The sequence below is a fragment of the Pseudochaenichthys georgianus genome, chromosome 17 (assembly GCF_902827115.2).
Source record: "Pseudochaenichthys georgianus chromosome 17, fPseGeo1.2, whole genome shotgun sequence".
Classification (NCBI taxonomy): Eukaryota; Metazoa; Chordata; class Actinopteri; order Perciformes; family Channichthyidae; genus Pseudochaenichthys; species Pseudochaenichthys georgianus.
In genome coordinates, this window is record NC_047519.1 from 20,658,034 (window position 1) to 20,777,945 (window position 119,912).

The 119,912-nt window shown below is 42.1% G+C and overlaps 4 protein-coding genes and 1 long non-coding RNA gene across 14 annotated transcripts; all 5 read left to right on the forward strand.

Moving 5' to 3' along the window:
* Positions 1-6,772: 6,772 nt before the first annotated feature.
* On the forward strand, positions 6,773-10,091 carry LOC117462787 (C2 calcium-dependent domain-containing protein 4C-like). Of its 2 annotated transcripts, none has more exons than XM_034105106.1 (3): positions 6,773-6,825; positions 8,066-8,841; positions 8,983-10,091. In XM_034105106.1, exons 2-3 carry the CDS (start codon positions 8,098-8,100, stop codon positions 9,532-9,534), a joined length of 1,296 nt encoding a protein of 431 aa, XP_033960997.1. In that variant the 5' UTR covers positions 6,773-6,825; positions 8,066-8,097; the 3' UTR covers positions 9,535-10,091. The 2 variants fall into 2 exon arrangements, with proteins under 2 accessions (XP_033960997.1, XP_033960996.1); XM_034105105.2 differs by lacking the exon at positions 6,773-6,825 and adding an exon at positions 7,415-7,504.
* Positions 10,092-12,881: 2,790 nt separating this feature from the next.
* On the forward strand, positions 12,882-16,363 carry fem1a (fem-1 homolog a). The gene has a single exon (XM_034104674.1). It carries the CDS (start codon positions 13,062-13,064, stop codon positions 14,913-14,915), a length of 1,854 nt encoding a protein of 617 aa, XP_033960565.1. The 5' UTR covers positions 12,882-13,061; the 3' UTR covers positions 14,916-16,363.
* Positions 16,364-19,204: 2,841 nt separating this feature from the next.
* LOC117462008 (receptor-type tyrosine-protein phosphatase S-like) lies at positions 19,205-92,159 on the forward strand. 9 transcript variants are annotated; one of them, XM_071206431.1, is made up of 36 exons: positions 19,205-19,530; positions 32,673-32,886; positions 39,644-39,789; positions 40,960-41,101; positions 50,713-50,901; positions 58,421-58,531; positions 62,414-62,428; positions 63,761-64,030; positions 64,815-65,194; positions 68,028-68,229; positions 69,968-70,104; positions 70,307-70,451; positions 72,351-72,668; positions 72,778-72,971; positions 73,121-73,147; positions 73,366-73,483; positions 73,667-74,317; positions 75,080-75,174; positions 75,753-76,006; positions 76,239-76,326; positions 76,548-76,766; positions 77,544-77,701; positions 78,231-78,245; positions 78,477-78,595; positions 79,931-80,028; positions 80,268-80,391; positions 80,847-81,022; positions 83,041-83,160; positions 84,252-84,406; positions 84,917-85,202; positions 85,701-85,879; positions 86,757-86,883; positions 86,986-87,111; positions 87,838-87,992; positions 88,141-88,276; positions 89,557-92,159. In XM_071206431.1, the coding sequence occupies exons 2-36, from the start codon at positions 32,742-32,744 to the stop codon at positions 89,623-89,625; spliced, it is 5,889 nt and encodes a 1,962-aa protein (XP_071062532.1). In that variant the 5' UTR covers positions 19,205-19,530; positions 32,673-32,741; the 3' UTR covers positions 89,626-92,159. The 9 variants fall into 9 exon arrangements, with proteins under 9 accessions (XP_071062532.1, XP_071062529.1, XP_071062528.1 ...); XM_071206428.1 differs by lacking the exons at positions 72,351-72,668; positions 72,778-72,971; positions 73,121-73,147; positions 73,366-73,483; positions 73,667-74,317 and having other exon boundaries at positions 32,670-32,886; positions 86,757-86,889; XM_071206427.1 differs by lacking the exons at positions 72,351-72,668; positions 72,778-72,971; positions 73,121-73,147; positions 73,366-73,483; positions 73,667-74,317 and having other exon boundaries at positions 86,757-86,889.
* Positions 92,160-98,380: 6,221 nt separating this feature from the next.
* Positions 98,381-100,128, forward strand: LOC139435588 (uncharacterized). The gene is made up of 2 exons (XR_011644817.1): positions 98,381-99,068; positions 99,289-100,128. It is a non-coding gene; the product is annotated as an uncharacterized lncRNA (long non-coding RNA).
* Positions 100,129-107,982: 7,854 nt separating this feature from the next.
* LOC117461723 (GRAM domain-containing protein 2B-like) lies at positions 107,983-117,095 on the forward strand. The gene is made up of 13 exons (XM_034103611.2): positions 107,983-108,023; positions 108,769-108,915; positions 109,049-109,106; positions 109,544-109,616; positions 109,864-109,967; positions 110,273-110,362; positions 113,864-113,935; positions 114,043-114,105; positions 114,199-114,298; positions 114,491-114,544; positions 115,030-115,132; positions 115,931-116,023; positions 116,943-117,095. Exons 1-13 carry the CDS (start codon positions 107,983-107,985, stop codon positions 116,956-116,958), a joined length of 1,014 nt encoding a protein of 337 aa, XP_033959502.1. The 3' UTR covers positions 116,959-117,095.
* The last annotated feature ends 2,817 nt before the right edge of the window (positions 117,096-119,912 follow it).

Consider the following 119,912-nt stretch of genomic DNA (forward strand, 5'->3'; position numbering starts at 1 on the left):
GTAGCACGCCACAATATCAATAATTCTTCATAATATTACAAGTAATCTCAAAGATATTTGAATACTTTTTATTTTGTGGTAATACTGAAAAAATAGAATACTAATCTTATGCGCACAGTCTATTCATGAATAGACTCTGCAAGGCAAATTGTGAGGATGTTTTTTGAACATACTGTAATAGTGGTGTTGTGAATCTAAGAATAGCAACTTTTTCACTTCATTCTCATCCGTTCATTTTTTTATGGTATGTCATAAGCATCACATACTCACATTTTCTTATTGTTGCAGTTAATTAGTGTAGTTAGACCAGAGCAAAGGGGGTAGGCATTTCTCAATGGAATCGGTAAATAGTTGACCGATCGAATGTCTTAATGGTTGGTCGCCCAGTGGATGAATCATAGCCCTGATGCAGAAATCTAATGGCTCATTACTAATCTGTAATTGACTTCAGTGTATTTCAGAAGAATAGCATGAATGGTTTAATTTGCATAAGTATTCTGAGCCTTTATGTGGGTCTGTGTAGAATCGCCATTGACAGCAATTACAGCTAAAGGTCTTCTTGAGTATTTGTCTTCCAGGTTCATACACCTGTTTTGAGTCACTCAAACTCAATTAGGTTGGCTGTGTGAATTGGTATTTACAGGTTTTTATTAAAATGTAGGTTCTACTTTAGAGATGCAGTCACCTTCTCCTGTTTTTGTGGTCACATACTCAACTTTTTGGATAAGTTTTAGGTGGGGTTTCTAAGAAAAGGGAAAGAAAATGGAAAAAGTGTAACCAGCCAAGCAAGCTCTATCCGCAAGAACAAATAAACAAATAAGCAAATGTCAGAGTTGAGACCCACACAGAGGCCATATATTTGTGAATATAAACAACAGTGTTTAAATGATCCTGTCATATGTGTGAACATACAAACTGAATATTTCTGAATTGGAATAAATAATATTTAAAAAAAAGCTACAAATATGTAATTGGCAAGGTGTGGGGGATTATTGAGTTGAAATAATATCATAAAGGGACAGCATAAATTGGTCCAAGTGACTCCTACGAGATGGCTGTTCATACCATGACAGATCCACCTCCATGTTTAACACCTGGTAAAAGACACTGTGGGTTGTATACATTCTTCAGCTTTCTCCACACAGAAACTGGTCCAGACGGAAAATACTTTTTTTATGAAAAGTTATAGTTGCTCAGGGTTTATGATCCTACACAGCATTGTGCATCTCTGTTACATTGCATTTAAATGAATGGAAATAATGTGTTTGGTGTGTAATCATGATTCTTTAGTCTTCCCCCGTTACCATATTATGTAATTTTGGCGCTTTTTCATAAAAGATGCTGCCTGGGCTTGGCTTGTTTTGGCTTACTGAAATGAAAAATTAATAGTGACACTAGTGTTAGGTCTTCCTTCACACAAGGAATGCAGCCCTGGATGATTAATGTGAGTACAAACAACTTAATATTATCTGTAACACTTTTACACTTTGCTTTACACTACATCTGCTTACAACTACATATATGAATGTGTATATGCTGAAAAATGTTGCCAAAGAGTTTAATGCAGAGAACCAAAGGGATTGTATTTTTGGAATAATAATACCACTCGGGTTGCAACACACATATATATATTTCAACGTATCTGCTCACTAATTTCTTGATGAATCTTCTGGTCTATTAAACATCAGAAAATATTCAAAGATATTAAAGGGGACCTATCATGCAAAATGCACTTTTTGATGTCTTCTACACATAAACATGTGTCCCCTCTGTGTAAAGAGATTCTGAAATGTTCAGGAAAAAAGCTTTGCTCTCTTTTTGTCCTGATCCATTTATATGGACAGGCTCCACCTGTTGCTGCGATCTGCAATCTGCGATCTGCGATCTACGGAGGCCTGCTCCCACCTGTAGAATTCGGCTGTACTGGAGAGGTTTTTACCTCGGAGTCGTCGCGGAGAGACGGAGTGGATCCACGCTTCGGGCTTGGCCTGCTTCCACCGGGCGTGTGCTGCTGTACGGAGGAGGATTTTACCACCGCTGGGGCCTGCTTTCCACCTGTCCTGGTTCTGCTGTTGCAGAGGCCTGCTTTCACCCCGGGGATACCACGGAGGGACCGGAGCGCTTCCACACTGCTGTTTTCGCCTGTCCTTTGCTGCTGTGCTGATTTTGCTCCACGAACATCGCGGATACTGTGTGCTGGTCTGGGAAAATGGCCCATATCGGGATTCTACTGTGCCTGTTAACTGTTTTGGACTATGAGAAGATCTCTAGTCATTCTGAGAAGTCTACTGGATTCAGGTCTGTTCTGCCACCCGCAGTGGGCATCCCCTGCAAAGGTTCGGATGTGTTGCTCAAACAATTACCGGTTGCCTTGTCACAGACAATCTGCTCGACAAAATATGTTTGTCTTTTTTGTTTTCCTGCAATGATGGTTCTTCAGGACTGCTTCTTAAGCTCTAATCACACTCTCGCAGACTTTTCCGGTGTTTCTAAATTAGATGACAATGTATGTGTGTCGTTTAAGAGGAAAAGATGCCTGTTTTTGTTGTTGTTATTACTGTATAAATGTACAACCTAACCCTGGTCCGCCCAGTAGTAGTAGTCAGATCGCTACTTCTGCTGATTTTAAAGCTAGGTCTGGGTTGGGTTTCATCCACTTGAATGTGCGCAGTCTGTTAGGTAAACTAGATTTTGTCCATATCTGGGCGAGCTCGACTGACGCTGACGTCATTGTTTTATCAGAAACATGGCTAAATAAATCTATTTTGGCCTCTGGCATTGCCTTAAATGGTTTTAATGTGTATCGTACCGACCGGCCTAATAAAGGTGGTGGCGTTGCCATTTATGTTAAGAATAAGTTCAGTGTATCCACATTAGTTTCCAAATCCATCAGTAAGCAATTCGAATTTTTAGCCTTAAATATAGAAGTGGCAAAGGGTCAACAGGTCATGGTAGTGAGTCGTTACAGACCCCCCTCAGCTGGCAAGGACTCTGGCAAGTAGTGCTACTTGGAGATTTTAACTGGGACTGGTTAACTGCAGTGTCAGAGGATTTTAAAAACCTTTGTATCTCTTTAAATGTTACTCAGATTGTGGACAGTCCTACTCACCCTAACATTAACTCCCCTAATAAATCCTCCCTAATTGATCTCATTTTAACTAATGTTCCCCATAAATATTCATCTGTGGGAGTTTTTGCAAATGATCTGAGTGACCACTGTGTTGTAGCCACAATTAGGGACACTAAGGTCCAAAAGGTTAAACCTTGCATTATCATTAAGAGAGACAAAAAACATTTTGTGGAGCAGGGTTTTGTGCATGATCTGTTTGATTTTGATTGGGGTAAAATCGATCTGTGTGCTGATGTAGAAACCGCATGGTCTTATTTTTATCTTGGTTTTATGGAGATCATTGATAGACATGCACCCCTGCGTACATTTAGAGTAAAGGGACGAGACAATCCTTGGTTTTCTGCTAATCTGTCCAGTCTCCTTCATGAGAGAAACAAGGCCTGGGCAAAGGCTAGGAAATCAGGCTCAGAGGTAGAATGGCTGCGTTTTAGGCAAATCAATCGCAAATCAAAAGTGCTAAATCAAAGTACTATCTGTCAGTAACCACAAAGAATCTAAATAATCCTGGAAAATGTTGGAAAGCCATTAAATCGTTATCCACCGGCGATATCCGTAATGAGCTATCTCCGTGCATTACCACCAGTGCTACTATGCTAAATTGCTTTAATGAGCATTTTGTGTCCTGTGGTTCTCTATTTGTTTCTGTCACTAACTCTGCTTCTGTGAACACTACAGTATGTGACTCTGAAAAATGTGTGTTGGAAAACCCTTTTAGTTTTACCCCTTTTACTGTTGATGTTGTTCGTGAAGCTTTAACCAAGCTAGATCCTAAGAAACCGGCTGGCCCGGACAACGTAGAACCTTTCTTTTTAAAGATAGCTGCAGATTTTATTGCTCCACCTCTCACTACTCTTTTTAACCTCTCCCTCAGCACTAACACAATTCCAAAATTGTGGAAGTCAGCGTATGTCCTGCCTTTGCTAAAAGGAGGGGAGGCCACCTTATTAAATAACTATAGGCCAATCTCTAAGTTGTCAGTTCTGGCTACGGTTCTTGAACGCTTAGTGAGTGAACAGGTAAAGGTGTTTTTATGTACAAATGACATCCTGTCTAAACATCAGGCTTCAGAAAGCAACACAGCACCATCACTGCCACAATGAAAGTGGTGAATGATGTGGCGAGTATTTTAGATAATAGGCAGAGTTGTGCAGCTCTATTTATTGACCTTTCAAAAGCGTTTGACACCATCGATCATCACATTTTAAAGCAGAGGCTAGCCAGTATAGGCATGTCCAGCCATGCAGTGGGGTGGTTGGTAAACTACCTCTCTGAAAGGTCCCAATGTGTTCACTTTGATGGGCTGTCTTCTGAGTGGTTAAACATTGCTAATGGTGTTCCTCAAGGTTCTGTTTTAGGTCCACTTTTATTCTCCATCTACATCAACAGTTTAGGTGAAAATGTGGATGAAGCTACTTTACATTTTTATGCGGACGATACCGTGATGTACTGTGCAGGTCCCTCCATTAAGGAGGCTGGTGTTAAATTACAGGCTGTTTTTAACATTATTCAGACTCAGCTCTCTGAACTAAAGCTTCTTTTAAATGTTGAGAAAACCAAGGTAATGCTCTTTTCTAAAGCTAAAAAGGTGGTGGGTAGATCTGCAAACGGAACGCTCTGGGGGGCAAAACGGCTCAGTGTGTACGCCCTATACGATCATTTTCTAATAACGATGAAATAGCCCCGCCTCCTTCTCCCCAAGTCTCCCTCTCCCCACGTCTCCTGCTCAGAGATCTGCTGCTGGGCTATCAGAAGAGGGGGAGGAAAAGAGAGGCTCCGTCTATTATTATTATATAGGCTAGAGTCTTTATCGATTTGTTTTAAAGCTCAATAAATAACAAAGAAGACCTCTGACCGGCACTTTTCTAATTTTGTCCGGAAGATTTAAACTTTAACGGACATGTTGACCGGCGAAAAAAAATGTTAACGGAAACTCTGCCGCATGGTTCCCTCGTCCCTTGGAAGAGGCGGAGAGGTGGGTGTTTTTCATCTGCTGGTGACTACCAGAGAGATTTACAGCAGGAGCACTCGCCGTCCACCACGGAGAATAAACAGAAGGGCATGGCAACCATGCTCCGGGGTCTTCTTCGCTGCTTTTGGTGTATTTTGTGGCGGCAGCAGCGCCACTTACAGGCCCGGCATATGTACTACAGCGTTTCCAGCGGGTCAAGCGGTCTCGTGTGAACGGCCACGTTAATTGAGCCGAATGCGTGTGAACGGAAGACTTTTTTGAAAACGAATTCGGTTTGTAAACCTAAACGCAAACGTACCCGTTTCGTCCTCGTGTAAATGGGGCCAGAATCTCCTCCTAGAGCACCATTGTGTTCTTTTTAACCAGATATCTCTCAGAGGGGCGTGGGGAGTGGCTCCTTATTTTCATCTAAAGTAACAGACAGAGAATCAGCACTTTTGAAACACTGAAACAGAGGGGAATATGGGATGCTACAATGGGTGATCTGTTTGGTATTTCCAGCCAAACACTTCAGAGACATGTTTTGTATATATCTAAGACCTATAATATTACATTGCATTTAGCTGGCGCTTTTATCTAAAGCGACTTACAATAAGTGCATTCGACCAAGAAGATACAAACTTGAAGAAAACAGAATCATATAAGTACATCAGATTTCATAGAGCCAACACATTTCAAGTGCTACTCAACTGCTTTAGATAAACCAGTCCTTTATTAGTATATAGTGCTTTGTTAATAGTTCTATCGCTCGAAGTGGAGTCGAAAGAGATGAGTTTTCAGTCTCCCCCGGAAGATGTGTAAGCTATCTGCTGTCCTGATGTCAATGGGGAGCTCATTCCACCATTTTGGAGCCAGGATAGCAAACCGACGTGTTTTTCCTGATGGGAACTTGGGTCCCCCTTGCAGTGCGGGTGCAGCAAGCCGTTTGGCTGATGCAGAGTGGAGTGCACGTGCTGGGGTGTACGGTTTAACCATGTCCTGGATGTAGGAAGGGCCAGATCCATTCGCAGCATGGTAAGCAAGTACCATTGTCTTGAAGTGGATTCTAGCAGTTACTGGAAGCCAGTGAAGGGAGCGGAGGAGTGGCGTGGTGTGGGAGAATTTAGGAAGGTTGAAGACCAGACGAGCTGCTGCATTCTGGATGAGCTGCAGAGGTCGGATGGCACATGCAGGTAGACCAGCCAGGAGGTCTAATATATTGCTGAAAAACAGTATAATAGGGAACCTTTAAGCCCTTTAAATAATCTCTCCAAAACCCAGACATTAAGTTTACTTTCACATAATAGAAAGATAAGTAAAATAATATTAGAGAAGCTGGAACAGGGAATTGTAAAGAAAAATGTAAAAAGATAAACATTTCAATTAGGCCTACCAATAAACTTTAATATCAGCTAATAAGTTAATTTGTTACAAGATGACTTTTCAGTGGGAGTTTAAACACCTACTGTAATTGGATGCCAATGTCCTCAGATGAACAGGGAGTCTGTTCCAGAGACTGGGTCCAACTCTACAGACGGCAGCTTCCCTGCAGGTCTCTGGTCATTTTGGGTGTAGCAAGCAGCTGAGATTATTTGGATGTGACAGCTCAACAAAGGACAAATCCTGGTGTATCAAAGTCAGTGGCACGTCTATGACAAGATGTATGGACAAACACTACGATTTTAGGAAGCAATCCCAAAACCAACTGGAAGCAAGTGTGGGGACTTCGAATGCACAGCAGGCTGATGTGAGCTTTTTTTTCCTTTTTCCAGACTAGCTGTAATGATTTGATAGGCTTATTTACAGCTCAGAGTATTGCACTGCAGTAAAGGTTTTTTTTTTTTTAAACAGAGGCATTGGCTAGCAAGATAACTGCTTTATTTTCCAATGTGATACCACTTTCTTTGTCATGTGTATCACTTTACTCTGTTCACTGCCTGTACAGAATCCTCTCCTTCTAAGAGTAAAGACTAAAGATTTCTGCTGAACAAAGCATATTGTCACTCCACATCATTATCAGTTTGCCACCAGGAAATCAAATGAAGGTGCCTGTCTGTTTGCACCATCTGCAGATAACAACACGATAGAATAGTCACGTGAACGAATAATTAAATCACCATGACGCTCCCTCTAAAAATCAATGAGGCGTGAGATATGAAAACATAATTTGAAAGTATTTGTGGGTGTAACAACAGCCTTTAAATTAGTTGTTCTCCCGTGCCTATTTAATGGTAAATATCATGGGGAGCCTTTACAACCCTCTCATTGGCTCAGAAGTCAGAGACCCCGTCTTATAAAGCGCGCGTGCCTGATCTAGCAGCCTTTTACCGCTGGCAAGCGATTTGGAACAAACGGATAAATACCCTTTACGCACAGAGCACTTGGAGAAAAGCGCAGCGCGGCGATACATTTTCGGAGAAAAATAGGTTGGTATATTTCATGTTAGAAGTTAAACGCGAAGGAGGTTAGTGATGCTTTGTTTGATGAACAAAGTTATTCAGATTCGCCTTTGCTAATTTAATTGACGACTTTCAATTATCAATTGAAATTCCAACACGTTAAAGTGATTTAAATAACAATAAGATTGATTTGCTACAGAAGCTGACTTCGTTGAAGATGAAACATATCTTAATAACGATCGTGTAAATCGTTTAGAGGACACTTAGACGATTATTTATTTTGTATCTCATTGTGTTTGCGCATTGATTACACATTGGATTAAAGTGCTTTTTGGAGATGCTCAACTTCTTCATTATCTAAATTGTGAAATAATTGTTTGCACCTTTAACCTTCAGTCCTCTCTTTTGCTATAACCTGTTGCTGCATGTCTCAACATATTGTTTACTGCAACACGTATATGAACACATTTTCATTTTGAGTAGATATTTAGTAAACCTCAACACTAAGCTGTAATTCTCTTGAGTTTGTTTGTTTATTATCGTTTGATGTGCTTTTTTTCTCTTCACGCATCACTTTTCTTTCAACAGAGTTAACTGTGAGCGGAGGCGTCTGAGTGGGCATGTGGCTTCTGGAGAAGCTCCGCAGCTCTGTGGAGAGCAGTGGGACAAAATCGAAGTCCCCACACACAACACAGGCCATTCCTGTCTCTGTCTATGCTAACGTACTCACTCCAGGAAAGATCCCTGATTTCTTCATCCCCCCCAAACTTATTTGCTGCCCACCAGAGGAGTCTCTTATCCAAGAGTTTAAGAACTGCTCCACATTACGACCCTCTGTGTCTGACCATGCCATCTGCAGCCAGAGCCCCAAAGCTCGGAGCAGCAACAACCCCAGCAGCCCTGGCCTATTTTCACGCCTGGGAGGGGACACACGCAACCTCCAGAGGTCAGCCAACCGCCACATCATCCAAATAGAGAGTGCTGATGAGCCAGGTGCCGGATCTGGGGACAGAGCCAGTGTCAACACGAATGCTGATCCTCAGTCACAGACTGCAATGTCTCTGCCGTATGTGCCCAAAGCTCAGACTTCATATGGCTTCTCCACCCTGGTGGAGTCTCCTCACACCCGCCGCAAGGAGAGCCTGTTCCACAGCGACCCGGGCAGCCCTCTCACCTCCCCAAACTCCCAGAGGCGCACCCAAGGGGGGACCCTTCTGGCCCCATCTGACTGCAACCCCTACCGCTATTTTAGCAGTGGAGAAAGCGACACCTGCTCCTCAGCAGAGTCGTCCCCGTTTACCTCCCCTCTCCTGTCCCGCTCTGCCTCTCTCCTACGCTCCATCACCCAGGAGACACAAGCCAAGGTCAGGCCCTTTAAGCATAAGTGTGTATTGGGAATGGCTGCCATGAAGCTGAAATGTGTTACACAAGTGTTTTTCCTTGTTTGATTCACCATGAGGCTACTTTATGTGTCTTTACCAGTACCTTTTTGTCTCTCCCTCCAGGTGTCTCGTGCCAAGCGCTCTCTGGCACGCCACAGTTCTCTCTCCACTGATGAATGCAGTTCAGCAGACAATAGTCCCAACATGCAGCGCCGCCGGCTGCGCTGCCCCCCCTCTCCAGCTTTTCGTGGATGTAAAAGCCGCAGCTCAAGGGCTGCAGATTCAGACCTCCTGCAGCGCGAGCACACCATCAACCTCCACAAGGGGGGGTCACTGAGGCTGAGCACACACTATGAGCCAGAGGCATCTCGTCTGAGGGTGCGCGTGCTGACAGCCGAGGCCCTCTATGACAGGCAGACGGACCTTAAAAGCATCAACTGCTGTGTGGCACTCTACCTGAACCCTGGCAAGCAGCAAAAACAGAGAAGCACCATCATCAAGAATAGCAGGAATCCAGTTTTCAACGAGGACTTCTTTTTTGACGAGCTGTCCAAGGCACAAGTAAAGAGCCTGGCCATGAAGATTAAGGTAGTGAACAAAGGAACCAGTCTGAAGAGAAACGTGCTTCTAGGAGAAAGGGAAGTGCGGCTCAGTGAGCTGCTGGCAGGCCTCTAGGGAGCCACTGTCAAGACTGCGGGTGAAAACAAGTAGCTCCAAATCTTAAGGGGCCATTCCTCTCTCTTTGGCTACCCTTTTATCACACTGAACATAATTATGTGATAAATACTGGGCAGGGTAAAAGTTACCGATGACAAGGCAGTTGAATCTTGCACACTGTGTTATGTACTGTACATAAAGAGACAAACTCAAGCCCCCGTAGAATACAAATTCCCACTTTATCACTGTCCTGGTTCACTACCAAAATTACCAGTCAATCAGCAATGTAAAAAGTGGAGAAATTGTCCTTGTTTTTTTGTATTCTCTTGAAGTATTGAATTACATAATGTGTTGCGTTCTCTCATGAGCATTGTAATGCTGTGCCTCAATATCATGTCAGCTGTGATGCAGTGATGATCTTGTTAGGATTGGAGCTGTAGTTTTTGTAATAATGTAGTAATATTACGTGTGGGTTTTGCACGTTCCTGTGGAAGATAATAACGCCTCTGTGTAGTTGAAAGAGTTTATATTTGGAAAATGCATTTTGCTAGTGGGTGTTATGTTAATATGACTGTTCTTATGTGACATGCTTTTGAACGTAAGAATAAAAACACTAAACTCTCACTGATGTTTTTTTATCCTGCAGCTTTTTCTCAGTGCTTGTGTCCTATAACAATTTTTCTGGATCAAAATAAAGCCCTAGGAATATATTATAAAGCCTCCATGCTCCCTAACTTTTCCCTTCTGTAAACAAGTACGAGGCTTCATCCTCTGAGACAGACGAAGGCATGGGTGTCATATGTGAAGCTTTTAATCCTAGACCTCTGCACGCAATATTATCTATCTGTGCATTCAAACTCCCTGTTTAATTAAAAAAAAAACGTTTGCTACTCAGGCTCTCCTCCAGTGAGGTTTAAATAGTTATTAAAGATGACAATCGTGGTTGCTAAAATGAAAACGTTCCTGTTCTATAGTCATGTGTACAGTGAGGCTATGTATTGATTTATAAGTTCAATAATTTTGATGATAAATGTAAATGAATTTGGGCTGAGGGAAAACATGTACAAAACATATTGTCCACACAAATACATCTGTCAGGCAAAGATGGTCCCAATGAGTATTAGCCTAAACAAGCATTAGTGGACCTTATGCCTCCTCTACTGGTGAATCATCAGAATGACACCTCACAATAACCGTAGAAGCACTACAGTGCATTCAAAGCATCACAATACTCTCTTGGCAATTTCTTATTGACTGGTGAACTAACCTGGGTGTCTCCCATCTTCTGTCCATATGCAATAGGCGCGCTCATGACCCTGACAAAGAGAGAAAAATAGATTTAATATATCAATTGCTTGTACCACACGAAAACAAGTCACCACAATGTGGGATGGAATCATCTCTGGGCTTCATACATTTATTTAAATTGAATTTATCTCCCACCGTCTTGAATGCAACAAGAAAAAAATATTTTGTAATTAGTTTTGCCTCTGTGGACTTGGTGAGGCAATACAATTAAAATGAATAGTCTAATAATGTCTGAATTACACATAAAATCAGCCTATAATCATGATCAACTTTTTCCCCCACTGTTATTAAAGTCGCTGAAAACGTATTTTCTCAATTCTTACTTGTCCTTGGTTCAATTAACATCAAATATGTCTGTCTGTTCTGTTTTTCAGGTCACAGTTGGAAATATTGACGTTATGTTAAATCCAATATTCTATGGGTCAAACGGTAGACAAATCAGTAGCTTGATTTTCTCATGTTTCATACACTATCATTTAAGCAGTCAGGACAGCTCTCTGTGATATTGACAGATGTAATTGATACTTTGCTAAAGATAAACTTCAGGTGTTTCCCTGGCCTTTTAGAATTTAAATCAACTGACAATCACATCTGCTATTTTGACAAGGACATGTGTTCAGTTGATCAATATCACACATTCTTGCTTCCAGCAAAGCAATTATTTTAACCCTTCAGTATGATTTGATCTGAATTTCCACTGATACATTATTTGTACTCTATTTAAATTAAGCAGACTTAGTTTTAGCTTGACTTTGTATTTCAGAAATCTTTTTATATTATATAAATATTACACACACATTTTACATTTTTTGTATTTTGGTTTCCATCTCTTGCTTTAAGATATAACTGAACATTATTGCCATCCTGATCTTTGTGATGATGTTGGCCAGCATACTGAGATGCAGAAAAAAAGTCAATATACCCATTCAACTAAATATTAGTCTCGGCATCATACACATCAATATTCAGGTCAATATGCAAGTCAATATTCTGACAACTGGCTTTGCATAGTAATATAGATTAAGGTGATCTCCTCAAGATCAGCCATATATGTTCCCATCTTAATTCCACATAAACTTGCTTTATGTGTATTTGCTCTAAACTCCTCTCCTTTGTTATAGTGTTCTTAAGATGAGATAGTTATCAAGGTGCTATTGGAATTGCACAGTACATTAAAGGGAAACTAATTACTTCCCTATAGTCGCACAAACACAAAATAATCACCAAAATGCTGTGCTCTCTTTCAATTACATAATTACATTCAATCCACCACAGACAATGCTACCAAAACAGTATTTACGGTCCTGTCTTAATGAGGGAGTATGGTGCAGCCACCTTGTTATTCACTGCCCTATTCTTGTGACATGACTGCAGAAGCCTCTCGGCTGTTGCAAGCAGATTATTTGCAGATGATGAGGTCTCTGTGTCAGGTGACAGTGTTGATCATTGCAGCTGTTGTTTAGCCTGACTCATGACTGAAACTATATTAAGTATAGGGATTGTTTATAAATGTTGTTTTTTGGGTAATTTGAGATGAACAATAAAATGAGCATTTGTGTGAGTTTCTGCATTTTTCATCATCATGTAACTGGAAGAAATTATATTTTGTACAGCGAAAAAAAACTCCACAAAATGCATTTTTGAAATAAAATGTATCTGTTAATGTATCAGAAGCCTAATCACACATTATTGTATTGTTTGAATATCACTTGCAGGGATATCCATAGGAACCCCACTCTCTACGATCGAATGTCAATTGTTTTTATTGTGTTAGACAGTTTGTACATATCCTTGTTGATGGGAATCAATTAACGCCTAAATTGAGTACTTTCTGCGAGTTAGGATCAGTGAGCCGCGGATCAGCTGGCTCTCTGTCCATCTGAACAACCCATGGAACAACCATAACAAACGAACCCATCAGCTGTTAGGTCATTGAAGTCAAATGCATCATGGGAAATGAAGTTCTGTATGAAGGAAAACGCCTTCTGATTTAGAAAGAAGAAATTCCATCAAAACTACGTCACCCACAATGCCTCGCAGCAACCGTAAACATAGACCTGTCAAACAACACAAACGCCATCTTGACAGCACCCTCAAAATGGCAGAAAGATGTGAGCTGGAAACCGAGTCCAAACTAAGATTCCTGCTGTCTGTTATTTAAAACAGCACTCGCCAGTTTTTCCATAAACGAGTGGTTATGGGGTTGGTGCTCTACGTGGCAGTTTACAGCCAGTAAAATGGATATACCGACGGCGGTTTTCAACGCGGCGAAAGATGGTAAGCTGAAACTTATCCAGAAGTTGCTGAGCAACAAAACTCCTGAGGAGCTGGAGGCTTTAGCCGAGGAGAAAACCCAGGGAGGAACTCCTCTGCTGATAGCCTCTCGATACGGACACTTAGAAGTTGCAGACTATCTACTTGAACATTGTAAAGCAAATGTTGAACTCGGGGGGGCTGTTAACTTTGACGGCGAGACCATCGAGGGGGCTCCTCCGCTGTGGGCAGCCTCTGCCGCCGGTCACCTGCCTGTGGTGAAGACGCTACTGAAACACGGTGCCTCGGTGAACAACGCGACACTAACTAACTCAACGCCGCTCCGAGCTGCCTGCTTTGACGGCCACCTGGAGATCGTCCGCTACCTGGTGGAGCACAAAGCTGACATGGAGGTAGCCAACCGCCATGGCCATACCTGCCTCATGATCTCCTGTTACAAGGGCCACAAGGAGATAGCCAAGTTCCTCCTGGACCGCCGTGCAGATGTCAACCGCAAGAGTGTCAAAGGGAACACCGCCCTTCACGACTGTGCGGAGTCAGGCAGTCTGGACATAATGAAGATGCTGCTAAAGTGCAATGCTCGCATGGAGAGAGATGGATATGGAATGACCCCACTCCTCGCTGCAAGTGTTACAGGTCACACCAACATTGTAGAATATCTGGCCCACCAGCCTCGCACCTCCAGAGAGGAACGAATCGATGCACTCGAACTCCTTGGGGCTACTTTTGTGGACAAAAAACGGGATCTTTTGGGAGCGATGAGGTACTGGAGAAGGGCCATGGAGCTGAGACAACCAGGGGACAAATGTGGATCCCTAGCTAAGCCCCCACCTGGCCCTCCTATCCCGGCCTATGGCTGTGCACAGGAGGTGACCACTGCAGAGGAACTGGAAGCCTTGATCACAGATCCTGACGAAATGAGGATGCAGGCTTTGTTGGTAAGAGAACGCATCCTGGGCCCTTCCCACCCAGACACCTCATACTACATCCGCTACAGAGGAGCTGTGTATGCTGACTCCGGCAACTTTGAACGCTGCATCAGCCTGTGGAAATATGCTTTAGACATGCAGCAGAGCAACTTGGACCCTCTCAGTCCCATGACGGCCTCCAGCTTCCTATCCTTTGCAGAGCTTTTCTCTTTTGTACTTCAAGACCGGGCCAAAGGCACCCTGTCAACACGTGTCACTTTCCACGATCTCATGACAGTGCTGGTGAAAAGTGTGAGGGAAGTGGAGAGAGCGGTGGCCCAGAGGGACCACCCTCCAGAGGCTCCTCAGTTCACCAAAGCTCTCTCCATCATCCTGCACCTCATCTTTCTGCTTGAGAAGCTTGAGTGCACCCCGGAGCAGGAGCACCAGAAGAAGCACACAGTGTATCGCCTGCTGAAGCTGAACCCTCGAGGACGCAGCGGATTTACTCCTCTCCACATGGCTGTAGATAAAGAGACCACCTCTGTGGGCCGCTACCCTGTGGGCCGCTTCCCCTCCCAGGCGGTGGCAGCGCTGCTCCTGGAGTGTGGCGCAGATGTTGATTCACGTGACAGTGAAAACAACACGCCTGTGCACATTGCTGCTAACAACGGTTGTCCGGAGATTATGGCACTACTTATGAAAGCCGGGGCTCACTTTGACGCTACAAATGCACAGAGGAAGACAGCCTACGAGCTGCTGGACGAGCAGAGCAGCGGGCACCCGGCCCTCTACCCACTGAGCTACGTCACCCTTCAGTGCCTGGCGGCGCGTGCAATTGAAAAGCACAGACTGCCCTACCGGGGACTCATCTCTGAGGAGATGGAGGCTTTCATTGAACTGCACTGACTTGCACTACTGTCCCCTGATGAGAAACTCCTGCACTGTTCTTCCTGTTGTCCACTCTGACCTGGCACAAACTTCCCACTCCACACCAATCTCCCCATCTTTGTGTCCTTTTGGCCCCTGCTTTGCTCCTGGCCCCACCAACCTTGTGTCACACCAAACCATAGCAATACATATCTAGCCTGTGGTCAGTTATCACTCAATTGTAACACTTAAGTCACATGGACTTTACATTTTTGTAGTGCTATTTAAAGCTGGGTGAAACTTCAATTTGTTATAGGCTTTAATGCATTTCCCCTATTGTTTCCCTTAAAAGGAGACTGATGGTGCTGGTGTGTGGTAAGTGGTGCCTGGACTGTATGAAAGATGTTTAAATTGTACTGCATCTGATCAAACCAGCCAGATAACATGCATGAAGATGAATGGTGAATATGTTATCGCATTTGTGGTTTTGAAAATTCATTCAGAAAGGAAGTGTTTTGACAAAAATATTTTTTTGCTAGGTCATCTTATTTACATAAACCATCTGCTATTTTTCTTTGAAATTGGAAGGTGTTTGAATTTGCAGTGCCAAATGTCAGCCATGGAGCTATGTTCCGTTACAGACTGCAAAGTGATGGCAAAATGAAAAGCACCAAAGTTATTATCCTTATTATTTACGGGCAAAAGTAATGACATAAGAATCAGGAACTCAAGTTCGGAAAGGACAAAGAGCTTGTATTTATTGTTTGGCGAACACACATTTTTACCTATGCAGTTTGTTGATATTCCAGCCAATGTTTTTAAGCAAAGAAGTCACTACATTAACAGAATTTACATGGGATTGTTATCCAGTATTTGGCTCAAACCTGGGGCGGCCTCTTTGATGAGGAAATGTTATCTTTTTAATTTATGAATGTTTTCTTAAAACTTCTGCCTATGTCTGAATGAGCACTTTTTAAACTAAAGCCCAAAGATGTGCCTACATCTCTTCTGGGTTATTTCAACATCGCCAAAGATATTCAGTTCACTCAGTCAAAGAAGCATCTTCAGAACTAGGCCATTTTGTGAAGATAAAACAGCTTAAGCCCCTTTTTGTTTTATTTCTATGGGGTTAAAGCCACATGTTAACTGTCTGAGATCATGTGTAAATTCTGGTTTGGAGTGAATTTTCCCTTTAACCTCAGATGCAGTTCACAGAAATGGAACCGGCAGTTCCTGCATCTTAGTCTTATTGTTGTTCTTTTGTTCATCTTGTGTTATCATGAATGTTTTGTCAGTCATTCGTCTGTGCTAAGCACCACCAAGTTGAATACCACACCGAAAGGCTCTAAATCCAAAATGGACAACTCACATTCAGACTTTGAACTGATGCTGCCTTTTTCTTTCTCAACTGATTCGTTTAACTGATGGTAACTCGAGAACAAAAGTCAGTTGCAGATACTTGAATAAAATTCAGTCTCTCAACATAATCTGTGTGCTTCCGTGATGTGTGGGGGAACTCGGTTTTGCTGTGTCTTTTATACATGTGTAATATCTTTTTGATATGGGAAATTATCATTAAGTATCTGAAAACTGAAAATCAATCTCTCTTTTTGTGCCTCAGGGTTATCACTAGTTCTTCAGCTTGAGTGCTTTTGCTTAAAATGGCAGCATTTGTATTTAAGAGCATCATTTAAATATGTTTGGATGGATAGAAATGGGTGCAGTAGCAGAATATAACAACCCTAGGAACCCGACGGAGCAGCCAAGTCTATAACAATATCTAATTTAGAGTTAGTCTAGAGTTCATACAAAGTGTTACATTAACAAGATATTAAAAAAAAAATAATGGCAGCTCTTTAATTCAGATCTTTATACCAAACATGGGCTTTCCACTGCTCTGCAGACTTAAACTTGAGGGCACAGAAATAAAGCATAACAGAAACGTGATCTTTCTGAGTCCCGCACTCTGAAAATAGACTGCAATTAACGTCACTGCTGCAGGGCAGCGGTAGAGGCAGGACACTAACCCTGCTAATTTTAGGGATCTTTGCCCTAACTCTGGAAATGGGAATACTGTAACGCTATACAGTGAGACAGGTCACAGGGTGACTGGCAGAGATTGCACACAGACAACGGAGACAGGAAACAGACAAAATAAGATCTTGCTTATGTTATAGTTGAGGCTTTTGGGATAATAAGCTGCAACACAAATATATATAATGTAGTATTGTTACTGTACATGTGACTGGTGTCATGTTGTGAGTATGGGGGAAACAGCAGCTGGTAAGGAGGGGTTCAAGTCCCTGTGACATTCTGTACATCTACCCTCCTAAACAAGATCATACATATGAGAGCTCCCCTATAGCTGACCTCTGACCTTTCTGTAAAGGGTGCAAGTGGATTGAGGTAGACATTGGATGTAAATGAAAACGTTTCTATTAAAAGCAGGACAGGTGTTAACAGGTCAAAGACGGCTACAATTGTTTTTGTTTGGAAACTGGAGAGAAAATACTGTATGTCCAATCCTGCATACATTATAGACAAACTAATTATTTGTTGTAATTTCAGTGCTTGTCTTTAGTTTCATTCAGTTAAAACATATTTGTTCAGAGCAACAAAAGGAACTGTCTCACCTGATGGTAGATTATTTAACCTCCTGTAAAAATGCTTCCAATCTCAAGTAAATGCAACATCACATGATAGTAACCACTAGATGTCACTAGCAAGTTGCAACAAAGAAAGTCAAACAGGTGCAGCAGCCTTTGTGTCTTAAAGGCCATACACTCAAGAACTGTAGCTCCCAATTAGCCTCCCAAGTGAGGGCAGTGAATTAACTTCCCCGTCTCTTTCTCACACTTTCATGGTGTCAGAGAGCCACAAAGACAGAGAGCACGAGTTGTTACCAGTGATTTTGACTAAGCTGTTAGAGAGGGCTGAATACACATTTGTAATGTCTCTGGATGAACAGAAATTCAGGCAGGCAGATTTGCTGAGCCTTTTATTACAGAGCGCTGTTTGAGGATCAGCAAACAAGTTAGAATGAAGCCTCTTTCCTCCCCAGTCCCGAAGCAACATGCCAACTCCAACACCACACACAAACAACACCTTAGATGTTGGCCTTGTGGCGGCTGTGTCATGTTGTGTGACCTAAATAGGAGCCCATCTTAAAAAACAAAAGGCTTTGCTCCTCTATATACCATGCTTTAGAGCTAAAGAAAACGGCTTTGTGGTCTTTATGAGTTGTTTATTCATTTTTCAATTTAATCTATTATTTCGTAATAGATTCCATCTGGAAATAGGGTCGGTATTTGAACATGCTGTTCATATCATTAGGCAAAGGTCAGACACTCAATAACAATGTGTTTCTTGGCAATTACAGTCAGTCATCCTTTGTTTGCATACAGCCATTTCCGTTTAATGCATTCTCACTAGCTGCCAAAAATATTTTGGACATTTTGCCAAAATATAATGAGACAAAAGGACAAATATTGTAATTGGATCAACCCTGAACATCTATTTGTCATGTTTAGACACCATTCTGATCCACAGTTCTAGAAATATAATAAAAACACCTAAGAGGCTTTTTTAGGGGCAATTCACCATATGAGGATTCATAAAAAATGGTCTATACTTTCATTGATATAAGTGAGGTGCTCGAGAATAAGGCAGTAGGTAAAAAATGACCATGAAATTGAATCAACACATTTCTAAAACATGTTTTTAATCAAATTAAACTGCAGACCTCCTGTAATATACTGCATTAGTTTTGAGCAAACCTGATAAACGGACTACTACTGAGCACATCAAACGGTAAGGTTATCCTCATCTATTGTCCTCAAAAGAAGTAACCTTATCTTATCATATACTTGAATCTACCTCCTGTGTTTTTTATGTCCCACCGTGAGTGGTGTTCACCCTACATTTATAAAGTGTCCAGGTGAAATGTAGTTTGGAGTTGTGCTCTGCAGGAGCAGATATGGGCTCTGACTTCCTGCCAGCAGCTATAACTAGACACTATATTATGGGAATCTACGGGGTTTCAAGGTGCTTATCTTCATTTTGAACCCTGGGGAGCACAGTGTAAAAATCAGTCACCAACGCAAAGGTCCGGCCTACCTCAGCTCTACTTCTTTTGCAGCAGTCAGCATGCAGCGCCAGAGCTGGTTGGAAATGGGGGTAAATAAGGGTGATGGGGGATACGGTTGCTATTGGAGATCTTTCCTGCATCACGTCATGTGTTAGGGGGGGGGGGAGCTCCGGTGTGTGTTTGAGAGAGAGATAGATAGAGCGGGGAGGGGGAGGAGAGGACAGGAGGGAAGGAGGAGGGCATTAAGGAAGAAGGCAGGGAGTATCAATGACATCAACCAGCAGTATCTGAGGCCGCTCGTCCGGCAATGCTCTCCCGACAAAAAGGGCTGAGGAGCAGCCCGTGACCCGCTGCGTTTTCGAGAGCTCTGTCGACAGCCTGCACGGTGAGGGGAGAAACACCGGCGATGTGTGAATGCATCCCCCACAAAGGCAGACCTTTCTGTGACTGGAGCTCCGCTGCCGACGGATTACATTCATCCTTGCTGTTTCAGAGGAAGCTTCCAGCTGCAAATCCACCCACATGAATCTACCAGACAGTAAAGAAGACGGAGCACTTCCTACCCAGGTAACCAGCATCTTTCCTCCTCTGTTTAATGTTACCCCACCCAGGCGGGGTGTTTGCACTTGTCGAATATCCTTTTTGGAAACTATAAGGGGGTACTTGTATATCCCTGCCCGGGTGCAATTTCAACGTTAAGCCTCGCTAAGGGTGACCCGGATTCTTCTTTGTTTTAGTTTTTTTCACGTCAGGATCACTGGGGAGTTTTGGGTGATATCAGACCGAGGGGTTGTGCAGAGCAAGCTGCTTGGCATCAACGCTGTGAGTGCGCGCCCCCCCTCACCCCCCTCCTTATTGTTGGCTGGGCAGCATGAGGGACCGGGGCAGACTGGCAAAGCCTTTGTTCCTCGTCCACTGACGTTTAAAGTGGCTTATTTTCTAATTGCCCTTTTTAAAGCACTCTCCATGTATGAGTCTGGTTTTAAATCTGATTTAAGTTGAAAAAAAGACAATACAGATAAAAAGATTGTGGACCAAAACCCTCATGAATAAATAAATAAATACAGCACCTGCATCCTATAGATTGTCAAGGGTATTTAAAAAGCGGAAGTCCTGGTATTATTATTGTAAAGATGTTAAGATTAGTAGAAATCCCATTATGCTAATGTATTGTCACTTTTGAGGGAGCTATCAAAGGCATATTATTAATCCATAAAGGATATTATTCTAATTTAAGAGAGATTTTTCTTCTGGAAGGTGTCAGGTGGCAAAGCAAATGGATTTAATTAAACAAGACTGTTGACAATAGAGCTGCTGCATCTGCTACTCCCAGGCTTTACTTAAAACAATCCCATATAGGCAGATTTGTTTTGTAGTCCATAGACCTTTCATATGTCTATAATTATACGCATAGGATTTGCAGTTAAAGCAGCCACTCAAGCATACAGGCTGAGTGTAATTGAATGATACATCGATTCATCCTGACACATTTTCCGAGGGCTATTGCTTGTTGGGATTTAATCATGTACACTTCAAATGCCTGTTTAGGTTTTCTGTATTTCCGCTGCGTGGCCTGTAAACTGGAACATCGCACTGTCGTGGTGAATCGGAGGGAGGTCTTCCTCCTCACACACAGATGGGAGATTTTCCCTGGGGCACCATGCATTTGCTGGTTATTGTTCCAGACCATTTCGACATCCCTAATTATTTGAATCAGTCATTTTTACACTTGGATTCCTCTTTTTAGCAGTTTACATATTTTTTCCTCTGTATTTTCACATTCCCCCTGCCTAACCACCTTCATCTGAAGACCGGGGTCGGGGATAAAGGTATTTGGATTATTATGACAGGGAAACGTCACTATGTGGAGGTAATTCAACTGGAATATGTACTCTGTTAGTCTCTGAGAAACAGATCAAATAGGCTCTTTCCTGAGCCATGAGATGCTCGGCCCCACAGGTATTAGGCACTTTTAGGAGCAGTGGCTTATGAAATGTGTGATGCCATGTACTCTCTTAAATAGATTTTCACAGGGTTCAACCATGGGTCTCAATGGGTTCCAGTGCCTCTTAAACAGATACCACTGCTGAGATCCACCCAGAATTCAACATGCCAAAAGACGTGCGCTCCCAGTGGAGCAGCTTTGGTTTCACGTCAAAGGCCTTATTGAAGTCTTATTCCCTGATTCTCGCAGCAGCATTAGCCTTAACAGCTCTGCTCTTTACTTTCCTCTCTTGTGTTTCGTGTCATGCCCATCCATGGGTTTTGTCAGGATCTCTTATACACTCCCCATTAGCGATGTTGCACCAGTCAGCCAGCTTTGATGCGGCGAGCGTAGCCACCTGTATTACAAGCAGACAGAACGTTGTTGTTGTCTAGGCATTGATATTAATTGACCTTTTCAAAGCCTTCCAAACAGAGAGCTACTGTCTGCTGCGCTTCTGTACTTGTTTATTCAATGTTGTGCTGCTGAAAACAAGGCATAGCATGCAGAAGGAACCCATTAGCGCTGGGCAATACAGTTCATTATTAAAACAGCGGGTCAAAAAAGGAGAAATACTTGTGATACTGAAATATATATGTTTTGATTGCTTAAAACTTTGATCCAAATACAATTTGAACCAAAGGACTCTGGAGATTCATTATCCTTAATGAGGAAATACACCACCAGTAAATGTTTTTGGACTTTTAATGAAATTGTATTATATAAATAAACTTTTCTGTTTTATTGTTTTTCCAAATTCTGGTAGCTAAATGAATGATTCCGAGTATATTTATCGATGTTAAACAGGAACCAATCTATAATTTGATATGGGAAAACATACAGTCAATTTACAACAATTGCACAAAGCCATATCCATTAAAAATGGTGTAAATTCTAAATGTTCTTAACATTGAATTTCAGTTTGTTTGGCAAAGATAATAATAAAGATAACAACGTTTTTCAAAAGATACATTTAAGTTATGTGAAAATTATTCCAAATACCATGTTTGTAAAAGTCTACCGCATAGCCTATTTGTACTGGTTTGTTTTCCTTAGCTCTATATAGTTAATGTATATTTCCATTGAAATATTAAACTGATAACCTTGTTGTGCAGAGATCAATCCCAGTCTGTTGTTGACACTCTCAAGTCACAGGGAGGGTGTGTGTGTGTGTGTGTGTGTGTGTGTGTGTGTGTGTGTGTGTGTGTGTGTGTGTGTGTGTGTGTGTGTGTGTGTGTGTGTGTGTGTGTGTGTGTGTGTGTGTGTGTGTGTGTGTGTGTGTGTGTGTGTGTGTGGTGTGTGTGTGTGTGTGTGTGTGTGTGTGTGTGTGTGTGTGTGTGTGTGTGTGTGTGTGTGTGTGTGTGTGTGTGTGTGTGTGTGTGGATGGTGTGTCCGTGTTTCTGTGTGTGCATATGAGTGAAGGCAAAGCGTTGTGACTTGACTGATGCCCTTCTCCAGATGAATCAGAGATTCTGATGTGTCAGCAGGGCTGAATAATGCACACACCCCCCACCTCTTTCCTCTTCCTCTCTTCTCCACCTCTTGTCTTCAGTCGTTCGCCTCTCTTTTCATCACAACTGCCACATCCGAAGACATCTTCTCCTTCCTTCTCACCCCTCCCCCTCCTCCACCTCCTCCCTTATGCAAAAGAGGGCATAATTTCCCCATTGCTGCTGTTACTGCCTCGCTGTCCTCAGGTCAACCCTCCTCTCTACTTCAACTCCTTCTTCTCCTCCTGAATAAGAACCCAGTGTTGAATCCATTGTCATTTAAAGTTCTATAGAGTCCCTTTTGCTGAAATGTTATGCACAATGACACAGAAACATATTTTGTGAGCTTTTCATTCTGCTGACATTTGCACTGAAAATGGCTTAATGTGTTGATGCACACAGCTCATTATCAAATCATGGGAGTGGGAAGTGCAGCCATTGACTCGGTTTGACAGTTACATCCCTGACTGACAGCAGTCATTAGAAGGGAAGGTTCTGACTGACAAGATGGCTGACAAAGCAGAAGAAAAACTGCCTAATCAGAACTTGGAGTAAGAGCGGTCAACGTTTTCTTTTGAAGTATAGACTTAGCCGCTAATAGAAAAATATTTGCTTCAAGTGCTTGGCAAGTCCTCAACAATGTCCAACACTTGGAGTGAGTACTTCCTCCTTGGTGAATGCTTGGCTGGGTGGATTCATTTGGGCTTGATATTGTCAATATGTTGCAAAATATAAAATATAAATGTCATTTGGATTTGCTTTATCGGTTGGGATAGAGCCATATGAATTATATTGTAGGCAGTAACATTGTATGTCTGTGTCTAAAGTGTCTAAAGTCATGGCAATTATACCCCGTTGTGTAGTTATATGTTTTAAGCGGTAGAACACCAGTCAATAGAGTCTAGACACTGGTAGTAGCGATGGGAAGAAGGACATGTTGAAGATCCTGATGTCATGATGAATGGTCTTCTGATGAGCTCAACCTGAGCACTGTGTTTGATGGACTGGAGTTGAATGGGGTGGAGGACGCCTGCGACAATTTCGCCTGAATTGATGGCAGAGGGGAGATCCAATTTATAGTTTTGAAGCAGCAACATGGCTGATAGACATTGCAGAAAAAACGGTTTGGTTGAACTAAAACGTGAAACGTAATCTTTTGAACATTAATAGGAACAGTGAGAGAAAAATTCTTGTGAAGGAATGAAGCATAAAGACTAAGCTTCAAAAGTTGTTTTGCAAAGTACAGCAGATTACGTTAGCTTAGGTTTTTATAGCTCTTAGTAGGAATCTGTCTTTTAACCTTGCTATAGTGCAGCTCTAGGAATGTTGGTTAGCCCATTGGTCTATTGAATAGATTGCCATCGAGCATTTTACAGACATGCAGTTAAGAAATGTAAGCATTCACTTTCACTCATGTTTTTTTCCCCCCATGTTTCATGTTGTTTATCTGTTTGTCACACAAATGATGCAAGGCTTAATAGGTCAGTGAAGAACGTTGATAAGATTACATTATAAAGGGGATGATTTAGTTAAAGCTGCTGTTTAGAACCTAAGGTATCTAAATGTGTTCAATTACTTACAGAGCTTAATGATTACAACATCATTTTAAATTATCCTATCAAATACACCTGCTACCTGTGCCGCCTATACAAACAAAGTATTCGTGTTGCAGTCAGCTCTATAGATGCAAGAAAATAAGAGGTTTTGGCACGCCTCCGTATGCCAGTTAGTGAAAGAACATCTTTATTGCTCCAGTGAAACAGCTCTGCTCTACTGAAAGACCCTAACCATGCAGAATGGACACTGTCCAGGAAACTCACAGATCTGTTCAATCATCAGATAGAAAAACGAAAGCTAGAAGATTAGACTCTTTCATTCTTGTGTGTGTGTGTGTGTGTGTGTGTGTGTGTGTGTGTGTGTGTGTGTGTGTGTGTGTGTGTGTGTGTGTGTGTGTGTGTGTGTGTGTGTGTGTGTGTGTGTGTGTGTGTGTGTGTGTGTGTGTGTGTGTGTGTGTGTGTGTGTGTGTGTGTGTGTGTGTGTGTGTGTGTGTGTGTGTGTGTGTGTGTGTGTGTGTGTGTGTGTGTGTGTGTGTGTGTGTGTGTGTGTGGCTGACATGTCTCTTGAATGCAGTCCCACATTTGTTTGTGGCATTCCATGATTGCTCTGTCTGCGCGGTGCTGAAGGATGTCAGGTTGGATGAAGTATTTGTTGGATGGAAGTGAGAGTAATGGCCAGTCATTGGTGGAAAGCATGCGTGCGCAAGTCTGTTACCGTTGACAAGCATTTAATCTCTTCACTTCCCGAGACACAATCTCCGTCTGATTTCGGCAAAGAGAAGGAGGACAAATGCGTTTTTTCTACCCCATTACTCCGCTTTTCAATTCTATTCACAACTTTATCGTCCCTCAAGGAGAAATTCATTTGGCGTCACAAATCTCATCTCCATCAGGAAGCCATGCAATGGCTGGTTAGTGACAGAACTGCTAAGGCTGCTCGCCTGTGTAGCAAATAGGATTTGTTCAGCAGCACATGCAGCCTCAGAAATCAGTAACACATCTATTCAGCAGTGATTTCTTAAGGTTAATGATCATGTATGGTGTCAGTAAATCATGAAAACAATATTCACTTTCACCATTTAAACCACTTATCGTGAGCCTCCCAACCTCTAGTATTTCTTTAACTGTCAGAATGTCCACTTTATTTTTCATTTTAATCATAAATGTATCCAATAAATGATCTTCCCTAATTACAGAAGTCTATGGCTTTACATAACTGCTTTTATTTTCATCTAAATTATCCTACTTTATGAAAGGATTTCCCCTTATTGCAACGTTTTTTATGGTTTTTAGTCTTTTTTAATAGTACTGCTTCATTTTCTATGACTATATCTCTCTTTCGTTGCTTATCCCGGACTTAATCAGCCTTTTTCTGGCTCTATTTCTCTGAGATTAAATAGGTTTTTACTAAATACTGCATACCAAACAGTAAGGTGTGTGAAACATATGTGAATGTTCTATAGATGATTTCAGTGTATGATGATGATTTAAAGTGTTGTTGAAGAGCAGTGTTGCAGTTGTCAGATAATGAGCTCTCAGTGGACGACATATCATGTGACCAATCCAGACAGGTGATACCATGGCAGCGCAAATACACAGGAGAGAATTGGATCATGGGCAAACACAACAGTGTGTCTCCAGAAAATTAATAAGCAGCTCCCAAAGGGGGTGGAGGTATTTACATAAGCAAAGAATGAATAAAGTGTTGCCTCAAAATTGCAGCACCTGAGTGGGAACCAGTAGTGGTTCAGTTAAAGCTGTTTGGTGTTGAGTCTGCTGCGTGTTGGCATTTCAAATGTCTGTTGTGTTATTGCAAAGAAAGCTATTCATATGAATCCATAAAAGGATGAATCCATTTGAAGTGCATTTACTTAGCTTACATCCCACTGGATGATTCTATGTGAATGATCAGTCAATGTGAGGTTATTAAAACAGAACACTGTCTTTCTCAAGGCAACTGTTATCAGTCTCGAGACGAGCTTAACATAAGCCCCCAAATGTGCTATACACAACCCGACATGTCTCCCGACTGATGTGTAGGTTTTGCCAAACAGCTGAAATAGGTAGGGGGAAATTGCTGGCATGTCTTATTAATGAAGCGCAATTGAAATATGGTGATGATGACAATGACGTCCAGGAAGATGAAGGTGTTCTCCGTTGTCAGGGAGCCTTAGTCCTGCTCCAGAAGACACTCACTAATTGGCTGCGGTGTGTCGTGGCTGGCAAGACACATCACTTTCGGGTGTGTGTGAGTGTGTGTGCGCTGCTCCATGGAATGTTAATCATTCATTTCATTATGAAATGATGATGATGAAGCTTTGGGCGATGACAGCTGCATGTTAAAACAGGTGGTAGGTAGGTAGGTAGGTAACTTACTTACATACATAGTTCAGACATGAACAAAACTCAACCAGTGATAATTAATTAATTATCTTGACAGTGATTTTGATTCATGTAAAGAAGCAAAAGCGTTGCTTACATCGCAACATTTACACAATGCTCCCCTCTCATATGTCAGAGCTGTTTAACAATTAGGGATGTACATGCAAGTGCATAACTATGTGGACATCAGTATGGATCAGTTATCTCTTTCCTGCAAGGATAAGAGTCTGTGCCAGCCTTAGATATGCTAATTGGACAGTGAGTTGACAAGGACTCAACCATCAGCATGCGAAATGAGCCGCTGCAGAAAAGATCGGCTGCCTCTGAAGTGCGGGCAACAGGGAGAGAGGTTTCCGAAGGAATTACAGAATATGTTTGGGTGTTTGTGAGCTCTTTGTCGTCGTTTCAGTTGAATGAACGTTGCGTAGGTGTCTGCATGTGGACATGCTGTCAGGGGAAAACCTTGGCCTGTCAGGTGAAACTGTATCTGCAAAATGTCAATTTATTTTTCATCAAAGAAAACCCAGCCATGATTTAGCTGGATGACATTGCATTTTTTGCATTACCCAAAGGGGTTTAAAAGAGCTTTATGATAAGGGGGCTACAAAATTGACTCAGCTCCGGGAGGAGCAAGTAATCCTTCAACTTATTTCAAAGCGTAAAAATTGCCGTAATAGAGGCTGTGAGGTTTTTACCCAACAGGGTGACGCAGAGCTCCAACTCAAACCAAAATTGGGACATGTTTTGTCAGCACATTCACACTCACTCCTTCAGACCTTTATTTTCTCTCACCTAAAAAACTATAAATGCAACACACACCATTCAACTGTGTGTGGCCTGTTTTTACAAGCAAGACTTGAAATAGTATTTATAGCTGATACATTATATGCTGTTCTTAATCTATAAAACATTTAGTTTAGATTTAGTCTAAATGACTTCCTTTTATTGTGGTGTGCATAGCAGTTAGTGGCTGAATGTAGCAACTCAGAAAACAGGTGGCCCTACATTAGAGATAAATTAAAGGACCATTAGTTGTTTCAATAATGGTTAGAGAATAATTAATGTAATTTAAATGAATATTATAATATATTACCACCAATATGGCTAAATGTTTTCATGTGTGATATAACGGTGTCTAATTTAAATGAAGGGTTAAGATTTACTGAAGCTGATTCCTCATCGCAGCTCAAACTGTGACTTTCACTCAGCCTACAGCACTTTTACAACATTGCTTCTGTTCTGACCCCCTCTGATAATCTGCCTTACAGTATGTACTTTTATTTTGTAATACATTTCCTGCTTTGTAGGAGCCAGTCCATTTGTTGCTGTGCTCATCCGAAGCCAATGCACCCATTACTGGATGCCTCTTTCTATATGTGTTGGTTTGTTTGACCTTGGTGTGCCTTTAAGATGCGGGGGTGTATGTTTGCCGCACTATTGTTGGGCTGCAGCAGCTTTGCTATGTCCTAGACATGCAGAGATTGAGGTCAAATAGAAACTTGTTTTTTTTGGCAAATTATGACAAGGGAGAAGGTTTGAGTCGTGCTTCTTTCTCCAAAAATTCCTTTGTTCCTTAATCACGAATCAAAGTGTTGTTGTGATAAACAAAACTGTAAAGAAAGTTTTACTTAGTAATGTACTATTTGTCATGCTGGTGTCATTCTACTGAGGTGCTGATGTGCAGTGGGATTGCCAGATCAAAGTATATAGTTTAGAAAATCTCTCGCATCAGCAGAAATTAGGCATTTCAATGTATTTAAATGTTTACTGAACATGTGTTATACCCTGGTAGCTGCAGGTGTTTCGTTAATTAAAATATGGCCTCAAGAAATGCTCACACTCCCTGCCAGAGAGAGCCAGAGAGAGGACGTGGGTGGATAACATTTTTTACATTCCGTTTTCTCTTGATCGCAAGAAAGCTATTTTTGTGATTCGGATATCATTATTTCATGATAATAGGAACATCATGCTGGTTTTTCTGATGATCACATAATAAAGATTAAAAGGGAACGTCTCAGAGACACAGGGGACTATAAAGAGAGATTTGAAAGCCCTCATACAGAGGAGTGCACGCTCCACAATACCTGAATACCTACATTCTCATCAAAAAAGGAGATGGAAAGTGTGGAGAAGTAACATCCTCACAACATGGATTAAAAAAAAACGTTTAAATGCAACAAAACATTATAAACAACAAAGACTGAATGATTGTACCTAATACCAGACCCAGGAGACCAATAGAAGGAATTCAGATTACCAACAATGATTCTTTATTATAATTATATATGTTATAAATTAAGCGTAAGATAGTAAATGAAGAAGAAAGTAAGATAAGGATGTATCTGTTCAATTAGTAATTTCCTTTATGATTTAGTTTAGTAATTAAAAATGTAATGACATAAAAAGGCTTTCCTTCCGTACCCACAGGTCGGTGTGAGATTGCAATTTGCATGAGTCATATGTGATTGAAACTCCAGCGTCCCCCTATTTATAGTTTCAGACCAGTGATGAAAATAGTTGCCTCCGCTTGGGGTTGTTGATAGTGTCATTACTTCCCATGATAACATTGTTTGTATCGGTTTGGATATTTGCCAACTTTAGTCCTAATTTAAGCATCCTGCTGCATTAAGACTGATGGAGATTTAGTCGAAGCACCGAGCCTGCAGAGTCATTTATATTCAGGGAAAAGAATCGCACTATTTGAGTGACAGGTGTGTTCTCTTGTTAGAGCCGAGCCTTAGATAGTTTATTTTCACTGCTAAAAATGTAACCAGGGCGGTGCCGTAAGCCGTGTGTGTGTGTGTGTGTGTGTGTGTGTGTGTGTGTGTGTGTGTGTGTGTGTGTGTGTGTGTGTGTGTGTGTGTGTGTGTGTGTGTGTGTGTGTGTGTGTGTGTGTGTGTGTGTGTGTGTGTGTGTGTGTGTGTGTGTGTGTGTGTGTGTGTGTGTGTGTGTGTGTGTGTGTGTGGTGTGTGTGTGTGTGTGTGTGTGTGTGTGTGTGTGTGTGTGTGTGTGTGTGTGTGTGTGTGTGTGTGTGTGTGTGTTCGCTCATGCATCTGTAAATGTGTGTGTCTGTGGGCTGTGTGTTTAAGAGAGTGAGAAGGGAAGTGTGAGAGTGAGTGCCAATCTCCCCATGATGCTTTGCCATCTGCCGTGTGTGTGTCCACATTTTGTGAGCATTGTGTACCTCCAGGGTCATAACTAACGTGAGGTAATGTCAGTCCTAGCCCCTCCTTTAATAATATACGGTTACTGCTCCAAACTTCTTCCTCTCCATGGCTCAAAAAGCCATGCATAATTCAAGACGAGGTTATTTTACTCTGAATGATATATATATATAAGTCTATGTTATGGGTTCAGAATCATTTCCAAAAGTTTGATAGAGAACAAATGACCATGAATGTTATCTTATTTTTCAAACCCTTTGGTGCACTGCATTGCACAGATATTTATTTTCCCCTTTCCATCGTGTTTCCTTCAAATATAAATAAAAAAAGTTTTCTGATGTTTTTTTTTTTTTGCTGAGCTGGGTCCCTCAAGCATCACAACACACATACTGTAGGCTCTCAGCACTGGATCAGTATTAAAGCTTAAAGAAATAAAAAGAACACAAGCTTCCTATCAGGTGTACTATCTCACTGCTAGCATGGTGCCGCAGGAAACAGATCTGGTCTTTTCTATCATAGCTCGTAGTCATGGAGACAGGCCTTGTGAGACCATCTCAACCCACTTGTGGTGTAAAGCATCATGGGTAAAGGAGGGGGGGGGGGGTGAGGTGAGAAAAACAAAACATGTCATCTTCCCAGTGGAGCAGGGGCAGGCAAACAATGTTATTTCATCAGCGTGATGGAGCACAATAACCGGTGTACATTTCACCACCTGAGCTATGGTGTCATTATCAGCCTCCCCGTAATAAATAGCACATGTATCCCCCATCAATCTATCTGTCTGGCTGACCATCTGTGTTGTCATGCTGCAAAGGTAATAAGACCAACTCCTGCTGCCTTCTCTGTGGATGCTGAGCCAGATGATGGTGGAGAGCAGGTTGTCATAACTGTGAGGGGGCTGTAGGTAGGCGTGAGTCATAAGAATATTCTCACAGGATGTTTACACCTTTTTAATTCTGCTCCTGTGAAAAGCGAAGTGCATTGGCTGCTCTCTATCTTCTCGTCCAGAGAGAAGTAGCGTGGTTTGAAAGAGATAAATGCCATTAGCACAAAGCGCAGACGTGCCCAGACCGTCTGTGTCTCTGTCTTGGCTCGCTCTCTGAACATCCACAGCTGCAGGATGCTCTCTAAACCCTTTTGTTTGAACTGTGTCAATGGACCAACAACAGCTGGAGCAGGTCAGCTGGGGGGGGAGGAAGAGGATTCTGAAACAAGCAGGGGTTAGAGAGTCGGAAGAGAAGGAGATGAATGATAGGGAGCACTGGAGGAGATGACATAGAGAAGAGATTAACAGGGGGGGGCGAGAAGGAGAGGGGATGAGAGGATGAGACGGGAGAAGAGGAGATTTCAGGAATATGACGACTAACGCAGGAGTGAGACGTGGGTAAGATTAAGGATTAGTGGGCGACTTTAGTGGAGGTAGAGCAGTGAGGGCTTTGTCAGCAGGTGAGAGACAACAGGGAGGGTGGGGGGGATAAAGTGAGAATGAGAGATATGGTTAGACTGAGGTCACATAGAAATATAAAGGCCCCAGCTAATCCACAACACAGGACAGAGGAAGCACACACTGCAACATAGGAGCTGTACCTAATGTCTCAGAGACCATGTGGCTCCACGCAGAGCAGTCCTCCTAGTTAGATTAACGGTGGCAAATTGAGTTTCCGTAAGAGGAGAATTTACTTAACATGCTGCCAATAGTGCTTGAATGAGCCCTGATCTGATTTTTCTTATCACATTGTTCAATTGAAAAGGGGACGCTGAAAGCTTTTCTATTCAACGTCTATTACGCAGTGCTTGATAAGAAGAGGGCAAAGCGGCGCGAAAATGAGCCCGTATCAGATAGGCGGCCATGTTTTCAAATGAGCTATTTATAGTGTAGGAGCTGGCAGACAGTAATGTGTCTGAGCAGGTCATTAGCCCAATAAGTGTTTGGAGGAGTCTTTGAATATGGAACTCACCAGAAATGCCTCTTTCATTTAGTAAAGGCGAATCAAGGTCGGCCCCATCCCTGTTTCTCCATTTCTGCCCATGCATCGGGGGTGTCAGGGTGAAGGCGCCCTCATGGGTGTTTGCACATTTTTATGTGCCTTTCACAATGTGGCCTGTCACCTGTGAATGCATGTTATGTCTCCCCTAGAGCATATATGTTATCTTGCGCTGGTACTTAAGGGAGACATGTATTTATGTGATATATGACAGGTTAACAAAGGCTCCCTTCTCATTTGGCCTCCCCACCTGCGTTCTGACACATCGGGCAGAGGGGCGGGGCGGGGCGCGGGCGGTCGGGAGAGCTCGATAGGACTGTGAACTTATTGACTCCCAGACAGGGAGCTTCTACACAGCTTGTCTCAGTCTCTGTAAGCAGACAGAGCTGAATTATGTTCAGACTTCCAGATGCGTGCCTCCTCGTGTGAGTGTCTTTATGAGAGGAAAGAGAGAGGATACTGACGGAGATCCCCTTGAAGGCTCAGGATTAACAAGAGGGGCAATATCCAATAAAGCAGCAGTTTCTGATACATTTGGTGTGATTGAATTCTGCTGCATTGCTACTGACCCCTCAATCCTCTTTGTTTAAGTGTTTTCCATTACGGCAGAACAGTCCGGATGTATTATTGCATTAACACTTCTACGTGCCACCAGCGCAGTAAAATACTGAATGCTAAGAAGCTGAAGTTAAATGAAATTATTGGGTTGTCTCAGGGAGAAAAAAACAACTCTTAAAACGGTATCATTTCGGCTCATTTCACGGCTCACTAGAAAAGGAGACTTATTAATACAGAAGCAGTACGACGAAAACTATTTCAGTCTTCTCCTTGTTCTTAGTTGTTGAGCAGTGGCTCTATTGTTCTGGTATTAGTTCAGTCAGGGCTGGCCTGCTTGAGCTGTTAATCCCAAATCAGAAGTGCTCTGGCTAAATCGAAAGACCTAATCCTGAATTAGCATGAATTTGTCTTTCATTTTCTTCATGAGGATGCTTTTCTATATCTGTATGAAATATTGTATGTGTTTACTTTTCCTCTAGGTGCACTGACATTTCAGATGTCGCTCTAAAAGCAGTATGATGAATCAGAGGTGGAAGAGATGCCTTTCATTCATTTCAGCTGACCTTCATGTTTTTTTTCTGTTTCAGCAGAGTGCCTACCCTTGTTGAGTGAAGCCCTACCCGTATCTACGTCATCTCCAACCAACCCACGGTGGAGCCATGCCTCTGTCCAGGACAGGTGGAGCTCTTGCCCGATGCAGGAGGCCTATCCTGGGGCTCCGCTCTAGCCCCTCTCCCCTGGGTCTGCTGCTGCCTTTCATTATCCTGCTAACTGGCCCTTTGAGCAGTTTGTGTGGAGAACCAGGTATGACTATCCAACCATCCATGTTATTTTTAAATATTCTATTGATATTTTCCATTATACATTAATCTCCAGATAACTTTTCTCGTTTAGTCTGTTAAACATTTTTTTTAAATGTCCCTCCTAGGGCTGCTCGATTATGGCAAAAATCATAATCTCGATTATTTGGGTCAATAATTGATATCACGATTATTAAAAACGATTATCCATTTACTTTGAAAACTTCAATTTATTGGAGAAAGAAAATGTGAACAGTATGTTTTTAACAGTTGATTACCCTGAACTTGAAGTATAATTCAACTGAAGACTATTTCTTTTTTTAAATTTAATTTGAAGAAAAAACAAATTAAAAGTAATAATAATAAAAAAATCATCGTTTTATTTCGATTACGTTGTTTTCGTAATTGTTGCAAGCCATAATCGTAATTGCGATTAAAATATGATTAATTGAGCACCCCTACTCCCTCCCAGAAATAAAAACAGAGAAGGTCCGGAAATCTTCATATTGAGATGCTGAAAACTGTATTTTCTATTTCTGCAGAAAGCATTTTTATTTAATGATTACTCAATTGATTATCAAATTAGTTAGATAGTAAGATCATTTGTTGTCTCTCTTTCTCAAGTAGAGCTGCATATTTTAAAGCAGTATATGTGAGGTATAAAGGTATGAATTGTTTTAAGTGTGTGTATGCATGCACATCCTTTTGTATGTATGTGTGTGTGTGCCTGAGGATTGAAATCAGCTCTGGACTATGCCGTTGTTAATATGTTTTGATAAGCCGGGAGGTCCCATCAGCATGTTTCTCATCATCTCCTTGATTACAACATTTCCACACACACACACACACACACACACACACACACACACACACACACACACACACACACACACACACACACACACACACACACACATATATATATATATATATATATATATATATATATATATATATATATATATATATATAAATAAAAGATGGAGATAGCACTTCACACAGTTAGGAATGGGGACTGTCTAATCTATTTTTCATTTTCTATCCATATAAGCAATTTGAGGTCATGATCCTTTGAAACATTTTAATATTCAGTGGAGAGGTAGAATAACACAACAAATAACTTAAAAGGTTGTAGGATTGAATATCCCTGCTTCTAGACTACCTATGTGTATCCCTGCACAATAGATAGTGCTGTTAAAAGCTCCAACTCCCATATCTCCCTAGCGTACTCAATACAAGAAAACAACCCAACAATTCTTCCAATAACAACATTTTTTCCTGCAGAGCTTATAAATTAAAGTGCAGAAATATATAATTCCCTCAAAAAAAATGCTTTGCTCAAGCTCAATGTTGTTATTTCTTCCTGCAACTTTACCCTTTTGTGAATATTTGTTTACAGAATAAGAGCTTAGAGTCCTCAATTGTGAGATGTTCTTGTCTCTGTAAATTAAACGACTAAAATCAAATCTCTTCCACCTTTTTAGAAAATGAATTAATTCATTTCAGACATGATCCTTTAAGTGTGGGAAATGTATGCAAAACATTTCTAATATTTCCCTCATTAAAATTATCTATTACTTTAACTTTTCAACACAAACAATGTTAAAACCATGCAAATGAAGCAAGGAATAGTTCCTTTCAATTGTTTGGCTTATGTGTTCAAATTGCCATCCTTCAACGACACAGTCGTGTCCACTCCAACTGTCCTCATCATCTTTGAATCACAGCATTTGTTTTGTTGGACACATTTGGCTGTAAGATGCAAGCAGATTTGACAGCAAAGACACAAAAACAGGAAGGGATGCATTATTCAAAGCGGCTTAAAGGCTTGTCAGACCACAGCTGTGGTAACAGTATTGCTTCTTTAAGGCATTAGTTAATACAACATTTCAGCATAAGTTACAATAATATCCCTAAAATAACTTTTCCAAAATGACAAAGGAATCCTGTACCAAACACTTTTTTTGTTCAAACGGTATCCTAACTACGATATTACACATTGCCCTCCCCATGGGCGGATCTACGGGGGGCAAGGGGGGGCAGCTGCCCCCCCCACTGTCGAGCCTTGCCCCCCCAGCTGCCCCCCTAACTTTTGTTTCCCTAAAACTGTACTAAAACAAACCTACACTATTTCCACAAGCTTCTCAAGCAACGAAACAAGCATTACATTAGTCAAAAGTGAATAATTTTAAATATCATTTTAGGCCCGTTAAAAACGCAGCTACGGCCCTGCATTAAACTGCGGAGCGGCGTTCACACAGACCGCGGCTCACACAGCTGCAGAGAGGGAACGAGCTGTCCCAGCACCTAGGGTGTATCAGCTTCCCCTGGAAGCATTTCCCCTTCCACTAGTTTTGTTTTTACTAAGGACGAGAGTTTGAAACTAAATATTAATAAAACGCAGCCGTTTGAATCGATAGCGTTTAACAGACGGGCGCTGTTTGGGGCGTTACGTTACAAAATACTACGCAGACAGCGCTAGCTGGGAGATCGATCACTTTGCTAAACTATGCGGTAGGCATACTATTAAATCCACGTAAACTACACATCACAGCAATGAGGCCAGATCAATGAAACCAGGATACATCCTTTACCGTAAAAACTGGATGTGTGCGTTTGATAAATACTTTCTGATGTTATATTTATGATATGCTACTTATTAGATACATGGCCCTAACGTGTAAAGTTATACAAGCATTTGTACCAGTGTTTTTCACAAGTAGACTCTTGCAGGCCAGAGTAGCTGGAGTGATTCAACAACAACAAAAATATATATCTGAGAAGTGATCAGGACGAACAGAGAGAGGGAAAGGAAAAGAGAGTTCACTGAAGAGACCAGGAAGGTCAGAGCAGGAGGAAGAGGAGGAGATGAAGACATTAGTGAAGAAGAAGACATGTAGGCTGTGAGGATTGGAATAAAGATGAAGTGTCAGAAAGAGGGACGGAGGCAGTGATCAGGAGGCAGATGAGACTCCAGCTGGACCACATGGTATGTTCTTATTCTCCTTACATATTCCATCACAGCAGCACAATCTAGCAGCTCTTAGTATTGACAAATATTGCTTGAAATGTGTTGCTGCACAGGTCACCTGTAGCTCTCTGAAGAGATGGGTGATGTCATTTGTGTACTTAATTATAACTAGGTACTTTTACTGTAAGCAGAATTCTGAGTATTCTCTGAATCGGGTGCCTTTTGGGTCTTTACATCTTTGAAAAATGAAACCAAAATGTTTGGTCAACATCTGGTAGTGGACTACTTACATGTTCCCACCTCAGGCACACAATATAAATAATTACTTGGGATTTCCTTGAAAAAATGTAACAGGGTTGAAGTTGTTGACAAAAAGTAGGCCTGAGACCTTGTTTAGCTAAGATATGGCACCACATGGAAGTCAAGGACATTACAAAATTGTAATATTTTGCAAAACTATTGTTTATTTTGTAATAAACAATTATTTACTATTATTAATTCATATAACAGAGTTGAAATGTTGAGCATGTCAATCTTAATCTGAAAATACAAAAACTGAAATAAGAGAAGAAACTGACACATGCCTTTCTTTGCCATCTTTTCTTCAGAAGACTTTTGTGATGTAATTCCCTCAATGCAGATCACACATGGACTGATACATTATTTTAACTTAATAGGAGGGTAAATGGTATGGCTTGACGGGGTTGAAACAAACTGAGGGACGTGTGTCAATATTGCAATTTCATAGATAATTCAAGTATTTTTTCAGAATTTCTTTTTGATCAGTTAAAGTTGACAATCATATGATTATATTAGCAGCAACATTTTGGGATAATTGGCCATTTTGATTTGTTTAAAGGTCACATGTCATGGCCATTTCCACTGATCATAATTCCATTGTTGTGGTCTACTAGAATAGATTTATACTGTGCAATTTTCCAAACTCACATTGGTTTCGCATACAGCATCTCTGTAAAGTATGTGTATTCACTCTCTCCACTAAACGGCTCGTTGCAGCTCTTGCCCCCCCTCCCTGTGAGCCCAGTGTGCTCCGATTGGTCGGGACCAGTCGGGACGTTGTGAATCGCGCTAGGCTCCGTGGAGGTGTGATTTCCTTGTTTAGCGATACACAGCGAAACACAGCAAATCTCACCCTGAGCACACACAAAGTCACAGCCGAAGTAAAAACAATAAGTGTGGCTTGATATTGAGTAAGAAAAAGGTTGATAAACGCTGTGAGAATGGGTCTGCAGAGAGAATTTTACCGCGATCCCAACTGTCTGTTATCAGCCTGCAGCCAGGGAGCAGAAATCAGCAGAGCTGCATGCACTGAGTGTGTGAGGAAGTCCGTGGATTGATCAATTTGGACCAATCAGCGGGGGCTTAACGTAACGGCTCCGCAGACGTAACGTAACGGCTCCACGGATTGGTCCATTTCGTTCCGGGGACGACATGACATCATGATGTACCCGGAAGAATCAAATGGACAGTGACGTATCTCCAACGAGGCGTTTTGGGGAGGTATTTTCTGTTTTAGAGTTGTACTCCCTACATGGTGTACTTTGAGGGTTTTGACTCTGCAGACCGTTTACATGCATAAAAACCTTCATAACACACAAGGGGACGGGCAATAACCGGAAAAGCATGCCATGTCACCTTTAATATTAAATTAATATGTAATAATGCTTAGTGAGGACATGCAAATATGTCTGTCTACTACTAAGACAACCAATCTTTTAAAAACTAAATATATATATACATTTAGTTTTACATTGTAATGCAAAACAACCTGTTTCATTAATTCATTGCTTTAAAATACATTTTGTAGTTTCCTTTCATTTAAAATTGTTGAAGTAAGGTTGGGGGACTCAAAGGGCACCCGATTGTTTGTCTGAACACCTTGTTTCTCTTGTGCATTAAGAAGACTTGTGTTAGGGCATGAATTAACAATAAATAGGTTATATACAGTATAAAATACCACGTACTGTCCGCCCTCCCATGCCACCCTGGCATGACCTCTTGCCCCCCCTTTGCCACCCCATGTAAAATGTTCTAGAACCGCCACTGGCCTTCCTGTCCCAGTGTTATTCAGTCCGCCAGACAGATGATTACAGGTTACAAAGGTGATTCATTGGCAGACCAGTGATAGACCTGCCTGCTCCAGTTCAACAGAGTGAAACCTACTATTAAAGAGGCAGAGCTTTTCATTAGGCCCTCACTTTCCAGGCATTTTTCTAGAACCTGCCGATCATAACAGGTTTCAGTTCGGAGCAAATCCTTCCAGATCTGGTGCCTTGCAGTGCTTTCCTCCTGGCTTTTAGAAGAAGCTTAAGTGGTAACATTTCCAGTGGGGTCAGGTTTCTATGAGGATTGGTGTTGAAGCGCATTTAAGAGAACACACTTCTGGACACAAAGCCACTGAAACCCAAGTAGAAGCCGATTTCAGCCATGACATTTCCTTTAGCCTGTTGATAGTTAACATTCTCACATTGTTGGCAGGGGGAAAAGGCAATTCTCAATACCCTGTTAGCCTTTCTAAGAGTCTTACAGGCAGGAAATATCCCACTCTTGAGTTCTAAAATGTTGGGCATACATTTGTTCTGATTGACTATACGTTACCAGCTTCCTGTTGTGGATTATGGTAAGCATATAATGAAACGACTTTATTGCTGACATTCAGAGTAGGTCTTTAGAGGCACAGCACATTGTAGCAGGCACAGGAAAAGCCTTGGCACGGTGTTATTCCAGTTACTGTTAAGGCATTGCAGGGAAACTAAGGTAGTCTGCGTGCCGGTTAGCCACTAAAGTGAGCAGGGGCGGAAACATCGTGCAAACAGGCTTTTGAATCTGCTAGCGATTGCTTGATAGCGGGTTTTTGTTCCTGTCTTCAGAGTAGAAGTGAATCAACGCAGCAGGACCTCACCCACCCAGACACTGGGGGAGTGGGAGGAGGGATCCAGGTTGCTATGGTAAGGGTCATCCTGACTTCACCCTGATGGATAGCGGTGAATCTGTAGCTGAGGAGGAGTTAAGCTGGGCACCATGGCAACAGGCCACAGACGGATAGCAAGGGTGGGTGCATGAAGTTGTTTGATTGATCTGACTCAGCCACTGTGAAAAATATAGGTTCAGTCTGTTGACTCAATATCTGACTCGGAAACTGCTGTTTTCTTACTGCTGCGATTATTCAACCCACACCAGATTTATCATAACGGATCAGATGGTTCTCCTATCATCCCTCTCTAGAGCAAAGCTGGAAATTAATGAACTAAACACATTTTGGTGAATACATTGTATTTCCTAAAATCATCAGAATCTGAAGTTTAGATGTATACGTCTTAGACTGTGCAGGCACAAAATGACACCTCTGATATTAATACATTAAAACCAATTGCTGTGAATCTGCATCCAACACTTCGCCTACCTGTGAAACACTCATGTGTCATGACAGCCTGCTGCATGCGGTACGAGGGTAGCCCACCCTGGAGCAAAGCGAGAGGCAATGAGAGAGATAGGGAGGGAGAGAGAGATGTTCCTCTGAAGCCCAACCCCATCTTTTATTTATGACCCACAGGAAGCCCTTCAACATGTCCTCTAGATGATACCTAGGAAGTAAGCACAACACGCAGCCATAAGAGCACAAGTCAGCCTGACTGGCCACTGACAGTGAATTGGGGCGTGGTCCGCAGGGGGTTGTTGCCAGCTGTGGAGGCAGTTTGATGTAAGGGTATCAATTTTCATGCTTGTTTTTCTCTCCCTTCTCCTCTCCCTCCCTCTCTCCGACTCTCAGCTTCCCCAAAGTTCACCAAGATGCCCACAGACCAGATCGGCGTGTCAGGGGGTGTGGCATCATTTGTGTGCCAGGCCAGTGGCAGTCCAAAGCCTGTTGTCTACTGGAACAAGAAGGGCAAGAAGGTCAACTCCCAGCGTATCGAGGTGGTTGTCACAATGCACAATGGTCAACTCCTACTGTAGCAGCATGATGAATACAGAGCAGTTTATTCAGTAATCACGATGCTTTGATGTGGGAATGAAAACAGCTGTAATTACTTTGCCTAGATTATGATTCAGTAGATATTTTTGTATTCTGGATCTGCTATTGCTTTTGATATAATTGTTAGATTTCGGTTTTGCATTCTACCTTCTAAGTTTATGTGAAATAGGTTTATTGGATTCTTTGCTCCGTTTCATGAGATTGATATCCCTATATTGTCTGTAAACTGAGTATGTACCAATATACTGTATGTGTGTTGACTAGCTTAGCTTAGCATAGCATTACAGACGAATGGCTATGCTTCCAATAAACTGTTAAGCTAAGCCTTTGCTTATAGATTACATCAATTACATTACATGTCATTTGTTAGACGCTTTTATCCAAAGCGACTTACATACTCAGTACTGTGGACAATCCCCACATGAGCAATTTGGGGTAAAGTGTCTTGCCCAGGGACACAACGAGATGCTGACTGCAGTGGGACTCGAACTTGCTACCCCCTGATTCGAAGTTCAGTGCACTATCCACTGAGCCACAGCCTCCTAAAGATAAAGCACAGACACAACAGTGGTGTCAGTCTTTTTAGCACATTTTTGCCTTAAGAGCTAATCAGGGCAGTTTACAAAATGATAGTTATAAAAAAAATAATTCAATGATTGAAGATTATTCATTGCAAATGAGCTAAAGGGCACTTTTCAACATGGACATAAAAATATGAAGCAGATTGCATGATACTTTGCTCATATTGCTATCCCTGAGCTATATGCAATCAAGCAGGCTGTTCAACAATGCTCAATCTCATGAGAGGCCAAAAGTAAGTATCTACTTCGCTAAAGTGTATTTGTGAAGACACTGAATCTCCGGCAGCTCCAGGAACGCTAGCTGTGCTTGACCTCGTGAAGGGGAGGGCAAGTAAAAAAGAAAAGAAAAATAGTTTCCTTAAGGCAATCAATAGAATATTACACTATAATAATTAATATCACATTATTTTGGTAACAGAGTACTATGCTAAATTGATGAAACATTATACTAAACATTATAGTTATTATAATAATCCATCTGTTTACTCTGCCGTGACTAATGGCTTCTTCCTGTGCTTCTCTGGCTGTCAGACTGTAGAGTTTGATGAGGGAGCCGGTGCTGTGCTGAGGATCCAGCCTCTCAGAGCACCTCGAGACGAGAACATCTACGAGTGTGTGGCACGCAACAGTGAACGGGAGGTGTCTGTCACTGCAAAGCTGGCCATTATTAGAGGTGAGACACAAACCCTCACTCACACACACACACACACACACACACACACACACACACACACACACACACACACACACACACACACACACACACACACACCTCTCCATTGTTTTCTACTCGAGTGGCACTTTTATTTCCACGTCCACAAACCTGGTTTCATCCGTTCTCTCTGGTTCCCTGGGCTGTCAGCTGCAGATGGGACAATGGAGCCATGCCACACCCTGCCTTCACAGCAGGCTGCAGTGCACTGTTCTTTTTATAGTCCCTCTGAGTGCGACAGAGCGTGATCTGGCCACAGAGAGGGCTAGCTAGCGTGCTAGCTGACGGGCACTTCAGCATCTCTTTTTTTCTGTAATCACTGCACTTCCTGGGCAGAGTAAGGGTGTTAATCTAATGTGCTCTTGGATAAAAACGTTTCTAATGTGGTGTTCCAACATGCCATGAGGTAAAGTTTCAGCATGTGGCTGGCAGCCCAGGATCTGAGCACTTGGCTTCTGACCAGCACAGCTGGAAAGGAAGCAGAAATAGAAGGATGACGGCTTGGGCTGTTACTACATGAAGGAAAATCAGGGAATTAGGCCTCAGTTTGGCACATCGCCGATTACTGCAGGGGAAATTGAGGAAGAGAAATAAAGAGGGAGGAAGAGGTTGAAAAGAGGTGAGAAAAAGTACGATGGAGGATAAGGAGGTGGTGATAACACAACAGGATGGTGTGAAACAATAGAAATGAAATGGGATGTCGGAGGAGTGGTGGTGGAGGCAGTGTAGAAGTGCATGAGATGGATGAGGATTGTGGAGTTGGCAGAGCTGTGTGGTAAGCAGAAGGCTTGTAGCCCAGGGAATCGACTCCTGTCCATCTGTTACCTCGCCGTCATCTCTCCACACATAGCCCCAATCTAAAGCACATTACCACAAAGTACACCTCGAGGGCAAGCCTCTCAGTGTGTGTGGCCGTGTGGGCCTCCTCCTGTTTGTGTAGACTTTTCTCTTACTGACATCTGTTTACCGTGACGTCCCCTGTTGCCTCTGTGACAATTCCTAATCAACTGAGAAATAGAATATAAGACTGTGACGGATGAAACAATATTTGACCCAAAGTTAGATAAAAAATAAATATAAATCAAAAAGTCAACCAACAGAGTTTGACATATGGTGTTAGGTATCTTTGGTGTGAGTGGGTTTTTGTGGGCAATGTTGCAAATCAAGGAGCTGGGCTGTTTTATGATTTGTATATCGATTTAATTCACCAAATTTCACCAAAAGCAGACATTACTTTGTGGTCATTGTATATGACAGAAAAAAACGGTATCATCATTTATATTGATGTTGTGAGGATTATGTTCAGATTACCCCAGATTACAACCGAAGTGTCATTTTAGTGATCAAAATGTGTTGCCATAGAGACACAGGCAACACTGTCCTTGATAAATTGAGTTCTATTAGTGTTAGCCTTCTTACAATGGGAACAAAACAACTTATCAAATGCATCAGAGATTGATTCAGAATCCAAACGTTTAGACTGCTGAATGTATCTATGTCTCTAAAAAGCTTTACCTTAACATACGCCTGCTCTAGTCTACTGTTACCGCCTTTGTCTGGTAAGGAAAAAAGGCACTATATGAATACAGTCCACTTACATTTTTCTTGTTAAAACGCTTGTGCTTTTAACTTTTCCTCAGCAAAGCACATGTTGATCTCTTGTGCTGATGATTTCAAGCATGTTCAATCCTTTAAGTACTCCAAATGCCAGCCACCAGAAACATGTGCAGAAAAAGATTGGGACATTTCCTTCGAGAAACCCTCCCTCACACAACTCTGTACCTGGAAAAATATAACTCAATGCTTCTGCCTATTTGACAGTATGCTCCAAAAGCCCTACACTCCTGCAATTCACTATTGGCGCAGGGCTTCACTGTATGATAGATCACGTCAGCCAAAAATGCTGTTAAGTGCAGAAAAGTATTTTCAAAACACGGTTCATTGGATAAATGGTCCACCAACCACTAAAGCAGAGAGGGGGCTTTCCATTACTGACCAAAGCCTTGAAACGTCTTTTCATCCCCTGATGTGTTTCATCTCATCATTTTCTATAATGGTAGACCAACACTAATAGCAATGTTGTACAATGTAAGGGCCCTGTGGTTGGCCACAGGATATGAGCGGCTGCTCTGTCGACTGCCTAATGGCAGATGTGGTAGGTTATGGTCGGGGAGAATTTTTGTGCCCTCATCATCTCCCATCACCCTTCTCATCCAATTACCTACTCTTCTTTCCCTTGCTCTTTCCCCTGACTATATGTCTCTGTCTTTGACTCCAGCAGCCTCCTCTTTGGCCGACAGCGATGTCCGTTTCTAATTTCATCTCTCTTGTTTTATTCATTCTTTCATTTTCTCTGCCATCCATTCTGCCTGTCCCTCACTGTCTATCCAGACTCTCTCTCTCCGACCCCCTTTGCATTTGTACAGGCTCTCTGCTGCTCCCCCCTCCACCCTCTCCCCCTCTCCCCCTCTGAATCCGCTCCATCCCCTTTTCCACCAGAACTGTTCTTTTCTATACACTGCAGTTGTGTTGTTTCGCCTTCAGGAGATGCGAATATCTGCAGTTCTGCATGTTTGAAAACCTCTGGTGGGCGAGAGATTCTCATCACTGCAGCTCTGTATGTGTCTGAATGCATGCACATGGATTTCTCTCTGTGTGTGTGTGTGTGTGTGTGTGTGTGTGTGTGTGTGTGTGTGTGTGTGTGTGTGTGTGTGTGTGTGTGTGTGTGTGTGTGTGTGTGTGTGTGTGTGTGTGTGTGTGTGTGTGTGTGTGTGTGTGGTGTGTGTGTGTGTGTGTGTGTGTGTGTGTGTGTGTGTGTGTGTGTGTGTGTGTGTGTGTGTGTGTGTGTGTGTGTGTGTGTGTGTGTGTGTGTGTGTGTGTGTGTGTGTGTGTGTGTGTGTGTGTGTGTGTGTGTGTGTGTGTGTGTGTGTGTGTGTGTGTGTGTGTGTGTGTTTTGTGCAGGGTAATCCTGATTATACTCACTTCCAGTGTCCCATTTTAGGAGAAAGGGAGGCGAGGGATGGGGGAGGAAGGGGGTAAGAGAGAGAAGGGGGAGGAGAGATGTTCTGCCACCACGGCAAACACCCTTCATATGAACAACAGAGTCAGATCAGTGATTCCCCCCAGGCTGCATTGGCGGCCCTAAACTCAAGCAGCATTTTGGTATGGAAGCAGCTGAGAGTTTCAACTCAGCCTGCAAGAGGATTACACTGGCTCTTTCATCAAATACAGTTTACCCCTGCTCAGTTTTTATTCCCTTCGTCCTTTTCTTGCAGTGTAATATTCATGCGTGTTTGTCTGTAATAGAGTGTTAAGTGTGGGGCCTCGTTTTGTGTGTGTAGTCTGCGGCTGATGGATATGTATGAGGAGAGTCGGGAATGGTGGGGACACGCTGGTTATTGGGGGGATTCATCGACGATGCTAAGACCGATTATGCATTGTGTTGTGATCTATTATCATAAAGGCCCATTAGCATTTAAAGTGCTCCCCTTCAGCCACCCTGCAGTCTATAGGAGTCAAAGCATTACAGCCTCTGGTGACTGCCGAGCTCTGGCAGATTAATCCTGAGATCGCCTTTTATGTGGGCTTCTTTCATCCACGTGGCCATTCCCCACTGAAATGAACTGAAAGATGAATAGGCAACCTGTTTCTTAACCAGGACAAATTATGATTTTCTGTGGCGGAGTGAGTGTTTGCGCGTGGGCGTATCTGTCTTCGGCTGAATGAGGGAAACAATAAGAGAGACAGGAAAGGAAAACCTGGAATCGTGTTTGTTTGTTTGCATCATATGCATTATGTGTTTAACTTTGTGTGTGTCTGAATGTCCTAGTATGTGTGTGTGTTTGTGTGTGTGTGCACGCGGATGCATGAATTGCATACTTGCCCAGATTTGGTTGGCTCCACCGACTAGTTTTGGGCACCAGGCCTGATTGCCCTTCTGCAAACATAACCAGGCCAAAATGAAAGCTCTCAACCTCTTGATACACACAAACACAAAGCTCCAGGGAACAATGCTGGTTGGTCCTTGCCAATGTTCCGCCGAAAGCTGTTGACACACACAGTGTTTATACACACATGGCGCATTTTTCCATAGGCTGTCTTATCAATTTAAACAGGAGATGAGGCATAAGCGGTACTTTTGTGCGGCAGTGTTTGTGTTTGATAAATGATTCATTTGGGGAAAAGTGTGATCAAGGCCATGCCTGCAGTATCTATTTCAAGCTGCCGCTGACTCATCCAGTAGCCTGGCTGAATACCTGAAGCCCCCTGCTCTCCTCTCCAGTGAACTGTACTTAAATGCCCAGTACAACTAACTGTCTGCAGGGCGATGTCTGTCTGCAGAACAGAGTGTGTGTCTGCGGCTATCTCTTAGTTAAAGTTATAATGCTAAATTGTTAAATACTCGTTGCTGTGAACATTCTTTTGTCTGTTATTTATTTTTTAACAAAATGCTGCAAGACGCTATAAACATAGTCTGTAGGATCGAGTCTAATCATATCAATCAGAAAGAAATGCAATAAATGTAACAAGGTAAGCTGTGTCAAGAAAACACATTACTTTTCCTCCGATTGCAAACAGCATCAGTTTAAATATTCATTGATATATATATATTTAGAATTCACAAACAATTTGGATACATGATGGCTCGACTGCCGACGGGAAAGGAAAGGAAAGCAAAAGAGGACACGAAGCCCTTCAGGGGGATTCAACACTCCTCAGCTCTGCGTTTGGGTCCTGCTCGCCCTGTTGGGGTTCATTTCCCAATGATGACCGGCTCGCTGCACATCACCCCTCACATACTCACTTGTAATTTAGCTCATTCTTGCATTCTTCATTAACAGTAAAAGGACACTTAATGTGGAGTTCATGAGAGGATATGTAAAGCTCATATGCCAATAAACATTTTAAATATTAGAACAGAAACTAAATCCAAAACGTATTTTTATTTATTTTATGTAAAGCCAGCATTGATGCAGAAAAACAGGGCTTATACTACGACAACATTATATATAAATTAAATGTATAATTAAGGAAGACCCTAAACTTGAATTAAAGTATGTGCACACTTCTCTTTACCTGTACATTGTAGAAACACAGCACCATCACTCAGTCACAGTTTCTCGCAAACTGTACCCTTTTTAAAGAGCGGTTACATAGTCATCTGGTTTCTATTCAACACTGATGTAAAGATGCTGACATCGTTATAATTTTGAAAGACAGCATTATCCTCTAAGGTTGCTCTCTGAATCTCTTAGTGTAATAGCATCATTTGCTCCCATCATGTTGCAGACCTCTTGCTCTTGTTGAAATGAAAAGACTGCTCTTATGCAACTTGTACAAGGACGTAGTTAAGTCCTACAAGTTGAAATTCACAGATAGATACTTATTACTTTACTGTGCTGGATTGTGTGCATCTCTTATATCATGAGTTTCAGACGTGCATTGAACTTTTAGAAATGTTCACATCTTTAATTTATTTCTACGTTAACTCTTTAATTGCAACAACTGGAATAATAGTATTCCATCGAAACATGAACAAGGACTTTCCGGTATTTCCTGTTGAGTATTGGAATAGTTGAAGACACAGTAGCATGAAGTACTTTAGGCTGCACTCGGTGACCAGCCTCTGCAATTGTAGAGTAATTGCATGGTCCACAATTGTGGCCGGTATTTTATCTGGGAAAGCTCTATGCCTTTGTACTCTACTGCCCTTTCCCTTATTCTGCTCTCTTTCTGTCACCACACCATCATGGACCTTTAACCTTCTTCTTTAGGAAGGCACTTACCACTGTGCATTACTTACTTTGACAGCTTCCTCCATGCTCAGAATGACTCTGTTGTGGTCAAGCTCTATAAACATGTTTCAAAAAATCCATACTCCATACAAAAATCCATATTAATGTAATGATATTCCTAGCATGTATGCCTTACAGATATTGACAATTGAATGGACTGTTAATTGTGTATGACACTGAAGCAATTCATAAATGTTTTTGAAACGACATGTTTTCAAACAAGCGGCAAAATAATCAGTTTAAATCAGCCATAAATATTCAACTGGTGATTGTGCAAATTGTAGGCAATTGTACTTACTTATTTCCATGTACTAAATGATATATTGTTTTTAAATTGCGGCTTATCGAGTCAAAGTCAGCTTTAATGTCAAGCTTACTCGGTTTGTGTTTACAGACAGAGAGATCGAAATGACGTTTCCAACAATCCCGAATATAAAATGATATGTATATCCTATATACACAATCAACAGACACAATAAACTTTGGGTTTTTAACCCTTTAGAATGACATCAAATGATATATTTTGTAAAAGGGCATGCATTTAGACAAAGTAATTAGAACATGTATTATTTATTAATTGTAGCAAGAAATACAGGTAGCTAAAAGACATTTGTATGGCATTGGTGTATGGCAGAATCTAAGAATATATGTATCCATCCATCTCTCTTCCTGTTACCCCTACCTCTTTCTGATGTTTAATTCAAAGGTCTACCCACCCTCTGGTTGCAGCATCGATAAAGACCTCACTGGAATACAGAGCCAGACCCCCACCCCCCTTACAAGCACACGCACGGCACACACACACATCCATGCACACACACCCCAAGCCCGCTGCAGCGGCGCGCTCTAATTAACAGCCAGGGAGTCCATGTAGTAGTAGCCGACGGGGTGTTAAAAAGACCATCTGAACCCTCTCAGGAGAGGGGTGGGGTTGGGGGGGGGCAGAGGGGAGCAGATGTAGGCCTGGCATGTTCCTTGCCTCAGGGGAGCCCGCCTCCGACCCCCCCATCGATCTTCCCCTTCTTTTTCCTTGCTTTTCCTGCCTGTTTCGTCAATGACCGTACCACTGGCCTCCATTCAGGTGGATCATTAGCATTGATTCATCCGGATAGTAGAGGGGGGGAAAGGGGTCCCTTAATTCCAGTTGGGTCTCAATTGGCTGATATCAGATGGTTGCTATGAGGCCTGATCACCACCTGAGCTCTAACCAGAGACTCAGCCCCCTCACCAGACGCTCCTCTGATTGCTCTTTTGCCTTTTGTGGCATTTCCCCCCCTCCATCGTCCTCTCAGCCGCGCCATCAGCAGCGGCTTGACATCCCTATCAGATGGGTCTCTCCAAAGCTGATGACTGTGGAAAGAAAGGAAGAGAGCGATAGATCGTATCGCCACTCAGCCTCTCATCCCCATCGCAGAGTGTGTGTGGAAACAGATGGTACACGTCTGTCATGTGGTTAGGTAGCGGGGGCCCGGAGGAGGAGAGGAGCCGTTGATGTGGCCATGGTCTGCGTCCTGGACTCTGTTTGGAGTCAGATTGTCAGTGATGCACATTCAGAGCGAGGACACGTTTAGGGTTCCTTCTTCATGCTTGACAATCAGGTGTAAGTTTGATTTATTATCCAAGCGAATTGGCATCTTGATAATTGCTTTTCTACTGTAGGAAATATTTAATTATAGTTCCAGGTATGGGGGAGGTGTATGTGCGAGAGGGATCAAGTGGGTAAAAGGGTAAGGAGAGGAGGAAGCAGCCGTGCTGATGGATGCTTGATTACGTGTCTGGCCATCTGGACTGTTGTCACCGAGAGGCTTAATCCCATTCACTCAGAGCGTGTGTGAATGTGTGTGTGTATGTGAAATAGAAAGCAACTGTTTTTCTGCATGCACACACCTCGATTTCCCTGGACATGTGTGGACCTGTCTCTGTACATTTTTTCCACAGAAATCTGTGAAAATGCTAAATAAAACATGGCCATAGAAAAAAATAAGTACTCACAGGCAACACACACACACACACACACACACACACACACACACACACACACACACACACACACACACACACACACACACACACACACTTATCTGCTTCGCCCCAACATAATCAGACATATCCAGACGCTATGCAGACACATCCCAGATCGGCCTCTCTAATCGTGGGTACATTTTAACAATTACTGCTAACAAGTCCTTATTACCCCCAGTGCCCTGCCCCTCCTCTTGATCCCAGCTTCTAATTGCTGCTGCTGTTTCTGAGCAGCTCTCTGCATAGTTATTAGACAGGAATCATTACAACCACATAGCACAGAGCCCCCACCATGGAAACAGTTCACTGCCACCAAACACCTGTGTTTCTAGGTTAGGAGTGTATGTATGTGTGTGGATGCAGCACTTAAGAAGCTCCTGCTGACTGGGCGCTATGTTTATACTGTAGAAAACACACGCACATAAGATCACGTGATGACTGGCTGTAGGAAGAATCCCCCGGCTTTGATGAGGAAGGATAGGGTGGATCCGCTGTCCTCCCCAGTATCTCCACTTTCAAGGGTCTGCAGTTAAGGGGGGGGGGGGGGAGCAGTGGCTCTCATATCACTGTGTGTTTGTGAGCAAGGCTTAAGTTTCACCACAGGAAGAAAGAAAGGAAGGTTTTGGACCATGACAGGGTTGACTCTGTCTCTGTGCAAGCACATAAACTGTCCCAAAAAATCAGGGGTAAACATATTTGTTCATTATTGTCCTAGTAGATTTGATCTGATATAAAGCATGAGCAATCCTCACATTGTCTAAGCCCATCTGATCTCAGACCACGATCCTGTCTCTGTCCCTCTGCATCACTTCCTCTCTTCAGCTCACCGCGAGGCTCTAGGTGTGGCATTGTCTGTCCGACAGTGAGTCAGTCCGTCACTTTGATCTGGACTGAATTTGAACTTTTGCACTTTGAACTTTTGAACAGAAAACTCAGGGTCCTCCATTGATGCATACCTTTCCTTCAGAAAAGACATGAGGTTTTCAGTTGTGGTTTGAGTAAAATGAGTGATTGCTATGAGACCTAGCACAACATTAATATTATACTCAGAGGTGGGAGAAGTACTCAGATCTTGTACTTGAGTCAAAGTAGAAGTACCCAAGTGTAGGAATACTCTGTTACAAGTAAAAGTCCTGCATTCAAAATGTTACTCAAGTAAAAGTAGAAAAGTATTGGCATCAAAATATGCTTAGAGCACCGAAAGTAAAAGATTGGCCCATTTCAGAATAATATATATGATATGTTTTGATTATAATTATTGAGGCATTAAAGTGTTCTCAAAGCTGGTAAAGGTGCAGCTACTTTTAGTGACTTTGTATACTACAGGGTAGCTTGTGAATTTACTCCAGGTGTAGCTAAAGTCTGATTTAAGAGTTGATTATATTCACATCATTAATCCAAATCTGCAAAGTAACTAAAGGAATTAAATAAATGTAGTGGAGTAAAAGTACACCATTTACCTTTGAACTGTATTGGAGTACAAGGTAGCATTACACTGTAGAAATACTTAAGTAAAGTGCACGTACCTTAAGTAAGTGTACTACTGTAGGTTAATTCCCACCTCTGGTTATACTGAGGATAAATTGCATTCATAAACTAATTCCATAACCTTTTTAGCACTGTCATCAGGTCTAACATGTTATTTGTCCAACTCTTATGAGGAAATACAGTATCTGCAAATATCTAGCCTCAGCCTTACTCAGTGTTTTGACTCCTTATGCTGAATATATTCTTTCCTTCTCTTCATTCTTCCAGAGGACCTGTTGCCATTCGGCTTCCCCAGTATAGACATGGGTCCCCAGCTGAAGGTGGTGGAGCGGACGCGGACGGCCACCATGCTGTGCGCTGCCAGCGGCATCCCCGACCCGGAGATCTCCTGGTTCAAAGACTTCCTGCCCGTGGACCCCTTCAGCAGCCAGGGTCGCATCAAACAGCTCCGATCAGGTGGGAGAGACGAGGAGTTATTATCAGATATTTGTATTCCAAAACCAGTAAACAGACACAGCATCGAAGGCTTAGCATCGCTATCAAGTCAAATCCCTGTTGCTCTAAATTTAATGTGAATCACTTTTTTAATTCTGATTGAGGGATTACATGCTCCTCTCTGAGTGGATCTACATCCTTGGGGGATATAAACCCTTTTTCAAGCCAATTTCATAAAAGGATAACTGTGTCGCTCTTAAGCCAAGAAAAATAAAAAGCTGTTTTTATCAACTTTTAATTATTTTGGAGAAAGATTAGTATACGATGACACTTTAAAGGCTCAAACCTCTTTATATTGTGAATCATAAAAGGAGCACACCATTTAAAAGAAAGGCAGATCTCGTATACACGTATTACAAGTGGGTTGAAAAAGTTTACACACAATTATAAAGCTAATCCACTTTGAAACTAGTGCTTAATATAAAAATCAATCTACCCCATAACCACCTTAATTCTCTTTTTCTCAAAATCAATAGATACAGATAGACATTTCTCCACATTAGGGATCTAACTGATGCTCCTCTTTAGACCCGCCTAGCCTAGAATTGTGTGAAATGAGCTTAATGTCTTCAAACCTGAATAGATCACTTTGCCAGAGACAGTAGTAGGAAGGAGGGAGGGAAGCATTTCTGCTGCTACAGAAAAGAGAAAAGTGTCTCCGTGCAGACAGATGGAGGGAGGAACAGAAGAATCACAACTTGTGCTAAAGACAGTTTGTTCAGCTTTGTTTATGCTTTTCTGTATAGAATAGATGATGCAGTGTCTCCCGGAGTAGGCAGAATCTTATTTCTCAGTCTTTTCCACTCAGCCGTCCTCAGGGAGAATGAAATTGATGGCGAAGCAAAACCATTTTGTTGTTGCTTTATCCATATTCTCTGTGCTCCTCCGTCCTGCCAGCTCTGATATCTGCCTGCTGTCAGCCAAAATTCCTCACTGATCACTCGCGCCTTCTGTCAACCTTGTGTCTGCAAATTAACTTGCTTTTTAGTTACGGTTTCTACACGTCAAGCACAACATGGACGCAGTTTACGATGACAACATTGCAAAATTGTACGTAATCGGAAGAATGGGTGATTTCACATAGAAGTGGACAAAAGAAAGTTTTTCATAGCAAAGATTACTGATTCGCCAGCTCAAATGACAGCTGTGTCTAGCAGATTTTTAATAGCTAGATCATTATTGCTTTCTCTTTGAGTTAGTTGGAAGCCGTGTCTCCTGCTGAATCATAACTAGAAACTCATGAAACGGCTTCAAATATTCATTTCATGTTAACATATATTCTATGCAAAGCTAATGTCCAATGCAAAGTAAAGTAAGTAAGTAAAGCGAAAAGCTATGGAAGTGCAGGTGCAGTATTGTTTTGCATTGCAAGGAAAAGTGATTAGCCCTATTTAAGCAGCAGAGGAAATGTTTTTTGTGATTTCACTTTTTATGAGCCAAATGAGTATACGGGCGGCATACATGCTATTACACCAGGTTTGGTCGGGCTTGCTCGAAAGCAATTGAATCCGATAATGAGAAGGATAGAGTCGCTACCTTTTGCCCAAACTCAGATACAGTGTCATCCATGTACAGTGGGTGAGACCTGGATGGGGCATTTTACAATGAACCGGTAAATGTAGCCCATTTTCTGAGCTGAGACCAGTCTAAGCTCCCACACCCTTTGCTAGTATAATTTCTAGTAACCTACTGATGTGTAAAAATGGATAATCACCGCTGTGATAAACAGAACACCTGTAATTGCATCAGTGTAAAAAGCTGTTGTGGGTGGAATGTAGTCACCAGACAGTGTTGGTGCCGCACGATGCAGGTGAGAAAATAGAAACTCTGTTTAAAACAAAACAAGAGAGCATTTTAAAGCTGCCCAGTGGAAACCTCAGGAACATGCCAGAAGGAGCAGTGTAGTGATCCATAATTGAGATAAACACTATGCAAATGATTCTCTATTCTCTGCTTATAATTTATACGAAAGCCTTGGTGGCCTTGGGGCAACAAAATAACAATGAACCTCCCTCTCCATTCTTCTAGGAACAATAGTTTGTTTTCTTTTTATGTTTACCCTCTTAGTAGGAGCTGCAATATCATTGGTATACAGTATCTATCATGATAAGCTTCATCTCATTGCGTCCTCTGTAGGGTGTCACAGAGACATGACACTGATTCACCGCTGCAGAACGTGAGGCCACCTATCACATCAATGAAACAGTAGCAAGACAAATGGCTCAGTGAGATTCACCGCAGAGTTTAATAGGATTTCAAATCACCAAAAGCATCGCAAAGCTGAACAACAAAATGTGCTGTATAATGAACCAAACACTGCAGAGAAATGACTTGGAGGAAATCGATTACACCTGAGCTAGGCACAAAACAGCACGGAGATGTGTTATGGATGAAACCCTCCTTTAAAATATGTTTAACGGGGGCACCTTCCAAGCGATGGCTCTGATTTAGTGGATGGCTGCCAGCTCGCCTTGGACTGCGGCCAGGGATTTGTTTTGGGCCACAATTACTGTTTGCTCTCTTCCTTTTTCTTTCTCTGTTGGGTCTTGGAGATATTGTTATGGCCCCTAAGGGTCAGGATGAAAAATGATATCAACAATGACTGCACTCGAATCCCTCAAAAGACGGCTTTTAGCCATTTCACAGCCCATAAGTATCCGTCACCTGTGGCGTCCTCCCACTGCAGGTAACTGTCCTATCGGCACTTGTGAACACACACACATACTAATCCGTTTTCCTTAGGGTACAAAACATATGGCACAAAGAGTTAACCTTTCCACAAGATCTTTACGCCTCAACCAAGGCAGGTATACATTTTTCCATGCCATCATGCCGCACCATTTTAGGTGTGCGTGAGGAGAGCCATGACGAGTTATCTGTCTGTCTCTGACATTTGGGACTGATATCTGGGAGTTTACTTAAGCACTCACAGCCTTCGCAGACCTACACTTAACAGATGGCGTGCAATATGGACCCTGGGGTAGACTGCTGGGTAATGGATGGACCTGTCTCGGCCAAAAACTGCGATCTGATCAAAGGTTGTGGCCATGGTAACAGTCATGATTAGGTCAGGTGTATCTAAAGCAAACAGGAAAGTGATGTGAAAAGAAGGAATCTCTTTAGTTTCCTTAATAAGGGTTTACAGTGCAAATATTTGTTTTCCCTTACAAATATTTGTGTTCAGGCATCCTTCAAAATTACTGATGACTGTTTTTGTCTTTGGCAGGCTCTTTCGTCTTAAAATGAAGCCGGTGCATCATAAAATCTCTCAGCCACTGCAGTTATTTTTGTTCTTGTTTATTTGACATCTGTGTTTGAGATATCCTGCTGACTAATAGACAAACAATGACATTTGGCAGGAAGTTAGGACACTGGCCAAATAAACAAGTAATGGTTTGTTGGTGTAGATCCAGGATATAAAAAAAAGGATGTCTTAAATTAAAATGACAGTGACAGAAAATGTGGAGTTAAGTGGTTGCTGCTGAAATTGTTATACTATCTACTTGCTTACAGTTTTAAGAGATTTGGTATGAATGTCAAATAAAATTGGCACGAATAAATCAGCAAAGAATAAATACAGGGTAGTAAACTTATTATTATTGTCACAATTATTTGATTATCAAAATTGTGAAAAACTGTCGCAGGTGCTATCCTGAAATGTCAGTCTCAAAGTTATAAAATATTCAAGTTTCATTAGTATAATATAAGCCTTAAGCACCAGAGAATGCTCACACCTGATCACTAATAGCAAGTGTATATTTGTCAATTTATGTGAAAGAAAATCCTTTAATTGCTGTTTTTTTTATTTTCTCCCAATCCATTAGTTTCTAAATGACTCACACCGTATGGCTGTATAGCTAACCTTAATTATTGTTTTTAATTGTCTTAGGGAAAACGTCCCAACAGTTTAATTTTCAATAGTGTTAAGTACATTGTGTTGTGGTAAAAAATAGCGACATTTTGTCTTAATTGTGACGACCCATTTTAAAGTTAATGTCCCCCTGGTGGGAGACCGGTGTCCAGGTGATCTGTTTGACCTAGATGTTCTGGCAGAGCTATCAGGTTAGCAGTATCTGTTGTCATCTGATCAGCCCAGCAGACATTAAACACCGTCCGGGATTTCACAGCAGCTCAATTTCCTGAAGTCACATCTCATTCTGGGTCCGTCAGCAGCTAACACACTGCTCTCGCTCTTCCTCTCCGTTATCTTTCACTTTCCTTTTTACAGCTGTTTGTCCTGCTTTTCCTCTCCAACTGTGATTATATTTGTCCACTGCCTGTCCACGCTGTATGTATCAATGTGGTGACCTTTTGACGTGCATATATTCTGAACACCTGTCTCTTTCCGTGTATGATAACAACACGGTTTGCATAAAAGAAGATTTCAATCGCCCATTTCAAATGAGTGCTGATGGTTAGCCATATGAGCCTCTTCCAGCTGTCAGGTGAGTTCTTGTTTGCAGAGCTCCACCTGTCCAGCTCCATCTCTCCTCCGCTCTGTCTTCCCCTCTCTTCTCCTTCTGCCTCCACCTCTTTCTGGAGAGAAGGCTCTGCTTGTAGAGCAGATAATTTATTCCTGTTTATCTCCCAACTCTGCTCCGTACCGTGGGGAAATGAGAGATGTAAAAGTGGAGGGAAAGAGGAGGACACGAGCTGCTCTTCCTTTCATAGCTGCGGAAGACAGAAGCAAATGGATGACAGCTTCAGATAGCGGGGCCTCAGCTCACAAACACAAAGAACGCATACTTGTGCCCTTTGCTGTGTTGAACAAGTCAAACTTTCCTCCTGTGAGCTTCCAAAAACATGTTCAAACTTCTGCATATACTGATGTGTAAACTGTGTATCATACGCACGCACACACACGCACGCACGCGCACACACACACACACACACACACACACACACACACACACACACACACACACACACACACACACACACACACACACTGTCTCTCTCTGTGGAACCTTTTAGAGCTTAACTGGCCGGGTCTTTAAGAATTTATAATTAAAAGCTTTTTTTGCCATTAGGATAACACACTGTGTGTACGTGAATACAGTGCTGGAGAGCAGCTAATAGGTTGATTTAGTAGTTGTAGAAAAATAACAAAAACAAGCAGCCAAATTACACCAACCAATATATTATTTATTTAGGCTGATCCTCTTGCTGTAGTCCTGTGTCTTGGATCCTCTATCCTGAGTTCTGGATTAAGTCGTGGACTTCGGGTCGTGGCTGAACCTGTCTCTGCGGTCCTGCCTTGGGTCTCGCCATGCTGCTTCCCTGATGGCTTCCACAGGATTGTAGCTGACATCCTCGTGGATTCATCTTCTTATTACAGACACATGCATTTCCTAACATTCGGTCTATATGCTGTCAAATGTATTATCTCTTCGATTTACACACGGCATCTATTGCACGTCTGTCCGTCCTGGAGAGGGATCCCTCCTCTGCTGCTCTCCCTGAGGTTTCTCCCATTTCTTTTCCCTTTAAACTGTGGGGTTTTCTCTGGAAGTTTTTCCTTGTACGATGTGAGGGTCTAAGGACAGAGGGTGTCGTTTTTCTCATACTGATATTCTGAACAATCTGTGTTGTTGTATTTGCTGTAAAGTGTCTCTACTGTAGGCTATTTTTATTATATGTACAGCACTTTGGCTCGGCCAAAAATCGTTTATAAATGTGCTATATAAATACAACTTGATTGTAATTGTTATATCTTGAGGTATTCATTGTTTCTACTGCTAACAAAAGACAACAATACTATTGCGACAAATTCAGTTTTTGCTGTAATCGCAGTGAAATTCCCCTTAAAATGTGGAACTTAACACAACCAGTGCACAAATCCTACTGGCATGTTAATGAATGAATAATAATGCAGTTATATAACATATGTATAATGATTTTATAGTCTTAAAGAGACCGCTATGTATTATTATTTAATGTAGCCTATATTAGATCATTATACCTATAAACTGTTATTTTTGTGACTCAGAAAGCTGTACTCCTAATTGAGTGTTTTTACCTTGTGGTATTGCTTCTTCTACTGAAGTAAAACATTGGAACTTCTTTGACTTCTGTGTATGTGTGAGAAAGTGCAGACTCAGAGCATACTATCTTCTGTTTCTTTTTATATCTCCATACAGCTCTTAGAAGTCAGAACCCTTTTATCTCACATGAGATCTGATACAAAACACTGTGCTTTGTGTCACTCTTAAACTAGCTGTGTGTGTGTGTGTGTGTGTGTGTGTGTGTGTGTGTGTGTGTGTGTGTGTGTGTGTGTGTGTGTGTGTGTGTGTGTGTGTGTGTGTGTGTGTGTGTGTGTGTGTGTGTGTGTGTGTGTGTGTGTGTGTGTGTGTGTGTGTGTGTGTGTGTGTGTGTGTGTGTGTGTGTGTGTGTGTGTGTGTGTGTGTGTGTGTGTGTGTGTGTGTGTGTGTGTGTGTGTGTGTGTGTGTGTGTGTGTGTGTGTGTGTGTGTGTGTTTTCCTCTCTTCCTTGTTGTGCAGAGATCAATCCCAGTCTGTTGTTGACACTCTCAAGTCACAGGGAGGTTGTGTGTGTGTGTGTGTGTGTGTGTGTGTGTGTGTGTGTGTGTGTGTGTGTGTGTGTGTGTGTGTGTGTGTGTGTGTGTGTGTGTGTGTGTGTGTGTGTGTGTGTGTGTGTGTGTGTGTGTGTGTGTGTGTGTGTGTGTGTGTGTGTGTGTGTGTGTGTGTGTGTGTGTGTGTGTTTTCCTCTCCTCCTGCAGCAGAGTGTAATCCATGATTTTGTGCTTCCTCCTCAGGCTTCATGTCAAAGTCAGTTTCAGATGAGATGAATATGCCAGAGCAAAAAGGAAAAAAACAAACCTGCTGGTAATTCAAAAGAAAGAAAGAAAACTAAACAGAAGTAAGAATAGCACTCTGTGACACAGAATACTACCCGAGGAGCGTTGTGTGTAATCATAGCAGGTTCAGGGAGACACTGTTTATCAGGATGGGGCCGGGGTAGGAGTATAACAATTGAGGAAGTAAAAGAATGAAGTTGAGAAGTTGAGGTTGCTGCCGTCGGATAAATCTTGCAGAAAATGGAACAGACTTTCTTCATGGCAGCAGTGAGCCAGCTGTAGGAGAGAAATCATAGCTTATAAAACAAAAGGTCCTTCGGGTGTCATCCAAGTTTATAAAAAGTCATGTTAAGACTTGTATTCGGCTCCCTAACTTTTCGGAAGGAACTTTGAATGTGTTGCCATCATGAAAAAGTAAATGGCTCTCTTAAAAATACTCCAGCTAGTTGAGAGCACAGCCAATCCAGACGCTTCCTCACAGATAAAACAACAACGCTGACTTTATAGGAAGCAGTAGGAGCATACCCCAGGGTCAAAACATAACCGACACACCTCAAACAAGAGAGGATGCAGAGGAAGTCAGCAGAAATACATTGAGAAAAACTCATCCTAACATATTTTCCTTTCTTCTTTTTCTCTATCTTTGTTGATTTCTGTCTTGCAGGAGCGCTACAGATCGAGAACAGCGAGGAAACGGACCAAGGGAAGTACGAGTGTGTGGCCACCAACTCTCAGGGCGTGCGCTACTCGTCCCCGGCCAACCTTTATGTGCGAGGTAGGACCTGAACCCAGAAACGCACAAGCACACACATGCACACACACACACATACACACACACACACACACACACACACACACACACACACACACACACAGACACACACGCACATACAGAAATATGAAGGTGCACTTTGGATAATATTAAAGCCTTTTTCATGTCTATGCTTTTAAACAAGTATTACTAACCCATCCATTGTCTACAATATATGTTGACCTTGTTGTTTGCTATTTCTCACAATCACCCTTAACAAGCCCTCCTTAAACCTCGGTGCGAGCCCCCCCAGTGGGATCAAATTGATCATGGGGACACACCTTGGTTTAACTGCATGGAAACATCACTTACCTGTCTACTAAAATGGCTTCTGTACAAGAGGCAGATTTAGAGGAAGATGATGCACAAGAGATGCACAGACTTGATTGGAGATTAGGATGAAATTGGAAAATATAAATTATTCTTAAATATGCTTTCAATATTGGCGCCATTTTGCACCCACATGGTCCCTGTTTAACGGATAGTAGCCTCTGGACTGTGGGTGCTGGTGCATCACTGGCTTATTGCTGAAAGAACACGACCAATGATGTTCTAGTTTCTATGTTAAGCTATTCAAGAAGTGTGTATGCAACGTGTGAGCGTTGGTGAGTGTGTGTGATGCAGTGGAGCGAGTGGCTTTGCGCTGGCCGTTTTTATTCTCTCTGTGTTTCCCCGTTCTCTCTCTCCCCCCTCACGTCATTGTGTACTGCATCAACCCCCTCTCATCCCTCAGAGCTTCGAGAAGGTTGGTGTGCTCTTTCTTTTCTTTTGTTACTCCTTTGTTTCAGAAAGCTTCATTTATTGAAACAGAGAGAAACAAAAAAGAAAAAAAAAACGACATTTTAAGGACACCGGAGTAGATTTGAAGTGAAATGATATTGTCTCCAAAAATGAAGCGAGTTGATTTCTCTAAAGCTGCTACGGTGATGAAGTGGTCTGCCTACGCAGCAGAGTGCATTGACTGCATTGTGAGGCCTTGTGTGCAGAACCCTTGGTATTGCCTTCACTCCCCGATCAATGTTTTCTGCATGGTATGATCTTGTTGTCATGGAGACCCAAGAATTGGAAGATTAAAATGAGCCGATGTTTGCATGGAAGGAGTGAGTGAGTGAGAGAGAAAGAGAAAGGAGCACCGCTTGCATGTCTGTTGACTGACAGACTGACACAGGAGCATGGCACCGTGTGTGTTCACGCCTATTGATACGCTCGCATCGTGATATTATTGAACTTGCTGTCTTGTCTTGTCTGGCTGCTGACGGTTTATTTTTATTTATTTTTTCTAGCATCATGTGTTACATTGTGTCTCAGCTCCCATTCCATCACATCTGCTGCAGTCCTGCATGTGTTGCATTGAGTGGAAATGTTGCACTCACACTTTATATACAATTTGTGTTATATGTGCTGCGCAGGTTTTAAAAGAAGCATCTTAGCCAGATTCATGCCATGAACCCCATATGATGAGAACCGTCACATCACCTGTAGTGGAGAGTAACTAATTATATTCACTCAAGCAATGAACTGACTATATACTATTGTTGCTAGTTCTTATAAAAACACTTTATAGCTCAAACTACGCAAAAGTATATGAAGTTCTTTTAAAAAGCTCGAGTTTACCACTTACAACAATCAAATGAAATGTAAAAATGCATTGATCAATATCAATTTTGCAATTATAAAATAATTAATAGTACAATTTTCTTATTTGGTCAATTGTGACCCTTTTCTTACTTGTAGTTACATTGCAGAAAGTAAGTAAAAAGAGAAGTATAAGGTGTATTTATACAAATTACTGTAGTATACCCCATTCCAAATAATGATTAAGATGTTTATGTAACACATTAATATGTGTACAAATACACAATACACATATATACAAATTAAATAAAAAAAAAAATGAAATAAGGATGAGTTAAGGGGTGTGTCTTAAAGTATATGTAGTTTTTTTTATTATAGTTTTTCCTGTGTCCCTTTTCCATCTCACATCAAACTGTTTAGCTTCATTGCTTTTACTTTACACCAATACTACAAATCACTTTTTAAACTTTTATAAATTACTTTTATACCCGATTTATTGTCAGCCCAGGAATTGTAGTTGTCACAGAGTATTTTTCATGCTGCATTTCATCACCCTTAACTATCAATATATTATAGGTATAACAATATCCCAGCTGTAACACAGCCGGTGCTGTATCTCTGGCCGTTGCTATCTTCACCAAACACTCCGATACGGCTCTATTGACTGACATTTGAAATGAATCATACCCATTCTCATTTTTAGATATCGAGAGGATATTAATGATTCCCTCTTATTACAGTGGATAATGAAAGTGGTGTCCTTGAGACAGACTGGATGGTGTTGCGTAAATGTCAGCTCAGTGACGGTGCTGAACGGGTATAAGCAGAGCTGAGATGCAGCGGTAATCCTTATGGCTGTGCCAAGGTCTCTGCCTGTAGCCTCCAGACTCCCTGCAGAGGACGGGACTAATGATCGCCGCGCTAATAAAGAGTGAAGCTGGCTCTCACACACTGTATATCAAATGGAGGGGAATCATGGGGCCCGGCTCGATGAACTTAAATCTAAAGGCTCTGAGAGCATGAGGAGGATTATCCCTTATTATGAGCTCCCTTTATTGTAAGGTACTCGGCTTTGTCTTCGTCGTGGATTCGTCAGTCTCTTATTTTCTAAATGACTAACCAATCATCATGAGTCTTCACCTTCACCCTGTTGTTGCTCAAATGACTAAACAATTCCATATGCTTAATTATTGTGTTTTTTAAGTTGTTTTTTGTGTTGCTTATTGACGGGTTAGAATAACTGAATGGATTAAAGTGATTGTGATGTGTCATGCTACCTTGCACCTGCTACTTGTCTGTGTGTCTGTGTGTCCGTCTGTGTGTCTGTCCGTCTGTCTGTGTGTGTGTGTGTGTGTGTGTGTGTCTATCTATCTATCTGTCTGTCTGAACAGCATGCTCAGATGAGGAGATGCCTGCCTAATCATGTCTGTTTTCCAACAGATTTAACTGTTTTTGTCTCTTTCTTGTCTTCAACTTCTGTATCCAATTCTGGGTATCTTGCGATTATTTAAGTTGTGTTTCTTTAGCAAATTGTTGAAATCATGCAAAAAATGTTAACTTCTATCCAATTGTCTCTAGATTCTTTGAGTAGGGGGGAGTGGCCCATGAAGATTCCAAGTAATGATGTTACAGATTTAGGAGTGGAGGTTATGCAGCAAATGTACCCTTTTTTCTTTTTTCACATTATTTATTTTAATTTGTTATATTATATATTTTAGAATTACTACTGGATTTTCAAGTAATACAAAGAAAAAACTCTTGTTTTGGTATTCTAGGTTTTTTTGAGTCACTTTTTTCGTTTTTGTACTAGAACATTTGTTGTTTTATGCTTTATTATACGTAAAAGCTTCGTGGTGTTGAGCTTAGTTTTTGGAGTATGTTTTCTGCTCTCTGTTTGCCTTCCCTTTCATTCTTTCTCTCGTGAAGAGATGTTTGTCCGTTACTCTCTCTGTCTCTTTCTATTTCCTGTGTTGTGACCCTGGGGTTTTTCTTCCTCTGTTCTCTAAGCATCCGATCTCTCTCTGGTCTTTTTTCTCTTACTTTTGAAGCACCTTACTTTCTGAATGGGCCTGACTCTGGTATATAGCTGTTTTTAAATAGATCCATGTGTTTTCTTCTTCTCGCTCCTCTCTTCTTCCCCCTTTTTCCCTCCTTCCCCTAAAACCCTCTTCTAACCCTCTCTTTATCTCCACTTCCCTGTCTTTGTCCCTCCCTTTTCCTCCCCCTTTTTTCTCTTCTTCCTCTGCATTCTGTCTGCACCCTGATGTGTAGGAGCGACAGACACATGTACATAAGTTTATTAACTTATAAACATGCACATACTACCTCACATATCTGTCTTTTTGCTCGCACTCGTTCTTTCCTGTTCTGCCTCTTCATGCTGTCTTGGTGTTCTTTACTAAGTGTTGCCAATGATCACTCTGTAATTGCCACAACACCCTTTTAGAACCCCTTAAACCACTCCTGTCCACATTTCCAATTCATTTGATTACACACTGTATCAGTTATGAATCCTATGTATTGTACAGTATCTTGTTGTACAATGTGGCTGTCTTTTGCTACATTGCCTATCATTGTCTGGAAGAGAAGCAGAGCTGCCTCTTTCTTTCTGTCTCTATCTTTCTTTCTCTCTATCTGTACTTATTCTATCCCTCTGTCTGTCTCTCCTGCTCTTGTCTGGCTTTTCTCTCCTCTCAGTCTTCAGTTCTTCGTTCTCTTCTTTGTGTTTCTCCACCATTGTATCCCTCTTGAGTCGCCCAGGCATGCAAGTGACCTATGAGTTCAGTCTCTCAATACATTTCTCCCTAATATATAGTCAACCAAGCTCCGGCAGATGCAGTATTGGATATAACATGGCCCTTTAGTTGTTCTTCTTATGGGCACACAAATAGCTGGCAGGGCCTATTGATCGGCCCCCATGGTGCATACACTCTTTAAAAAGAGCCCATATAATTCAGAAGCACCTCGAGGCACAGCAATCTCAATGAAGTGAAGTTTTTCACTGACATTTCTGGTGAAGTTTAACTGGTTTAGTCACTGCTTGGAGGAGGATTTGTAATGGTAATACAAATATATACTGAAAAACCTGAATCAGAAAGTTTTACTTTTCTGCTTAACTAAATGATAACCAGTAAGAAAACCATTTATTTTATGAGAAACTGACTATAGGTTTCATGTCCTGGTTGAATTGATACTCAAGAGTTTGTCACTATATTATTTGTTAGGCAGCTCACTGAATGGTCGAGCTCAACACTAGATTTGTGTCTTTCTGTTTGAATCATCAGTACCATAAAGTAATTGGGACTAAACTTGAAATATCCCTTTGTAATTTTCTGTAAAAACCCTGAAGTTCATTCTCCCCCTTCCTGTTACCTCTCCTCTCTTTCCTCTCTCTTTTTATCTTTCTGGCCCTTACTTTCTCTCTCAATCTCCATCTTGCTTTCTGCCTGGCTCTCTTTTTTCTCTCTGATTCTCTCTCCCTCACTCCCCCTCCCCCCTCCTTCTTTTTCTCTGCCTTTCTTCTCCTCACTCCCTTCCCCACTTTTCTTGAACCCCAACCTCACCCCCCAAACCCCCCCCCCCCCCTTCCTTTTCTACCCGACTCTCCTCCTTTCCCAGTGCGCCGTGTGCCCCCTCGTTTCTCCATCCTCCCCTCCAACCATGAGATCATGCCAGGAGGGAGCGTCAACATCACCTGTGTGGCCGTGGGTTCGCCCATGCCCTACGTCAAGTGGATGCTGGGCACCGAGGACCTGACCACGGAGGACGAGATGCCCATCGGACGCAACGTGCTGGAGCTCAACGGAGTCCGAGAGTCTGCAAACTACACCTGTGTGGCCATGAGCAGCCTGGGTATCATCGAGGCCATCGCTCAGGTCTTAGTGAAGAGTAAGAGCCGCTCCGGTGAAACAATTAATCATGTCGGCCCTCAGAGAGAGAAAGCTGTTTGGAAAAAGTGCCTTGTTGTGTAAAAGAGACACTTTTTATTTGATAAACAGTATGTTTTTAAAATGTGTGCATGTCAAATATCACTTCTGCCAAGCTAATCTGCGCCGTAATTTCATGAACAATTTTTCATATTAAATATAATTAAGGTAACCCTATTATTATGAGGGCATTTAGTATACTCATTGAACGAAAATACACCTACTCTCTCACACAATTAGTTTGGCCATTGGTTGCTTTGGTCTTATAAGATACCTCAGTTCATTTGTTCATAATACATTTGTACACATGTGTGATTAACACAATAATTTCAGTGGTGCTTTTTGCAGGATTTTTGTGGACAAACTAAGTTTTACGAATTTGATAATATCAACGAATAAGTTAGTCGACAAAACTGTTGATTGTTAGTCTACGAAGAACCAGTATAGTTGAGGATAGCCCTGTTCTCATGTCAATAGTTTATTCTCAAAAAGTTATTTCAGATTATACTAAATGTAACTTTGTCATTTCACACAGTGAGTACTTGTTCAACAAAATGCAGTCTGGTATCATAGATACATATGCATATTTGGCATAACATTTATATTTATAAAGTACAGATAAGTAGGATGAGATATCACTGAGATATTTACAAATAAACAGAACAATGTACAAATGGACAAAAAACAATACAGGGTTCATAGTAAGTCATGTAATTCTCTTCCTCTTGCCTCTCTCTAATTCCCAGCTTTGCCAAAGCCTCCTGGTACCCCCATAGTCACAGAGACCACCGCCACCAGTGTGACCATCACCTGGGACTCTGGAAACCCAGACCCCGTCTCCTACTACATCATCCAGTACCGAGCCAAGGGGCCAGACAGCAAGTACGAGACGGTGGACAGCATCACCACCACCCGCTACAGCATCGGGGGGCTCTACCCCAACACTGAGTATGAAATCAGAGTGTCGGCCTTCAATAGCATCGGCCAGGGCCCCTCCTCTACTCGTGTGGATGCCCGCACAGGGGAGCAGGCCCCGGCCAGCCCGCCCCGAAACGTCCAGGCACACATTATGTCTCGGAACACTGTGATGGTCCGCTGGGAGGAGCCGGAGGAACCCAATGGACAGGTGGGTGGAGGACTGACCCTTTTATCATTTTGATCTGTTATCAGTAATAGAAAACAAACATTTACATTTTCCTGCCGAACAGAAAAAACGTTCTTAACTTGGTGCTACATTTCTGCATCAAATTCACTGGTGATCAACTAAAATCCTGTCTGTTCTGAAACAAACTGCTTTGGCTGTCCAGATATCAGATTTCACTACATGACCAAGAGAATTCACAATAACAATATTATAACGATATCTATAGTAATTTAGAAAGTAAAAGTGTGGGCAAGATACTAAACCCATAAATAGCTCCCGAAGGAACAGCTGTTGGTGTGTGACTGTGTGTAAATGAGCATTAGATTAGATGAGCAGTTTGGCCCCTTTTTATGGCAGCGCTGCCATCAGAGTCTGTGTGTTTTTGTGTGTGTGTGTGGTGTGTGTGTGTGTGTGTGTGTGTGTGTGTGTGTGTGTGTGTGTGTGTGTGTGTGTGTGTGTGTGTGTGTGTGTGTGTGTGTGTGTGTGTGTGTGTGTGTGTGTGTGTGTGTGTGTGTGTGTGTGTGTGTGTGTGTGTGTGTGTGTGTGTGTGTGTGTGTGTGTGTGTGTGTGTGTGTGTGTGTGTGTGTGTGTGTGTGTGTGTGTGTGTGTGTGTGTGTGTGTGTGTGTGTGTGTGTGTGTGTGTGTGTGTGTGTGTGTGTGTGTGTGTGTGTTTGTGAATGTTGGCATGTAGTGTACACACACTGAGCGCCAAAATAGTAAAGTCCATATACCATTTAAGTCTATTGGAAGACATGCAACATTCAGTGAATATGATCATCAAGTTCCTCATTTTTTACATGTTTTACTATTTATCACTACAATTTAACATTAAAAGATGGTCATGCCTTTGTGCTTGTGTTTGCTGTTCTCCTGCTGCACAATGATTTGGCATTGGAGGGCTCCTACAGTGATTGAAAAGACTAGAATGTTTCCTTTAATCAAACTGAATGACCTTTACCCTCTCGTACTATGCACTATCAACATTTCAAAATTCGCAAAGACTCACAGAAGGTTAAAACGTTTAAGCCTTAATAAGATTCACCATTGGGAGCTTTTTGTCCAGTGTGCAGGTGCATGTCTTTTGCAGGGATTGTGTCTTGCCAGAGATTTCCCTTCTGTAACTCCCTCGCTACTTTTCCCACCTTCTAAAGAAAGAAAAGGTAATTGGACTGTCTGCTCTAAGTTAAGAGCAATCCCTCTTGAGACCTATTTCCTTTTCTAGCCTATAACTGTATATGGGTTCATAAAAATGCAAGACTTTTGAGGGTGGGGATTATAGATATTAAAGAGTAATACCATGAGAGGTGATGGAGGTGGAGAGTAAGGGAATGGCAGCAGGATTACATCTCAATACCAATAAACAAATCCCACTGGACAGTTAAGGGAGGTACCGTGATTATATTTGACGCTTTACTATATGAAGGCTTGTATTGGAGCTGGTGTTGTCAACTTTAGAGTGAGATTCGTTTATCAGGGTCAACTGCGCAACAGATGTGGGGAAATCACCTTGTGACAATGACCTCTGCTAAACACTGAACCAACAAATCCACAAGACCATCTGGATAAAACAGAGGTGATGACCTTAGCTGTGAGAAATGATGGCTTTGGTAGGAAAGATGGTATTATGGATCATTGTGGGTGGAACATCATTTAATACAGTACAGTCACTCATAACCTTACAATACAGTGCAAATCCAGAAACTCCATCTAGAGGCCTGTGAAGCTGACCGTTGAGCGGACCGACCAAGCAAGGAGGCAGAGAGTTCAAATATAACCCGGGCACATGATTCACAGCCTCAATATGACTGTCCTCCCTGAACACAGTCAGCAGCCACAAGGATCTCACACACACCCAGACTAACAAGCAGTCAGAACCTAAATACACACAGGACCAATCAAACCAACAAGACACAGGTGAGGGGGGAGGAGACAACACAGGGCACCAGGTGAACACAATCAGCAGCAACAGACAAGACCGGAAGGGGAACACTTTTCAAAATAAAACCAGGGAACAAATCCACATACTAACACCAACGAAGCTATCCAATCCGTAACGGAGGCCGAGATCTATGGCCCCAGAGATCACCTCCGTTACAAGGCCTTTCTCAGTTCATTGAATACTCTTTATTGGCATGAAGGACAATATTGCCAAAAGTGTCTAGCAATACTGAGAAGAAAAATAATTAAGAAAATATCAGAAAAACAATAAACCTTTGCTTTGTGACGATGTTTGTGAGAGACTGTTGAAGTGTATTCATGTTAAGGTAGGAAATATTAGAAACTAACGATAATAATAATAAAAAATAGTAACAATAATAATGAAAAAATAATCTTTATTCAAGATTTATATGAGCAAAATGTAATCAATAAATTACAAATCACATACTATAGTCAATTCAAATAATAAAAAGATAAGTAGGCATACCATCTAGGTTAACTAATATAATACAAAAGATAATAATAATATAGAAGTCAATGTAATTGTGGGTTTCTTTCTTTGAATTATATGATTTTCCTGCAATAATCCTGCATTTCCCTGCTCATTATGTCATGTTTTTAAATTCAGGGTGTATTTGATTATTTTGGGAAATGTGTATTTCTTACACTCTGGTTTCGGGGGTTAGGGTTAGATTCTCTCCTTGCTTCCAGCAATGTCTACATCAACCTTTCTCTATTGTCAGGCTATGCTTGCGGAGTCTGTCAATAAATCATTGCTTTTCTTAATATTTACCGTCGTCAGCTATTTTGATAATGTAACGTCTCATTAGAGTTGACACTGTGTTTTAGTTGTTTAACTGTTTTCTCTATGTTTTAGGTGAAAGGCTATCGTGTGTACTACACCATGGACCCGTCCCGGCCTATGAATGAGTGGCAGATCCATAACGTCCAGGACAGCGTGATCACCACCATCCAGAACCTGGTGACCTCTGAGACGTACACCATCCAGGTCCTCGCCTTCACCTCTGTAGGAGACGGACCCTTCTCAGATCCCGTCCATGTTAAAGTTATGCCTGGAGGTGCGTGAATGTGTGTCTGTAAAACCTAATCATCGGTAGCGGTTTGTGCATGCTGGTGCATGAATAACGGCTAACTAGTGTTCTTTAATAATCATGTGCAGGAGGTTAGTGTTTGTTTTTCAGATGTGCACATGGAACAGAGCTGTGTGTGTGTGTGTGTGTGTGTGTGTGTGTGTGTGTGTGTGTGTGTGTGTGTGTGTGTGTGTGTGTGTGTGTGTGTGTGTGTGTGTGTGTGTGTGTGTGTGTGTGTGTGTGTGTGTGTGTGTGTGTGTGTGTGTGTGTGTGTGTGTGTGTGTGTGTGTGTGTGTGTGTGTGTGTGTGTGTGTGTGTGTGTGTGTGTGTGTGTGTGTGTGTGTGTGTGTGTGTGTGTGTGTGTGTGTGTGTGTGTGTGTGTGTGTGTGTGTGTGTGTGTGTGTGTGTGTGTGTGTGTGTGTGTGTGTGTGTGTGTGTGTGTGTGTGTGTGTGTGTGTGGAGAAGTAGCTTATTTGGGTGTATGTAAAGTTTGTGAGTCAATCCTCTGTGATTTGCTTGGCAAATAACCTGTCAGGAAATATGGCTACTTCAAACTGAATAAATTGTACCTGCTGGGACAGAAGTGTGGAGAATCATGAAAAGAAAACGGGGATTAATAGCCAAAAATGTCCCTCTTACCTCAGCGCTGTCCGTGTCACTGCGACAGCTGCTGTGAAGTGGCAGGTTTAATGTGTTTGGAGGGACAACAGATAATTACTGTGATGGTATTACTGTTTTAATTTCCATGTAGCCTGCTACGGCATCAGATGTCTCTTAAAAGTCTTCCATTTTCTAGCATACAAAAGGAAAGAGATTATATTTAAAAGGCATGAAAAGACAGGTTTTAGAGATGTATGGGTCAGTGGGTGTCCAGTATTACATGAATAATTAGTACAACATGTTTTATTCAACTTAAAATACCTGAGGTCAGGTAAGTAAGGCGATAGTAAGAAAAACAACCATGCTTATTAATACATTATATATATATATATGTCAACACTATAAAACGAAACTGCCCTCCCACACAGTCGCCAACAGGTTTGATCAGCTTTGACTGACGGTGACATTTCCCTTGAAACATATTTCCCATTCGTATACTAATAGTATTGATGTCAACACCTTATTTCAGAAGAATAGCACTTATCCAAACACAGTAAGTGCTTTTCAAAACAAAGCAAGACATAAAGAAACTATAAAAAACACACAAATGAGGCAGATATTTAGTCAGGTAAAAATGTACTACTAGGATATCAATTCTATTGACATGTATATACAGTAGACTTTTTGCACTACTTTTTATTTTGTATTTTTGTATTTTATTATATATGTTGCATTGTTGGAGGTCAGAAGAATTTCATTGCCATTTCTACACTGTAGCTTTGTGCATATGACAATAAAACCTTTGAATCTTGAAAAAGAAAAAGAAAAACACCAGGTAAAACAGAACCCAATAAAAAGTGGTTTTAAATAAGAAAACCTTCCAGTAAAATCGTTTTTTTAAGAAGTAACTTTAAAGATGTATTTTTGGAGTGTTATGTGAAATAAACAGTATCACAAAAACTTTGGCAGATCATAATATTATAGTATATGGTGGTAAAAAGATTATAAATACACTTTTTTTTTAAGGACCTTTCAGTGCAAAACCAAAGTGCACCACAAGACTTCAAAAGAATTCGATAAAGATAACCCAAACTCCTGTCTGACTCTTTTGTCCTGTCTCCTTCAGTCCCAGGCCAACCGGGGAAGTTTAAAGTCAATAAGGTGGCCGACACACATATTGAGCTGACCTGGGAACCTGCCTACACAAAGGAGGGCATCGTCAACTATGAACTGCTCTACAGACCTGTCAAGTTTGGCAGCTTGGTAAGACCCCTAACTTTCTTTTTATAAACCTTTCTGCTGAGCGGATTGAGAGGAGAGATAAAAGAAGGAAGTTTAAAAGATGAACCCCATCGTTCAGCGCCTCTGAGTCTGCTGGTGACAGTCTCATCTCTTTTGATAATTTATTTCTCACTCATCCCAACCTCTTGTCCTATCCTCTGCTCCTCTCTCTTCCCTCTCATAGGAGAAGCTGACATTCGGGCCGAGGAGTTCGTACACAGTGGAGGGTCTGAAAGCCAACACAGAGTACTCCTTCTCCCTGGCCGCCATCTCAAACAAAGGCATCGGAGCTTTCACCAACGAGCTGGTGCAGAGGACATTACAAGCCAGTACGTCTCAATTTGACTGTGTCCACCTGCTTTACCTGCAGGGATGCACAGATGCCACACATGTAAATTGTATTATGTTTCAGTCATGTGAACAAATCCAATGCAAATATTGTGTGCTCTACACCAACACACACAGGTTACAATACATCAGATCCTGACCTGGTCAAATCTGGGACCCCATCTTCAAATCTCTCCATCTCTCTCGTTTATCAACACCACCTCTCATTCATCCGTCTAAGTTTGATTGTGCCTTTCTTCCTCCCCTCAGCCTCTCGCTTTCTTACACAGCCAAAACATCATGACAGATGGAGATGGAGCAACGATTAATGTTACACTCTTCCTTCTTTCACCTTCCTTTCACTTTTTCCACTCTATCAGTGTCTAATGTCTTTGAAAGGACGAAACTGTCTGCCACTTATTGGCTAGCAGCCAGAAGTGAGCCGCATTAAGGATGGTGGCTGGCTTGCAGTGTTGTCAGGTAAGTGTCAGCCAGTCTGTATTTTATCTGAACATGGATTATTTTTTCACACTGATACCTGATAAGGGTCAAATAAGTTATACTTCTTTGCCCTGACATATAGAGGCATTTCATGTCTTCCAACAAGAAGAAAATGCAGAGAAAAATTGAAATACAAGAGAAAGAATACATTAAATTGAGAAAAAAGGAAGCCCTTCAATTCATGGTGGCTCTCGCCTCAGCGGTAAGTTTTTGTCAAGTATTAACAACTTATAGACACACAGATTCATACTGGGTGTTCACAATCAGTAGAAATAGAGCTAAACACTTTTAGCGGTTCTCTTTTCACCCCCAAAAAGAAAGAGACCTATAGTTGGTGGGGGGGGGGATTCAGGAAAGGGAAGGTGCCAGATAAGCAGACTATTTCATGCAGCAGAATTCATTTCCCTGGGAGGTTATGTGCGCTTTGTTATCGCCAAGCTTTGGTGCACATCTAGATTGTCCCCCGAGGCTAACAGAACAGTGGCTGTACGGCTGAGTGGATAGATACTTGAACCTGTCAGCTATGACTATTACACTCCCACACATACACACATGCTATACACTCCCAGACACACACAAGACTGTGCTCAGCGCTGTGTGGTTCTGTGTGCTCGCTCTATAGGTAACATTATATAGGGTGAGTGATACCCACAGTTCAGATCTATGCTGATAAAGGTGTGTGATTCTTGGCTTCCTTTCTGTACTTGTTTGTAACAGTAAATATCCTAGCCTACTTCTGATTCAATTCTTGTCCGCAATTTATCATTCTTACCTGACTTTCAATATCCGTTTGAGTGCCTTTCTCTCCCAGGCTCCTGGTCTTTTTCGTTTTTCTTTTCTAAACCTGCCTCCTAAATCCTTTCAGCGCTGTGTGAGATCTGTTTTAGTTTGTGTTTTTTCTTCCTTTTGTAAAGTCCAAAACCTTCTCCTAGTCAGCTGGAAAGTCTCAAACCTCAGGGATTATGCCACCATGGGGGGGCTGATGTTGTGAATTGTGTGTATTTGTCTGTTCTCCTTTTTACTGAGCTTAACATCCTCACTTCAGAAAGAAAGACTTATCTGTTTGATTCACAAATCTGAGTTCCTTTTCTTCTACTTGCTATGGCTAAAGGATCAAATATAATCATCGGGTATCGGATGCACATTTTCCTTGGGTATAATTAAGTTGTCCACTCAGGGTCGATACTGGTGTCTCTGGTTTATTTCATTAGTCTCTTAGTCTAACATTATGCGTTTACATGATGTGGTTGCTTCCATTTTGTGCCTCTCTTGTTTCCCCGGCATAACAGTTCACCTTAGTTTTTATTGTTTCCATTTTTATCCTTATCTCTTGCTTTTTCAACCCCATTCTCTTGGGTCTTTCCTAAACTCTTTACCCTCCTCGCCCCTTGTCCAATCAGAGCCCTCAGCAGCACCTGAGGGTGTGTCCTGCCAGAGTGCCAGCTCCAGCTCGCTGAGAGTTAGTTGGAGGCCGCCTCCAATGGAGGGTCACAATGGCGAGTTGGCAGGTTATGAGCTGAGATACCAGAGGGTTTCTGGGGCAGGAGGCGGAGGTCAGGGCCTGGAGGGGAAGGGGCTTCCTATCCCCGCCCTGCAGGGGGAGACATTGCTAGAGGGGCTGGAGAAATGGAGCTGGTACAACATCTCCATGGCAGCCTTCACTGCAGAGGGGACTGGACCCAAAAGCCTCGCTGTGATCTGCAGAACTAATGAGGACGGTAAGAGTAAGAGCCATAGATCAGACCTAAACAGTATTGAATGTGTAGTTGATTATTTACTGGCTCGACTGTTGGTCACTTAATTAATTCTGAATTTGTGTGTGCTTAGTTCCTGGTGCAGCCCCTCGTCAGGTGGACCTCCAGCCGCTCAACTCCTCAGCGATCAGAGCCACTTGGAGGTCTGTGTTGCCACGGTTACGGCAAGGCCAAATCCGTGGCTACCAAGTTCATTTCGGCCGTGCTGAGAGCGGTGAATCACGAAACCTTCCCCGCATTAAAGACCTCTTATTGGACGAGTCCCAGGTGAAGTCATAACTGAATTCATTAAATATTTTTAATTTATTATATAATTTAACATTCTCCCTCACACCTTTTTGTTTTCTGTCCTTTGACTGACTCCCTCTCTCATCTATCTTGGCTGCTTGCTGGGTGTGTCTCATCTGTTGGATAAGATGGAGGAGGATGACTCGACTCAATATGTGAGTGCAGACAACCCATCCGCGCTTTATTATGAATGAATGCACTATTATAGCGCAATGCATCCAATACATTACACAGAGACAATTTGACCACTGGAGATTTGTTTAGCCAATGCATAACTGTAAAGGAAGTGAAGCAAGAGGTATGTGTATTGTCTCATATTAAAAGTAATAAGTTAGCAGTATTTAATAGTTCTGTTATGTGTGTTCCCCCACAGGAGCTCATTTTAGAAAGTCTGAAAGCAGAGACTTTCTACTCCATCTCGGTGGCAGCGTACACCACCAAAGGGGATGGAGCGCACAGCAAAGCCAAGCTGGTGCAGACCCTGGGGATTGGTAAGCATATGCCAAGTATACAGTTCAGTGCAATTGATTGAGTAACGCACTGTACTTAAGATCCTCCATTAAGCTGTACCAGCAGGCAGTAAATAAACAGCTAAATCAATTCGAATTCTTCCACAACATTTTACATGATCTACGTTTTATATATACATTACCATTTGTTGTTGTTGTTTGCAGTGCCCGGCCCCCCCTCCCTTTGGGTGCATCCAGGATCTGGTCCGTCAGTGGTGGTGCGGTGGGCTCCTCCAGTGGAGTGCTCTGATAGCCGGGGGGCTCCGCTGGAAATCAGGGGTTACCGCCTGCAGTTTGGCCTAAAGAATACTTCCTTAGACACCACAGTGAATTTCACAAATCGTGAGAGAAACTTCACTATCAGAAACCTCTCCCCGGGGTCCTCCTACGTCTTTCTTCTCTCTGCTAAGAGCCGAGCAGGATACGGAGACATGGTGCAGCAGGAGATAACAGTTCCCATGTTCCCACCCTTGGGATACCCAAAAATAACTGACTTTGTTAATGCCACTTGCTGCTCCCTCCAGTTCTCCTGGTTGCCCCTTGCCCAGGAAGAGTGCAATGGTGACATCACAGAGTACACCTTATCGTACAGAGAAGCCACGGCCCCCAAACCCTCTGCCGACCCCGGCCCGTCAGCAGTACCAGCCCCTACTGCCCCCCCTTGGCTGATCACGCTGCCAGCGATTGAATCCCGCTACACCATCCTGGGCCTCAATCACAGCACAGCCTACGTGGTGCAGCTAAGAGCCCACAACAAGGCGGGGCCAGGCCCCTTCAGCCCACATCTGGTGAGCCGAACCCTGGCCTTTGAAACAGGTAGGGCTGGCCTCAGGCCGCAGGAACACCCCTTCCTCTTCTAAGCACTGGTTCAGCTTCACATCTCCGCTCCCTTTACTGTGGATTTCACTACAAACCACTAAACTAAATGAAGTCTGGGCCGGTTCTTACAGGTTGGCCATTCACCTGTGAACCTCGGAGAGGCCGAGAACTGCAAAGTCCAGGGGAACACGACTACTTCCCCCAATCTCCTCCACTCACTCACTTATACCTTCATCACCTACCCTTCACCACCAGTGGAAGCAGGCTGAATGTTAATGGATGTTTGCTTCAAGAGCACTGCTTATCACAAACCCTCAGGTAAAAGTCAATGCAGGACTTGATATACAGCTTCTTTTTTGGAAGGTAAGTGTTCAGTCTGAATTCAGGGGGAAACTGGTCTGGTGCTGTATCTGCAGGTAAGCTTTTTTTTTTTATCTGATAGACCTCCACTTCCACCTTTTCCAAAGCCTTTGCTGACATGCTGAATCGGAGTCTAACAAACACAACCTTACACTCTCAGAATGTGGCATGTCACATTACTCGGTCTGAATGTTATTTCTACTTTAACTCTTACCATCCACTCTCCTCATCACCTGCCCATTCTCCTTACCATCATGCATACTTCTCCCAGTAACACATCTGACTGACATTTACATTTTTACAGGTTTGCAGTAGGAAAGCAGCGGGGCGGATGCTGGTTGAAATAAAATGCTTCATCATGTGTGACACCGTTTTTCTTGGTTCTCCTTCCTTCCCCAGATGTGCCGAGGAATTTTTCCGTCAATCTGGCCACTAAGACCAGTATTCTGCTGACCTGGGAGTTTCCAGAGAGCAGCAACCCCTATCGCTTTACGGTATGTCGATGGCGTGTGCATGTACCTGTGTGGTGCCTTATGTCTAAGATTATGTTTTAATAAATTATAAATACCCTAATATTTTTGGATACTTTCGGTTAAAATACCTCACAATATTATAGGTTTGAACAATACCTTGAACTTGAACAATACCCGCAACTGTGGAAGTGTTTTTTTACCACCCGTTGTTTTACCTGGGCTGGCTTTATGCAGTAAACATTGAAATAAACATGTATTATACTAAAATATGACAACTAGTACCTGCAAAACTTACACTTTAACACATTAGATTCCAGTCTTATGCTTAGCCAAGCCTAGACATGTGCGGTGCATATTTTCTAATCCAACTCCAAGATTTTCTAATAACCATATCTCCCAAAAATTTCAATCAAGGTTAAGGTGAGGGAGTTTGACAGGGCAAAATTGTTTTACATCCTTGAGACTTTAAAATAGAAATTGAAAATAGGTTAATTTACAGGATAAACTGATACAAATGTACAGTCTATAAACATACAGTACATTATACAAACAGGCATATTTGCCTTTACCCATTGTTCTCACCTTCTCCCTTCCTCCAGGTGGAGTATAACAGACAGAAGATGGAGGTGGACGCTCGTCTGAAAAAGGCTGTCATCCCAAACCTTCAGCCTGACACGAGCTACGACTTTAAGATTACGGCTCCGGAGGGAAACATGGGCGGCCTTCGCCATCGCATCTCCGCCAAGACTTCCCCACCAATTACTATCCGCCGCCCTGAAATTGACCACACCCGTGACACAGAGACCACCGTCACCATAATCCTGCCGTCGCTGGAGAATCGTTCTCCCGTCAAGTAAGATAGAGTTAAAGATGTTGGTATAAAAAGTTGGCCTTCCTAGACTTGCTGCACTCGGGTCAGATGATATCTAAAGGTGTGGGGCATGATGATAACACCACATAACCTATCCGACAAGATGTTGAAAATACAGTCTTTATTGTCAAGACATCGTGAAAGTAGTTAGACATGTTTCCTTTTGTACCAGTGCACCTGGTGTTATGTTGTTTTTCCTCCTCTGCACCCACAGGAACGTGTATGTTGTCGTGGTTCCACTGAGGAGAGCCCGCGGCGTCATCAGACACCTCAAGAGTCCAGATGAAATGGACCTAGAGGAGGTGAGAACCACAACAATGACAGCACCCTCTGATGTATATTCCTGGGAGAAGGAAAAGACCCATAAACACACACACACAATAAGATTTGATGAGGATTCTGGCAGCAATTACCCTTTCTGATTCCATTTCAGTGTTTAAACATTAGTCATTGGTATTGGAACGTCTCATTTTTCCTGTTTGTGTCTTCCCCTCTCTCTGTTTCTCCTCTCGCCATCTCTCAGCTGTTAAAAGACATCAGTCAAAAGCAGAAAGATTCTCGGCAGCAGAAGCAGGTGGACCTGCGGCGGGCTTACATAACGGCCCGTTTCACACCTGCCACGCTGCCGGCCTTCTTCACCCTGGGGGACCAGCTGGACTATGGGGGCTTTGAGAACCGAGCTCTGGAGGCGGGGCAGGAGTACGTCTTCTTCATCCTGGCCGAGCTCAACTCCACAACGGGGGTACGGGAGCCACCGTGTCACTTCTCCTTTGCTTCTGCGTTTATAGCCACTCCCTCATTCCTCGCTGCCCGTGTTTTTCTGCTGCAGGCTGTCACTATACATTCTAATCAATACGGCCTCGCTGCTAAAACAATAAAATGCACGTCAGTCAAAGTGTTGTAAGCAAAAGGCAATAACCTTCACGTACTTCCATCACCTCTGCTAATAAAGAGTGAGTGTACCTACTGTGGCAGTGGAAGAGATATTGCCTTGTGCACTGCACTGGACTGTATATATGTGCATTTGAATTTAAAACAATTGTAAATATATGACTTGAATTAGGATAGATTTCATTTTTTATTAGATGTGTTTTATTATTAAGACTTAGCCTAGGGGAGGCTCTTCAAAAGTCCTTTAGAACTAATAAAAATGCACTTTATTCAGTTTATTGCAGTTATATACACTGTGAGTAAGATCAGGTGGATCCTTTTTTGTGTCGTCTAAAATGCAGAGACAGCGAATATTATCTCGCATGCGTGAGCAGCCTGTGTCCTCTCAATCTAATGCAATCTAATGCAACGGCTCATGACTGAGGTACAGGGTTACGCTTTGGAAAGACTCGGAGAAAGAGCTGTGGCACTGATGCTTTTCAAGGCTATTGTGTGTTTAGTTTTTGTAATTATAATTTGCTTGTGCCATGCGCTCATGTTCGTTTTTCCAATGAGATAAAAAAAGAAACACTTTTCCAGTTTCTTGTTTCTTGTTTTTCTGACTATATGCCCGTGTGTTTGTTTACAGAAAATGTATGTGGCGAGTCCCTACACAGACCCTGTGATTGCCCCAGATTCAGACCCCCAGCCCCTCGATGCAGGCGACGGTCTGATCTGGGTGGTTGGACCCGTCCTGGCTGTGGTCTTCATCATCTGCATTGTCATTGCTATCCTCCTTTACAAAAAGTGAGTGGGAAGTGATTCTCCCCGAGCCCATAGTTACCCTGAATGTAATATATACTTTCAAGGGTAAAAAGATAAATAAGTTCTATCAGGCTTCGACTTAACAGACAATGTGTTTTAGTACTGTAAGACCAATTCATTCTTAGTTGTCTGTTGGGAGTATTTTTTACAATAATTAAAACACATTTAATATTTCAGCCTTTTCTTTTAAGATTCATTACCTTTCTATCTTCCATGCTTTGGGCTCACATTCTGTAAGCAACTCCTGCTGATATCCGGGATTGTTTAATGTTTGACTATCCTCCCACAAATGCTCAACTCTTAGCCGTATATTTATGAAATGTGTTCCAATTACGAAGTTTGTTCTCCCTACGAAACAGTCTGACCCTGCTTTATTCCTTAGATATCTGCTGCATGCCATCAAGCGTTTTGAATACTAATGGGAAATATTGATTTCCTCTCTTACAATCTGTCTGTTTCCTTCCTTTTCTCCCCCTAATTATTCTTTCCCTTGCTCCTGTTTCACTGGAAGCAGCAAACCTGACAGGTAAGATTAAACCAATGTCAAGCTCTTTGTTCATTTTAACCCACAGCAATTACATGATACCAGATGCTGTACGGGGAACTTGTACAAAGCTGTAAAATACCATTTTTATTAATGCACTATTTACTCAATCCAGGTAGCCATGCTAATGATGTGTCACAAGTCAGTCTGTTTTTTTCTCCTTGGTTGTTTTTATCTACTAATTGCTCTTTTGACTAAATGCTGTTTGAGCAGCAAGCGCAAGAACTCTGAACCCGGTACCAAGAGACTTTTGGAGAACGAAGATGGAACGAGGATAGCCCATCACCCGACAGACCCCGTGGAGATGAGACGCATCAACTTCCAGACTCCAGGTATGAAACACACTTCGTAATTGCACACTAAAATGTACTTCCGATTGCTCATCAATTGACGATGAAATATTCATGCCACTATTTTTAACTTTGGTAAGATTATGCAGACAAGATTGTGAAGGTGCATCACAACCCACGTGGCAGCTTCCAGTCATTTCTAGAATCAAAATGGCCGCTGCCCAGGTATTGCAGTCAGTGCTTACGGCTGAGTCATAACGGTGTGACAAAATCAGATCATCTCCTCTCGCCCACAGTCCATATGCCAGGCTGCAGATAACACATCAGAACACACAGATATCTGTCTTATCACTCCCAAGTTAAACGGTCAAAATGATATATCAAAATGTGAGTTGCTGGTTAACTGTGATAATTCATAAAGGAATTCATTCTGTTCTCTCTGGCTCACCAACTTAAACCCTGCTGTGATGTAACTACAGGCATGTGGCCGCTGCCCACCTCCTACAGAGCGACATCTAACACAGCTGCTTTGGTCCAGGCATCAGGCGGATGATGCTTTACTTTATCTCCTTCCTTTAAATTAACAGCATCCAAAAACACATGGCCTGGAGGGATTGAATGACAGTATTTTCGATTGTGTCATGAGTGCAGTTCATAAATAAGTCGTTGTTGAAAAGGTGGCAAGATGTGTCATCGTGAAGAAAGGTTTTACCTTGCAAACTTTCTCATTTAATCCATAGTTTAAGGTGGAGTTTTTTTTACATGTTCGTGGGAAGCGAAGTAAAACCCACGGAACAAAGCGCTTCAGCTCGTCTCTTCGATCATATGATTGTTTTACTCTCATGTGGCAGAATAACTGAAGCTCCCGCTTCTTCTCTCCTGAGATTTGTGAGTGAGATGCTCAACAAAGATGAAATGTGTCTCAAACCTAACCAGCTGATGCTATCTGAGGTCGTTTTGGTCGTGACAGAAGCATTTTGTCGTGATAACCTGTGGGTGCTGCAGTGCCATGCTGGTGGAAAAAAATAACCGTTGATACGGCATGAGCCTGTTATTAACAGGCTCATGAGTGTGTATGTGGGTGTACGTTTGTGCAACCCTCCTAATTAGTGTTCTGTCTGTGTTTGTTTTCTCTGAATCGTTGCTCCTCTGATCACAGAGAAAGCAATTTATCAAAGAAAAACAATTTACAAACAAACAAGACTCGCCTGACTTTGTCCTCGCACATGGATCAAAATTGATTTTATGCCTCAGCGTGTTCCTTAATGATATGTGAAGTTCTCTGATTGTATTATTATCTGCACGTCTTTGCATATGAGTGATGTTGACCTGCAGTAATTTAGGGTAACTCAGCGTGTGACTGTTGTTGTCACGCAGGAATGATGAGCCACCCCACCATCCCCATCAACGAGCTGGCCGAGCACATTGAGGTGCTGAAAGCCAACGACAACCTGCGCCTCTCCCAGGAGTACGAGGTAAGAATGAATATGTATCCTCATTGTTTAAAGATGTTAAGCCTGTTAAGCCTTGCTTCATAAAGCATTCTTATTTAACATTTCCATCTATGCGTGCAGATTATATGTTCATGATTTATTCAGCTCTGCAATTTGTTGCTGTAACTTGCCTACATCACAGAATGCTCTTTCCATTATCCTCAAGTACACTACTCAATACGCCACTCTCTTAATGTGTATTTGCTGCTGCTTTTTCTTAGTCCATCGACCCTAGTCAGCAGTTCACCTGGGAGCATTCAAACCTGGAGGTCAACAAGCCCAAAAATCGCTACGCTAACGTCATAGCGTACGACCACACCAGAGTAATCCTGGCTCCCCTAGAAGGTGAGGATTAGCTGAAAAATAAGATGTTTAGATATAGACATGTGAGAGTGGGAGTACGAATGTGTTTAAAGGGTTGAAAGCAAAGAGAGGTGGGAGAAGGAGAGGGAGAACTGCATGATGGATGAAATGTGAAATTGCAAACAGTACTCAGGACTGGCTGTGTGCAGTGGCATGAGACGGACAAACAGTGCCAGTGCATTCAAGTGCAGCCAGCACTCCTCCAGAACAAGAAGGGGGGGAATGGATTTGATCTTCAGCTCATGAATTTACACAGACAGTGTTGTTTGTTTGTTGTCGTCCGCTAGTCACCTAGCAGCCGTCTGTCGTAAGGCGCGGCTGCCAGATACAAACAAGTTTGTTAGGCTGTTTGATGTCATACACGCAGGTTAATTTATTATGTTGCTTATGCAGATGCAGTTTAGCATCAGAGCCTTACAAGTGTCTCGTCTGCGCAGGTATCCTGGGGAGCGACTACATCAACGCCAACTACATTGATGGCTACAGGAAGCAGAATGCCTACATCGCTACACAGGGGCCACTGGCGGAGACGTTCGGGGACTTTTGGAGGAAGGTGTGGGAGCAGCGGGCCGCCTCTGTGGTCATGATGACGCGCCTCGAGGAGAAGTCACGGGTAGGAAGTCCAACCTCCACACACTGACCCCCAATATACATCTTAGATTACCCGTCATTTATAGTTTAGCCTGTTTGCTTTACAAATGTAATTACACCTATACACCCTTTAAGGCAAGGCAAGTTTATTTATATAGCACCTTTCAACACAAGGCAATTCAAAGTGCTTTACAAAAATGAAAGACATTAAGACCATTAAGAAACATGTTATAAAATGGCATTTCAAAACACTCAATTAAAAGCAAAGATAATAAAACATGAATAACAAAAGGTACATGAATTAAAGTTACAGTGCAGTGTGAGATACACACATCTGAAATATTTAGGTCTGACTCGCAATTATTGCTAACTTTTTAGCAGAAATAGTTTTCTTTCACCTCACTTTCTTTCTACTTTCTTTTGTAACTTATCCTTTAGTTATTTCAAGTGTTTCATGCTAAACGAACTCCCCTTTTGAAAATGTTAATCTGCAACCCAATATTCAGAAAATGCAACGGACCCTGGCCATATTTGTGTAGCACATGGGCGTAATTTCCACTGGGGACAGGGGGGACATGTCCCCCCCACTTTTCAAAATCCCGTTTGTCCCCCCCCCCCACTTTTCAAATGTGTTTTATTATTATTTTACGCAAGCGGTCATCGTCACGGAGGAGTGTCTGTGTGTGTGTGGCAGGAGCGCATTTTGTTGTGAGATGAGAAGAGAGAGAGAGAGAGAGAGAGAGACGGAGAGCGAGAGAGCAGCGGGAGAGAGAGTAGAGAGGATATTCTGAGATAGAGAGATGCGATTAGATCTCTTATCGATATATATCTCGATATATCGACCGTTGTGTTGTTGTTAGCATCTTGGTGCTAGCTCGGAGCTAACGGAGATTAGAACTGTTTCACACAATAAGAAGAGAGGGAGAGCTCTCTCCTGTCGGACTGAGAGGCTGAGATAACGTCAGTTTAGGGGAAGTAAGAAGACTACGCTGAGAGCGATAGATTTTAACTTTAGTCTAAGTTATCTCAGTGACTCTCAAACGGTTTGGTCATCTATGTAAACAACAAATATTTCCATCTATTTAATATAGTTGTTCAAAATAAGTTAAAAAATAATTCCAATGTCAGTAAAAAATAAAAAAACACAGTTTGAAAGGGGAGTGATTAGTAAAATATCCATAAATAAAAAGAAAGAATGCAGACTAGGTAAGATAAAGGTAGGAAAGAGGAGTATATCAATGATTTGTTATTGGTTGTGAGCATATTCTAATGGCTTTTTGATTATTGAAATATATACAGTTCTGTTTCATATGAGTGTTGAGATCTGTATCCACAAATCTCTTTAGTTGCCCTCAAAGTGCACCAGATTGATGCCTTTAACTTCAATTTAAAGAAAAATATCTTCCCGGGGGTGCAGGCCCCCGGACCCCCCAAGAGGATGTGAGGTCATCACGAATAAAACAGGCTCACATGGATAGGATACTAGATAAGTTTGCGCACTCATTATATACACTACACATTTTTCTTGGATTAGTTAACACCATAGTCCCTAATATATATTTGTAGAAAGGCAGGAAATGGAATTAAATCGAGAACAATGTTTCATTGCGGAAGAATCCCTGTTTTGTGTCCCCCACTTCTCAAACCAAAGTTACACCCTTGGTGTAGCATATACAATTAATTTTCTCCCAGACATTCTTGTGGCTTGCTTGTTTTGGACCCCATCTGTAACCCCAATACACGTAAGGGACTTTAACCAATATGTATATGTTCATTTTATTCATTTCTTATTTTAAAAGTTACTTAACTGTATATAATTGTAATCGTATCTCTTTAATTTGATGAATCTTTAATCTTGTGTGAATCTGTGCTGTCCTGTTTTTCAATGTTACCCTGTTGCTGTATAAACCACTGAATTTCCCCACGGGGATTAATAAAGGTCAATTTTCTCTTATCTTAAATTTAGGGAAACAGATTTTTGTAATTCAGTCTGAAAACCATAATAGTTATAATGATGATGCTTTTGCATTATCCGTGCAGATAAAGTGTGACCAGTACTGGCCGAGTCGTGGCACAGAGACGTACGGGACGATCCAGGTCACCCTGCTGGACACAATGGAGCTGGCCACATTCTGTGTGCGCACCCTTTCCCTGCACAAGGTAAAATGATTGCCCTCTTTTCTTGCTCCCTCTCCATCTGAATCCACCCCTTGACTCACCGCTCTGCCCTTTCCTCTAGTAATTACTGTCATTGAAAACTGCTTTGATGTCTTGAATTGACCGTTCGGAACCTGGAGTAATTACGAATGTCCACTGTCACTGACCGAGTCGCGCATGTGAACACACGGAGGAGGACAGATTATTCTGGGCTTCATGGAGTGGCTGAGATTTGATCACTGTTGGAAGCAGAGCACTTTCTTATAGCGCAGGACTAATCTAGGACCGGCAGACTAGCCTGTCTCTGTGGCCTACTTACAAATACAGAAACTGGGCCAACTTTCGCTTCCAAGTGTTGCACAGCCTCTCCAAATGTTGTGATGTGTTGTCAAACGTCCAGCTACGAGATCTGTCATAGAGTGGAGAATAACACACATGCAATATTTACTTATCCTATTATTCCTGTCTGTTGTGTAAGAATATTTGGGGTCTTCAATCTTCAGTCTTTGCATTATCTAAAACTATTCCTTTAATTTATACAGTGTGTGTGTGTGTGTAGGAATCATTATGATTGCATTAATTAAAAAGCTTCTTGGATACATTTTTTGTTTATTTTAGTTTAGTATATGACAGTGAGAGCGCATATTGACAGTGCAACATTTCTTCTTAGCAAGAAAGGCTTATTTTCATTTCGTCCACAGGCAGGCAATAGTTAAAAGCACAGACGTTAGAAATAAACGCATAACATATCAATCAAAAATAGTCCTGGCTTCTATAGTTGGCAATAACTCAATCATAACTGATATATATACTGATATTCTGTACAAACTGTGAAGTCCACTGAGACAAATGTAACATGTGTGATATTGGGCTATATAAATAAACATTGATTGATTGATAACTGATGGAGATATATCTGAGAAACTGAGTTCAAACCAATTGGAAATGTTGTCATTTCCCTTCAATTACTGAATACGTTTAATATTAGAACATTCAATAATGCATAAAGTGAAACATCTAACACATGCACATGTTCAGACAAATGTGTCTTCAGTGACTGTAAAGCCACATTTGTTTCTTGTCTCTTATTTAAGAGTGGCAGCAGTGAGCGGCGAGAGGTGCGTCAGTTCCAGTTTACATCCTGGCCAGATCACGGTGTGCCGGAGTATCCCACCCCCTTCCTCAACTTCCTCCGCAGGGTCAAAGCCTGCAACCCTCCTGACGCCGGACCTATTATCGCTCACTGCAGGTACAGCACACACACCTAACTTTATCTTAAAGGTCACCTATTATGACCTTTTATACATAAACATGTGTCCCCTCTGTGTAAAGAGATTCTGAGAGTTTCAGGAAAAAATATTCGCTCACTTTTTGTCCTGATCCATTTATATAAAAACCTGTCAGAAAATGAGCTGATCAGATTTGTATGAGGTCATAACGATTGTTTTGCTTGTGTCCAACCATATCTGTTTGGTATGTTGAGCCAAACACTTCAGAGACATGTTTTGTATATATCTGAGACCTATAATTTATTGATGAAAAATTGTATAATAGGGGACCTTTAAATTGATTCATTTTGGTAAATATGCATTTTTAAAAATTAGATGAGAATAAGGATACCACTAAATCTCTGGTATCTTCTCAGCCCTAATTAAGGCACAACTAAAAATCTCAATATGTTGAACTATTCCTTTAAATGAAAGTAGGAAACAGAAAAAGCTTCCCTCTTGGTCAACACTTATTCCTCTTCCTCCATCAGTGCCGGCGTTGGTCGGACTGGCTGTTTTATTGTCATCGATGCCATGCTGGAGCGCATTCGACAAGAGCGCACTGTGGACATCTACGGTCAAGTGACCCTGATGCGCTCACAGAGGAACTACATGGTGCAGACGGAGGATCAATACAGTTTCATCCACGAGGCCCTCCTGGAGGCCGTGGCCTGTGGGAACACTGAGGTGGCCGCGAGGAGTCTTTACTCCTATATGCAGAAGCTGGCCAAGGTGGAGCCCGGAGAGCACATCACCGGCATGGAGCTGGAGTTCAAGGTAGGGGAGAGGGGTCAAATTATAAGGGTGTGAATATTTGCTGTCTCGCAAATATTACATTTTAAGAGATTGTCTGAAAAGAGGCAAAGAGAAGTGTTTTTTGAGCTACCTAAAACAAAATCATGTCTTCTTATAATCACCTGTTACAAGTTGCGAGTGGTGAGCAGTTCAAAATGTGGTTGATTTTCCTTTCTGAAATCGTTTAAATGTATTCATACTTATTGGAGCCTTTGAGATATAGTCTACCTAAGAGATGACATGAACACAAATTAAAAAATTAAAAAAACTTTTCCAAATTATTTTTGCATTCCCCCAGATAGGGAACCTTTAGAAAACGGTAGTCCTTTCCATAAAATAACTAGGAATACATATTTTATAATCCTGCATTCTTGCATGCCAAATAAGGTTAGATTTCCTGGAATATATATATATAAATAATATAAATTAAAACTAAATAGAAACATCTTCACACATTTTACATATTCTCTCTCCGTGCAGCGGCTGGCTAACACCAAAGCCCACACATCCCGGTTCGTCACAGCCAACCTGCCTTGCAACAAATTTAAGAACCGACTTGTCAACATCATGCCCTATGAAACCACCCGCGTCTGCCTCCAGCCAATCAGAGGCCTGGAGGGCTCTGACTACATCAACGCGAGCTACATAGACGGATACAGGTATGTTTTTGTCCAGAGAACATTAATGTGACCTGATCCCCTCGTCCTCCTATGATGGCTGCATGAGTGAATGGACTGGATGGGTTTTCACCACAATGTTCCCACCTGTCACGTCCTGTCACATCGGTCATTATTGTAAACATGTAATCGCTATTTGTCTTGCTGCACGGCACTTGCCTCAGTCACAGGGCTTCTGATGATTCAGGCATTCAGAGCAATTGCACACACCTGTTTTGACTGTTCCTTTTCTTGCCTGGAGTCTGACCCCCTTTTCAGTCTGATGATTGACAGAGTGTGTGTGTGTGTGTGTGTGTGTGTGTGTGTGTGTGTGTGTGTGTGTGTGTGTGTGTGTGTGTGTGTGTGTGTGTGTGTGTGTGTGTGTGTGTGTGTGTGTGTGTGTGTGTGTGTGTGTGTGTGTGTGTGTGTGTGTGTGTGTGTGTGTGTGTGTGTGTGTGTGTGTGTGTGTGTGTGTGTGTGTGTGTGTGTGTGTGTGTGTGTGTGTGTGTGTGTGTGTGTGTGTGTGTGTGTGTGTGTGTGTGTGTGTGTGTGTGTGTGTCTGATCCTAATTTGTGTTTTAATTGACTGTATTGACACGATTGATTCTTGGATAGTTAAATCTGCCATGTAGATAGTATCGGTGCTGCCATCATTCTGTATTTAACGTTTAGACAGTTAAGATGGATGTGCATGTGATTGATGTTAGTGCCGTATGAACACTGTAGAGCAAGGTTTGCTGCTTTGTTCTGTTCTCGTTGGAGTTTGGTTAAATCTCTTTTGTGGTGTTTGTGTGTGTGTTTGTGTGTGTGTGTGTGTGTGTGTGTGTGTGTGTGTGTGTGTGTGTGTGTGTGTGTGTGTGTGTGTGTGTGTGTGTGTGTAGGCAGCAGAGAGGCTACATTGCCACCCAGGGTCCGTTGGCTGAGACTACAGAGGATTTCTGGAGGATGCTGTGGGAACACAATTCCACCATTGTGGTCATGCTCACCAAACTGAGAGAAATGGGCCGGGTAGGGGTAATTACATGCACAGAGACAAAGAGCTAGAAATTACATTAAATGTTAGCCCAGTTCACAATGTCATTAATCGTTTATTTTGTTCTGCTCTCTCAGGAGAAGTGTCACCAGTACTGGCCTGCAGAGCGCTCAGCCCGGTACCAGTACTTCGTGGTGGACCCCATGGCTGAGTACAACATGCCTCAGTACATCCTCCGGGAGTTCAAAGTCACGGATGCCAGGGTGAGTTCATGTTCTGCTGTATTTTGTATCCAAACAGCAAGCGTAACATTACACTCCTTGACTTTTCTGCCCTTTTCCCAATCCATCAGTGCTGTTTGAAAGCAGCGATGCAAAGCATGTCCTATCGACCTGTAGTGTGTGTTGGTTAGTGTGTGTTTTGTATGAGAATGCTTAGGTCTATTGGTAAGTAGCCCCTTAGATTACTCATTCAACCGTGCTGTCTCCAGATCACCTTGACAGCATAGTGTGTGTGTGAGTGACTGTGTGTGCACATCCTCTCATGCACATATCAGCCAATCATAGATAACTCCAGTTAGGCCTGTCCTGCACTGACGCCACATTGACAGATGCTCTATTGATCTCCATTAAAGGGGAGTCAGAAAGGCTGAGCAGAAGAGAAAAGATGTAATTGCCCTCTGAGTGGCTGACAATGGCAGACGTACAGACGTTACAGCTTGGAGTTAACCACAGCCACTGATCCAGGGTCAGATAACAGTAATCGTTAGAAGGGAAGAAAAGGATATTGCATGGCAGCGTCTCACTCCTCAGTCAATAGAAGAAGAATCTCTTTAAATAATCTTTTTGTGGAATAAAGCAACAACGCACAAGCACTAACTACATCTTTAAAGGATAAACATCTTGATGCTTTTTGAAGATACATCAGATACACTCTCTTATCAACTCAGGCTAATCGTTCTTCACCCCCTCATCACCTCACTTATTCAGGACGGCCAATCACGGACAGTGCGTCAGTTCCAGTTCACCGACTGGCCAGAGCAAGGCGTGCCCAAATCCGGAGAGGGCTTCATCGATTTTATTGGCCAAGTGCACAAAACCAAGGAGCAGTTTGGCCAGGATGGACCAATCAGCGTTCACTGCAGGTAAGCAGCATGACATCTCAGCGACTAATGATGAAACCATTCAATGTTAATTAAAAGTACATGTAATTGCATAATAACGGCAGTAGGTGTAGCACATTAAGCTCAGACACTTTGTTAACTATAGTCATGTTTCCCTTTATGGCTGCAGTGCTGGCGTGGGGCGGACCGGTGTCTTCATCACTCTGAGTATCGTCCTGGAGAGGATGCGTTACGAAGGGGCAGTGGACATCTTCCAGACCGTCAAAATGCTGCGCACACAGAGACCGGCCATGGTGCAGACTGAGGTAAACACTGACACGATGTGGGGCTGAGTGATTCATAAAGCAGGGCAGAGACAAGTAAAGCACTCTATAACACACCATTGGTCATGATTAAAGCAATATTTTAATCAATCCGGTTATATTCTTACTGTTTAATTATTTATATATTATTTATTTATATATTAATCAAACCTCAACCTGTCTTACACTCTGATTTTCCTTTTTTAATGATGATGCTATTCCGTTAAACATACTTTTCTGTCAAGCATGTGTATTCATTAATTATGAGAGAATTGAAAAAATATAAAATATTTGCACCTCCCATCATGGCTGTAGAAAAATTCATTATACCACCTAAAAACACATCTATAATCGTCCATATGTATGAGTCTATTTTATTTCCAACTGCATGCTAATATTAAAGGTCCCATGTCATGCTTTTCTGCTTATTACCCGTCCCCTTGTGTGTTATGTAGCTTTGTATCCATGTAAACGGTCTGCAGAGTCACAAACTCTCAAAGTACACCCTGTAGCGAGTAAAACTCTAACACAGAAAAGACTTGTCTGTGCTGCCCCAGAACGCCTCGTTGGAGATTTCTCTTTTTCTTCCTGGGTACAGTGACGTATTTGGGTATAGTGACTAGCCACTGGGCTCACAGGGAGGGGGGCAGGAGCTCCAACAAGCCGTTTAGGACAGAGAGTGAATACACATAATATACAGAGATCCTGTATGATAAACCAATGCGATTTTGGAAAATTGCACAATATAAATCTGTTTTAGTATACCTCAACAATGGAATTATGATTAGTAGAAATGGCCATGACATGGGACCTTTAAAACATAAAAGATGTGCTTATTTTGATTTTTTCACAAGTTTTGATCAATGGGAAAATAATTTGTTGCTGATTTGTAGCTGCAAATACAAACTTTTACGCTCTCTCTGAAAACCACATATCATGTAAGATTTTTTTTTATAACAGGTCTGTGACTGTGGCATTTTTCCCATAAACGAATGGGTTTCTAGTGTTTTGTTTATCTCAAATATGAGAACTTTCTCAAAAGGGACACTTAATCCTTCAGTTCATCTGAAAAATTAGAAATCACCAGATTGAGAGATTAGGATTTATAAGACACTCAGCAATCCCAACCTACAGTAAAGCCAGGATTTGAGTTAAGCCTCTGTTGCATACCATCGTCATGATTCTAGCTAAAAAATTAGACTGGAGAGGTGTTGTGAGCCTGTGTCTGTTCCTGTTCAGAGCAATGATTTCTCCCTCTGTGTGATCCTCTGTTTGTCACCCAGGATGAGTATCAGTTCTGCTACCAGGCTGCTCTGGAATACCTGGGTAGCTTCGACCACTATGCAACGTAAATAAAGAGACAACCCCCCATCCATCTGTCTGCTTCGAGGTCCACCAACAAACTGACGAGTGAAACGAGAGAAAGACAGCCTGAAATAACGTGAACCTTTTCCTGGGAGCAAGACTTAAAGATGAATTATACACCAACAAGGACAACAAAACATAACAACAAAAACAGCAACAATAAATCTGTGTCTAGCAGCACCCACACTGCTGGTGGGTGTGGAGACTATCCATGTGTAATACATATACTTACCTCAGTGTTCCAGTGTGAAGGACGTATAATACATGTGTGTTGTGGTCAGCTATCTCCAATATGAACCAGTGAAATACAAACAGCTTCTGAACAGGAATTATGATACTATATGTGTATAAAAAAAAGGAAAAAAACACTCAGAGCCTGGATATTTGCTGCACCCTATATGGGCTTTTTATCCTCAACTTTGTATCTATTGGTTTAGTGTACTAAGGGGTTACAAAGTGCAAAGGTGAACATTTCTATGTGTCCGTGAGTCTATTTCAAAGGTGTCTAAGGTTGCCACAGTAGCTCTGATCGTAGTTTAGAGCACTTGACTCAACACCCAGAGGACTGTTGGAGAAGCATGTGGATGCTCATTTACCCAAAACACAGTGCCAAGAGAAACCATGCAGCGTGAACGTGAGCCGTGGCCTACAAGGAGAGATGACTGCCTCTTTTATCCAGCATAACATAAAGTCAGAACAGAGACCGCTCTTACGAACACTGGCCAAGGATCAGTTCATGCTCATCTCCAATGGTGTCCTCGCTGAGCAACAGCCCGGCCTCAGAACAGTGATTAGAGCCCGTCATATCCTCCACTGGGCTGAGATCTGTAGTCCAGTGCATTCTTCGTCAAACAAAGCTTGCTTGCTATTTGCTGTGGTCCTTGTTCATCCTCCAGCTCATATCCTCTTGAAGTCAGCCCCATTGTGTCAGCTCACCAGTGGCTCATTGAGAGGGATGCTAATGAAAGCTTCAATCCTGCTAAAACAGTTCTCATCCCATCTCTGCTGACATGATTTTTGTGTGTTTTTACTGTACGTCTCTGCCTTACGCTGACTTATTTCTTGTGTTCATGCTGCTCAATGTTCATGCATTGTGTGCTTAACATTTATTGTCATACAGTATCTGAAATTGAGGATGAAAGTTATTTCCCAATCATCTTCATCCTCTAAAGCTTACCTACTTGAATTGCACGACTTCGCAGTTACATCAATCTTGTGTTTGTACTATATAAGGCTACTGGCAGTGAAAGATAATGACAGAAATACAAAAAAAACATTCAGCGCTTTTTTGCTCACTTTCAACAGTCCTCTCCCCTCACCTACCTTCATATAAACTTCATTCAAATTCTCTCTGTTTCTAAATCACATTGTACAGAACATCCCAACTTAACCAAATGATGTTTCCCCCCCCGTCTGCTCCAGTAGAAATGCACAATTCTGTGATATCGATATATATCTTTTCTTGATTTGACATATAATCATAATTGGTCCCATGTGGTGATTTAAGAGCACATCGATGTCCGGTGAATCAGACATTTCGGTTTCACAGATTTTGTACATACAGTCTATCATTGGAGTCCTATAACAGTACAGTTACATACGTCTGAGCACAAGATATAACGTGGGATTGGATGTGATGTAGTTCTTATTGTCGCAAAAAAAGCCTTATTGTTCACTTTGTTATATTTATTTCATATGATTTTTTAAGATATTTATTATTCTATTTTGTTACTTTTTATGTTCGTTTTTAATCTATTTATTTGCGATGTCTACCAACTATAACCGATAAGATGTTGTGTACCTATTTCTTTGGCGAGCCAATGTTAAAGTATGATATTGTCACTGTTTGTTTTTTTATTTTCGATGGTCAGTTTTGGTGCTTTTTTATTTGCTTTATTATGATAAAGTATGCCCTCTGTGTAGGGTGCTATTTGATACTGATTACTGATGTCCGACTAGTTAGCTAGAGATGTGCATTAGAGGAGACCTAGTTTAAGTTTACAGTGATGCCCTTTTGATGCCCCCCCACTCTCCACCTCCATAGCAACAGCAGCGGTGTGATTGATCACCGAAACAGAGGTATGGTCCGCCCCTCCGTGATACGTTTAAGGGCATCAGAGAATTACATATAGAGAGCAGATTTGTTGACTAAAACCTCCGATAAGCTGTTGGTATTAAGATTCCTGGAAAGCACATAGTAGCAGGTGTATTTTTGAAAGAGAATGGGCCAGCTACATGCACCCTCTAAAGTTATTGTTTATATCTGAAATTATTCTGATATGAAATTGTGTGGTCCAGAAGTCTTGACAGTGTGTGACATATATGAAATATGTTATTCCTTCGATTTCTAATGATTATTGTGTCAAGAGAAATATAAAGGCACTCACATGAAACATAATATGACGTGTGTTGAGGGCCAGCTCTGATGACTCACCCCCTCACTTATGTACCTGTTCTTTCCTTTCAAACCATGGATGTAGATATTGTATCTTGACTTTGTATTAAAAGCAGGATGATTGGATATAGCGCACAATGAGCTGTTTGATTTGTGTTACTTTCCTTATTTTTTTTTTCCTTCATTGCCCACTAGATGGGACCAAAGTTACTCTAAACTCAAATGCACTACTGTCACTGAATGCAGCTTTAACTAAATGCATTATAAACAATTACACACAAAAGTCTTGAAATTAAATACTTATGCCTTTCTTTTAAGCATGAGTATTAATTAAGACAGTTGAATGCTGGTTTGGAGCTACACAAAGAGATGGCATTAATTTATTCTGTAACTCCATTTGTAGCATTATAGCATAGTAATACATGAACAAGGCAAAATAATGAAGTGTTCATGCCATATAGGAAGAATGGTAGGGACAGTAAATATGTACATGTTAAAGCATACTGAGACTGTAAGGATTTAAATAATGTATTGGAATTACAATGTAAATACAAAATAGACACACTACACAAATATGTAATAACTTCCCTGGTTTCCTACTGCTTATAATACAACACTTAATGAAAAGAGTTTTTTTTTTTAATGAAAATTAGCAGAAGGACTGTAAGCAGCTGCAAGCATTCACTCTTTCTCTAATGCCACGTTTACACAGAGATGAAAACGAACCTTAGTCGATATCAAAAAAGTCTTCCGTCCACACGTAATCGGCAGTAGTACATATGCTGGGCCTGTAAGTGGCGCTGTACATCCGTCTCAAAATACACCAAAAGCAGCGAAGAAGACCCCCCGATCTGCACATGGATGTAAAATAAGAACTGCATACAGCGTGGGAGGCGGGGCCTCATTCATTCCTATGAGAGTTGCTCATTGGCGCATGATGATAAAATGGCCCAACTTTTGAGAGAGCGAAACGTCACAGATTACCCGGCATGCCTGAGAAGTACCCGTATGTGCGCTCATAGCGCATGCGCAACTTTAACCAAAATGCTCGTTCACATCAAGCACGTCAATTTGCGTACATGTAAGTTACAGAACCGCGCGTTCATGACAGCATGGTAATGATTTGTTATTATGATGGATTTGATATTAACGAGGCGGCAGCTAGCAGCTAGCTAGCAATTATGCTAATGTATCAATCGTTATGTACTTATATTACGCTGTAACAGGATCTAGTGATATCCAAGCAACAGAGCTTCATTTAGCATGAAAGAATTATTGCACTGTATATATATATATATGTATATATATATATATATATATATATATATATATATATATATATATATATATATAGTGCAATAAGCTTCTTAGTGCAATACGAAGCTACAGGGACGTTAATAACGTCGGTAATATTAACTTTATTTAATACAACATTTACGGTACAAGATTTAATCATACAGCCCATGTAGTATAATAATGAATTACAGCAAACATGTGCAATATATCCATTATTACAGCTCCGTGGGATGGCAGTAAGACGATATGGGTCTGTTCTTATTGTGCATCCATGGGTAAAGATAAACGCAACTCAAATTGGTTTCTCATACAGCATCTCTGTAAACTACGTGTACTCACTGAATTTCACTCTCTGCCTTTAACGGCTCGTTGTAGCTCCAATAGCTCCAGCCCCACCCTCCCTGTGAGCACAGTGTTCTCCGATTGGTCGGGACCATGCTGAACACGTAACATGAACGTGCCGGGCGGCGCGGTCCCGTGGGTTAGATGCGCATTCATAATGCAGAGGGAAATAACTCTCAGAATAACGTTATTAGCACATTTTTACAACTTGAGGAACGAATGTTTTTAATAAGGGCTATAGTGTTCATACTGGGTAGTTTATTTAGTTTAAAAAAAATTATCCAACGATTTACAGACCACTCTTTCCCCATGTAAGTCAATGGGGAAAAGTGTTACTACAACGGCGGTACTACACTTCTGTTTGGTTGCCAGGCCCGGAAACACTTTTTCCCATTGACTTACATTAAGTAACTACGGCTCTATGCTGTGTAAGTACTGGCCATAGTTACTACTGTAACTACGGTTTTAAGCCGTAAGTACTGGCCATAGTTACTACTGTAACTACGGTTCCAAGCTGTGCAAGTACTGGCCATAGTCAATACCGTAACAACGGCTCAATGCTGTGTAAGTACTGGCCATAGTTACTACTGTAACTATGGTTTTAAGCTGTAAGTACTGGCCATACTACTGTAACTACGGTTCCAAGCTGTGAAAGTACTGGCCATAGTCAATACCGTAACTACGGCTCTATGATGTGTAAGTACTGGCCATAGTTACTACTGTAACTACGGTTCTAAGCCATGTAAGTACTGGCCATAGTTACTACTATAACTACGGTTCCAAGCCGTGCAAGTACTGGCCAGAGTTACTACTGTAACTACGGCTCTATGCTGTGTAAGTTCTGGCCATAGTTACGACTGTAACTACGATTCTAAGCCGTGTAAGTACTGGCCATAGTTACTACTGTAACTACGGTTATATGCCGTGTGAGCACTGGCCATGGTTACTGCTGTAACTACGGCTCTGTGCTGTTCTCTTCTTTAGAAGCTAGTTATCTGGTCTTAAATATGTGTTATTTGACTTGATCTCGCTTGATCGTTAGCAGCAGCCACTCTGCTAACGTCTTGCGTGTACTGTTTAGCTTCTTTATTTTACCCAGCGAGGTGAAGGCATTGCTCTCGCTCCCGCTCCCTCTGCCGGTAATGCGGATGTAGCTACATCAACCAGTGAATGCAGTTCTCGCCCCCGCTCCTGGTAGACGCCAAACTGCCTCGTATTTCCGTTAAGCAGGTAGCCGGTGAAGGCTGTGTTCCCGCACCCGCTCCCGGTTACGCTGCATCTGGCATTCGTCTCTAACTCAACCAGTGAAGGCAGTGTTTTCGCCCCCGCTCCTGGTAGACGCGGAATTGCCCTGTTTTTCCGTTAAGCAGGTAGCTGGTGAAGGCTGTGTTCCCGCACCCGCTCCCGGTTACGCTGCATTTGGCATTCATCTCTAACTCAACCAGTGAAGGCAGTGTTTTCGCCCCCGCTCCTGGTAGACGCGGAATTGCCCTGTTTTTCCGTTAAGCAGGTAGCTGGTGAAGGCTGTGTTCCCGCACCCGCTCCCGGTTATGCTGCATCTGGCATTCGTCTCTAACTCGGTGTTTATTAATCCAGCCAGGTGAAGGCAGTGCTCTCGCTCCCGCTCCCTCTGCCGTAACGTGGGTGTAATTACATCCCTCTTTCTGTTCGGCGAGTAGAAGCAACGCTCTACTCTTTCCATTAAGCAGGTAGCTGGTGAAGGCTGTGTTCCCGCACCCTCTCCCGGCTACGCTGCATCTGGCTACCTACAGAATGGCTCATTCATGTAGCACCTGTATGGCTTCTCTTGAGTCCGAGGACGGCCACGACCGCTGCCCCTCCTGCCTCGGCCGCCTCTGGTGGTCAGTAGGCACGAAATTCGAGCATCTGAGGGAGGTTCTCACGGTAAACGCCTGCATGAGCTGTAGCTGCATGCCTCGGGCGCTCAGAGTGGCTAGAATCACTGAGGTGGAACGTCTGGCAGCAGCCTACAGACACCTCTCCTTGTCACATCCTCCTCCAGATCAATTCGGCCGTTCCCAGCGACTTGAGGGAGCGATGGCTATGTTTGCTCCCACCAATAGAAGGACTAGAAACAGGCTGTCCTCTAAAGTGGATCGGCTAACTGCCGATAGGGCCATGATGAAGTCGCCTCTTGGCCCTTCAGCCTGGGCCCGGTGTAGGGGCTGCTAGTGGGCCACCTGTCCCCCCCCCCCCCTCGGTTGACGCCCCTCCTTCGGTTGGCGCACCTCCTTCGGCTGACGCGCCTCCTTCGGTTGACGCACCTCTGTATGAGGACGCCTTGTTGCTGGTACAGACTCGTCGCCAGGTTTGGCTGGCCCAGTCACCACTAACGGAGGCATGTAGGAGAGTCCTCCGTAGCATACCAGTCGAGCCAGGGGAGCTGTTTAGGTCAGCTGCCCTGGAGGCACTGGAGCGTGCTGCCCAAGCTAGGCAGACCAGGCAGCAGCTCTCGGGTCTTCGCAGACCTGTGCCCACTCCCAGCAGGCCCAGGGGCCGCTCTAGCAGCCGCACTCAGCCGCCAGATTACAGGGGTGGTCTGCAGAGGTCTTAGCGGCCCACTCAACCGCCTCCCAATGACTTTCGTGCCCCAGGTCACCCGCCTTCCAGGCGGCCTCGTGCCCCCGAGCCTTACCGGCGCCCCCCAAGAGGGGCCGGGGGGCTGGGCCCTGAAATCCCGGGGGCGGTCGTCGGCTGCTTTCCCAGCAGCAGCTCAGTTACTGGGCGGTCTGTACTTCCGGCCCTTGGGTGGTTTTCACCTTAACCCAGGGGTACGGACCGCAGGTCTGCAGATCGCAAATAAAATAACCCAATAAAAAGAGTTGTTAAATAATAGTGAAGTCACCTTGTAATAAAAATAACTCATCTCTCTCGAGTTTTCTTTTTGAGGTTTGCTAAAAGCCACTGTGTCAAGTGTCCATCTTGGGTTGCCGTCCGGAGTTGTCCAATATGGCGGACCATCTCGCACATGCGCAGTACCGATCGGGCAGGGGGACGGATCGGGTAGTGATCAATTGATTTTTAAACTAAATAAACAACCCAGCATGAACACTTTTATAGCCCTTATTAAAAACATTCGTTCCTCAAGTTGTAAAAATGAGAGTTATTTCTCTCTGCATTATGAACGCGCACCTAACCCACGGGACCGCGCCGCCCAGCACATTCATGTTACGTGTTCAGCATGGTTCAGAACTACATGCGTTTATCTCAACCCATGGATGCACAATAACAACGGACCCATATCGCCTTACTGCCATCCCACGGAGCTGTAATAATGGATATATTGCACATGTTTGCTGTAATTCATCATTTGTAAAATATTATACTACATGGGCTGTATGATGTAAATGTTGTACCGTAAATGTTGTATTAAATAAAGTTAATATTACCAACGTTAGATTAACGTCCCTGTAGCTTATTATTGCACTAAGAAGCTTATTGCACTGTATATATATATATATATATATATATATGTATGTATATATATACAGTGCAATAATTATTTCATGCTAAATGAAGCTCTGTTGGATATCACTAGATCCTGTTACAGCATAATATAAGTACATGACGATTGATGTGTACATTAGCATCATTACTAGCTAGCTGCTAACTGCCGCCTCGTTAATATCAAATCCATCATAATAACAAGCCATTACCATGCTCTCATGAACGTACGGTGCTGTTACGTGTACGCAAATTGACGTGCTTGATGTGAACGAGCATTTTGGTTAAAGTTGCGCATGTGCTATGAGTGCACATACGGGTACTTCTCAATATTTACAGCGTTGCTGCCCATAGTGATAGCCCTCTAGTCTAGTTGAAATCTACTACCCAATAATAAACATATGGACATGGGTTATTATGTAAAAAAATGTGCAAATCTATTTAGGAACCTATTCATTTGAACATATTTTAAGTGGGGGTGGACCTCAAATCTTATAGGGGGGTCCAGGGGCATGCTCCCCCGGTAAGATTTTTTAAATTTAAATGCATCAATCTGGTGCATTTTGAGGGGGAAATAAAGAGACTACACACATATGAAACATAACTGTACACATTTAAATAATCATAAAATCATAAGAACATGGCCATAACCAATAACATAGCATATCCAATATGAAAAAACATTGAAACTTATATATGTATTTGTTTTTGGTTAATTTATAGTTGTGATTGTGAGACCAATCGAGGGCATTAGTGTATGATCTGTATGAAAGTGGCCATGTCGGCAGGCCACATCATGTAGACAGTGTTAGAAATTAAAATCAATGTTGATATGGCGTAATTTGAATTAAATACACTATTTAATTTAAATCAGTTTTATTCTGAAAAACCTGAAGTTCACTAACTATAGAGAGGCGAAGTCACGCCCATCTACTTCCGGCCCATGGGACCCCGGAAGCGAAAAATTAACATTGAATTCAATGGAGAGAGAACACGTATCTTTTGATCCCGTTTGAATTGTGCCACGAACTACACATATGATGTTTGTCAATCTTAAACAACAAGTTCCATGTCAAAAAAGTCACATTTTGTCGTAAAACTGTTGAAATATAAGACTATGAAAAATACGCGACTACAAAGACTACAAATCCCAAATCCCATTCTGCCTCGCGTAAGTGATGTCACAGGCGATAATGCTCCAAGTGGTTGCGACTCGTAATTAAAGCGAAGAAGAAGATCTCATAACCGATGTATTCCCTCCAATAAATAAGAGATTGCTAAAAATAAACTCACTTTTACAAGATGCATGTGTGCTTTGTACCAGGTTGTAATCACATACGTGATCAAACCACTTGCTCGTTCTATCGATTCCCGTCTGAGGAAAGGACCAGGAGTCGCTGGATCAGACATCTCAGGTAATATACATGTTGTGCATGGAACACAGTCAAGTTAGCTACCTAGCTAGTAGCGACGAGTAGCGAGCACGTTAGTTAGCATTACATTACTTAGCCTTGTCATTTTTAGTAGCCTTACCATGAAGTTATTATTTTATTACATGAAGTAAGAGTAAGAGTAGATGGTAAGTATTTCGTGAAACATTTGAAGAGTAGCCTACTGCGCCATCCACCGGGTGCTATGGAAGCAGTCAGGGAGAGTCGAAGGCAGGCAGGGAGCTTTGCATGACAGATTCTTCTGGACGTGTTTCATTGTGATGACAGTAAGGGTGAGTCAATCTGTTTGTTGGAAAGACAGTAGTTGAGTGATTACTGAGAGAAAATTATTAGAAGGGATAATTATTCAAAGTGTTACTGTTGTGTTACTTTAAAGTGTTGTTACTGACCTTTTTCTCTTTTATTTCCTTTCCCTCACCTGTAACTGCTGAGACCCTGAGGAACATGCACACTGACCTGCTCTGGCAACCTGATTTCCACTGTACGTAATAGTATTTGGTTATGGTATATTATTTATATACATCAAAGGCACAATGCACCCCCCAGAGACACACATGTATTGAGTGTGATATTGTGCATAGGTCATGTGAAATCATCTTTACACACTAGAAAACTGTAGGAGCGGCAACTTGTTTTGAAATTGAATTTTTAATATCCGAAAATGAAGTTGATATGTTTTCTTTATTCTTCTCTCTTCCCAGCTCCATCCATCACCATGCTCTGTTCCTGCAGGTCCTGCTTGCTAATCAATGCTCATATGTTTTTACACAATTACAAATAAAGTCAATGTATTGTATGACATGAAGTTGTGCTTCATTCGGAGTCAATAATACATTCATTCTGCCTTCATCCATTCTGCCTTCAACTGCACAATGACTGTGGACTGCACCGACATCCATGTAGCTGCCCCCAGTAAGATGAACCAAGCAAAGAGGGTCACTATCATGCCCAAGGACCTCCAGCTGGCCCGCCGCATCCGCGAGAGAGGGCTTAAACTGACCTGAGACCAGCACACTGAAGGATAAAGATAAGGCAAAAAGTAACTGTGAATTTAAGATATAGTAAATCCTGTTATAGGAAACGCTAAAAACATTGAGCTGTCTGAGTGGAAAAATAACGTGTTAAAGTTTACTGCTGGCCGGCTACATCCTGTTATCTTCAAGGACAGAACACCATGGTACGGTATGTGGGCCCCTGGAGCCACACCAGGTGCAACTGTCTTGTGAGAAAACCAGTTAAAACAGGTAATTAGGAAAAGGGAGTATGGCCCTGGCCTGACCTTAGCTAAAACTGTGTGTGGCTGGGCAGAAAAGGCAGACTGCAGCACAGAGAGCACCAAAGGTGGGGGCTTCACAGCAAATACTATAAAGAACAAGATATATTCAGAATTCGGCACTCACTTCAACTGGGATCTCACACTGACGAGCTTGTCACGGTGGGAACTCAAGAAGGGGTCCAAGGCGCTGGCGTTTTGTGGTGTAGTATGGATTGATATATCTTTGTTGAACTGTGTAATAAAGTGCTTATTTGAAGAAACAATCCATTGGAGTGCAAAGTCTAGTTTTGTACAGCTAACAGAGAATAGTGTCTAGGACACAATTCCTTTTCCCTCAGAACTAAGAAAGGTCATCGGCAGATCCGGACGGCGACCCCGCTCTGGCCATATCCAAACGATCTGCGCGGAGGATGGACCTGGTCCGGTAGACTCCAACAACACCCAAACACAACGGCTCTTTTAAGAGCCACCTACAGTTTCAAAGAGTTGCAATCCTACGTTATTATAATGATTCAACTGGTTCATGTGTCACTTAGTTTACTGAACCGTGATGAATGAAAGAAATGAGTGAGGTAGTGGTTTAAATAAGTTACAAAGACATTAATATATGAGTAACAGGTCAGTGTAAACACAAGCTTCTGTCAATTATGGATCACTCAAACTATATACAAATAATATGTAATAACGTTCTAAAATAAGTATTCGGTATATTCCTTGATAGCTTTTGGAGAAGGTTGTTTTTAAGTTTACTAAAAATCTATCGTTTCAACTGTTTCACTTTATAAAAAGGAACAGGTGAGTAGAGCATTATTGAGTTTCTTATTCTGTCAGTAAATTATCCAAATGAATGTTTTTCATTATTTTAGTCAACCCTAAACAAATTGATTGTACCTTTTAATAATGACCTTACATGGTCGGCAAAGTTAAATTAACTTCAGAAAATCAAATCTGTTCTGAGAAAAAACTAATAAATGTTTAAAGATAGGAACTTGCCATCCCACTGAAAAACAGTCCGTAGAGATTTAAAGGCGTAGTTGTAGTTCAGTCCAACGTTTCATTTGGATTCATTTCTCCAACAGTCAACTATTTTCATAAAGAATATATATATTTTTCAAAGTCAACTTTATTGTCAATCTTACTCAGTGTGTGTTTATAGACAGAGATCAAAAAGACGTTTCCAACAATCCCAAATACGAAAAATTAAATTATACAATTTACAGATATGTAATGTATACAAATATATATATCCTATATACACCATCATGTATAATGATGGTGTATGATGTAGAAGGAAGTGTGGTAGATAACAAGTAAATATAGAGTTACATACAGATCCATGTTACAGCAAAAGATGGAATAACTAAGAAGCACGCAGTATAATAATAATTACATGCAACAATTAAATAACTGCTCAGCGTCTCCACCACAATCCCAATCTGATGTGTCCTGTTTTCCTCCCCTCTGCATAACACCCATCGCACATACGGAACACAACGCAGAGTCTGAGGGTGTTAAGAGTATGTTTATTTAAATGTCCTCCTCTCTACTGGCCAACACAGGGAGCATATGCTGGCTGTAGAATTGTTCCAGGAGGAGGAGATTTCCATGCCATGCAGGGTCTTTGGGGATGAGGATGATGATCGCCTCCTTCTGGTCCACACAACAAAGTAGCAGAGACTCCGGTCTGTGATGTGCAGCTGCCCTTGGACCTGGTGCCAGTATGGGTGATATATGACCCACCCTCCTCACGGAGACAGAAGGATGGTAACTGGACTGCCTCCGCGATGGTCATGTTCATGTCACCAAAATCCTTGAATCTACACACAGCAAATAAACTCAAATGACACAACGAGATGTAAAAGGAGATCACACATACAGTATAGAATATACTGTAGGCCTATAGTCGATATAAAACTGGCCGCTTCAATCTGAAGAGCAACTAAAACAAAACACGGGAGTGTACCTTGTTCTTGTGAACACTAATGTTATCCACAGCATACACAGAGACCACAAAGTTCTTAAGGAGAAAACTAGTTACTGAAACAAAACATGTTAGTGTACCTTGTTAGCTAATGTTAGCTAGCTGACATTAACGTTACACATTGCACTCATATTACTCACCGAAACCTTGTAAAGCCGGTCCCGCTGCTCTTACAGAACCGACTAACTCCCCTTTCGTGTATGTACAGCTCTCAACATGCCCAGACTTGTAGTGATTCTCACCTCATTTTATACTTTTATTCTCATTCTGAAAGAAACAGGTGAAATTTGCTAACGTGACGGCCGTCTTTGTGATGGTGACGCGTATTGTGCGAGACCAAGAGACCTGTAGTTCACTCAGCGGTTTCACACAAAAAAATGTGTAACTTCACAGTTTTACGACACATTTAAAAAATTTTGACTTGCAAAATATTCTTTTAAATTGACAAACATCATATGTGTCATTCGTGGCACAATTCAAACGGGATCAAAAGATAACCTTTCTCTCTCCATTGACTTCAATGTATAATTTTACGCTTCCGGGGTCCCATGGAGGCTCCCGGAAAGGGAGGGACTTCGCCTCTCTATACTTTTATTCTGAAAATGCTTCACTTCCGGTTAGCATTAGCATGTGGCGAAATGCTGCATTTTCAAACCGTGAATCAAAGGTGAAATGACATGTGGTGTTGTACACTGAGTACACTGGGGTTAGCACTCATTTATTACCGCTGAATAATGTTTATCAGGGAATGTTTAAATAACCACAGACACCAGAATGATGTAATTTAACAATACAACAAGGCAGGAATTGCATTGGACCCGCCCCCGACGACGTCGGCCAATAGGAGAAGACCTCAGATGACAACAGGAAGAGCAAGCCCAGGATTGACCTCTTCCTCCGGCTGACCCGGAGTGACCGGACGCATGGGGAGAGAGCCTCCACTCGCACATTTCATGTTGTACACCACTGCATCTTTTGTGTAATTAAATGCTGTTAACTTTTATAAGCTTCCCTTGACTCTTTTCAGTCTCTCCTGCCTTCAGGGCTCTAGAATTCACTAACAACAGCCAGTCACCCTCTGTGAGGCAGTCAGACCAGAGTCAGACCCACATTTGCGCAGCGTTGCGTTCACAATACGTGTAAAAAAAATCCTCAGGCCAGCAGGCCACTTAAGAGGCCAGGCCATCGGGAAACCTCCCGGTCCTCCCGTTGGCCAGTCCGGGCCTGCCTCAACCTCATATGATGATGATATACCACACACACACAGACACAATGGTCAATGTGACCCTGAACTGCTGTTGCTCCAAGCACAGAAGATTGCCTGAAATTCTGACAAACAATGTGCAATATTTGTGGTTAAATTAACCCCAAGTGTCTATTTGCTCCCGGGTGCAGCCTGAGCCGGTGACATGAAGGTGTCCTCTTCCTGTTCATCCGATTTGGACAGGAGGAACACCAGGGCGTCCTCCTCTTCGTCCTCCTCGTAGTCAGGCCCGAGGACATCCTCCGCGGGTGAGACCATGGTGAGGTCTAACCGGGAGCCCCAGCTTGGTGGAGCGCGGGAAACCGTTCCCGCGTGTCTTTCCGTCACCGGGTCCCGGCCTGCCAGGGCGTGGGATTCTGGTTCTATAGCCATAGCAGATAGTGAGCCCCAGACCGACACGGAGAGGGGCTCACTCTCTGTGGCGGACGCCCCCGTGTCCTGACTGCCGGTCGGCGGGTCCGTGGACATGGGGGGGTCCTGTTTGGACAGGCTAGCTTGTCGAGCTAACCGTCGGCGGAGGCTCTTAACAGTGAAGCGGACGCAATGTCCGCATGAGCCGGGGTTGTCGATAGCGGCTCGGGCGCGTTCCAGCCCGAGGCAGGACGAACAGACCTGGTGTGTGTCTGTGCCCGATATCTTCAACCCGCAGCCGCAGAGTCGAGCCACCGAGTCCCTGACTCCTCTGGTGTGAGGGAGAGGGGCGTCCATCTTGGCCGCCTCGTGGCGTGGAGAGGGCCCGCTCTCGACAGGTGGGACGGGAGAAAAGCCACCTTGTCCTTAATCCGGAGAAAAGGACAGTGTGGGTCTTTTATTCCCGGAGAATACTGACTGGTGTGGCAGTATGCTCCTTTTTAATCCTTTTCCCCTCCGTGGAGAAGAGAAAAGAAAAAACTTCCTCGCTACCGTGGTGTCGGTAGAGAGGGAGCGAGCTAGCAACAGGTGTGCTGCTAGCTTAAAAAAATCGGACCTACCTTACTTTCCGGGGAAGAGAAGGGCGAGGTCGATTTTAATACTAACTGGCGTTAGTACTACCGTCTTCCTGTGAAGCAGAAGGAGTAGCCGGCGAGCGCCCGTCGACCGAAATGGGTATTTGGGTTCAGTATGAGGACAGTGAAGCTTGCCCGGCTACAGTAGAGATGTGCTCTGAAGCGAGAAGAGGTGTTTGAATTAAGCAATCATACACGAGAGGCCGTTCTTGAACGTCATTATTGGTACGACAGTACTGCGGCAGGACCGAGGCGCTTGCGCCGAGGTCCGTACGCCTGTACTGTCTGTACTGTCTAATAAAGTATATCAAAATCAAAAAAAAAAAAAAAAAGGGGCGGTGGTGGCGAAGTCGATAGGGACTTGTCTTGGCAATTGGAAGGTCACCAGTTCAAGTCCCGGCAAGACCAAGTGCTACCGAGGTGTCCCTGAGCAAGGCACCGTTCCCTACACTGCTCCCCGGGCGCTGTTCAAAATGGCTGCCCACTGCTCCTAACACTAGGATGGGTCAAATGCAGAGAAACAATTTCCCCACGGGGATTAATAAAGTATATCAAAATCAAAAAAAAAAAAAAAAAATTAACCAATTTATTGAAAACAATTTATTTACAACAATTCTTGAATTAGGCTATTTATTTATTTGTTTACATATTTAACATGTTGGCTTCAGAATGAAGGTGGATGTTCATGCTGCCATTAAAAGTGCAATTCTTGAAACAGCTCTCCATGAACTCCATGCCAGACTTGTTTGCAGGTGGTGCTGTGGTGTTCACGGGTAGGTTATCGGAAGAGCTTTCCTCCAGTGGCCGTTTCATGGCGTGTCCCGGACCGGCAAAAAGCGCGTTGCTCCACATCTTTCTGTTGTCCAGAGATGGAGCCCAGTAGCTGCGAAGCGATGACTCATTTTTATGCCCGCTAACGGACATGATTTCTCTGGCCTCCAACCCTGCCTCCGCCAGCCGCTGTCTGCAGGTGCTTCTGACGCAATGGTTTGTGTAACGCGTAGCAGTGCCAGCCTCTTCACTAATGCGGGTCATCATGGACCCCAGGCTGTTCACCCCCAAGGGCTCCATCCTATACCACACCGCATCCCCAGGCTTCACCGACTTCCTTGGATGGTGGTAGAAAGCCTTTGCTGATTCGGGCATTTGCTTTCTTGTTCCAGTTCGAAAAGCAAACTGCAGGCAGTTTGCTTTTCGGCCCAACGGTATACCGTTTTTCTCAGACGCGGAGGGATACTGACTTGTTGTGAAAAGGCACGTTCTATTTGACCGTTGTTTGATCGTGGAATCAAACACGCCTATTGACCAATCAGAGAGCTTGCTCACACCTATGTGTTATAGAATGATGCATGCGTTGTGGCGCAAGCTACTTATAGGGGGTGATTTCCACTGACGCTGACATCAAGATCACCAGCCAATCAGGATTGGCGTAATGAGATTGATGCTTCTGTTTGCTCCGCGATGAGGCGCATCCCATAGTGAGACATCGAAAGGAGTGTTATGAATGAGAACTCATGTAGTACTGAACACGTAACATGAACGTGCCGGGCAGCGCGGCCCCGTGGGTTAGATGCGCGTTCATAATGCAGAGGGAAATAACTCTCAGAATAACGTTATTAGCACATTTTTACAACTTGAGGAACGAATGTTTTTAATAAGGGCTATACAAACGTTCATACTGGGTAGTTTATTTAGTTTAAAAAAAATTATCCAACGAGTTACAGACCACTCTTTCCCAATGTAAGTCAATGGGAAAAAGTGTTTCCGGGCCCAGCAACCTAAAGGAAGTGTAGTACCGCCGTTTGACCAGCACGAATATTCTCATCAGACTCCGGCGCACTTCCTGGGGGCTTGGGCTGTACCCGTAGGATAGAAAAGGGGGAAGTGACGTCTGACTCAGAGGTCGCACGGCTGTGGAGAAGAACGTGTTGCCCACATTCTGTTACTGAGTTTAGGCTAGTTAGCTAGCAGGTTTATTGTTTTGGGTGCAGTCACTTTTGCCTCCACTTGCTGTTCAAATAAATGTTGAAAGAAAAAGTAAATCTGTTTACAGTTCTGTTTTATATGGGTGTTGAAGAAGAAGAAGAATTGGGAGGGATGAAACCCTCTTTAATGGTCACACATGCAGAGCACACAGCACACACAGTGACATGTGTTCTCTGCTTTTAACCCATCCTAATACCAGGAGTCTAGTACTAGGAGCAGTGGGCAGCTATTGTACAACGCCCGGGGAGCAATGGAAGTGAGGGGGGAAGGGGGATGTCCGATGCCTTGCTCAAGGGCACCACGGCAGGGCAGGAGGTGAACTGGGACATCTCCAAGTAGAAGTCCACACTCCAAATGTAGGTCTGGTCGGGGACTTGAACCGGCGACCCTACGGCTCACAGTCCAAGCCCCTACTGACTGCCATAGATTTAGTCCCTAATTTTGCTCTCAAAATGGACCAGATTGATGCATTTAACTTCAACATTTAAAAAAATATCTTCCCGGGGGAGCTTGCCCCCGGACCCCCCTAGAGGAGGTGAGGTCCACCACCTGCCCACACCCCCTGTTAAATTGTCTCACCCACATTGAGGATGCTTCCTACGCCCATGTTTTATTCCATGTGTCAAGTCAGGCAAATTGGGTCAAAATGTTATTGCATCAATGATCTGTTAACATTAAAATCACTAAATATATGCTGTAACTATTTTGCTCTAGGCAACTCAAGGGCTCAGGTAATGTGATTACTATATGAATAATTGTCCAAAATAACATTAAATGCATAGGGTTTTTTGTTAAGTAACATACTTTCGTCACCGGCCGGCCGATACATGCCGTGCATTAAGTGGGCCTGTCTGTCAATTAATCCCGGATCACTTTTTCCCCCCAGTCCGCCCCTGCTGCCATCCATGGAGAACCTTTACACCCAGCGGCTCAGGAAGAACTCCCTCAGGATTATAAAAGACCCCCATCACCCCAGCCACAAAATGTTCAGTCTGCTGCCGTCTGGCAGGCGGTACCGCAGCATCCGGACAAAAACAACCAGATTCAGAGACAGCTTCATCCCGCAGGCAATAAGACTGTTAAACAACTGAAACTGCTGAAACAATTTCATAACATTCATCTGCTACTTAGTAATTATTTATCTATTATCTAATATATCATTCCAATAACTTTTATATAGACTCGAATTGCACTATTCCACTTTTTTTTCCTCACTTTTTTAAAACTATTTTTCTTTTTGTAGGCTATTACTTTTAATATAATATATTTTAATATTGTTTTAATATTGTCTGCTTATCTGTATTATTGTGTTGCATTGTTGGAGAAGCCTGTGACCTAAGATTTTCAACGACATAATTACTCTGTAGCTATGTTAGTTTGACAATAAAGAACCTTGAACAGTTTTTGCTAGGTCATGCCGTGTGATACATCAAAGCATCATTCCTCCTGTGATCTGTATCTGTGCAGGCTGAGCAGGTTAGCTGTCAGGAGACATTGTTGTGGCTGTAATGATGCTCTCTGCATACCTGTGGGCATGTGCTTACAGGTGTGCGTCTGCATGTGTGTCAAGAGGTCAGGGTAAGTAGCACCACCCATAGAACCTTTCCATGAGGAACAAAAAAGGTGAGGCCTCTTAACCATACCTTCATCGATTGGTTACGTTTCTGTGAGAATCCCCACCCCTCACAGCTGATTGGTAGACTTAACAGTATGAGGCCATTCTTAAAAGTAGGATGTCATCACCTTTTGTTTCTTTACTCTTAGGAAACAATGCTTAGAATCTCACTTCAATTAGTTTTTAAAAGAGGGAGAGGCAAAGACAATAGGGAAAGTATTTCACTGCGTCTGTGCATGTCCTTGAATCTGTGCAAGTGTGCAAGTTGGAAGTATTTATCTTGCACCATGAGTCTTAAAGGCAGGCGTTTCTCACTGGACAGCTCTGCGTGAGTAGTACATACATATTTTTCCCTATCTTGCTTTTATTATGTTATGTTCCTTCAGTCCCTTTTGTGTTTTTCCAAAGGGAAACACTTCTCTTGTACTTTGTTCAAGCTGTCCTCAATTCTTTGTATAATATTTGTATATATATAAATATATACACTTTAAGCACCAGCCGTGCACACTGATATCTCCAGTGAAAGTAGCTGCTGGTTTACAAAAGGGAAACCACTCTCTGGAGATCCTTGCTGTTGCTGTGAGACTGCAGACTAACTTCACTTCTAAACAGACGACAATTAGCCCAGGCATTGGCAGAAAGTCAATACAGCTGGTATTAAAAAAAGAAGTTTGGAGCTAGTTTAACTTTGACATCAAATAACTTCTCAAACTGAGATAGTAGATTGGATGTAGAAACAAACAAGACCAGTTTATTCACTTCTTCTACCATTGTACTCTGTTACACTCTGTGGATGTGTTATGTCATTATTTATATTATTTATATTATATCTGTGGAAATTGACTGCATTTACTGTGGAAGATCAGACTCTACCTGATGAAAACAGTTTGAGTGAACATTAGGAAATGTTTACCATCATCCTGCTAGGGTTGTTATCTCTGTGAAGTCTGAAAAACCAACATGTGTATCCATTTGCGTTTTATCTTTATTTTATGTTCTATGTTTGTTCCACCTGTGTGCGTCACATAAAAGCTGCATCTGTCTGACATTTAACTCCTGCTCTCCTGGGACAGTAACCTGGACGGATTGGGTCTCCTTGGCGGAAGAAGAGGCAGCAACAGGTTTAGCAGTAAGAAATCTAGCCACAGCTACACTCGGTATGATGCCCCACTGGACATCCAGGAGCTAAAACACAGCATCAACTCCAACATGTACATCAGGTATATTCTGCTTTCAAGTAACACTACTCACGGATTAAGAACAAAACATAAATATTATACTTTTACCTAGAAAAAGTCCTGTTATGTTATCTGATTTTTTGTTTTGGTGCATGTTTCCTGTTTTTGTCATCAGGGATCCTATCACAGAAGAGGATAACATTGATCGAACAGATGGCTTTATCAGCAACATTGTAAGTCCGCTTCACATCCTTCTTCTTCTTGTTGCCTGCAACAACCATGTTTTATATACACATGTTACAATATACTAACTGGAACATAAACAAGGTTAAGATCCTGAAAAGATACCACTGTTTTGCACTCACTGCTTAGAAAGGGAAGGATGAGCAGAGGATTGCAATCTGCGACCTCACCACTAAATGTCACTAAGTCATAAATCCACTTTACATTACAAGCATTGTGCCAAACAGCAGACAGACACAGAGACAGACAGATAACGTAGCTAGATATGCAAATGAGCAATTACTCACAAGTTTGCCATATCAACTACAGAGCTGATGATATGTCACTGTCAACTTGTTTTCGCTGCTACTAGGGATTTAAAACACCAAACCTGCTTGTTATATTGTTTTTTATTAACATACATCCCTCACTGCACATTTCTCCCTAGAGCTTCCTGAAGCACAACAAAACCTTCCACAAAATGTTCCCAGACATCCCTGAGAAGGAGAACCTTACACACAGTGAGTCTGTTACTTGTTTCTGGATATTGATTATGGAAATGACATCACGCTGTGACCTTTTTTCACTTTGTCTCTGCTGTGTGATCAAGTGCTGGCCCATACTTTGTTTGCCAAGTGATGCACAAAGAATGGGAAACTGAAACACTTTAGTACATGATTCTACAGGCATGTCGGTTGTCAAGGTGACACTGCTGGGTTGTTTTTAAATTGGAGAAAGACTTATCTTACTACAAATATCTTTGTGTAGCATTCTCCTGTGCCTTGCAGAAGGAGGTGCTGTATCATGGAAAACTCTATGTATCTGAGAACTATGTGTGTTTCCACTCGTCAGTGCTGCTCAAAGACACCAAGGTAACGTGCTCAGACATATTTAAATATAGCGTTATTCACACGTTAACACTGAACTGTCATACAAATGGTGGCACCACTTGGGTTTTCTGAATTTGTTCACAAAAAAGTCAGTCCAATTAAACCATGTGTTTAATTTTGAGTAATATTTCACTGTTGTAGAAGGAACAGTCAACATTAACATTTGTTATCCTGGGAATTACCATAATCATCCATAGTTCAAGTCAACCAGAGATTATGTTTTAAAACATCTGCAATGTCCTCTTTAATGCTGTAAAGGCAACAAGAATCATGTCTACATATTGCAGGTGGTGATTCCTGCGTCGAGCGTCTGCGGGATAAAGAAACACAACTCAGGTTTATCCATGTTGTCTATCCAAACTGCTGATGGAGATAAGGTCAGCATACACACTTTAACGTATCTGTCTTTTTTATTTTTGCTTCACTTTCTTTCTTAATTGCAATTTTGAGCTATACAAATATAGTTTTACAGATGTATAGTTGATTGTGCAGTTGAAAGTTGGATGGAAGCCAATAGAAACAGATTTCATTATTACATTTGAATGCCCATCTCCAAAACGTGGGGCTCGTTTAGGGACAGTGCTAAATACATGATGTAAAAATGATTTAGTAAGCAAAAATGCTAATTAACATCTGTAGTCCTAACCAGGGCCACCTTAATGCACGGGCTGACCTGGGCTGAAGCCCAGGGGCCTACGGAGATCGGGTGCCTATCATGAGCCAATAAAAAAAAAAAATGTAATAAAAAAAAAATTAAAATATCTTTTTTTTTTTTCGGGTGTTTTTTTTAAATTTCAAATAAACAAAGTATTGGCTTTCAGAATATGAAACTTTCATTTCCAAAATCACACGATAAATACAGATGACAGCTCTCACTCGCCACCCTGCACTTCCACAGCGCCGCCCCCCTCCCTCCGGCTGAAATTATGAATGTAAGGTGTATAGTAATCATAGATAACACGGCAGGGTCCGTTACAGTTTGTTTTCATCTGATTTCAAATAAACAAAGTCTTGGCTTTCAGAATATTAAACTTGTTTCAGCAAATTCAGATGATAAATACAACTTTGAAGCTTATAACGGCATAATTACAACAGTGGCGCCTCCAGAAATGTATCATAGGGGTGGCCAAATGGGGCCACTGAAAATGTTGGGGTGGCCCACCAAAACCAAGAATTTAATTGTTGTAAAAGTATAGACTAGATGAAAACAATGGCAAAGAGAATCACCTACTGATATAGTATGGTTTCTTATTTTATATTTTCTGATACTATTCATCTGAAGTGAATATAATACGGATAGTTAACATTTTACTTCAAACAACATTTAAAAGAACCTTGTTTTGTGTTATGTATACATGTGTTGGTGATTTTTTGTTTTGTTTTTTATATGCTAGTTGTTCTTTCCTTTTAAAAAAGACAAATACAGCTTAATTTAAATAAGTCCTTTATTGTAAGGCACAAAATGTTCAGCATTCTCAACACATACAATACACAACAGCAACACAACATGTTCTTCAGTTATATTCTGTCTCTAGGTTATAAATAGTTTTGGACTGAACAAAGCTGTTTGTGTCACACTGGGATCAAAGATGATTGACATGACTTTATTAAATCAAGTTTTAAAACATAACTATTTTATTTCAACAGGACCCAAAAACACAAGGGGTATAACAGGGTAAATACATACTGTGATTGAACACAAAAACGCTATCTATTATTGACCTTTATAGCAAATTCAAAACATTATAAATGATACAAAACACCACCTTTTAGTATTAGACAGAAAATAGGTGACGAGACATATTTCTATTTTTTTAGATTAGGCCACTGTGGTGAGAGTAATACATATAGCTTGTATTCCATTTGTTTTGTATATGTATATGTATACTTTATAAACAAACTGATTACCCTTTTTTTAAATTAGCATACAGAATATTATGAAAACAAACTTGACTAATGGTCGGCTCATAACCTCAGATCACAGAAGAGGAAAAACTGCATAGATTCTCATTTCATTTTGAAGGAGCTGCAGACCTAAAGTGTGTAGAAGACTTAAATGATTAAAAAGGTCACAATCACATTAATAAAACTGTACTTAGGTTTTAGTTTCACTTTTACAAAACAGAGTTCCACGTGTACTTCTAGCATGTATGGCCATCTCCTCACTAGCCCTATGCTGCTGCTCCCCTGCCAGCTCTGTCTCTCCTTTACTCATCTTCGTCTTACAATAAGAAGAGATGTCTGTTGACTTTCTCATTTTCTGCAAATTGACATTACACACAGCAGTGATTAATAGTAGCCTACGCATTACACCAGCCCAGCATACCGACATCAGCTAACGTTAGCTTAGCAAGCTAAACTAACGCTAACTAGGATAGCCGCCAAAGTGTGTTTACAGACGAATTATACCTGAAGTCAAGCCAGCCTTTACTGAGCCCCAAGCCTGTTTTCCAGGTCTTCCAGCGTATTTCTCGTTTTAATGCCATTGAACACACATTTTGATCAGAATAACAGCTAAAGGTAAGCATATCTCCGTTTTTTGTAACCTAACACACTAAAGCCTAAAGTGTTGTGGGGCTTAACAGGCAACGCACATATACGACTTACCTTCTAGAAGTCTGGTGAATTTTTGTCAAATCAGATCCTCAGTCAGTAGAAAGAAATGCGAATCTCAGAGTGGTGCATGCGAGTATCAGAGTGTTACCATGGTAGCAGAGGGAGAGGGAGGGGCTGCAGTATGAGCATTGGAAGCTCAAATCAAGCGACTCGCTGGCTGTGTATTTGTTGTTAAATATCAGATAAACTACTACGCATACGTGACTGGCGAGGCGGTGTGTGTGTGGTGGGGGGGCCAGTGGGGGGGCCAACAAATATATCAGGGTGGCCATGGCCCCCCCTGCCCCCCCCCTGCTGGCGCCACTGAATTACAAGCGGAGAACGGAGTAACTTGACGTCACTGCAGGCACAACAACAGCCGGTGTTTCTCGTGAGTGTTTTCCCCGGGAAACAAACACAATACACACAACCGCAAAATTACACAAACACACACACACTCGTGAGCTTCCCCCAGACCAGTAATCCAAACGCAAATATCTTCCCTCCATACTATTTTGATCATTTGCTCCGCTCATCAATCAGATCGATGGATTCCAGAGATTTTTCTCAAAAATGATGACTCCGAAACTGTCAGTGGGCACCACTTCACAGCCAATCAGAATGAGAATATGTTTCACATGTGACTTATTCAAATTGCGAGTGATTGAGTGACAGATGAAGGTTGTTTAGGAGAAAATGACGGAGAAAAAGTTTGAGAGTGGCGCTCGGAAAAGGAAATTGTTGAGGGAAAAAGAGTTTCGATACAAGCAGCTATTACAAAACATGCCGAAGCTTACAGGTTATTTTGAACCTGTAGGCCAGGATGAGGAGGAAGGACAGATTAGTTCTGTACCGAGCGGTAGCGGTGCCGGCCGCGGAGCCTCGGAGACAAGTAAGCCGTCTGGTTCTGATAGCGATGGAGTAGCTGGAGTAGCGGGAGAGGAAAAACAGATAGGAGGGACACTATCCGTTGGAGGAGATGGGAGGACGACGAGGACTTGCTACGTGGAGGGGAGCCAATGGCAACCGGACAAATACATGAGGGAGGCCCGATACGTCACTCATCTGGAGGAGAGGACCAGGCGCGCGTGGAGCAGAGTGCAGAAGTGCGGTCACAGAGCCTGCCGAGGCTATAAATGACTTTGATTGGTTGTTTAAATAGGGGGCCTACAAAACCCATCAGCCCCAGGGCCTGATGGCAGGTTAAGGCGGGCTTGGTCCTAACACAATTCCGTTTGCTCCATGATTAACCCTTTCTCCTGCCTCTTTGTCTTCTTTTTTAGTGCACCTTTGTGTCTTTGTGGAACCGTGAGATGTGTTATCAACTCCTCCAAACCGTCTGTTCACAGGAACAGGTAGGAACTACTCTAAATCTCCATCATTTCTTACAAAGAATCAAATAAAACCAGTCAAACCTTTCATTTTCAGTTCAAGCTCATGCGTCTGTGTTTGTCTGACACAGGATAAGAACTTGAACGGCAGCCCTCATGTCTCCTCTGCAGATAATGAAGCTGTCCATGACGTGGTATGTTCGCTGCTTATCTAATGCAACCAAACAAAGAGTTTCATGATACACGACAAGTCTTTTACCTTCAGCCTCTCTGTCCTTGTCTAATAGGCCTCCGGTTATTCCAGTTTGGAGGACAGCATAGATCATGATCGGGGCAGCGAGGACAGCATTTATCTCAACAATGACCTTCCTCACATGTCCAGTGAAGGTGAGAAACATATGACAGGGAGAAGTGACGAGTAAACATCACTGGTTGATATTGCTTAGTTTGGCTCTTGTATGTCAGAATAATGTTAATCTCCTTCCAATAATGCCATTTTCTATTTAGCATGATAATATTGAAACTGTTCTTAACCGTACCACTGAATGAAACAACGTACTGTATATTGGTGACTTTCAGGATCTACAGAAGGCAATTCCACCAGTCAGAACAGCACAGAGGGAGATGGCACAGGTAGGGGCCCACACCATTTTTATTTTTTTATTTCTTCCGCTCATTATAATGCACAACTCCAGAAGGAAAAAAAAGAATTCAAACTGACAACCCTTTTTATTTGTATTACATGACTAACACAGAGCAAGGGGAATATCTTATTTGAACATGAATAACAGTAGAAATACTCTCTTCTCTCTTTGACTTTTTGCCCTATATGTAACTAATAATGTTTGTATCTCAACTACATTTTCATGTTTGAATAGTCCTAACTTAATAACAAGTCTCATCAACACAGTAACTAAACTATTGCAAAATAGGTGAAGATTACAGAATTCTTCTTGTCTCTTAATCTAATACACATATAGTGCTTTATTCAAAACGAAACAGAAAAACCTTTGTTTTGACTGTGCTATTAGATAATGTTCAGTCAGTTTATCATCTATTACCCATAGGGTATAATAGACATTGCCAATAAAAAATAACAAGCTGATTTCTCTCTCCAGCAGCAGTACGGTGGATTTGGAGGATCGCTGAGAGTGTCGTTCCACTCTTCTTCCTCAGAGAAATCAGGGATCTCAGCGTTCTCTTCTATGTCTTCGTATTACTGTGAGTATTAATATTAAACACACACTTAAGATACATTTAGATAGATAGATAGAATCGGGAGGGATGAAACCCTCTTTAATGGTCACACATGCAGAGCACACAGCACACAGTGAAATGTGTTCTCTGCTTTTAACCCATCCTAGTACCAGGAGTCTAGTACTAGGAGCAGTGGGCAGCTATTGTACAGCGCCCGCGGAGTGAGGGGGGTGGGGGATGTCCGGTGCCTTGCTCAAGAGCACCACGGTCAGCAGGGCAGGAAGTGAACTGGGACCTCACCAAGTAGCAGTCCACACTCCATATTTAGGTCTAGTCGGGGACTGATCATATTATTTTAACTTTTAATGAAGTGTTTTTATGATACGAATTCGCTACTTTTACTGAAGTAAATAATCTCCATAATAGTGTTTAGTAAAACCTGTTAAAGGAAAAAATTAGAAGATGGCCGCTGAGGATCAAGGAACTTTTATTCTTTAAGCTTGGACTTTTAAAGATAACTAATAGGCTCTAAAATAAACATTGTTCAACTAAATATGGATGAACAGAGAAACATTTTGGTATGTTGACTCTCTGGATTGGCCTCAAGCTCTCAGGAGAATAAAAGAATTTAATCTTGGAGATATTTATAGAAATGTTATAACACATTGTTCACACAGAATCTATGTACTGTTATCTTTTTGTTAGGCCTCTTAAGTATGTAACCATCTGAGACCGTTTGCTCACTTTCTGCCCAAGGTAAAAGTGCATTGTAATTGTGAGTGTACATTCCAAGGCATTTACGTCTTTATTGTGTGTTTGCAGGATGATGCTGCTGCTCTTGGCGTCTGGGTACATGGGGCTGAAGATCATCGCTTTGGAAGAGCAGCTGACTCAGCTGTTTTTCCAACACAGAGAGTAAGTAATCACAGAAATACAGAGGCGTGTTCAGAGAAAGACCTGGTCTGGTGGGAAAAAAGGCGAGATGGCTCAAACCAGTTTTTAAAACGTTAAAATCCATTATACTTAGATCAGATTAGATGCGAAAAGTCGTTCTGCAGGTTCACCACCGCAGCGTGGACAAAAGATAACATCTGAGTCACACGCAAGGATGTACAGCTGAAGGTGTCGGAATGTACTTACTGCTTGAATCTTTCCATTTCCTGCTTCCTACTACATTTCAGAGAAGACCTGTTTTACTTTGACAGATCCAGATTTGCATAAATACCAACAGTGGTGAAGCTATTGTAGGTACCTAAGCACAATGTTGTTGCTTTAGTTATTTCATTTATTATATTAATTAGATATAAAATATTTTAATTTTGACTTCAAATAGGTTATAATTAATATAATTATTATAGAATTTGCCACCCAGCACCTACCTTTGCAAGCTGCAACATAGAAGCGACTCTGTCAATACTTACTTTGTCAGTTGAAATATACTATATAAATATAGTTTTAAGATAATATTTTTGCACTTTTACCTAAATAATATGTTTACCTGTAGTGTAGTATTTCACTCTGTGGTATTCGCACTTTTACTCAAGTAAAGAAACTCAATTCTTCTTCCACCATTGCATACCATGTGATGAACAAAATGTGATGCATTTTCTAAAAGATTAAATTACCACACTCAAATTCTGCTTACTCAACGACGCCTCTATGCTTAAAGCCACTGTGATAACTTAAGTAGGCCTATATTGCTGATCAAAACCGATTTTACTTTTGTATTATTTTAAGTGAATTGTATTAATATGGTGCTACTTAAACTTAGTTAAAGGATTAGTGCTTTCTCGACTGCAGACCTCTCCTCATGCAGCTTCCTCTTTGTTTGCAGGTACCAGCTAACGTAGCCAGAGGCAGGTGACAGACCCTTCCAGGAGGTCATGCAGTGCACCCAGGCCCGGTTCTACGGGGGTGCATAGGCATGCATTGCACCCCCAGTTGAATGTTATGCACCCTCTATTCAAAAAAGAGAAGGGAGCGAAAAATATTATAAATATAACAACAATAATAGAATACAATACAACACAAATTGTATCAGGTGCGCGTGACCTGCGCCGCTGCGCGTGCATCATTTCCAAAGTGCTTCCACAGCAGTGAAACACATCTGTGGATAATCATGGATATACGAAAATTCTTAAAGCAACCATCACTAAACGCCAGCAACACTGCATCTACTGCAGACAATAGCAACAGGGCTGATGGGGACGTTACGTGGCCGTCGTTGACACTAGCTTACTCTCGCCCGACTCCCCGCCCCGCCCCCGGAGCAGTAGTCTTCATCGCCCGAAACACCGCCGCCCCTCGAGGGGACCACGGCAAAACAGAGCCTGCCCAGGTATAAACAAGTACCCAACTCGCCTGTACAGTGTAAGGCGCTCATTTTGCAGCTTGTGGTATAAAAATAGACAATGGCTAGAATACTCATGTAAAAATAGTGCCTGTAGAAATGTTAGGTCAAAGATAATGCATACAATAGCACAGATGCCTTCACCACGAATAGCTACAAAAAGATCTCATATCCCGAGCTTATCAACAAGCTAATGTTGCAGCTGAAATGTTCTCCAGGTCACAAAGTCAACCTCACATGATGATGAGATCCAGTTTTCAAGCACAGTAAATATTCTCTTCCCAGAGTATATGATGGGACCAAGGTGATGATTTAGTACATGGTTTTAATAATACTTTTGCCTTTCAATGTTTGCCATTTCAAACCATGAGCTGGTTCAAATACTATTTGCCTTGATTTACAATATATTCTCATTTCTTTTATCACTACAGTTTGGAAACGTTTATGCTTGTCCTTGCCACAGTCCACTTTGGACAGGATGACATATTTCAGGATTGCACTTTTAACTCACTTGAAATGTTCTCACTTGCTTGGTTTCAAAACATAACAAATGCCATAATCTGTTCATTAGGGACCATCAATGCTATTCTTCATTGCTGTTTCCGGCCACTATTGCTCACGTAAACCTACTACTGCTGCGCCCCCTGTAACCTCAGAGGCACCCCAAGTCATGTTGTTCTGGAACCGGGCCTGATTGCACCAATCTCATAACATCCTGTCATCACACACAAACATTGATCCCTGTCTAAACAGGCTCCTAAAAGCATCTTAGTTTTTGACACGCATGCAGCTTTCAGTAGAATTTGCAATATCGTGCACAAACAAATGCTCTCTCAGTGGAGATTGATCTTCTGTGTCATGTTTGCAGAGAAAGCAGGTCAGCAATAAGATGCTTTTGGGATGTCTGAACAGGCCACACGGGGTGCACTACACGGATGACTGACTGTGCTGGCAGAGAAGCACCAGGCCAATATTTCTGTTAGAGGAGCACACTTATTCTGTGCTGACAGATCAAAAACTGCAGTGAGGCTCTCCTGCACGGAGCCATATGGAGGCAGCCTGCTGAAGTCATATTTGTTTCCTGTCCGGTGAACTCGCTGAGCTCAGCGAGCTGCAGTTGCATGAGTCTTGGCCGCAGTTTTTCTGGATCAACACAACCTGCAGCAGCGGGAACAAACACAGTGAAACAAGCACTTTATTTTTGCTTTTTATTAAATATTTGTTATGTTATGACATGATAGTTCACATTGTGTAAGTTCACTACTGGAATCTAGTGACATGTTTCAGAATAAAGACTGTTAGTGACAAGAATCCGCCAGCAGAGGGCAGTCACTCCCATTAAACTCCACTGTGAAGCACCAAGGCAGGATTTCACTTGCAATTATAAATTCAGGCACTGATATTTCTTTTAAGAACAGTTTTTATAAAAACCTTTGCTCTGGAATTATTACCATATCAGTCCTGTTGATAGATGTTTAAAAATATGTGATTCGAGAAATGTTGGCCAAATGATCTCCAGGACTTTAAAACCATTTTTATGACCACACATGTGAAATCTATGTAAACATAAAAACACAAACATATATTTGGTTACATAAGGGAAAGGAGCTGGGCTCTAACATTGTGTGATTTGAAAAAATATCCAAAAGTGTAATGTTTAATTCTGAAAATAATATTGAACTATTCCCATACAATATTGTCAAACAGGATTTTAATAACTGTATTTTATAGCTGTGTATATATGTATCTATTCCATCTGTGAAGAGATGTTTTTAGTAAGTAATGATTATAGTATATTGTGATTTTAAACCCAATCTCACTTCTGTGTCAAATATTGCAATATTTTGTATCACTGTATACCAGATGTCCATACTTATGAATGTATGCACTGTACAAAAAAAGGTTGTTTTAAAAACAAAAGTCAGTTTCACGTTTTTGTACATAAGTGATCTTTTTTATTATTTTGTTGTCCATAAAAAGGTCAAGATTCAGTCCCATGAATTAATATCATTACATCATATTCTCAGTTCAAAAAAGCAACATAAAATTACAAAGAATAGAATAGGTAAGTACAGTAACCATATAAACAGCCCACTAATATTGTCTAGCCCCTTCCCCCTAGCACTGCCCCGCTCAAACTCTAGCACAAAACTCATAACAATACATCAGTTAGTATCAGCAATAAAAAAATTCAAATAAAATTCCCGTTTTTTTTTAAAGCGCTTCAATGTTCCAATGCCATGAGTTCAGCTTTACCCTCACATAGAATACATAATAGAGATAACGTCCCACTTGCTCTGCAAAACACAATAGACATGCATACAGTTTTCACTGTTCAACCCCCCCACCCCCATCAATACACATTCAGGGCCAGAGGATACAATATATAATAGTGGTGCATCAATAAAACGGCGAGTCTCCGCCCCGTTTCTTGAACCCCATGAATGAAAGGTG

Bases quoted from the DNA above. Each gene is read 5' to 3' on its own strand.
- LOC117462787 (XM_034105106.1), top strand. From the start codon at position 8,098: ATGTGGCTTCTGGAGAAGCTCCGCAGCTCTGTGGAGAGCAGTGGGACA. The intron at 8,842-8,982 runs GTCAGGCCCTTT...CTCTCCCTCCAG, and splicing joins CCCAGGAGACACAAGCCAAG to GTGTCTCGTGCCAAGCGCTC.
- fem1a (XM_034104674.1), top strand. From the start codon at position 13,062: ATGGATATACCGACGGCGGTTTTCAACGCGGCGAAAGATGGTAAGCTG.
- LOC117462008 (XM_071206431.1), top strand. From the start codon at position 32,742: ATGCCTCTGTCCAGGACAGGTGGAGCTCTTGCCCGATGCAGGAGGCCT. The intron at 76,767-77,543 runs GTACGGGAGCCA...GTTTGTTTACAG, and splicing joins AGCTCAACTCCACAACGGGG to AAAATGTATGTGGCGAGTCC. The intron at 85,203-85,700 runs GTAGGGGAGAGG...CTCTCCGTGCAG, and splicing joins GCATGGAGCTGGAGTTCAAG to CGGCTGGCTAACACCAAAGC.
- LOC117461723 (XM_034103611.2), top strand. From the start codon at position 107,983: ATGAGTCTTAAAGGCAGGCGTTTCTCACTGGACAGCTCTGC. The intron at 108,024-108,768 runs GTGAGTAGTACA...CTCCTGGGACAG, and splicing joins TTCTCACTGGACAGCTCTGC to TAACCTGGACGGATTGGGTC. The intron at 114,545-115,029 runs GTAGGGGCCCAC...TTCTCTCTCCAG, and splicing joins CACAGAGGGAGATGGCACAG to CAGCAGTACGGTGGATTTGG.